This window comes from Suncus etruscus, chromosome 18 (assembly GCF_024139225.1).
Source record: "Suncus etruscus isolate mSunEtr1 chromosome 18, mSunEtr1.pri.cur, whole genome shotgun sequence".
Taxonomy (NCBI): domain Eukaryota; kingdom Metazoa; phylum Chordata; class Mammalia; order Eulipotyphla; family Soricidae; genus Suncus; species Suncus etruscus.
Window position 1 is genome coordinate 17,921,697 of NC_064865.1, and position 130,039 is coordinate 18,051,735.

Sequence of the window (130,039 nt, forward strand, 5' to 3'; positions counted from 1 at the left end):
TTCCTGATTCTACACTCAGAAATTGCTCCTGGCAAGCTCAGGGGACCATATGGGATGCCGGGATTCGAACCACTGTCCTTCTGCATGCAAGGCAAATGCCCTACCTCCATGCTATCTTTTCGGCCCCAAGTATGAGTTTTAGTTTTAAGAGAGAAGCATTAACAATACTCAGATAAAGTCTTTTAATAACCTCAGAGATTGATTTTTTTCCCTTCTCTTTTATTGTTCTTACCCTTTGAGGGGCAAACCCAGTGACACTTAAAGGTTACTCCTGGCTCTGCGCTCAGAAATTACTTCTGGCAGGCTTGGATCACCATATAAGATGCTAGAGATGAAACCAGGGTCAGTTGCTTGCAGGGCAAATGCCAATGCCCTACCCACTGTGTATCACTCTGGCTCCTGATCTTACCTTTTAAAAATAATTATAATCTTTTCTTTCATCTTAAGACATTTTCCAAGGTGATTTCAATCCCTTGCAGGGTTTTCCCCACAACTTTGCATTATTCAAACATAGTTTCATAGAGAACTTCATGGATATAAATCCTAGTCTCTGTGTCTTAAAGAGACTTAGCAATTAAAGAGTCTCAAATAAATTCTGTTTTCCTCAGCTCAGTGCTCTTAACACTTCAGAACTCACTGAAAAAGAACATCTCCCACGATCTGCTTCCTGTTTGCATTTGGCCATGCAAATGCAGATATTATGGGAAGTTCTGTGGCAGAGAGCAAAACCCTAGGCCCAGACACAATCTGCAGAGGAGATTTATCACTTGTTCCCAGGAAGAGTCAAGCTACATGCTCCTCATGGAAAAGCAGTCTGTGGGATCTCCTGGGAAAACACACTTTCTCAAGACCCAGTCCATCCATGTTACGATACAAATCAAAATCATTTTTCACTATTTTGAATTTCTTTTCAGTTGATGTCAGACCGTAGAGTTATAACTAAGGAAGTATTGAGGTTGGAAAGGCACCGAAACAATTTGCTCAAAGCAGCTGCCATCGACCTCTGATCTCACTGAGATATGGGAACCATCCGTGGTGGCAGGGACTGTACCAATCCCAGTCTCCAGTTCTAAGAAACTAACCTCATCTAACTACAGACACTGCTCTAGGGTCTTTGTCATTGTTATTTTTGTTTTAGGGCCATAGCTGGTAGTGCTCAAATCTTACTCCTGGCTCTGCACTCAGGGATCACCCCTGGTGGGGCTCAGGGAACTATATATGGATCGAATTCAGGCCAGCCACATGTAAGTCAAGCACTCAGCCAGCTGTCCTATATTTCTTCTCTTCTGGGTGCTTTTTGTTGTTTGTTTTTGTTGTTTTGAGGGGTAGCTTACCTGGTAGTGCTCAAGGAGTTCTCCTGGCTCTTTTCTCAGGAATTATTCCTAGACGTGATCAGGGCACCATATAGGATGTCGGGGATTGAACATGGGTCAGTCACATGCAAGACAAGCATCCTACCCACTGTGCTATCATTCCAGCCCCCTTCTGGATATTTTATTTTTATTACAAATAAAATGCTCCTCATGTTCTCAACCTTTGTTTTGTGACTCACTGGTGAAAAGGGTTAGGTTTTGCAAATAATTGCCAGACTTCTAAATTGAAAATTCAGTTCATTTACAACAGTATGTTGTTGCTGTTGGAGGTTTTTTTTGTTTTGTTTTGTTTTTGTTTGTTTTGTTTTTGGGCCACACCCGGCAATGCTCAAGGGTTACTCCTGGCTCAGGAAGTAGTCCTAGAAGTGCTCAGGGAATCATATGAAATGGGATGCTGGTGATCGAACCCAGGTCAGTCATGTATAAGGCAAATACACTACCCATTGTGCTAACACTCTGGCCTCACTTAAAACAGTTTGTTAAGGTTGTCTGGTTTAGGCTGAAGAGCTAGGTTAGTGAGCTGAGCACATGCAAAGGTCTTGTGAGAAGACAACAATGCTTTGCATGTGGGAGGTCCAGGTTTCATCCCTGTCGCTGTACAAGGTCCCTGAAGCACTCTGAAAATTTTTTTCTTTTTTTTTGGTTTTTGGACCACACTCAGTGACGCTCAGTGGTTACTCCTGGCTATGCACTCAGAAATCGCTCCTGACTTGGGGGGCCATATGGGACACTGAGGGGTAGAACCGCAGTCTGGCCTAGGCTAGCACGTGCAAGAGAGACACCTTACCAATTGTGCCACTGCTCCAACCCTGAAAGTGTTTCTTGAGCACAGAACCAGAAGTAGTCCTTGAGTGCTACTGGGTGTGGCTTCCAAATAAACAACCGAAAAAAAGGTAACCTAGTTCACTTGCCAGATAATTGCATGCCCTGGACTGCTTAGTTGCCTTCGATGAGTAAATGTAAACACAATAAATAACCATGGAACCAGACTGAAGCTGAAGGAGCAACGAACACATGAATTAGGACTGAGACCATGCCAATTAGAGCTGGCTTTTCTACCTCGAAGCACCTGACTGCCCCCATCATTTGGGTCCAGCCTTTTTGCTTTAGCTCTCTCTCCTTGGAAAAAGGTCGAGTAGGAGAGCAGAGAGGGGTGGGACGGAAAGGCAGAGGGAGTCCTTGCAAGAACATCACTGGTAGTCGACGTGTGAGGCTGCTTGCCTAGACCTACCTACTTTGTAATTCTGTGATAGATCAATAAATGTTTTATTGTTAGGGTGGGGTGCCAGGTGAACTAGGTCATTGATTGATTCATTGATTGTTTTGTTTTGCTTTGTGGCCACACCCAGCAATGCTCAGGGGTTACTCACGACTCTGCACTCAGAAATCACTCCCTGGTAGTTCTTGGGAAACTGTGCAGGGTCCTCAAACTTTTTAAACAGGGGGCTAGTTCACTGTCCTTCAGACTGTTGGAGGGCCAGATTATAGTAAAAACAAAAATTATGAACAAATTTCTATGCACACTGCATATATCTTATTTAGAAGTGAAGAAACAAAATAGGAATAAATACGATATGTGGCCCGAGGGCCGTAGTTTGAGGACCATTGCATGGGATGCCAGTGATGGAACCTGTGTTGGCTGCGTGGAAGGCAAGCACACTACTCACTCTACTATAGTTCCAGTCTCTACTGTAAATTCATTTTTTTTTTTTTTTGGTTTTTGGTTTTTGGTTTTAGGGCCACACCCAGCGGCACTCAGGGGTTACTCCTGGCTATCTGCTCAGAAATCGATCCTGGCAGGCTCAGGGGATGCCGGGATTCGAACCACCTTTGGTCCTGGGTTGGCTACTTGCAAGGCAAATGCTCTACCGCTGGGCCCGGAGAGATAGCACAGCGCGTTTGCATTGCAAGCAGCTGATCCAGGACCAAAGGTGGTTGGTTCGAATCCCGGTGTCCCATATGGTCCCCCGTGCCTGCCAGGAGCTATTTCTGAGCAGACAGCCAGGAGTATCCCCTGAGCGCCGCCGGGTGTGACCCAAAACCAAAAAAAAAAAAAATGCTCTACCGCTGTACTATCTTTCTGGCTCTACTATAAATTCTTAAGTATTTGAGTTAAGCATTTGAGTCTTCAAATCTTTCACACACCACACACACACACACACACATACACACACACACATACACACACACACACACACACACACACACGAATCCACAAGCTCAGAAATAGACAAGGAAAAGGACATGACACACACCCCCCCCCCAATGAGAGAGACTATATTCTCTGACTCACTATGCCCCCAAATCTTCAGTGTGCTCTGCTTATCTGGGTTCATCTTGTCCTTGTCTGCTCTGGCTAGGCTGAAAGATGCAAATCTAATCACAAAACTGCCACGCATTGTGATGTCTCCTGAGCAAAACCAAATTTTAGAGCCAGGATCTCCTGGTGCAATGATGCCTGGCGCTGAAACTTGGTTTCTGGATAAAATCACTCCCTTTCCTCCTTTCCTGGAAACCTGCCCCTCCTGTGGTCATCTCTCCTTGAAGCAGCTTCCCCTTCATTTCCCAGAGTGGATGATGTGTTTCTCTGGTGAAATACTTGCTTTGTTTCAAATCTTAAAAGGAAGGGGCGAGAATCGCCTGGGTTTGCCTTAAAGAAAAGCAATAACTGGGGCCTGAGGGAGAGCAAAATGCAAGGTTCTTACCTTGCATGCAGCTAAGTCTGCTTTGATCCCAGGTACTACATCTGATCCCCCAAGCACTGCCAGGAGTGATTCCTGAGCACAGAGCTGGGCGTTAGCCCTGAGCATCAGTAAGTGTGGCCCCAAAACCAAAAACAAAAAAAATTTTTAAAGAAAAGCTTAAGGGAAGCACACAGTTGTGGTGTTCATGGAAGATGCAGACAAAGGACCCAAGCTGGACCTAAAGACAAAGGAATGCACTCTTTGTTTCTAATGAAATGAAGAAGTTGTTAACATTTCTTTTTTATTTTATTTTGTTTGGGACCACACACAATGAGGCTCAGGGATCACTTTTGGCTCTACACTTAGGAATTACACCTGGCAGTGCTCAGGGGACTATATGGTGTGCTGAGGATCGAACCCAGGTTGTCCACATGCAAGGTAAACACACACCCTCCCCCTCGGTACTATTGCTCCAGGCCTTTTTTTTTTTAATTACTTATTGTTAAAATCAAAATCAAAACTAAGTGAAACTGTGAAAGTGCTCTATGGAACTCAGAGCTTGGAAATGAATCTTCTAGAGCCAGAGATACAGAACATAAATATTAACCATTGACACTTGGTTGTTTTTATTTATTTTATTTTTGGTGGTGCTCAAGGATTATTTCTGGTTTTGCGTGTGTGTGTGTGTGTGTGTGTGTGTGTGTGTGTGTGTGTGTGTGTGTGTCACTATACTATCACTCTAGCCCCTGGATGTTTTTTTTCTTTTACAAAACAATTTTTATTGGGGCCAGAGAGATAACATGGAGGTAAGGCATTTGCCTTGTATGCAGAAGGTTGGTGGTTTGAATCCCGGCATCCCATATGGTCCCCTGAGCCTGCCAGGAGCGATTTCTGAGCGTTGAGCCAGAAGTAACCCCTGAGCGCTGCCGGGTGTGATCCAAAAACAAAAACAAATTTATTATAACTGTTATTAATCAAGTTTTTCATAGTACAGTCATTTTAGGCATTAAATGTTCCAACACCAATCCTACCACCAGTGTGACTTCATCAGTGTCCCCCATTTTCCAACACCACCCCAGCCTGCCCCCCTGCAGACACAAACAAACTAACTCGATACTGCTTGTTACAACACAAAGACAAATGGAATAATCCAAACTTATCTCAATAAGGGTCCATTCTAATTAATGTTCTTTTGGAGTTGCTAAAGTCATTTGGGGAACAATCCTGTTCTTTCTCCCAGCTGGCCTGTTCACAGTCCCACATCCAGCTTGAATACATTAATCTAGAAAGATGCTCAGTTCCTCTGTCTCCCTGTCTTCTCGGTACCTCCCCTAACATACACATGTGCATATATGCAGCTGAAAGAACAAAGCTCTGGATGAGAAAGTCCGGTCATACCATCTTTTCCTTCCCACAAGGCCACCCTTGGACTGGGCACCATGGGGGCAGGAAGCCAGCTGTCCCCAAGTGCTATTCCCTCAGTAGTTCCCACACTGAGGGAAGTCGCCTGGGCCTGTTGGCATGTTGTCATGGCTCTTCCCTCCCACTGGAAAAGCTCATCCATTCCCATTCGGGGATTCCCCAGGCCTGCTAATTTAGCAAGTATTTATTAGGGGAAGTGACGAGGCATGTTCATTCACTGAGTAGCTGTTCTGTACCATCCAGAACATTAAGGATGATAATTAAGGTGTCTGTGTGTGAACAGACTCTCATAAAAGCCACAGGAACTCACATAGGGAGGGGAATTTCACAGAGGAGAAAATAGATGGCTTTAGGCCTTCATCCAGCTTGGCACCAGAGGGGGAGTGAGTAGAAGGCAGAGCCAGGAGCTGGAAGCAGAGGTAAGGACCCCAAGAAGGCTTGGGCCAGCCTTTAGCTCTCAGATCAGGTGGAAACAATCATGTCTCCCAATACGAGAGGCAGAAGTCCTCATCCCAGCACCTCCAAGCAGGGCCTTATATGGCAGTGAGGTCATGGAGAGACAATGAGCTGTGATGAGACGGTGTGAGTCTCTCATGACTGGGCTTCCCTGAGAGGAAGCAGAGGAAGTGAGGCAGACAGAGTTGGCTGTGCGCTTAGGATCCTTATAGGGCTGGAGCCACCCACCAGGTCCCACCAGTGGCTGCCTGGAGCTGAGAGGTTCCTCTACAATTGGGTTCTGAAGGAAGCGAACTCAGAACACCCCAGGATTGGAGAACTGTAAGCGTCTGTGGATCTAGGCCAGCAAGGGGCTGACCCTGGGTGAGGACTGCACAGGGCACCAGGCTGTGGCAGAGACAAGCGTGGGAGAGAGACTCAGCCACAGAGGAAGTGGGGGCTGACAGACAGGATGAGCAGGAAGGGAAACAAAGGCCAATCAGAGCCAAGGGGCCCCAGGGTGGGTGGGGGCCTGAGGAGGGGAGAGGGCAGGGGGCAGCCTCTAGTTGTGGTAGGAACAAACAGGGGCTACAACCAGAGTGTCTGTAGGGCCTGGGCCTGAGACCCAGAATTCTGTGGGACAGGGGTATCTGTGGGATACATTCCCCCACTTTTCTGTGTGTTCACAGGTTCCCCTGTTCCCCCTTTCCTCTCTGCCCTTCTGGGCAGGACTGCTGTCAAATCTCCTCACAGGAGCTATCCTGGTCATCTTTTTTTTTTTTTTTTTTTTTTTTTGGTTTTTGGGCCATACCCGGCGATGCTCAGGGGTTACTCCTGGCTATCTGCTCAGGAATAGCTCCTGGCAGGCACAGGGGACCATATGGGATGCCGGGATTTGAACCAACCACCTTTGGGACGGCTGCTTGCAAGGCAAACGCCACTGTGCTATCTCTCTGGCCCCAAGTTGGGCATCTTTATTCCCATCATGGGTCCCCATTTCTGGCGTCTCTGCAACTCTGAGATGAAGCAGGAGCCCAGAGTAGGGGAGAAGGACTGACTAAAGGGCAGACAAGCAGGAGGCAAAGCCACAGAAGAAGTGGGCTATGGGCGAAAGGCAGGGCTTAGCCATTGAGGAGTTCCTGTGAGCTCTGACTGCCCCAACCATTCCACCAGATATATCTCTTGCCTCCCAGTCCAATCCAGGACCATTATTTTCTAGACCCGGGGCTTTCTGACTCTCCATGTCCTGCCAGCTCCACACAGTTTGAGATGTTGTCCATCTCGGAAAGGGTTCAGTAGGATCCAACCCTCACAAGACTATAAGGAGCAGAGGTAATCAATCGCCAACCTGTGCTGACTCCCAAATGGGGTCTGGAGAATACTGGAGATGTCCACATAGCCAGCCCAGAGCTCTGAACTGAACTGTGCAGCCTACACAGAAAGGTGGTGGGAGAGCTCCCTGAGCCCTGATACTGCTTGGATGTTCCCCCTAAAAGAAGAACCATGGGCAAGCTGGAGAGCCCGGTCAAGATGGGAACCCAGAGAATAATGTTCTGTGCAGGTTGCTGTGGTCAGACCAGTGCTTGTGGAGCATGAGGAAAGGCCAAGAAGGCCCAGGGCCATGCATGGGTGCCTGATCCAGGAGCAGAGACACTCTGGAGCAGGTGCACACTGGCCCTGGGGGCTGGCACAGACTTGCATGGGCTCTCCTCGGGGAGGCCAAGTTTGAGGGAGGAGGAGGAAAGGACCCGTGAGCTGCTCGCCAGTCTGAGGGCGGGTGTGGGCTTTGGGCAGCAGCAGGCGCTGAGTCAACGGCTCTGGAGTGCCAGGCTGGCAGCCACTGCCTCAGGGCCATCCGCCCGCTGCCTGGCTGGCAGAGGTTTGGGTGGAAGCAGGGATTCCCAGGTTGCCCTGGTGTAGGCCCTGCCCTTTCCCCCTCCTGGCCCACAGTAACCCTCAGTTACAGGGCTCCTCTCTCTACCAGCAGGCCATAAGCATCTTTCCAAAGGCCTTGGTAGGAAGCAAAGACAGCAGATGCCCCTGAGCTGCATTCAGCATCCCTCCACCCTCCATCTCCACCGAAGACATGGGTCTTGAAAGCTGCGACAGCCTCTTCCAGCAACTGCTGGAGCTGAAGTGCCTTGGACACAGATGTCTACTGCAGAGCATTCCAGGGGTTCACGCTAGCTATGTCATTCCTTTGCTCTATGTCTCTGCTCCAGCATAGTGAGAGCAGTGGGAACTGGGCTTTTCTCCTTCTGCTCATAGCAGGACCCCCTTCGGGCTCCCTGGTTCCTTCCATCCCACATAAAGGGCACAGAATCCGTTTTTATTTTATTTTATTTTTTGGTTTTTGGGTCACATCCGGCGGTGGTCAGGGGTTACTCCTGGCTGTGTGCTCAGAAATAGCTCCTGGCAGGCACGGGGGACCATATGGGACACCGGGATTCGAACCAACCACCTTGGGTCCAGGATCGGCTGCTTGCAAAGCAAACGCCGCTGTGCTATCTCTCCGGGCCCCAGACTCCGTTTTTAATCTCAGAGGAGTCTACATGCCCTTGGGTGTGGGTGCCACATTCTCATTCCTACACCATCCTCATCCCACAGCCACACCTCCTCACCTCCACACCATCTTTACCTTTGCATCTGTCCTTGAACACTTGGGTTATTTTCATATCTTGACTCTGTGTGTGTGTGTGTGTGTGTGTGTGTGTGTGTGTGTGTGTGTGTGTGTGTGTGTGTGTGTGGTTTCTTTCCTTAATTTGTCATTTTAGAGTGCAATTGCTGGATCATATAGTCAAACAATGCTTAGAGCTGTTTGGTTCAGTTTAGCCTTGGTGGTGGTGCTCAGGGCTTACTCCTGTTTCTGTGATCAGGGGTCATCCCTATTGGGGCTTCAAATGGGGTGCCAAGGATCAAAGCATCTTAAGCCCCGTGCAAAGCCCCTTAATGTCTGTGCTATCTCTTTGGCTCCATTAACTTTTTGTTTTGTTTTTGTTTCGGTTTTGGTTTTGGGTCACACCTGGCAGCGCTCAGGTGTTACTCCTGGCTCTAGGCTCAGAAATCACTCCTGGCAGGCGCGGGAGACCATATGGGATGCTGGGTTCGAACCACCATCCTTCTGCATGCAAGGCAAATGCCTTACCTCCATGCTCTCTCTCCAGCCCCTCCGTTAACTTTTTTGTTTGTTTTTGTTTTGGGGCCACACCCAGCGGTGCTCAGGTTACTCCTGGCTGTCTGCTCAGAAATAGCTCCTGGCAGGTACGGGGGACCATATGGGACACCGGGATTTGAACCAACCACCTTTGGTCCTGGATTAGCTGCTTGCAAGGCAAATGCCGCTGTGCTATCTCTCTGGGCCCCTCCATTAACTTTTTAATGTTATGAAAAACCTCTATTGTTTCTAGAGTGACCACACCACAAACTCCTTACATTAAATGAGAGAACAATGAGCGTGATGGGAAGAGTCCACAGTTGAGCTCAAATATCTAGGTGGAGCAGCTCTGTTTGTTGTGTATAAAATTACCCCATACACTTTTATCTCCAACCCCAGGTTGAATTAGTATAAAGCAAAGTCGCTGCAGGAAATAATCCAAATCAGGCTAAGGGTGAAAACACAGATATTCTGGCAATCTTCTACTTATATCAAGAGCCAATTGCCTACCAGAACAGTTTTTGAGTACAGAGACATCCCTCAGGTGGGGAAGTAATGACAGATTAAGAACAGATAGCTCAAATTATCCTGAGCCAGTCCCACCCAGGTTTACATGTAAGACAATCTCTGTTTGGGGGTAAAACCAAGTTGTAAACAAACAGATACAAAGGAGCCAGGGATGATCTTTGTTTTGGGTAAAATAAGGTGTAGTCTAACAGTTGTGGGCTCCTTTGAGAGAGCTTTAGCCCGGATTCTTGCGATTAGTAAGGGATTTCATGAAGATCCGTGTGGACAGAAGGAAGGAGAAAAACTGCACTGTGCACAACAGTGGGCTAGCAGAGTCTGAGAGAGGCAGTGGGACACAAGAGGCAAAGACCTGCAGACCCACAGCACACAGAATCCACAAACCCCAGGCAGCACCTCAAAACAGGATAAAGGACTGACAATGACATAAACCCCAATGCATAGGGTTCCCTTTCAAGAAGAGAATCTTCTAAGAACTCAGTGTTAGGGACAGGAGTTAGTCACAAAGGGAACATTCTGAAATTTTCAAGCAGTCTCTTAGATGGAATAATAAGTATGTGAGCCAAGTCCTGCTGGTGTCAGGCTCTGCGATGGACTTAGCTGAGGAGATTAAAGGTCTGCAAGGAACCTCAGCATAGTTTTGACTTTCAACTCTATACTTTTCCTCAGAAATGTCTTTCTGAGGTTAGGGGTAGAAGGGAGCTGTGAACATGACAGTCTGGACTCAAAGGGGCAGACCACAGCCTGTGATGCCTGGCTTGTCCTGAGGCACAGTGGTTCTCAGACAAGAGACTTGGTGACTGAAATTGGGTTCCTAGGAAGAAATTCAGGGTTCCTAGGGGACAGGATGAGGCCCTCTCACCTTTTGGCTTTATGGGAATCTGGACAGAGAGAAAAAGCCACCTCAGGTGTGGATCCACTGGTGGACTTGGTGAAGACAAAGAAGCCTCCCCAGGTTTCTGAAAGCTTCTTAGAACAAGACTCTGGGAAATGGATGGCCCTAAAGCTGGTGTGGAGGTTTCCAGGCCCTGAGACTGATGTGGTCCCCTCCTGTGAGAGACAGAACTGAGCCCTGTGTGAGAAGATGCTTCTCCAAATCCCAGCACCATGTCACATGAGGTACCTTTCTCTGGTGGGGTCTGGAGGGGGTGCCCAGTTACCCTCTCAGAGCACATTCCTACAAGAAGCAATGCCCTGTCTGCTCAGGGAAGCAAGCCTTCCATACTTAGGGGGCTCTTCTCAGTCACAAGTTCCACATCAGCAAACTCAGTTAAGGCCTTAGGGCCCCTGCAGTCCCCCAAGAGTTCTAGGTGAAAAAAAATCCCATATGTCGAGGCCACAGCACAAGACTAGTGAGTGAACCAGAAGGAAATGAGGCACAAAGGCCACAGTGAAAGGAGTTAAGCAGCAGTGTGGGGCCCATTCAGGGACAGGCCTAGGGCAGAATCTTGGGCTGGCAAAGTCCCAAAGCCCAGTTTTAGGGTGTTCTCATTTCCTCCCTATGCAGCAGTGAGCACCCCCACATCTCTGAGAGCCAGCCCGTTCCCTCCACACAAGATAGACCTTAGTAGTGGACTTGGGGCTGACTGTTTCACCTTTTTCTTTGAATGAAGTATTTCTCAGTGAAAACCAGTCTCAAGAAATGTACTCTAGGAAACAAACTGTTCTAAAATACCTGGGGGGGGGGGTTCAGGGAGACAGAAGTGGCCTGACTTATCTGTGACCCCAGACCCAGGTCCACATGGGATTCTAGGTCCTCTCTCACTCCCCAACACATGAAGCAGCAGTCAGAGGTGATCCTAACTCTACAGGGGCAGTTGGAGAGTGTGTGTGTGTGTGTGGGGGGGGGGGTGTCACAGCCTCTGTTCCCCCAAAATCAAAGCAACTGCCACAGCTGAGGGGCAGGGCCAGAAGTGGGTATGTTTTGCCTGGCATGTGGAATATTCTGGAAATGCTTTTTAACTCTCTGCCAGCATACAGGGATTGGGAAAATCCATGTTAAAATCAAGATGTGGAGCTTCTCTTGGAAGTGACTTGGGCATCAGGACAGCCCCTATCTCAGCGTTTCTATTCCACCACCAGCCTGTGAGCCCCAGAACCAAATGCCGGGGTCACTTGAGGCCCTTTGTGACTGGTCTAGACTTGTCTAGCCAAGTGACAATGTGGTGTTATGGAAATGTGTGGGCTGTCTGGTCAACACCAGTCAGATTAAGGCCAAGTTTTGGAGTTGTTTTATTTTAATATGTTCTTATTTTTTATTGGTTCTTTACTCAGATACACACATAGATACACACATGGACAGGCTACCCTGGACATAAGGAATCAATACATACTAGTAAAATAAATGTCTTGTAACATTTGTTTGAAGGTTATGGCAGAGTCTGAGACAGTTGACAGATATGACAAGGTCAAGTTGTAACTAACTGTGGCCCTCAAGGGTCTCTCTGTTCTGACCAGGGTCCAGGGTGTGGAACTCAGAACTCTGGAGGACGTCTGTGACTGTGTGATTTTGTTTCAGGAAAGAGAGAAACAGAGAGACAGAGAGGAGGAGGAGGAGGAGGAGGAGGAGGAGGAGGAGGAGGAGGAGGAGGAGGAGGAGGAGAAGGAGAAGGAGAAGAAGAAGAAGAAGAAGAAGAAGAAGAAGAAGAAGAAGAAGAAGAAGAAGAAGAAGAGGAGGAGGAGGAGGAGGAGGAGGAGGAGGAGGAGGAGGAGGAAGAAGAAGGAGAGAGAGAGAGGAAGAGAGAGAGAGAGAGAGAGAGAGAGAGAGAGAGAGAGAGAAAACAGGTCTGGGGACCAAATAGTTCCAGGCTTGGCACCTAAGGCCACCTTCAGATAGAGTGTGACTCATGTTCATTTGAAGATTTGTTAAATAACAGTTACCCAGGGCTGGGAGGAGTGGGGAGTCTTGTATTTTGATTTGTTTTAGGGAGATTTGGGGGGTTTGGGTGGCACACCTGACAACAGGGCTTATTCCAGGCTTGCTTAGTCCACTCAGGAATTACTTCTGGCAGTGCTTGGGGGACCATAGAGGATGCTTGGGGTGGAACCCAAATTGGTCAGCTGTCCATGTGCAAGGCAAGCACTCTCCCACTGTATTATCATTCCAGCCCCAAGTTTGTGTATTTTGATTTTTTTGTTTGTGCTGTGGCAGGGAACAGGGTACCAGGAATCAAACCCAGGACCTCATTCCACCCCAAATTCCTTTCTCTCCCCATCATCTGGGTTTCCCTGAGGGGTTTAGATACCTGTGGTTGCTGTGAAAAGTCTTGCCAATGAGTGAAGAGCAGTGCATAGCACTGGGAGAGAGGAAAGGCCTGAACTAGCAGTGTTCATGCAACTTTCATAGAGCATCTAGTAGGAACTGAGCACTGAGCTGCCCAGGGCCTACCCCTGAGCAAGAGCCTCAATTCTCACAGGGCTGATGGAAACACCAAATGGATATGAATGAGACCAAAGCTGAGGGGAAGGGAAGTGAGGACATTGCCCATGGGCAGGCTGGGAAATACTCTGATAGAAGCAAACCTGAACAGAGTGCAACATCCAGACTGGCCAAGTTGGCTGGTGTGTATAGCCAAAGGAGGGGCAGCCAAGATGAGCCCCTCAAGGCTGAAAGGGGATCCTATGCTATTTGCTTTTGTTTTTTGGAGGGAGCCACACTTGTAGATGTTCAGGCTCTGCACTCAAGGATCACTCTTGGTGTGTTAGGGGGACCATTTGGTTTTTGTTTGGTTTGGTTTGGTTTGGTTTGGTTTTGGGTCACACCCAGCTGTGCTCAGGGGTTACTCCTGGCTCTACACTCAGAAATCTCTCCTGGCAGGCTCGGGGGACCAAATGGGATGTCAGGATTCAAACCACTACTGTCCTACCTCCATGCTATATCTCCAGCCCCAGGAATTACTCTTGGCTCTGTGCTCAAGAATCATTTCTGATCCCCCGTGCCTGCAAAGAGCAATTTCTTTTTTTTTTTTTTTTTTGTTTTTTGTTTTTTTTGTTTTTTGGGCCACACCCGGTGGTGCTCAGGGGTTACTCCTGGTTGTCTGCTCAGAAATAGCTCCTGGTAGGCACGGGGGACCATATGGGACACCGGGATTTGAACCAACCACCTTAGGTCCTGGATCGGCTGCTTGCAAGGCAACCACCACTGTGCTATCTCTCCAGGCCCGCCAGGAGCAATTTCTGAGCAGAGAGCCAGGAGTAACCCCTGAACACTGCCGGGTGTGACTCAAAAACCAAAAACCAAAACCAAACAAAAAAAAGAAATCACTTCTGGTGGCTCGGGACTATAGAGTGCTGGAGCTTGAACCCAGGTTGGCAGCAATGCAAACTCTCAACCCACTGTCCTATCACTCTGGCCCCAAACATGCTAGCAGTGAGTAGTACGCCTGGATATATTTCAGAAATGGGGCTATAGGGTCTGCTGGGTTGTATGTACACAAGGATGTTGGGGAAAGAGGAAGTGAGGCTGACTTCTAGGTTTGGGCCTAATAAGTTTGCTGAGAGTGTGTAGGCTGGGGGTGGTGGGGAGAGGGGACCAGTTCCTAGCAAGTGCCTGGCTATTGTTTATGGGGTAGCAGGACTGGAGAGGGGGCAGAGAAAGAGCCAGTAAGTTAGCCTGCAGGGAAGTGTGGGGCTGGAGAGTAGAGCTAGGGAGAAAGGAGTGAGCAGAAAACTAAAAACTCAAGGTTCCCCCGGGGATGTTTGAGATCAGGGGACCCTAAGGCTGTTTAAGACAAAGGTTAAGAGAGATTTGGCCCTGGATCTGGCTTGCTGAAGGTTAGTAGTGATACTGGCCGAGAAGTTTCCATGAAAGGATAAAGGCAACTCCAGTTCTATGAAGGAAGTAGGATCAATACTGGAGCCTTCTCTCCATTTCTACAACCTCATTCCATCATAGGCTTTGAAAATAGGATAGTGGAAAGTTTCAGAAAGACTCAGACAGTGATCAGGGAGAAGAAAAGTTACAATAAGAAGAGCTCTTGGCCTGCAATGGGCTGGGAGGGGACTGGTGAACTTTCAACTTCCAGCAATTAGGAAGCAAACGCCTCTCGGGGAGTCGGAAGCTTCAGCAGGCAACAAGGAGAGGACATGGCTCCATGTGCTCTTCACTTGTCCAAATCACAGACCAAAGTGGTGTCTCAGAAACACCCTGCTCCCTCTTGACTATTTCTAAAACATAAAAGGGACACGTGTATCTCCTTTGTATATCTCAGATGTATTCCCTTAACATCTATAACTTTTCGAACATCCTCATATAGTGACAATTTTGCCCACTGGATTTGTTATTTGATTGTTTGATTTTCCTCCTTTGAGATCTGTTTTATAAGCAATACTGGTAGAAGTATAATCTATAATCTGTATAGATTTCAAGTTTGAACCAAGTTACAGGGAATGTTGGACTTTATTTGTCGGTTTCCAGATGCACCAACAATATCTGTGGCATTGCTTCTCTTTTGCATAGGAACATTAAAATGGGAAAATAATACATATGCAAACAAGTTCTTATCTAATAGAGATGGGAACACAAATTTGGTAATGTAATTAGGCCTATTAACCTGAACATTGGCATAATGATTTGGCTTAGGACTCAGAAGAATGGGCATCGCCCACACACACCTGAACAATGGATACCATGGAAACAACCACAATTGTCTATAACATTACCAGGATCCAAGCCTCTATCAGGGAAGACCTACCACTGCTTTGGCATTGACTTACTCCAAAGAGTGATCCCAACACCCAGACGACTCAGCAACAGTCTGCATGCAGGGTAAATTACTCCGCATTTAATGGTATGTTGAAACTAGAGGATGCTCCACATCAGCCTGACATCGATGAAAGAAATGCACAGAATCCAGAGTCTTTAAATATAAGAATCTGATATCAACAATAGCTAAAGTGTGAAAAAGTTTCACCGGGACCACAGAGAATGACTCGGGTTGGATGGACTGGTATGCCTGGAACCCAGAGTCAGTCTTATGCCAATAAACTTCTGAAGTGAGGTCTTTTTGTAATCAGATCAAGGATTTTTTTCCATTTTCCCCATTTTTCTGGACCTATGCAAACAACGGCGATTGCCACTATCACACCTTTACTATATTTTTTTACTCTTATTCTTTAAGAAAAAAAACTACAACTTACTGAACTTAAAAACAAATAACTGGGGCCCGGAGAGATAGCACAGCGGCGTTTGCCTTGCAAGCAGCCGATCCAGGACCAAAGGTGGTTGGTTTGAATCCCGGTGTCCCATATGGTCCCCCGTGCCTGCCAGGAGCTATTTCTGAGCAGACAGCCAGGAGTAACCCCTGAGCACAGCCGGGTGTGGTTCAAAAACCAAAAAGCAAAAAATAAAATAAAATAATAAAATAAAATAAAATAAAATAAAATAAAATAAAATAAAATAAAATAAAATAAAAACTGAGGCCGGAGAGATAGCACAGCGGTGTTTGCCTTGCAACCAGCCAATCCAAGACCTAAGGTGGATGGTTTGAATCCCAGCCTCCCCATGCTTGACAGGAGCTATTTCTGAGCAGATAGCCAGGAGTAACCCCTGAGCACTGCCAGGTGTGGCCCCAAAACAAAATAAAACAAAACAAAAATAACTGTAGTAGAATGCCTATCTCGAATACAGGCAGGGGATGGGAAGGGGGGGTAATGTTACACTGGTGAAGGGGGGTGTTCTTGTTATGACTGTAATTCAACTATGATCATGTTACTTAAATCAAAAATATATTTCGGGCCCCGAGAGATAGCACAGCAGCATTTGCCTTGGAATCAGCCGATTCAGGACCTAAGGTGGTTGGTTCGGATCCCGGTGTCCCATATGGTCCCCCGTGCCTGCCAGGAGCTATTTCTGAGCAGACAGCCAGGAGTAACCCCAGAGCACCGCCGGGTGTGGCCCAAAAACAAAAAAAAAAAATTTTTTTTCAAAAAAAAAAAAGAAGAGCTCTTGGGACCAGAATAATAGAACAGCATGGGAGGGAACTTGCCTTGCATGAGGCTGACCCAGGTTTAATCCTCAACATCCCATAGGATCCTCTGAGGTTTAATCCTCAACATCCCCCACAGGAGTAAACCCTAGACATTGAGTTTGGAGAAAGCCCAGAGCACAACTGGGTGTGACTTCCCCAAACCAAAAATACTAATAATATTAAAAAAAAAATCCTTGCTACTTGGGAGTTAACTTGTCAAATTATACAACTATACAACTATTAATAGTCTTTAACATGAAACTCTCAAAGGCCATTTAGGCAAATTTCGCTTCAGTCAAGGAAACAGTGAAAATAGAGCCTTGGTGGCCTGGACATTGTGGGGAGCCAAAGTGAGAGAAGAATCATAAAACAGTGCCCCAAGTGGCTGCTCTTTCCAAACCTGAGGCATAGACTGGTATTGACTACAGGTTTGAGGCTCTGCAGGCCATGATGGGCCACCAGGAATCTTCCAGGCCTTATAGTCCAGGTTCTGGATCCAGGCAATCATTCACACCCTCCCTTTGCCACATGCCCTCTTTTGCTTTGTTTTGTGTTTTTTTTTGTTTGTTTGTTTGTTTTTGGGTCACATCCAACAGTGCTCAGGGGTTACTCCTGGCTCTACGCTCAGAAATCGTTCCTGGCAAGCTCAGGGAACCATATGGGATGCTGGGATTCGAAATCCTGACCTTCTGCATGCAAGGCAAATGCCTTACCTCCATGTTATCTCTCCGGCCCCTGACACATGCCCTCTTGGCCCCCATCCCTGTCCCTCTGTTCCCTGTCCTTTGCAGGTAAAGGTGCCCTCAGTATTTGCAAATTTGCTTTCAGTTGCGATTAACTCACTCCAGTCTAGGCAGGCTCTGCAGTGATCTGATAGGGGCCAGTCAGGGAACGTAGATGTCCTGGGCCCCAGCTCAGTCCTGGGGCTACACTGAACACACAAAGATATGGGGAGAGGAGGAGAAAGAAGGGCAGAGGGTGACCTGCCACTTGCATGTCACCTTGCCTGAACAGCTCTTACTAAGGAGATACCCCATTGCCCTCCTCCCCCTGCACCTTAGAAACATGAAATAAATGACCCAGTCAAGGTCAATTGCCAGGCCACAATAGGAGTGCAGGGATTGGTATTTCCAGACTCTGGCTCCAAGTATATTTGGTTTTGGCTCACAATATATACCAAATATATTCTGTGCTGCTCCCCATGAACAAGCTGGGCTGAGAGATGGGAGGACAGCTCACAAAGGAAGGGTGTAAGGAGGCAGAGACAGCAGATCCTACTGGCTAAGATCCTGCCACACCCCAACTTCACAGATCTAAAGTTCTGCCATAAGTCAGCCTCACCTAAGAAACCCCTAAAAGAGACACAGACCCCATGTGTTCCTGGAATCCAATAGACCCAGGATTTTCCAGCTTCAGGCCCACTGTCTATAGGATTCACAACAATTCTTTGGAGTTTTGTCCTTTGTGTGAGGTCCTATCTTTGGAGGACACAGTGAGAAGGAGGCTTGGGGGGATTCTAATTATATTACCTTGGGAAACTCCTCTAAGAAGACTTATGGGTGGGCCTTGAGAGGTAGTCTAGGGGTAAAGGTACTTGCCTTGTATGTGGTTGAATGGAGTTTGGTCCCTGAGCACAGAGCCAAGAGTAATCTCTGAACACAGCCAGGTGTGATCCGAAAGCCCTTCTTTCCACAATAAAGGCTCATGAGATACATACATTATAAATGCCTTGGGAGGGGGCTTGTATAGGAGTATAAGTCATAATGGGGAAGACCAGAGGACAGGGGAAGGAATGGGAGGGAAGAATGGAGGGGAAAAGAGAGAAGAAAGGTAGGGTAGGAGGGGAGGGGAAAGGAGGGGAACCAGGGAAGACATACAGTGATTCCTTTCCACATACTTAGATAAGAGAAGACAAGGGAAGTGGTTCCATGGCCCTCCTATTCAGGACTCAACCCCATTCAGGGCTCCAAGCCCAGATCACAGCTGTTAAGTGTCCCAAATAGCTTGCAGGCTGTCTTAATTATGTTTGCTCCAGAAACCTGTGTTCCCTCTCTCCAGTTTTACCACACTGCTACCGGCCAGTTCCTTTCAGCGGCAAAGTTCAGATAGGCTTCCAAAAAAGTCTCAGGCCACTGATATTTCAAACATCCAGTTTAGAAGCCAAAGGGTTCTAGGGCAAGATAAATGGGGCCAATCAGAGGCATCCATCAGCAGAGTTGGGAACCTCGGATGGCTTCAGGGGCTGTAGGTAGTGATGAGGAGATATGAGAGGGCTGAGGTTATTGAAATGTCTCCCATAGTTTACTTCCTGCTGCTTCCCCCTTAAATTCTTCCCTGTCATCAGCAACGTGTCATTGTCAAGGGGGCAGGTGAGGGCACCGTAAAGGAAGTTGGGGTGGAATTGGTGTGGAAATGTTGTAGGCCTAAAGCTCACCTAACCATAACTTTGTAAATAATGCTGCTTCTAATGTGCTAAAAATCATGATCATTGAATCATGACATTTCATTAAAAATAATAATAATGAAAAAGCAAGGGCTGGAGAGACGCTTCTCAGAGTGCATGATTTACATACAGGGGGCACCTGCTTGAGCCCTAACTCTATATGGTTCACTGAGCACCCCTGGGAGAGAACTCTGAGTACAGCTGAGTAACCCCCTGAAAGGCAGGTTTTCAGGAAGCCAGGAGAGAGGACAGAGTCACAGGAAGTTCCCCCTCTGGACTGTACCTGGAAAATGACTTGCCACTGGATGTGCAGACAGAGGAGGGGAGAAGAAAGGAGAAGAGGGGCAAAGAGTGGGGAGGAAAGGGGAGAAGAAAGGGATAGGAGGAGAAGAGAGGAGAGGAGGAAAGGAAACAAAGTCTCTTATAAAGTTCCCTCCCCATCAAAAAATGGGGTGGTGGTGGTGGAGAAATAGCACAGTGGCTGGGCTTTTGCCTAGCACACAGCCAATTCAGGACGATTGGTGGTTCAAATCCCAGCATCCCATATGGTCCCTCGATCCTGCCGGGAGGGATTTCTGAGCATAGAGCCAGGATTACCCCCTGAGCGCCTTGGGGTGTGAGCCAAAAACCAAAACCAAAATAAAACTCATCCCCTCCAGAAAGTGCTGGGTGACAGGAGACACACCCCTAGGAGGCCCCATAGTGCTAAGCACTGCTAAGAACAGGCCTTGCACTAGCTTGAAGTCCGGATTACAGGTGTCTGTGGGGGTAATTCTGTGGGGTCCCAGCTTGCAATTTTGCACAAGAAATCAGACGAAATCAAAAGTGCATTTTTCAGCCAAGGGTGTTGAGCAGCTTCTAGGATCTTACTGAGTCAGCCAAGCTTCTCTGCTGCATTGCCCTGTTACTTTTATTAGTCAAGAGTTTAACATAAATCACCCAAGGGTCAGGATTGACATAATTAAGGGTATTTGTGCTAATTAACTAAAAAAAGTGAAAGTAAAAAGTGGGGCCGTTGAGGTGGCGCTAGAGGTAAGGTGTCTGCCTTGCAAGCACTAGCCAAGGAAAGAATCACGGTTCAATCCCCCGGCGTCCCATATGGTCCCCCCAAGCCAGGGGCAATTTCTGAGGGCTTAGCCAGGAGTAACCCCTGAGCATCAAACGAGTGTGGCCCGAAAAAAAAAATAAACGTAAAAGTGATTTTACACGTGTATGACAATACAGGTGGAGGGAGCACTTTGCCACTCTACTATCCACACTGCAAATGGGGAAACTGAGTCAACACTTGGTACTTGGGCTAAAGTATAGATTAGTCAAAGAGGGAGCTCAGATCTGTTGTCTTCTTTTTTATTTTTGGGGGGCCACACTAGCGATGCTCAGGGCTAACTCCTGGCTCCACACTTAGGAATCACTCCTGGTGATGTTTAGAAGACCCCCTGGGACGCTGGGGATGGAACTCGGGTTGGAGGCATGCAAAGCAAACACCGTCCCGCTATCACTCTGACCCCTAGGTTGGCTTCTTTAATGCACCCAGAGGCCTCTGACACGGTGGCATGATCCTGCCAGTTCTGGACAGCAGGAAGTACAAAGGGAATTAAACATCTCCAGTGTTCCCAGGAGTTCATGGTAAGTCCATGAAAAAGCATCCCTGAGCTGCCCATTGCCCTCTTAGCCCAGCCTATAGTAAACAACTGGAAGGAACATGCCAACCCTTTCACATTTTAGGGGGCAATGCCTAGAATTTGCCATTTCTCCGAGTTCTTTGGGATCCCAAAACTGCTAGGAAGGGTCAGCGCTTGAGCACTGAAATCAGTACCTCCCTGAAAATGCTGAGGGTCACCAACGTGTTTTTTTTTTTTTTTTTTTTTTTTTTTTGGTTTTTGGGCCACACCCTGTGACGCTCAGGGGTTACTCCTGGCTATGCGCTCAGAAGTTGCTCCTGGCTTCTTGGGGGACCATATGGGACGCCGGGGGATCGAACCTCGGTCCGTCCTAGGCTAGCGCAGGCAAGGCAGGCACCTTACCTCCAGCGCCACCGCCCGGCCCCAACCAACGTGTTTTTATTTAAATTTAGTTTTTAGATAGCACAGCGGCGTTTGTCTTGCAAGCAGCCGATCCAGGACCTAAGGTGGTTGGTTCGAATCCCAGTGTCCCATATGGTTCCCTGTGCCTGCCAGGAGCTATTTCTGAGCAGACAGCCAGGAGTAACCCTGAGCACCGCCGGGTGTGGCCCAAAAACCAAAAAAACAAAAAACAAAAACAAACAAACAAACAAAATTTAGTTTTTAAATTCTTCTTGAGATCCTTTTGCTCGAGGTACGAAGAAAACACTCTGTTCTCTGTTTTTATTTGGGAGCCACACCCAGCTTTCCCCCCAGGATTCACTCATGGAGGTTCTAGGATTCCGTGGGTGGGTGCAGGGGTGTCACAGGACTGCTATGTGCAACCCCAGCACCCTGTCTGTCCCCTGCACGGTCTCCCAGGGTCCAAGAAAGCGTTTTCCCCCTGGAGGTGTTTGCTGGAGCCTGGGGCTAGCGAGCGAGTCAAGCGGAGGGCCCACAGCCGCGTCCTTCAGAAGGGCCCAGGGCTGGGCCACTGGTGTCCCCACAGTTGTCCTTCCGGGGCCAGCGGCCACGTGCGCTCGGGACAAGAAGGCCAGGTAGGGGAGCAAGGACGGTAGAGTGACCCGACGCGACCCACTCCCGCCGTGGCCCAGGCCTCCCGTCCAGAGCAGTACCAGCCTCTGCCCTCTCCCTTGGCAGCGTCTCTGCAACCTGGGTGCAGTGGGTCGAGACCCGCCAGGTTCCTCTCCGAGAGAAGGTGCAGAAGAGGTTGAGAGGCTGGGTCCGCAGAGATAGATAGCACAGCGGTAGGGCGTTTGTCTTGCTTACGGCCAACCAAGGACAAACGGTGGTTCGAACCCTGGCATCCCATAGGGTCCCCCTGTGCCTGCCAGGAGCGATTTCTGAGCAGAGAGCCTGAGCGCCGCCGGGTGTGTGACCCAAAAACAAACAGATTGCGAGGAAAATCTGAGGGGTCGGGGAGCCCTCCAGGGGGACGTTGGGGCGCCCTGGCCCGGGGACACTGCGCCGTAAGCTGATCGGCCTAGTTGGGCACCGAGGGGCGCACAAGACGGGCCGGGAGCAGCGGTCTGCAGGCGCCTCGGGCGACCGGGGTGCGGCCGAGGGGCGCGGGGCCGAGCCGGGGGAATCGCTCCACCGAGCGCACGGGCCGGGGGGCTGCTGACAAGTGCGGCCGAGGCGGGGAGGGAGTCCCCGGGGGCCCGGGGGTCCGGGCGTCGGAGTCGCAGGTGGAGGAGGAGAGCCCGCCGGCTGCTGCAGCTTTCCCCGCACCCTCCCCGGGTCCCCGCCCAGGGGCCGCCGCCCTGGACCGCGTGGACACCGGCGACTTTGCCACCGACTTTCTCTGATCGCTGGGCCGTCCCCCCGCACCGCCAGGGCACCGACTCCCCCTTCCCCAACTGGGACCCCAATCGGGGTTGCTGGCTTTCTCGGGCCGGGGTCCCGCCTGCCCACTCCGGGCCCGGGGATTCACCACGCACCTCTCCTGGGTCCCTCCCAGCCCCGGGGGTCTCCGCACCCTCCCCGGGGCTGCCCCTCCCGGCCCGGGACCCCTCCCAGCCCCTCCCGGCCGGGGTCCCCTCCCTGGGATCCCCGGGTTCCCCCACCCAGCAGCCAGCCTCCCTCCCCGTCACGTCCCCGCCCGCCCGCCCGCCCGCCGGCCGCCGGGACGCGCGGGCTGGGCGGTGACTCAGCGGCGCCCGCCCGGCCGGTTCTTAAGCCGGGACGCGCGGGGCGGGCTCGGAGTCGGGACGAGGCGGCGGCGGGCTTAGGCGGGAGTGGAGCACCAGGGGGAGAATCGGCGGGAGCAGCAGCAGCAGGAGCACCAGAGGGAGCATCGGCAGGAGCAGAGGCCGCGCGGCTCACAGGTCGCTTCTGCTAGCAGGTTTCTGCATTGCATCGCATTGCACTGCCGAGGCGACTTCGACTTTCCAGGACCGGGACGAACCACCTTGGGGACCCAAGATGCCGAAGCCGGTGAGTGGCACCGCCCGGCCCGGCCCTGCCCAGCCCCACCAGGCGCGATCCCTCCGGGAGGAGCCATCTGGGCTCCTGCTCTGCCTTTGCCTCACCTTCCAAGCGCCTCCGGCGTTTACGAGGAACCCAAGGCTGCTTCTCTGTCCCCTCTGTGCTCCCCAGCCCAGCGCCCCTACTTTGTTCGGTTCCTTTCTCAACTTGACTTGGGCGCCTCTTCTGTCTGGCTGGGAAAGTTGGAAAAAGTTGGGTCCGTCCCGGGGCCTGGATTGGGCCCGCAGGTGAGGTGGCTCAGCTCAGCTCCCCGCGCGACCCACCCGGCCCGACCTGGGGGCCCCTTGCCTCCCCCGCTTCTGCACCCCGGTGCTCAGGCGGCGCGGCCCGTCGTGGGCGTGGGCGCTGGGCAGGCGGACGATTCCCTGGCGGCTGCAGGATTTCTTGAGAGCCCCCTTTTTTGCCGCGCGTTTGCGTCGCAAATAAAGCCCCCCACCGGGGCACACGCCTCCTAAGTCTCCCCCAAACGGCTGCCCCGAGTCCCCCACTCTCCAATCCCAGGATCTCCATTCCCGGGCCAGGCTGTCTGGCCAGGCCTGGGGTGTTGTCCGCGGACAAAGCCGGTTCTTGAAAAGTTGGACGGACTCAACCTGTTTTAGCGCCGGGATGGGTTTTGGGGTGTGTAATTGTGGGGGGGGGTGCCTGGGGCTGTGAGGACGATCCCCTTGGAGAAATACAACGCGTGTATTCAGTACTCGTATTCAGTACTCGAAACTTCCATGGGGCGTTTTCTGGTCTTGAGTGCTCTTGCTGGATATTTTAGGTGCTTTCTCAGATTCTGGAGAAGGAAGGCTTCGATTATAAAGTGCTATTGTTCTGCGAGTTTAAATACTGGGGTTTATATGCTAAGAGATTCGGAAGCCATTATCTTTTTTTTTTTTTTTTGCCCGAGTTACATCATCCGAATGACTCATTCATGATTCAGAAAAAAAAATTCTTTCCTACACAAAATTCTTCTTTTCATTTCAAACTTGCCAGTGACAACATGCCATCCTGCTTCACAATGCTGCTATACAGGCAGCCCGAATCCAGTCCTGTCCTTACTTCCATGTGGGCTGGTGGACCCTGGGCTTCGGCCACAGCTTTATTCCCACTCAGAGAAGACTTTGCATTTGCGGTTAAAATGTCCTCATACCCATTTTCATCTTCCTTTTTCATGTCTCAAAATCAGCTTTAATTTCATGTATTCCCAGTCTAGCTTCTGAGTGTTATTTTGTGCCTCACAGCCCACACACCAATTTATTTATTTATTTATTTATTTTAATTCAGACCATCCCCTCATTAATTTCCACAACATTCTTCTCCCACATGAACCCTATTGCCCAGGCCTGCCTCCTAACCCCACCCCAAGCCCCAACTTGCTGCTCCCGACTGTGTCCCAGACCAAGGACAGTGGCGGGGGAAATTGATGGCATTTGTACTGTTCATGGGGCCCCCAAGAATCTCACAGTGTCCTGGGTGTTCCTTCGGGAGGTGGTGTTTTTCAGAGAGCTGGTGTGTGTTTGACCTTCCTGACTTTCAGAAAATGGTGTTGGTGTCCTGCAGGAGGAGGAGGCAACAAGTTAGCTACCAGAAAAAAACTGGAAGGCCTTTTATTTTTTATTTTTTAATATTTTATCCACAGGCTATAATTTGGTGATTGAGGACTCTTGGGAGGCAGCATGGAAGGAGGAAGTTCCTCCCTGCCACCTACTGAAGGGGGAGGGTTTGAGGGTTTCTTGGCGATCTGGCCCCTTGAAATCCGTAGTTGGCTTCTTGCTGAGCTGGGCCATGACCCTGCCCTCATCTGGCCACACTCTTCATAGGCTATGTCCAGGCTATTACTTTAAATACTTTTTTTTTGTTTGTTTTTGTTTTGGGGCCATATCCGGTGATTCTCGGGGGTTACTACTTCTGGCTCTGTGCTCAGAAGTTGCTCCTGGCTTGGGGGACCATATGGGATGCCGGGGATCAAACCCAGGTGTGTCTTGGGTCAGCCAAGTGCAAGGCAAACTCCCTACCTCTGCTATCGCTCTGGTCCCCCAGGCTGTTACCTTGTGTCTTGTTTTTGTTACATTTCTTTCGGCAAACTGTTGTAGCCTTAGTCCGCCACCAATTGGAGCCTTATTCCGCCACCAAGTCCTGTGGACTTTTAAGTATTACACAAAGGCAGCTCGATGCTCAGCTTCTGTCCCAGCTGCGGGTTTTGTTAGGTGTTTTCCGAAAGACCCAGAGCTGAACCCCAGCTCACTCAGGTGTCCCGTGGGCCCTGCCTGGCTTCCGCCCACCACCTGGTTCTCATTGGCTGGTTCAAACCAAATCAGGGCATGGCATTTGTGTCCCCCAAAACGAAGTGTCCTTGCTGTGTTTGGTCCTCTCTGGAGTACAAAGTGGGGGTTCATCACTCAGCAGCCTGTGTCAAAGCAACCCTGCATATGCAGCCAAGGACACCCCTTGTCAGGCACGTGGACCTTGACCCCTGGTAGCTCACAATGTAGGCACACCCAAGGCTTACTAATGCCTGCGGGGGGGGGGGGACTGTTGCCCAAGGGTACAGGCTTGGCTGCGAAGGCCCTAACCCCCCACAGGCTGCTGTAGGCCTGGGTTTGTTTGTTTGTGACTGGTCCACTTCCAGGCGGTGGTCTGGGGCCCAGACCTTTGCCTGTTGCCTGTTTTCTTGACTGGGTGTCCCTTCCATGGGGTGTGGGGGAAAGGTGTGTAGTCTGTTCCCATAGAGCTGGCCCTGTAGGCACCTGTCCCCTCTGGGCCTGGAGTCTAGAGCCTGGAAGACAGGTGGGGGTAGAAAAGGGGCTTCCACACAGCCTCATTCCCTTCTCGTGGTTTCCAGGGGGCATTAGGAACCAAATTGCCTTTTAGTGGGCAAATCCCTTAATTCCACAGCATCCTTGCTGCTTTCATGGAAATAGAAAATAGAAAAGTTGATATTTTTGTTTTTCCCCTTTAGTAGGGAGACTCAGAAAATGGGTCCTGGGTCCACGCTTTCGCCCTGTTCTAAGCTTTTTAGCCTTGCTTTGGGGAGGTTACAGGCTTTTACTCGTAAACTATTTGAGCTGGCGGAGCCTTGGGGAGGCATCTGGGTTGCCCCTCTCCCAGCTAAGCTGGGCACTCTGGCCCCTTCTGCTCTCACCTGCTTCTCTCAGGGCAGATGGAGAACGAGGCAGCCAGTTCTCAGCTGGAGGTGAAAGGTACTGGCCACCGTGTGGTCATTTGTCACTCTCACCACGAGGCCCAGCAGATCCGGGTGTCTTCAGTCCTCTGGCGGATGTTTGCACATCTCTACAGACACAGGGGCAGCCCCTGTGAATTTGGAGTTTCCACCCCATTGAGGGATCAGACAACTACTGGGGTGTAGATGGGGAGTGGGGTCTTGGGCATGCTAATCAGGGAGGCTGGTAACTTACCTAGCATTGAGCCGCGGAAGGAACCTTGAAGTGGTTCAGGAGGGCGGAGGGTAGGTTGACACCTGTGATGGAGAGGGTAGCAGGGACCAATTCTGCAGACCTATAGGCCTTGCTGGCATGTTGATCTGTGGGGGAGGCCTGGACAGTGCGGACAGGAATGAGACCCCAGCAGGTCATGTGAAGCACAGGAGGGAGGTGGAGGATGCACAGGCACTGAGCTGGGCCCCAGGTTCTGGTGTACGGAGGGAGGAGAGGGTGGGCAGGGGCTTTACCACAGGGCTGCACTGTGATTTATTTTCCAGGGCCCATTGAAAGTTGGTTGGTTGTTGGTCCTGCATACCAGAACTCAGCTAGCTGGTGTTGGGTGTCTGTCTCCTGGGGGTGTGAGAGCTGCCGCTTCCACTGGGATGGGGGTAGGGCTCTGGCCCCTGAACCTCCCCATTGTTCATGGGTCATTGCTCTTCATCCCAGGTGCCTGGGCAGAGGGTGGCTTGGCGGCTAGTGCCTTGCCTGGAACCAGGCCACCACCCACTGAGGTCAGCCGGGCCTGCAAGTGCACCAGGGGTGGAAGGAAAGGGGGGGGTATGGTTCTCACAGGGTGTCTGGGGTTGGTGACAGTGGTTGGAAGGTGGCCTTGCTGCTTTCTTGTGACTAATCAACCACTGCCCTTCCCAGCTCAGTCCAAACACTAGGAATTTTAAACGCACAGACTCTTAGCCTAACGTGTACTCAGGCACCTGGGCAGTGGAGTTTGGGCTTGTGTAGTACTATATTCTCAGGCTGTACCATGCTGGATTATTTACAGATTTCTCAGCCCCCATCCCTGAACTTTTGGAAACACCCTGTCCCCATGGTCCCAGTGCTCTGTGAAAGGAGGGCAGCAGTGAAACCCCTCGGGTTTGTCTTTTGTGGGGGGCTGACTTGCACAATGTGCACAAGGCTGACTTGTGCTGTGTTCAGCGATCCCTCCTGACAGGGCCCATCCAGAGTACCAGGCACTGGACCTGGGATCTGCTGTGTGCCAGGTTAGCTTTCTTCCCTTCCCGAGGAGCTGTCTCTGACCTCTTCCTTCCTCTTGAACACTGATCTCTGCCACCTTCTGGGTAGGACTGAAAGTGGGGGATGCAAGAAGAACAGAAAACCCAGCCTGGAGACCAGTGTGGAGAGGCATGCCAGCTCGTGGATGCTGTGTGAAGCTGGGAGAGGGCACGGCTGAATTGTGACAAGGACAATCTGCTCAAGGAACCCTGGTGTCTTTTCAGGCCTTCCCTGGAAATGAGCAGTGGCCCCTCAATGCTGGCTTTCATTATTTTTCGAGTTTGAGGCTACACCCAATGGCACGTGCTCTGGGTCATTCCTGGTGGTGTTGGGGACTAAATCCAGACCTCCTACCTGCAGAACAAATTCTCCAGCCCTGCAGTCTATCTTCCTGGGCCCCCAACTTTAGACTTAAATATTTGTGTGTCTTTGACAATGTGGAGTTCAGGGTGATTCATATGCCTACTAGGAGTGAAGTCTGTTTGAATACAGTTAGACTTGAACTACGCCAATTAGCGTGCAGGCAGTGTCTGCTGGTTCCCTGCTAATGAAATGTGGGTGTTTATTGAGTAGCAGACACTTTTAATATTTCCCATCTGACATCCTTACCTTCCGTGCCTGTTGGTAGAAAGTTCTTCCTCCAGACTTCTGCATGTGGTTTGTTTTGTTTTGAGGGGAAAAACCATTGTGCCGTATGTCACTTAAGACACTTTTGATAAAAGTAAAATTCCTCGTATAGTTCATGTACCTACTTTTTCCAAATAAATTAGAATGCAGAAAATACTAGTTAATTAAAAATTAACTTCTGCTAACTTGTCCTTTGGGAACCCAAGAACTTCTATCTTGCCATCTTTAAATAATAAAAAGTTCTTTTATGGGGGGCATACCCAGGGATGCTCAGGGATTACTCCTTGCAGTGTGTAGGGGACCTTCTAGGGTCCAAGGAATTCAACCCAGGTAGGCCTCATCCAGAGCAACACTTAGCCTGCTGTACTATCACTCTAGCCCAAGATAGTTAAAAATAAACTTTAAATGAAAATAATGTCTTTTCAAATAAACAGAGAGAGAGAGTTTGTCAGAAAAATCCAAACAGTTATCTTGAGATGCTGTAAACTTCTGCCCTTTCCCCAGAAACATGTTTCAAACTTTTCTGTTCAACCTGCTACTCCGGTTCCCTGGCTGCTGGGGGGTAGGGGAGCTGGGAAAAAGGGGCCTCAGGCCATCTTTCTATCCTTCTAAAGGTCTGTGTGCTAGATGTGCTGTTACAGGAGACTTTTGCCATCAGGAAACTCTCCTTCCAAAGTGCTCCCTGGCCAGATCCCCAGAGATGTTGCCAGTGGGTGTTTAGGAGTTTGCTAGTGCACCAGGTGTTGAGGGATGTGGAGAAGTGCACATGTGTATTTACATGTGTACATATGTATGCATATATTTAGGGGTGCCTTGGGCTACACCCAGTATTACGCCTGCACTTATCTTCATTCTTGGCAGTGCTCAGAGCAATACTATGCTGCTCAAACCTGGGTGTGTCATGCACAGGGCAACTACCTTAGTTACTGTCTTACTTTCATTCACTTGGTACTCAGTGTACTATCTCTACTGCTCAACTGATCTGGATGTCATCAATAATTCTTATTTGTTTGTTTGGTTGGTTTTGGGCCACACCTTGAGGCAGAGCTCAAGGGTTACTCCTGGGATTTTTCAGGGGATCATATAGAATGCCAGGAATCGAACCCAGGTTCATCCTGGGTCGGCCACAGGCAAGGCAAAGCAAATGCCCTACCACTGTGCTATCACTCCTGTCCTCAATAACTCTTCTTATTTTAGGATAGGTAGGTGAAGGCCATTGACCCAGCAGACAGCCAATGGTTCAATAGTAAATTTTGTACTTTTTGGGGAGGAGAGTTTCTGGGCCACACCCTGCTGCGCTCAGAAACTACTCCTGGCTTTGTACTCAGAAATCACTCCTGGCAGGCTTGGGGGAACCATATGGGTTGCTGAGGTTCAAATCTGGGTCAGCCACGTGCAAGGCAAACACCCTACCCACTGTGCTTCAGCCCCATTTTTTGGTACATTTTGACCAACCATAAACAAGAAACACCAAAAGATGGCCTGTAAAATTCAAAATACTTCCTCTCTTGCCCTTCTAAGAAGTTGGTGGCTCTGCCTTAGGGAAACAAGTGCTGTTAATAAAGCATTTGGTAAAAACTGGTAGTGTCTTTTCTGCCTAAGTTAATGCTATTTGGAAGCAACTCTGCACCCCGTGTTGAAGGTGTTGATGTTCTTCTGAAGACTCAAGAGTGTGTTTCACTGATTGGTGGCCCTGTCTCTCCTCTCCAGTCCCCCAGCTCCAGGAACTGGAACAAGACTGATTAGGGCTGAGGTTCCCTCCTCTCTCTGAGGGCTTTGTTGCGCTGGGGAAGTGAGGGGGCATCTTGTATTCCACCAGCTAAGCCGTTGGATCATGACGAGCTCCTGGCACAGGCTGAAAGAAAGCAATTTGGGCCTGATATTTGAGTTGGAAAAAGAATGTTATATAAAGGAGGTGCTTATTTTTGCCATGAAAAATTAAACATAGGGGCCTGAGACTAGTAAGACTGACCTGGGTTCGATCCTCCCCTGTCACGTTATGGCTCCTAGACAATGTAAACTTCATGCTTAGCCTGCTGTAGTTCATGAATGAAAATCCTCTCATGGTTATGATTTGATCCCTAATTTGCATCACTCTAAAATAGCTGTTGTCCCTGTCCCCCTTAACCTTCACACCACACCTCTCTTTATTTGACTTCATGGAACTCTTTTACATTTGTTTGTTTGGTTAGGTCACACCTAGCAGTGTTCAGGGATTATCCCTGGTTCTGTACTCAGGAATCACTCCAGGCCAAGTCCCAGAGTGCCGAGGATTGTACCCTGCTTTGCCATATATCATGGTACAGATTGAGTTGGCTTTTTTTGACAACAACAAAAATTGTGTGTGTGTGTGTTTTTAAAGGATTATCTGTTATCTGCTTCTAGAACAAACTTTAGATTCATGCTGTAAGACAGATGGAGGGAGGAGCAATGCCCATTTGGTAAACACATCTGCCTCTGCCTGGGCACCTCAGTCAGCTCGCACCTTCCTGGTCTGTGGGATCTCAGCTCAGAGACTAGCTAGCTTCCTGAACAGTTCCTAGACCTGAGAGAAGCCCAGGGTCCTCTCTGGCCCTGTTTGGAGCTAGCTGCCCCCTCCAGAAATGCAAGGCTCAGAGTTGATTAACAGTGACCCCTCTCCAGATGAGTCCCCTTGACCTAAATGATCCCTGATATGCAACAGATGCCACCTTAGGGTGCTTTTCCTGTCACCATCAGCTCCATATCCCCATACCTTTCATTTGTTCTTTCATTCACCTGTTTGGGGAGATTCCCACTTGGAGCATGGCTTCTGGGTGGTGAGCACACAGGGGAAATATCCACTTTCTTTTCCTTTCCTTTTTTTTTTTTTTTTTTTTTGAGGCCACACCCAGTGGTGCTCAGGGCTTTCTCCTAGCTCTGCACTCAGGAATTACTTCTGGCAGGGCTCAGGGGACCCTAAAGATGCTGGAGATTGACCCCAGAAAGGCAAGCACCCTCCCTGTGGTACTTCCCTGCTCCCAGAAATCCCCACTTTATGAAAGCTTCTGTGGTGGTGAAGTTTGGCAGGGCACATCAGTGCTGTGTGGGTTACTGTGGCCTCTCGACCCAGTTTGGGGACTTGGTCCCTCCACCTCTGCAGGGTGGGAGGAAGTCAGGAAGGGAAGGTCAGTTCTGAGATCACATGCCTGTGTTTCCATTAGTCAAGTCCTTCTGTTTGATCCCTTGGCAGGCGCAAGGAAATGTGTTTTTGGTCATTAACTTTTCTGCTGTACCCTTACAATAAAATTTCAGCTGTTATTGTACCTATGATTTCTAGAGAAACAAGGCCCAGATGCCCCGTCGATTCTCACTGGCAGCCCTAAGCCAGGATCACTTGGTGAAAGGGGAGGAAAAAACCACTCTGAGACCACCTGTCTTTTATGTTTAGTTTTGGTCCATACTTCCTGGTGCTCAAGGGTTACTTCTGGCTCTACTCTTAGCAGTATTCCTGCCAGGCTCAGGGGACTCTGGGATGCTGGGGATCGAGCCTGGGTTGGCCACACGAAAAGCAAATGCCCTCCCAGTTGTGCTATCACTCTGACCCAAGGCTGCCTGTTTTAATGAAAATACTACTTTACTTCTGCAGCTTACTTCTGCCTAATTTACTTCTTGGGGGGGGGGGGTTTGGGCCACACCCGGTGATGCTCAGGGGTTACTCCTGGCTATGCTCTCAGAAATCACTCCTGGCATGAGGGACCATATGGAACGCCGGGAGAATCAAACCTAGGCTAGTCCTAGGCTAGCACTTGCAAGGCAGACACCTTACCTCTAGTGCCACTGCTCCGGCCCTTGCCTAGCTTACTTCTGCAGTTGGGAAAGGGGGAACACAACTAGTGGTGCTGGGGGGGCTACTCCTGCCTCTGTTCTTGGGAGGATTTCATAAAAGCAAGTGCTGTTCCTGGCCCTGCTCTGGCTCCAGCCCCTGCCTCATAGTCTCAGCCATTCATTACCTCGATTCTCCAGTCCTGGGCCCGCCTCAGGTCCTCAAGTGTCTACTTACATCACCCACTGCTATGTGGGTTACATTCTTAAGTGGGGCTCAGATGGCCGGGAGGGTGAGGGAACTGGATTTTCATTAAGAAACTGGCCCAACCGGCCATTTGGAAGGCTCCTAGTGTCAGCAGCGATCTGAACAATGAACCTGAGAACAGGGACTCTGGAGGCCATGGGAAAAATGCAATATTGGCTGCATTTTAAGTCTTGAGGAATAGCACTGATTCCCCTGGGATCTAATAGCAGGGTGGCAGTTAGAGTGTGCAAGCTAACTGCTTAATGAGGGGCTAGAGTGATAGGGCATTTGCAGGTAGCCAACCCAGGTTCAATCCCCAGCATCCCATATGGTTCCGCTGAACACTGCCTGGAGTGAGTGATCTCTGAGTGCAGAACCTCTGAGCATTGCTGGTGTGACTCCAAACAACAACAAAAAGAACTACTTGGTGAAACTTTTTATACTGAAATGACATTTTATGGCATTGACTATGGCACAGTAAATAGTAAATTTACCACAGTAGATTTTAAGTGGGAGGTGATGTTCATGAAGCTGAATGCGAGGCTCACTGCCCACCTCCACCGGAGGGCCCCCACTCCAGGGTGAGGGGCTCACCGGGGCTCTCAGACACGCGCCCTCCACATTTGATTTCAGCAGCTTGCAGGCGGGACCACGGTTGACTTGGAGACACACAGAACTGTTTGTTCCCAGGCAGCTCTGCTATGCTCTGGATTCCCACGATTTGGGGGGAAGGGGGTGTACTGTGACCCAACTGGAAATAGGTCACTGTCTCAATAGCAGCTTTCTCAGGACCGAGAATTCCAAGTGAGCCGAATCAAGCGTGGGGGACTCCGTGAAGTTTTCTGCAGCTGTTTTCAGAGCCAGGGGTAGTGGGTTGTAAGGGTAGGAGGTGTGGGGGAACCCTTCAGGAAGACTAAGAGGGTAAAGTATTGACAGGGGCCATGTGCATGGGGTTCCCTGGCCCCGTCACTGACTGGTGTGATGCTAACTGAAATGCTGGTAGAACCACGTATAAATCGAGGGATCGATTGCTGATTTTTCTTTTCTTTTTTTTTTCTTTTTCTTTTTTTTTGGGGGGGGGGAGGGCACACCCAGCAGCGCTCAAGGGGTTACTCCTGGCTCTTTGCTCAGAAATCACTCCTGGCAGGCTTGGGGGACCATATGGGTGCCGGGATTTGAACCGATGACCTTCTGCATGAAAGGCAAAGCCTTACCTCCATGCTATCTCTCCGGCCCCTGGTTGTTGTTTTCTAACCTGTGTTAATTTTCAAACGTGGTGGGTGGGTATAGAATAGAAACATTAGCTTTGTTGAAGTTTGCTTAGCCAATACCATTTTGTATGCTTCATGATTTGAGTTGGAAACCCCCCCAAAATTGGACCAAAAACATAAAAATTAGCATGACTCTAGTCATGCTATAGAACTATAATGAAAGAAATGTAGAAAATAAAAGCAAGTAGGGTCTCTCACTCTTATTGTTGATAGATGGCAAAACTCAAATTTTCTAGGCAGAGACTAACAGAACAGGGAGGGCATTTGCCTTGTATGTAGCACTCAGGTTCAGTCCTCTGCATCCCATACAGTCCAGAGCCAGCCAGAAGTAACTTCTGAGTGCAGAGACAGGTGTAACCGCTCAGCACCTCTGAGTTGTACCCCCTCCCAAAAATAATAATAAACCAAAAAATAAGTTTCAAAAATTTAAAAAATTAAAAAAAATTCTGTTCAGACGTTACAGTAAGAGAAAAGTTCTTGCACACTAGAAATCATCCCACTTGCGTTCTTGATCCCGGATGAAGAGTTCAAGATGCTTGGAAACAGCCCAAGATCCCAATCGAACTTCAATCGAAAGCAGCAAATGGAGCTAGTACATAGCACATTACCATAGGATTGGGGTTCTTTGTCCCCGGTGTCACACAGAAGCCCCCATTCAGGCAGGACATGTGCTCATTGTTTTGCTATTTTCGAGGGGCTTTGGGGTGATTTTGGAGCCACACCTGGCAATGCTCAGGAGCTTTTCCTAACTTCATGCACAGGGTTCAAGGCTTGGGTTGACCATCCTCCCTCCCTGCCCATTATAGGATTAGAAAGAAAGGATTCAGATTTCTGAATGTACAAAGAAAAATGCTGTAAAGTTTAGACTCCAGCCCCTGGAATTTCCTATCTTATAGACCTATTGTTGCATGTGACAGGCCCCAGGGCCCCACTTCTCCCTGTATAGTTTTGGGGATATAATTAACCTCCATTTTCACTGAACTAAATTGGAGCTGAAGTAGGTGTGACACATCTGGTGGAACGGAAATCACATGTCACTGTCAGGACCTCAGAAATCGCATGTCACTGTCAGGACCTCAGAATTCACCCGCCAGAGTGAGCATGACCTTGAGCAGCCATTCATTCCTTTTCAGAGGGTGGGGAGAGAGGGCTTTGTTTCTGGAAAGACTGTGTTTTCTTGGGCAACACCCTGTCATTCTCAAGGTGTGTTCTAGGCCTTATGCTCAGGAATCACATCCCCTATCACTTCTGGTTGGGGTGGGATGCTGGGAATTGAACCCATTTGTCCACATGTAAGACAATGCCCTTACCCACTGTGCTATCCTAAGAAGCTTCATCACCCAATCTTTTTCTTTTGCGTGGCTTGAGTCTTCAATTATTTCTTCTCCCCTTTCCATTGTGAAGCGGGGTCTAGTTTATTTCCCATGTAAACACACACACACACACACATACACACACACAACAATCACACCTTGCATGTTTAAAGCCCTGAGATTGACCCAATCAAGCAATAACAAATCAGTGAGCATATTATGCATGTCATTCTGGCATAGCTGCTGGGATCCTTCCAAATACATCCAGAAAAGTAGGTATGGGCCCCCGGGATTGATCCCTGGTATCCTGTATGGTCTCCCAAGCACCACCAGGAGGGATCCCTAAACACAGAGCCAGGAGTGGGACTTAGAAAATTGTAAAGTGTGGACCAAAAACCCAAAGGGCAACAAATAGTAGGTTCAAAATGACCTATTAGAATGTGTTGGCTGAGTTCTTTCCATGGATAAGGATATGCACCTTCGATGTCTCAGTAGCACCACAGGAAGAAACATGCCATTGCATGCAGCCAGCTGCCTCTCTCTGCCTCAGTTTCCTCCTGCCAGGATACTACCTTTGCCAGGGGCAAGGGATCAGCTGATACTGACCTCACCCAGTCTCTCTCTGAGCCTGCTGATAGGTTGGCCTCTTTTCCCTTCCCTTCCTGCCCAGCTCCAGACTTCTTTGCATTTGGCAGGATCAGAACTGGTTGGGTGGCCCTGCAACAGGAAGTGGGCCTGGGGACAGGAAGTGGGTCTTGGAACAGGAAGTGGGTCTGGAGACAGGCAGTAAGGCTGGGTCAGGAAGTGGGTTGCTTTCAGAGGCAAAGGAGCGCTTTAGAACGACTGGAGGCAGATTATGTACCAGGCTTTTTGGGGTTGTTTTGGTTTGGGGTTTGGGCCACACCCAACATTTGCTCAACCTTTACTCTCAGTTTCTGGTAGTGCTGGGACCACGTGTCTCCGCCTCCGGCAAGCCCAGCCTACAGCTTAAACTTACTTAAACTTTATGCATGAATCTGACATGGTCTGGACTCTCTGGGCTTCCAAACTGCCAGATCATGTTCATTTGTGCCAGACATGTGGATTGTGTAGTTCGCACCTTAAAAATTACTGTGCCAGGCACTACAGACAATACTTGGATTGAACAAACTAGTTTGCCTGGAGCCTAGAGTTGGTCTTACGCCAGGAAACTTCAGGGGTAGGGTCTCCTTATATTTAGGCCAAGGCTTTTCCTTTCCATGTCCCCCATATTTTGGTGGGCCTATGCAAACAGTATTTGCCACTCTAACACCGTTTTTACTGTGCTCCTTTGACTCTAACCCTTAAAAAAAACTCTTAAACTTTTGATGTTAACTTAAACCAATATGCGTGTGCATGAAAATATAAAAAAATACTATGACTTCAATGTTTAAGGAGTCACATAAATCTCATGGCTTTAGATTGCTTTGTGTACTGCTAAGAAATGTTATAATGTTCTACAATCTGGGACTTGTGGACAAAGTAATTGTACATGGGTTCTGCCTTATTTTTCTTAATGTTCTTTGACTGCAAGTTCAATATTTAGGCATCTGCAAGGGGATTTCTTCTGAGAACTCTGTTTATGGGCGATTGTCCTTCCACTGTAACTTTACCTTCTCCTCTTTGCATCATTGTTCTCATAATTAAAAATAAAAAATTGAAAAAAAATTACTGTGCCAGGGACTGGAGGAATTGCACAGCAGGGAGGGTTTTTCCTTGCACACAGCTGACCTGGGTTCAATACCTAACATCACATATAATCCCCAAGACTGCCAGGTGTGATTCCTAAATGCAAAGCCAAGAGCAGCCCCTAAGCGCTGCTGGGTGTGGCCCAAAATCAAACAAAAAAAATCATTGTATCACAGATAGGATATAGAACTCATCGTGAAGTGCTCTTCAGGTTCAAGTTTGGAGGAGCAGGAGGAAGGAGCAGAAACGGGGCTCCCTTGTAAACCTTTCCTGACCCCAATTTTCCCAGCTCTGGAAGAAGGAAGCACCCTCACCAAGCAGCTGCTTGGTGCTTCTAGGTTGCTGAGTGTTCTGAAGTTCTCAGTGTTCCAAGGTTACTAAGCACTAAGGTATATTCCAAGGTTCCAACCTTATTCCAAGACTGGGACAGCACCCATCCTGCTTTGTTACTGTCTCTGCAGTATTCCTGGAGTGTCATTTTCCTCTCTGTGGCCCCTTCAGGCCTTATCCACTCTTCTCCCATCATGCCCCCTTGCACTTTTTATCCATGCCCCTAGAATATCTTGGGGTTGGAGAGATGCACAGCTACTGATAGAAGCATTTTGTGACATCACCAGCATAGTGAAAGGGGAAGAGAAAGAGGGGTCAGGGAGTTGGGGGGGGACTTACTGTTGCCCATAGAATCAACATGGGCTTTCTTTTTCTTTCCTTCTTTCCTTCTTTCTTTCCTTCTTTCTTTCTTTCTTTCTTTCTTTCTTTCTTTCTTTCTTTCTTTCTTTCTTTCTTTCTTTCTTTCTTTCTTTCTTTTTCTTTCTTTTTCTTTCTTTTTCTTTCTTTCTTCTTTCTTTCAATTTGTATTTTAAGGGCATACCTGGCAGTGCTCAGGGGTTACCCCTTGCTCTGCACTCAGTAATCACTCCTGGCAGGCCTGGGGACCCCAAGGGATGCTGGGATTGAACCCAGGTTGGCCACATACAAGGCAAACACTCTTTCTACTGTGCTATCGCTCCGGCCCCTGACATGGGCTTTCTTTCCTCTGGGATTGAGTGCCAACCAGGGCCAGGGAGGAGTGTACAGCCACCCCCTCTTCTCCCACCTGTCTTTATTGACTCCCCACTCATGAGTAGGGAGCCAAAAGCTCTTTGTGCTTCTCAGGATATTTCCAGAGTGAACAGGACCAACAGCCCTCAGCAGGGCCACTGATGCATCCCCAGTGGACGTGCTCATCAAGACCTATGAGGCTTGGTTCCTCTTAAGAGCTAGTAAAAGACGATATTGTCTTTCTAGTATGACTGCGACAGGGAAGATGGTCCAGTGTGGGCTGCCTATCTCTGCTGCCTGCCCCCAGGACTCCGGAAACCTTAACTAACTGATTAGCAGCTGTTATCACAGCCCCCAACAGGACCTGAAAACCCAGCCTACGCCTAACCTCCCTTTCCTCTTATCTTGAGAGAAAAATCAACGTACAAATTGATATGACTTGGGTACAACATGTGGGACTCTTGAAGGAAAAGGAGGTAACAGGGTCAGGTCACAGTTGGCAAAGCTGTCTTGGGGTGCCTGTTAGAGAGATGTGCTTGACCTGTATTTCTAACTTCTGTGTGTCAGTAGACGTCTACTCAAGGAGCTGGAGTGAGTGTCCAAGCCTAGACTTTCTCACTTGAAGTCCAGCCCGCCTCTGGACACTATGGCAGGAGGGGAGGTGGTGCTCAGGGCCTGGGCCAAGTTTCACATGCTGCTCTCCCTGTCTGATTTTTGAAACCTGCATTTATTTTTATTCCAGCCTTTGTTCTAAATGAATGAATGGCCCTACAGGTGACTTTAGTACTGCCTATGTGAGAAGTCAGCAGTTGCCTCTCACTCTGTTTCCTACAGTCTGCAAGGATGGCAAGTGGTCTGCAGATTCTCATAGCTCTTAGAATTGTGCACAGGCTGGGAGGAAGGAGTGATGCTCCAGCAGCCAAGACCAACATTATGGGACAGGCAGAAGCAAAGTTAAATGGAAGAACTTCAAAATTATTCATTTCTGGGGCCAGAGCAACAGCACAGCAAGTAGGACATTTGCCTTACCGGGGTTTGATCCCTGGTCCCTGAGCCTACCAGGAGTAATTTCTGAACACAGAGCCAGGAATAACCCCAAAGCATCTCTGAAGAAAAAGACATTTTTTCCCCTCTTTTCCAAATCCAGTCATCTGGAAGCATTCCAGATTCCCCTCCTGGTGGGGGAAACCCTTCTGGTTTCTAAGTTAGTCCCATTTAGAGCCCACTGGCCTGCAGGTTGCTTTTTAGCAGAAACGATGATGAGTCCTGGCTACAACACTGTTAGCAATGCTCTTGAAGGGGAGGTAGAGCCAGAGAGAGGAGCTGGGAAGCTGAATAGGTACTGAGGTCTGAGTTTCTCTTAAAGCACTTGTCCTTAAGACATAGCTGGGACTGTCATGTGTTCATGTACTGTCTGGGCAGAGCTTTGGAGAAGTTCTATCTGTCCATCCACGGAGCCTGCTCAGAAGGCCAGTCCGCATGGTCTGCATTTAGTGTGGTCCTAAGTGCCAGCCTTACACCACTTCCTGGAGGTGAATGTGAAATGGGGGCAGGACAGATGACTCTGGAATTCCTGGTTCTCCCCACAGGCTCCATGATGCAGTTGAGTCTCATGGGAGGAAGGACTTAGGCACAACACCCCTGTGGGTGTGCGAGATAGTGCAGTGGAGGAAAGGGGTTCTGGATGCCATCACCCCCAGACTGGGCGCCTTCTTCCCAAGGCTATAGCAAGCTTCATTCCTAGAACAGAAGGAAACAGTTGGCTTAATGGGGTTTAATGATATTTCTTTTTCATCTGTTTCTCCCTTTTGATTTTTTGTTTGTTTGTTTTGGGTCACACCCGGCAGCTCTATGCTCAGGCAGGCATGGGGGACCATATGGGATGCCAGGATTCGAACCACCTTCTTTCTGCATGGAAGGCAGATGCCTTACCTCCAGGCTATCTCTCCAGCCCCCCTATTGATTTTTTAAAAGTCATTTTACAGGGCCCATTTGACTGTAAATGGCTCGTCTTCCAGCTCATCCTTAGAGTGATGAAGCTGAATCAGTCAGAAGAATCAGTGAACAATGGTGAGGGTCTCACCCAGGGTGTGAGGGGACAGATTTGGTGGCACGAGTGGATGGAAACCACAGCATAGTCTGTCATCTCTGGAGCCCAGGAGCCAGTGATCCTATTTCTAGGAAATGTCCCAAATAGGAACTGAAATGTTTGTCTGGGCTGTGGGGAATGACCAGAGGAAAATGACGACTAACCAGCATGGGTGTCCTGGGGGATGGAGTGGGGTGATGTCATGCTCTAAAATAAGCCACTAAGGAGACTTGTGCAACCCAACCCACCAATTGCACATTTCGGATGGGCCAGTTTCATGCGATGTCAGTGGCACCGGGACAAAGCTGTTATTACAAAGTCCACACAGGACTCTCCCTTGGAATCAAAATACGACCATCTACCCTGTGGTCGGTTGGTGGGTCGGTCCTTCAAGTGCACCAGTATATAGTATCAGGAAAAACTTTTCTTTCTTTTTTTTTTTTTTTTGGTTTTTGGGCCACACCCTGTGACGCTCAGGGGTTACTCCTGGCTATGCGCTCAGAAGTTGCTCCTGGCTTCTTGGGGGACCATATGGGACGCCGGGGGATCGAACCACGGTCCGTCCTAGGCTAGTGCAGGCAAGGCAGGCACCTTACCTCCAGCGCCACCGCCCGGCCCCAGGAAAAACTTTTCTAACTCATTTGTCAGCTCCCCCTTCCCCACCCCCCAGGAAAAACTTTTCTAACTCATTTGTCAGCTCCCCCTTCCCCACCCCCCATTTATTAGGGCCCAAATTGACGGAATTTACTTCCTATCAGTGTTTCAAAGTATCTGAAAGGTCTTATCCAAATATTTGAAAGTGCTTGGAAGCTGCTGAAGTGGCGCCTTCTTGAAGAGGGCTGGAATGTTGGAAAACAGCGTTGACATTTGCAACGATTAGGAAAGGTCAAGCCCAAGCCCAAACCGGTATAATCTTGGTGGGGCTAGAGAAGATGGGCGTTCTTTGGAGGGGCAGGTGTTAGTGTGGGTCCCAGCTGTATGTAGTTCACCAGGCCGGGGTTTCCCTTTGAGTTTCCCTATTTTTAGTATTTTTCAAGTTAAATCCATGGTATTTTCTGCCAAGTTCAGGCCACTAAGATGAGATCTATCTGTTTACCTTTTTTCCTTCCTGCCGTCATCTTTTGTTCAGTAGTTTGAATTTTTTGTTGTTGGTGTTTTTCTTTTTTTGGCCATACCCGGTGATGCTCAGGAGTTACTCCTGCCTATGTGCTCAGAAATCGCTCCTGGCTCTGGCTCTGGGGACCATATGGGACACCAGGGATCTAACCAAGATTCGTTCAGCAAATGCCTTACTGCTGTGCTATTGCTCTGACCCCTAGTAGTTTGAATTTTTAAGTAAAAAGATGTGGGTGAGAGATCATATTAAAACCCAGTATTTCAGGAGGACATGAACACTTTCCAAAGTAAATCACTTGTAATTTGTTTTTGTTTTTGTTTTTGGGTCACACCCAGCAGTGCTCAGGGTTTACTCCTGACTCTAGCTCAGAAATCGATCCTGGCAGCCTCGGGGGACCATATGGGATGCCGGGATTCAAACCACCATCCTTCTGCATGCAAGGCAATTGCCTTACTCCAAGCTATCTCTCCAGCTCCCATTGGTTTTTTTTTTGTTTGTTTGTTTGTTTAACACAGCCATGGGGTTAAGAATTAGGACATCATTTGACTATCCATCACTCTGTGTGTTAGCAGTAAAATAGGCAATTCCATTGGCAAACAGGCGCAGTCTTGCATTTTGTCTCTGACTCTCCGAAAAACACTTGTTGCAATTGAAATGAGGAACACCAGAAATCCTGTTTTCTAGAGAACATCCTGAAAAAGACTGCCCCCTGAGATAGTCCTCTCTGAGATAGTCCTCCTTGGAGATGGCTCTCCCAGGGCTGTTTTTCCAGGGCTAATTGTTCTGGTTGGTTGGTGTTGGTTGTTTTTGCTCTTTTTAAGACTAGGGGAGGGCTGAATATCTTGGATTCTCCTACTGGTCACACTGAATGAGTGGCCATATCCTCTGGGAGTGTCCGGGAAGGACTGAGGACAGTGGACAGTCACTTCGGTGGCCTCGGCCTGGTCTCCCACCCAGGCACCCCAGCTCCATGCCCTCACAGTGAAGGCAGGGTCCTGCCAGTAGTGAGTTGGACCTGTCCTCAGAATTGCTTGAGCGGCTTCCAGAACCTGGGTTCAATTCTTGGCACCATATATGGTCTCCTGAGCCAGCTAAGTGATCCCTGAGCACAGAAATCAGGTGTAAGCTCTGGGCAGAGCTGGGTGTGGCCCCAAAAATAAAACTAAAAAAATTAATAATAGGGTGGAGCAATAGCACAGTGGTAAGGTGTTTGGCTTGTACCCGGCTGAGCCAGGACAGACCTGGGTTCAATCCCCAGCATCCCATATGGTCCCCCAAGCCTGCCAAGAGTGATTTCTGAGCACAAAGCCAGGAGTAACCCCTGAGTGTAGCCCAAAAACAAAAAAAAATTAATAATAATAAGTTAAATATTTAAAATCCTGCAGATTAGCAGATTCCTGGGCTGAGACCCAAAGTGTGAAAACTTGTTCAGTAAAACATTGCTGGATCCACTTGGTGATGTTGGGCTGTAAACAGTGACCCCTCTCTGGGCTCCTGGTTCTATTACTGTGGTGCAGGGCACCCTTCGGGTACCTGCTTTTCAAGCTTGGCAAGGGCAGGCCCCAGGCTCCACAAATTTCACTTTACTAGCCTGGAGCTAGACTCCATCAAAAGTGTGGCAAATGGAATTTTTTGGATTGTGATGTGGCAGAAGACAAGGAAGTGTTGTTAGAGTTTTCACTAAACTTTGTGCATCAAGCTAAGACACTGCCTTCAGTGTCTATATTAAATCATGTCTTGGAGTTTTAGACTGGTGCAAACACCTGCAAAATTCTGGCCCTTCTTTCATGAAAAGAATGTGCCATAGTCTTTTGCTCCAGTATGAGGATAAAAGAAGCCTCACTGGCAGTTTTTTGGATGGTTGGTCGGTTTAGTTTGGGGGCCACACCCAGCAGCACTCAGGGGTTACTTCTGGCTCTGCCCTCAGAAATCACTCCATAAGGGGTCCTTATGGGATGCTGGGGTTTGAACCTGCTATTGCTTCGTCATCTGTTTTGTTTTCTTTTGAGAAGCATCTGGGCATCTAGGCAGAAGTCAGTCACTTATATCTCCCCTCTTTAGAGCAAACAACGGTTCACCAACTGCTAAGCTATACTGTGATGCAGAAAAGTCAATTTTAGGGGAAAACAGCCAGTGTGGAAAATATGTGTCTGCTTAATAGAACCTATTTTCCTTGAGGGTCTCAGACATCTGGAACTCCAGGTTTCCATGTATCCAACAGAAAGGCCATTACTCTTATCCACAGTGCTGAATCCTCAGCGCTGAATGTTCGAGATTTCTGTCCTGATCAGACAGGGTTGGACGGGGTGTCTGACTGCTTTGGTGCTGGCACTTTGGAACCTGGGCATTGCCTGCATCTGGTACTAATGGAGTAGTATTTGGGGGGGACACACGAATTATTTATTCTTCACCCACTGTTCCTGTGTGCAAATGGGAGAGGAGTCAGGATTAAAATTTAATCACTATTCCCACCCACAAGGCAGGATGGAAAGAAGATTTCATAGGACCTTGGTACCTCCTCCCTCTAAAAAAAAGATTCTGGTACTCAGGCCACTGAGGTGGGGCACTGCAGACCCCACACATCCTCTTTCCTATGGCTTGCATGTGTGGAAAATATATTCCCAGTGTCCCTCCACTTTTCCATGCAACAATACCTTCTTGTGCATTATCAGGTACCCACCCATCTAATTTCTATGACTGCTGAAAATGCAAACACAGAATTAAGTTCACTAAAAAAGCATTTTCCATGGACCCCGGAACAAGTATAAGGAGAAGGTTTAGATCAGCCATGGTGTGTGTGAACCTCCGTGTGCTCACACCCAGATGGCCTTGCACATGTGAGGAAAAGGCCCTAGGGAAAGCTCCAGGTTCAACCATGGCCACTGGAAGCTCCCATTTCTGGCAAAGATCTCACACAAGTAGAATGATCCTGTGTGTCTGCCTCAGAGATGTCACTGGCTTTCCTCTTTTGCCTTGAGATTGGGAGCATGTGAACACAGGTGTGCCTACCAGCCCAGTGGTGCACGACCTTTTAATGACTCAGTGACAGGAACATTGAACCCACTAGGAGGCTGAGGAATGCCCAGTGTGCTGCAGTTGTTGAGGTGGCCTTGCAGGATGGAGTGTGTGTGTGAGCGTGTGCACCTTCCTGCCCAATCTCTGGATGAAGTCCATTGTACAATAATGTATATACATTACACACACACACACACACACACACACACACACACACACTATACTTTTATGCAAACTGGATTTAGTTTTTTTGGTTTTTAGGTCACACATGGTAAAGCTCAGTCAGGGCTTACTCCTGGCTTTGCACTCAGAAATTATTCCTGTATTATTCCTACCAGGTTCAGGGGACCATATGGAATGCTGAGGACCGAACCCAGGTCTACCACATGCAAGTCAAGCGTCCTCCCCACTGTGTTATGACTCCGGGTCCCATGATTTTGTCATTTAAGAGAATTTGAAAGTGAGAAATTTGGGGCATTTAGCCAGAGCTGAAGAAATAAGCAAAGCAGAAAAAGTCCGGGGGTGGGGGATGGGGAGATAGCACAGCCATGGGACAAGCCTTGCTTGCAGCCAACTGGGGATAACCCAACCGGACCTGATTTGATTCCTGGCATCCCATATGGTCCCCCAAGTTGCCAGGAGCAATTTCTGAACACAGTAACCCCTGGGTGTGGCCCAAAAACCAACCAATTAATAAATAAATAAACCTTTTTAAAAAAAAGTGGATAATGTCCATTGCTGGTCCTGACTTGATTGTCCCTGTGCCCCCATCATGGTGGGCTGGTACCCTGGCACCCCCACAGAATGCTGGGGACAGGCCAGACAGAAGCACCGCAGCCTCCCAGGACTGCTGGCCTTGGCATCAGACTGTGGCCCTGGATCGAATTATAGTGACTCATCTGGGCACAAGATGAGCACATAGCCAGATGTGGCTCTGGATTTGGGAGGCCGTTGGGGTGTGTCTGTGTCCCTCATCTCTGCCAAGGCAGGAAAGGCTCCAGGGTGTTTCTTGGCTGGTTGTGGGGTTCCCATTAACCTGTGAGGAAGCCCGGGCACCCTCTCTGCACCACTGCTATGCATTTCTCTTTGGGACTGGCAGCAGACAGCCCTGTTGGCCATTTCTTTATCTCCCACTCCTAGGTTTTGTCAGAAATCTGAACTGGGTTTCTCCAAGCACACATAGACTTAAGGGCCCATCTTTTAGCCCCTTAAGCCTCATGTCTTCATGACTGGCATTTCCATGTCATTCTGCTTTTCTTACTTTTCATCTGGACGCCTAAGCCTGTGAACCGACTGTCTTGAACTTCCCTTGTTTTACTTTGTTTTGGGGCTCATCCTCAGTTGTACTCAGAGGGTTACTTCTGGCTCTGCCCTCAAGAATTACTCTTGGCGGGCTTGGGGGACCAGGCCACATGCAAGGCAAATAAATGCTATCTGTGCTATCACTGATTCTTTGAACTCCCTTTTCTAATGAACACACATTGGTTGTCTCTGCTATGTCTTTGCCGGTTCCTCACTTCTCAAATCCCTGTTGGGTCTGTTTTTCCATGTTGATAGGAGGGTCCTGTCAAGACCCTCCCCTCCTAGCACTTTTCTCAGAGATTCCTAGAAGGCTTGGCCGCTGGGAAATTTCCAAGGATGTGCCTTATCGAAGAAGGTGCATGCCCTCCTTCATGCCTCCCAGCTGTGCACTTACATGTGTGTTTATGCATGCTGAGCCTCAGCTGCCAAGTTCATGTGTGTGCATGTTTGCACTCTACTGAGCCCTCAACCATGTGTGGGTATGTGCTAAGTCCTTCATCCATGTATGTGCTCACACACATAGGTTTGTGTACATGCTTGCATGAGTGGCAGGGGCAGAATCATTCATGAGAAGTGTCCAGTGGGCACTGCCAATTGCTTTGCCTTTCTGTGGTGGCCCATTGGCACTCACTCCATCTGTCTTGTCTTCCAGATCAATGTCCGGGTAACCTCCATGGATGCGGAGTTGGAGTTTGCCATCCAGCCCAACACCACAGGCAAACAGCTGTTTGAACAGGTCAGTCACTGCCCTGGTCACCACTGAGGTGATGCTGTCCCCACTGAAGCAATTTGTCTGCTCAGCATGATCCCTGCTTGCTGCTGGCAGCCAGTCCAACTGCCATGAATGAGAGTGGCCTCTGGGACTGTGCTCCTGAGGTTACACAGTGTCCCCAGCCTACTGGTCTCTTTGACATGAGGCACAATGAAGGGCGAGAACCTGGGTGTTGCAGAGGGCTCAGTAGCCTAGACTCTGTTAGAGCCTGCCCCTCCCGAAGGGAGAAGGGACACAAAACAACTTTGTAACTCATAGGGACTGTGGAGCAGGGCCCATGGGTAGGAGGCAGTAGCCTTGTCACTGTGTCACCAACTGTCTTCACCTTGCAAGGACCCTCATCCTTGCTGGGTGAGGTGAGGCAGGGAGCCATCAGTGAGAAACCTTTGGGAAAGGAAGGGCAAAGGTCAGGGCTGTGCCCTCCTGGCACTGGAGACCCCCAAACCCACAGTAGGCATTTGTTTGCAAGGGACCTACGGATGTCTCAGGTTCCATATTCCAAGATTCTACCTGCCTCCCACTAAAGTTCATTGCAATGCCCCCAGGGTGGCAAATTCCTATGAGAAGGGGCCAGTTCCCTGGGAATCCCTCTGGTCCCCATGAGGGTAGTTGGAATGGCTGATTCAGGACTGGTCCATGATGGGCCTCTGTTCTGCCACGTTTCCAGCTCTCTGCACAGACTAGCCTCTGAGGTCATCTGAGGCTTTCCTACCTACAATCACTCTGTGGCTGCCTCTTTAGTTCCAATTTGTGGCCACACCTCAAATTGTAGGCGTTGTCAGGCCAGATGCCCACCTTTGGGAGAATGAACACAGTCTCAGGACCCCTAAGGTGGGATGGAGTGCCTCTGCCTCTGCCCCAATAGCTGCTCACAACCTCCATTATTCCTCTTTCCTCTGCAAAACATAGAAACTGGGTGTCCCAGTGGGGCTGGATAGGGAGGGGGATTTTCTGTTCTCCAGCAGCTATGGGCTTGCGAGGATGTAATGGGAACCATCCCTCTAGGACACCCTCTACTAAACCCAGAGGGCCACATAGCTAGGAGCTGTGGCAGCCCTGGCTCTGTAGGATGGGGGTGTCTGTACCCGGGCTCCTGAATGCCCCCCAGAAAGTATCTAGATGACATGAAGGTGAGGAGGTGAGTCCAGGGGACCCAGGAGGTGGCCATCAGTGAATATAAAGGTGATGGATGCCTGCCACCCTTCCCTCCTGCCACCAATAAACAGGGAGGACTGGACACAATCTACCCCACTTTGAACTTGAGGGAGTATGTGGGTGTGTGGTGCCAGGGCGTGCCTGCCTGCCTCTGGGTGGCTCGGGAACGCCCCCTGGGCTCTGCCTGTGCCATGCTATGGAGGTCACTCCCTCCTTGCCCACTAAGGATAAGATGATTTAAGGCCGGGTGGGGCTGGCCATGGGGCAAGAATCCAAAGGTCTCCCATTGCCTGCAAGAGGGGGCAGAGCTCCTGGTGCAGGGCAGGGAGGCCACACAGGGTTGACTTTGCAAGGGTTCTCAGACTTCATCTTTTACCTTATTTGGCTGCCTCTGTAGTTCCAATTTGGGGCCACACCCCACAGTGCTCAGCTCAGCTATTCTTGGATCTGCTCAGGAGTGACTGAGCACAGAAGTGCCTGGAACTGAATGGGTCCTCCTTGGGGGAACTGAATGAGTCTTCTTTGTGCAATGCAAATGCCCTACCACTGTGCTATCACTACTCTGGCCCCCTGTTATCTTGAGAGTGCCCAGACACTTTATTTGTCATGTCTAGTGGTTCAGACACCTGGATGGTCCATCTGTAATGGCCTATTGGTCGACACAAATGTGTCCAGACGCCTGGCTGTCTACCTCAAGTGCATCCAGATACTTCATTTGTCAGAGCTAGTGTGTTCCGATACCTGATTGGTCTGAGTCCTTTCATGCTTCCTCCCCACCGGTGGAAGCCACAATTCTGGAAAATGGTTCCCTACTTCTTACTTATATACATTGTGGAATTTACAAATCCTGCCAAAAAGCCCTGCATCTCCAGCTGAGATGCTCAGCAACTGCTTTCCTGTCTCCAGCTTGGTCTCTCCATGACAGGCCTTGCCAGTGGTACTGCAGAATTCCTCATGCAGCTGGGCCCTTGTGAGATGAGAATGGCAGCTTTGGGATGGCTGGTTCCTGTGCCCAGCGGTGCACAGCTGAGTTTTGCCCAGCGTGCCCCCATCCAAGCTGTCCAGCTGCTCTGCTTCACCCCCCATGGTTCTCCTAGTGCTCACAGCTGCCCCGGAGTGTGGGGGAAGGCAGAGTTCAGAGTTTGACTGGTTGCCCCCATGGATTTGCTCTCATCTTTATCGATGGTGGAGGGAGAGAGATCCTGACATGCCTGCCTGTTCCGTCTCTTCCACAGGTGGTGAAGACCATCGGACTGCGGGAGGTGTGGTACTTCGGCCTCCACTACGTGGACAACAAAGGGTTCCCCACCTGGCTGAAGCTTGATAAAAAGGTGCGTCCTGCCATATTAAGTACATGCAGGCTCTGAGGACTGTTGTCATTGCCACTGGTGTTCGTGATGCCTGGCCTCGCCTGGTGCTCTCTCCAGTTTTGTTCCTCTTTATTTGTGTTCTGCCGTCACAAAGGTTCTGGGTTTCCCGTCAGTGGGGTGGTGGTTGGAAATTCGATCTTCGCCAACCCCTCGGTGCTTTTCTGTGCCGGGATTCTGGGCTTTCTCGCCCTGGAGATTGATGTTAATCTTCTAAGCCGTGAATCACGCACTGTTTTGCAAGAGCCTGTTGGACTGTGTTGGAGCCTGTGCAAAGCCTCACTCTGACTGCATTTTCTTCTATGCCAAAGCACCTTTTCCTGCCCTGCCCTGCTCTCATCTCCTCTTTGTGTACTTGATGGGAAGGGGGCAGTTCATTTGAGGAATGGGGGGATTAGAATCCTAAAAATTCCGTGATACAGGCTGGGTGGACCATAGATGCACCAGTCACAAGCAGGGGCCTTTCCAAAGTCAAGTTTTCTGCCCCTGATAGCACTTCCTATCTGAGGGCCTGACTGAGGGCCAGGCCTGTGGGGTGCAGTTACTGACCCCTCACAGCATGGCCATGAAAGGGGGTCTGAAGATGGCCTTGCTGCCAAGGAAGTGATTTTGAAAGCAGGACCCTGGGCATGAGCTTGGGGCATACTGTGCTTTGAGGCAGGGTATGGGGGGGGGGGGGGTTTCACCAGTCCTGGTGCCTGCAGGGGTGGCATGATTCTGGCTTCTTGTGCACAGGTGTCAGCCCAGGAGGTGAGAAAGGAGAACCCACTGCAGTTCAAGTTCCGGGCCAAGTTCTACCCTGAGGACGTGTCGGAAGAACTCATCCAGGACATCACACAGAAGCTCTTCTTCCTGCAAGTCAAGGAAGGGATCCTGAGCGATGAGATCTACTGCCCACCCGAGACAGCTGTGCTGCTGGGCTCCTACGCAGTGCAAGCCAAGTTTGGGGACTACAGCAAAGACACACACAAGGCCGGCTACCTCAGCTCTGAACGCCTCATCCCACAGAGGTGAGCCTAGCCTCTGCCCAAGGCTCTGCTGGCTTTGGTTGTTGTTGTTGTTGTTGTTTTTTAATTTTTACTTTGGATTTTGGGCCACATCCAGCGATGCTCATGGCTGACCACTGGCTCTGCACTTTGGTGGTGCTCATATATGGGATGCTGGGAATTGAACCCTGTGAGCAAGGCAGATGCCTGATCTTCTGTGCTGTCTCCCAGGCTCCCACAGCTCTGCTTTCTAGCAGATCCTGAAGCCACAGGGGATGGCATGCATGGCCCAGCCTTTTCCTCCACCCTCATCTCCCAGACAAGGTCTGAGTGCAGAAACAAGAGCTCAGGGATAGCCAAGTGCTTCAGCAAGACAGACCCTAATTGGACCACTGGGGTCTATCCACTGGTGGTCTCAGACATGAGTTACTCTTCTGTGGGGGAGGAGAGAACTCTGTCTTAGTAGAACCTGCTGGTTCTGGGTCTCTTGTCACCCTCAGTACAAAGGCCCCACATAAGTGAAGGAAGCAAATATTGTCCAGATGTTTGATGTGGGGCATGCCACCACTTCTGCTGTCAAGATGCTGTAAGGTGATGGCCCCCTCCCTCTCTCTTCCAGAGTCATGGACCAGCACAAGCTCACCAGGGACCAGTGGGAGGACCGCATTCAGGTGTGGCACGCTGAGCACCGAGGGATGCTCAAGTGAGTATGGCCTCTGGGGTGGGGGCCTACCTGGTGGCTCCCACAGCTGTGCACGCTTCTTCTTTCTGCCTGTCTGCAGGGGAAACAGGTGCAGGGCCCAATGGGTTCTGCTCACAGTCAAGGGTCCTTCTCACCCTGGCACAAGGCTAGTCTCTGCTTATGATTTCAAAGCCACTGCCTAACACGGCCAACCCAGGTTCAGTCCCTGAACTCATAGTCAGGAGCAGCCCAGAAAGCCAAAGCAAAGGAAACCTGGTTTCATTTAAGGAAATGTGGACCCACAGGGCGGCACCCACGGCAGGAAGGGACACCATGGGGGATGGCCTGACCTGTCACCATCCCTACTTCCTGTACAGGTCCCCTTGTAGCTGGGTATTCAGGTGATGGTTCTCTGTCCCCCACAAATGTTCTTCATAAAGGAGAGGGAGACTCAGCTCAGCTTGCTCACTCAGGGTACAACCACTGAGCCCTGACCCCACAGAGGACAGGGACGACACTCACAGCCCATCACATCACTTGCTTTATCCCCAGGGACAGTGCCATGCTGGAGTACCTGAAGATTGCTCAGGACCTGGAGATGTACGGAATTAACTACTTTGAGATCAAGAACAAGAAGGGTACAGACCTGTGGCTGGGGGTGGACGCCCTGGGGCTGAACATCTATGAGAAAGATGACAAGTGAGTCTGCTTTCTGTCTGGGTTGCACCCTGGGGTTACAGAGAGATGCTGGTGCCTGTGGGAAACTTGGGAAGTACTGAAGGAGCCTTGCTGTATCCCCTGGTCCCCATGTATGCTTGCAGCCTGTGTTCACCCACCCTGGAAGGCTGACAGTGCTCCCAGGGCCCAAAGGCTCCCAGTGGCTTCAGTGGGGGCCTGCGGGGATGGTCCATGTGGGCCTGGCTACTGCATCTGTGAAGGGAGAGGAGAGAGCTGAGATGCTGCCTCTACCCTGAGACTCTCCAGCACCCCACTTCACCTTCACAGCGTGAACCAGACCTAAACTTAGCTGTCTGCCTCTGGGTCTGCTGGACACTCAGCTCCCACACCATGTGAAGGGAAGAGTGCAGGACCCCCATTTGCCCTTGTTCTGGAGGCCACAGAGCCCCAGTCTGGCCCTCCTGGCCTGGCCCTTGGCTCACTGAACCCCCTTTTCAGATTGACCCCAAAGATCGGCTTTCCCTGGAGCGAGATCAGGAATATATCATTCAGTGATAGGAAGTTTGTCATCAAGCCCATTGACAAGAAGGCACCGGTGAGTTCATTGAACGTGTGAGCAGAGACACGCTTGGAACATGGGCAGGCTGACCCTTATACCAGCAGTAACAGTGTGTCTGATGGATGCCACTGGGCATTGGCCCTGGCCCTGCCCCAGGACTTGGCTTTAGTCCAGGCTCAACCACCTGAGGCTATCCTCACCTATCCACACCTGCTCCCTAGGCTCTGGATTCCATTCCCTGCCCCTCTCCTTGCCTCTCCCTCTCCTCTTTCCACCTCTTCCTTCACTCCCCTCTTCTCTCTCTCCTCCCCACTTTTTTTTCCTCCTCTCCCCTCACCCCTCACCTGTGGACTTTCAGGCCTGAATTGTTTGGATTCTTTTCTTGAGTTTCCGTTTTGGACACCATTTTTTGGTTTTGGTTTAGTTTGATTGTTTTTTTGAAATATGCAGACATGATAGCTTCTTGTGTGACATGTGGTGTGTTGTGACATGACACGTGTCATATGTGGTGTAATGTGTGTGTGGCACACGATGTCTGGCATAACACATGACATGTGTGAGTGTGACACATGTGGGATGGTATGGTGTGTTGTGTGTGGGGTGACAGACACCGACATGTGGCAGGCCTGTGATGGTGCCATGCTCCAGCACACTGAACATTCACTGTCTTATCCTGGGCTCGGACTGTCAGGGGTGGGCACAGGGCAGTGCTGGTGCCCTGGCACTTAGCTAGGCGGCAGCTTCCTGGGAAAGACTACTGGAGTTAAAGCTTTCGGTGTGGGAGAGGCAGGCGGTGTGTGAGGCAGTGGGGCGGTCGATCAGGCCTGCTGGAGGCCTGCCGAGGTGCTAGGCCCAGAGTTGACAAGCCGGTTCCCCCAGACTGAGCCCCTGTCGGGGAAGTAGAGTGGTGATAACAGACCAGGTTCCACCAGGAGCCATGAAGGGGGCCAGGCTTGGAGCAACTCCTGAATGCGACCCAGCCCTCCTGTGACTCTGGGACACGCACTCCCCTGGCCCTCTGTGCCCAGCACCCTCTGCTCTTCAGCACAGGAGCTTAGCCGGAGGAGTCCCTTGGTTCCTGTGTCAGTGCTCATCCACCCTGCTCTGCCCTGCAGGACTTTGTCTTCTACGCGCCACGCCTGCGAATCAACAAGCGCATCCTGCAGCTCTGCATGGGAAATCACGAACTGTACATGCGGCGCCGCAAGCCCGACACTATCGAGGTGCAGCAGATGAAGGCCCAGGCTCGCGAGGAGAAGCACCAGAAGCAGCTGGAGAGGTGGGCGGGCGTGACAAGAGAGCAGTGGGTGTGGCTAATAGAACAGTGGGTGTGGTCTTTGTAGGCCTCTATTAACAAATAGAGCCGTGGGTGTGGTCGTTATGGGTGTGACCAATAGTCATGGGTTGTGGGTGTGGTCTTTGTGTGCATGGCTAATGATTTTGGGCATGTCTGGTGGGTCTGATAGCTGTTGGGTATGGCCTTGGTGGGCTCTGGTTGGTGACAGCCCCCTGGTCCAGACTACCTATAGGTGAGGCCACCATACCACAGTACATCCTCATGCCTTCCTGGGCAGTGTCACGTGTATGGTACTTACTGACCACAGTGGCCTTCCTAAGCCTCCTGTGCCGTACCAAGCATGACATGACATGACTCTCCCAGTGGTGCTCAAGGGACTATGTAAAACTGAGACTGTGCATCTGCATGTGTTTAGTCCTCTGAGCCAGTCCCCAGCCCTGGCCCCTCAGCAGACACTGAGGGCAGGTTGGCTGCTCCCCTGGCCAAGGCTCCGTAGTGGAAGAGAAGTCTGTGAGCAAGAATACAACCTGGGCTGGGCTGGGCTGGGCTGGGCAGCAGGAGTCAGGGCCAGGAAGCTTGGGAGGGAGGAGCCCATGGAAGCACTGCTACAATGAGGACCCTTCTGCACCCTACAGGCAGCAGTTGGAGACTGAAAAGAAGAGACGCGAGATCGTGGAGAAGGAGAAGGAGCAGATGCTGAGGGAGAAAGAGGAGCTAATGATGCGGCTCCAGGACTATGAACAGAAAACCAAGAAGGCTGAGAAAGGTGAGGGTGTGGGGCAATCCTGAAGAGCCCTCAAGTCCCCAAGAGCCACTGGTGGCCCCCAAGTGCACCCATAACCGGGGACCAGAGCCCAGAGCAAGTGTCTCGCGGCACCAGTGGGGAAGAGGACAAGGTGGCTGGGACCAGAAGTCACTCTCTGTGCTCCTGGGTCCTCAGGCCCTGAGCTGACCGTTGACATGGTTCTCCAGGCACCGCCTCAATCACACTGCCTTACTGGGGGAACCCAGTCTCACCCCACTCCAGAGAGCAGGGTTGCAGCCCCCTCCCATGCCTTATAAATTAAAGTGTAGTCAGTCCAGAAGACTTACACAGTTCTGGTGGGAGGTGCCAGGACAGGGAGGTGGGCATCACCAACCTGGTTCGGTCACCAGGGCCCTAAAGAGGGACAGTGGACAAGTGAGACAAGTGGACAAGGGCCTCAGGAGATAAGGGCATGCGCATGCCACTTGCAGGGAAAAAAAAAGCTCAAAGCATAGAAACTGCTTCTCTGGAGTCAGTGCCCCTACCAGGGAGGGAGGGAGGTGGCTGCTGCGTTACTCCTCCCCACCCGCCCACTTTCAACCCTTCAAGGGGTCACAAAGGGGCCCCCTGCCAGCTCAGATTCTTGAAGCTATTGTTTATTTATTTATTTGGTTTTGGGGCCATATCCAGCAGTACTCAAAGCTTACTGTGGCTCTGCACTCAGAGATCACTCCTGGGGGGTATTCAGGGGACCAATCTGGGATGCTAGGCAAACACCCCCCCACACACTGCTACCACTCTGGCTCCTCCTTAACACCCTAATACAGTTCTTGTGTACACCCAACTACTGTGCCCCGCTGGGAACTGGGGCCCACTATGGTGTGTGTTGCCTGGCAGAGCTCTCGGACCAGATCGAGCGAGCCCTGCAGCTGGAGGAGGAGAGACGCCATGCCCAGGAAGAGGCTGAGCGCCTGGAGGCCGACCGCTTGGCTGCACTGCGTGCCAAGGAGGAGCTGGAGCGGCAGACGGTGGATCAGATCAAGAGCCAGGAGCAGCTGGTAGGAAGGGGCCTGCTCCCAGCCCTGAGACAGCAGGCCATCTGCTTGGGTGTCGAGTGGCCTTCGGATGAGCTGTGCGGTCTGGGTGGTCCTGTCCTGGTCAGGATGTTCCGGCACTGACAACTGTCACCTCTCCATCCCCAGGCAGCAGAATTGGCCGAGTACACGGCCAAGATTGCCCTGCTGGAGGAGGCACGGCGGCGGAAGGAGGATGAGGTGGAAGAGTGGCAGCACCGGGTAAGGCCCTGGCAGGCCCTTAGAGCAGGGGGCGCCAGATGGGGATGGAGGGTATCCCCAGGGTAGCCTCCATTAGGAATGGGAGAGACGGTCTAGAGACTCTCCGAGAAGGGAAGGTCTGGAGTGTCTGGGGAGACAGCCCAGCTGGTGGGGGACCCCCCAGAGAGGTGACAGCAGTTGTTGGGTCTAGTTCAGAGCTGCTCCTCTGAGTGCCTTTCAGCACCTCTGCCTTGCCTATCGCTTCTTCCCACCCAGCCCTGTGTGGCCTGCGGAAGTTGCCAGGCCTGGGTCTCTGGTTCAGGGGGACATTGGAGATGCAGGTTTAAAGGAAGCCCATCTCCAGTCTGGGTGGGGTGATGGGTACACCAGAGAAACTGCTGGGAGTTATGGGGACTGGGCTGTGGGGGGCCCCTTGCTCCTGGGAGTGGGGCCAAAGCCTTGCTGCTATCTTTCTTCCCTGTGGCTGGGGCTTTTGGGCTTTTGGCTTTCTTCCTTCCAAAGATGCGAACTCTAAGCACAGAAAACACACATACACACACAGGCATGCATATACATACACACCTCACGTGTGCAAAACTTCCCAGAGCATCGGCTGGAAGTGACTCAGAACTCTGTGGGGTCACTTAGGGTTAACTTCAGGGGCTCCCAGCAGCCACAGAGATTGGGGGGTGAAGTCCCTAGATGAGTGGGCTTGGCCAATAGGGTGGGCGGGAGTGGTCAGGAGATAAGCATGGTTGGAAGTGAGCATGGCTGGATCCTGGGCTGCCGAGGGAGTCCTCAGTCTCAGTCTCCTCCTTTATGCTCCTCAGGCCAAGGAAGCCCAGGATGACCTGGTGAAGACCAAGGAGGAGCTGCACCTGGTGATGACTGCACCACCGCCACCACCACCTGCCTTCGAGCCTGTCAACTTCCACGTGCAGGAGAACCCGCAGGAGGAGGACACAGAGTCCATGGGCTACAGCGCCGAGCTGTCCAGTGAGGGTATCCTGGACCACCGCAACGAGGAAAAGCGGATCACTGAGGCCGAGAAGAATGAGCGTGTTCAGCAACAGCTCAAGGTGCGGGGCCACTGGGTGGGCGCAGGCCAGAGCAGGTGGGGGTGAGCATGAATGAGCTTGTGCAAACAGGGCGCATGCAGCGTGAGTGGGTGTACTCGTGTGGCATAAGTGTGGCACGAAAGGGTGTATTTATTTGGGGTATGAGTTCATGTGTACCATTAGTATGAATGAGTATTCATGTTGGGGTGCCTATGTGGAGAGTGGCATGAAAGGATGAGTAAGTATGCATGTAACATGAGTAGGGTGTCTGTGTGTGTGTGTGGCCGGACACACATAACCCCTTCCTAACATTGGCTCCACACCGCAGACTCTGAGCAGCGAGCTGTCGGAGGCCAGATACGAAAATAAGAAGACCCACAACGACATCATCCACAACGAGAACATGCGGCAGGGCCGCGACAAGTACAAGACCCTGCGCCAGATCCGCCAGGGCAACACCAAGCAGCGGATCGACGAGTTCGAGGCCATGTGAGGTCCACGGAGAGCCCCCGCCAGCAGATGGAGATGCGGCCTTGTAGTTTCTTATTTAGAACCTCCCCCCTTTGCTCAATATCCCCGTTTCTTTAAGAAGTAGTTATTCTGGGGGAATGTCCTAGAGCTGGGGGCCACCAGAAGCGCCCATGTTTCTCTTTTCCCAGTTGCATCAGAGTGCCAAACAGGCCTGATTTCTTACTCTGGTTCTTCTCACTGAATCACATCCTGTTTTGTGCTTGGAACAGGACTGATCGAATCTAAGGCAGATGCCATTGAGTTTGGCGGCCCCCTTGATGCTGGCGCACATGTTGGCTTTGGTTAATTCTGGTTCATTCCAGAAAGCCAGCGCCATTGGCTTGTCTTCTTGTGCCATACCTGGCTCTAATGTTTCGAAATGAGCTTAAATTTATTTGATTTCTAGGAAGCTCCATCTCTGTGTATATTTATGTTTGGGGTGGGGCAGAAAATAGTTTGAGAAAGGAGTCAAAGCTCTCTTGGACTTAAATACGCACTGAGGCTCTTCTTTCAGGCTGGGGGCAGTTGTCCCCCGTATCAGCATGCAGGGGTCATTTCTAAGCACCAGCACTGGTGTTTATGCCTCCGCTCCTCCCAAAACTAGCTTGATTTGTGTTTCACAGGGAGCCTGTTACCAGCCAACATGCCTAATAACAACCAGCCCTAGCAAAGAGTATTTATACATACGTGGTTATGGGGTTTGTAACACAGGTTACAAAAAAGGGAAAGTTTTGTTCTGTATATTTTGTTACCTTTTACAGAATAAAGAAGTGCGTATATCCAAAGCCTGTGGGCTGATTTCTTTTTTTTTTTTTTGGTTTTTGGGCCACACCCGGTAACGCTCAGGGGTTACTCCTGGCTATGCGCTCAGAAGTTGCTCCTGGCTTGGGGGACCATATGGGACACCGGGGGATCGAACCGCGGTCCGTCCAAGGCTACCGCAGGCAAGGCAGGCGCACCTTACCTTTAGCGCCACCGCCCGGCCCCTTGTGGGCTGATTTCTGATGTGGGGAGCAGGGAGCAGAGTCAGCATCCCGGGAACTCCCAGAAATGCAGATTCGGGTCTGGGGTTTGCCACAAACATACACACATCAGCCAGGCAGGCTCTTGGGTTGCTGTGGTTCTGTTCCCACAAGGGGACCCTATTCCACTTCCCTTCTTGCCATCTCCTTCCTTGCCTCTGTTCTTCAGGTACAGCATCCCTAGAATAGGACCCCTCCATCAAGTGGAAAGAGCCCTCTTGGGTCCACTGTGGGGCCCAGCCTCTGAGCCCCCCCATCCTGATCGTTCCCTAGAGCCGACCCCAGAACTGTATGCATAAAGCAGAATCTTTATTGAAACCAGCTCAGACTGGATCTCTCCATGGATCCTTTGGCAAGTGTGTCCTGTGCCTTGCACCAGCCCCTCAGCCCCATGCATTCCGGAGATGCTCTGTCCTTGAAGCATGATGCTAGAGTGATGCACATAGGACCATATGAGTACTCAGGGTGCCTGAGCATACACAGAAGTGGACTGAGGAACAGGCAGAACTGCAGATGAGCACGCGGGTACTGGCACCAGGCTCCACTTCCGCTTCAGTGAAGGATGAGGGTCATGTCGGTCCACAGGTTGGGGCTGGCAAGAACTTTCTGCCACTGGAGCTTGGACTGGGCGGCAACATCCACACTGCCCTTCAGCTCTGCCTCTGAAGGGAAAAGAAGTTCGGGGTACCCCTTGAACAGCCCTTTATAAAAACCAAAGATCAAGAAAAGCCCCTTATCATCTATCTTTATCAGACCCCAGGGAAGCTTGTAAAGTGGTCAGAGACACCCCCAAGGGACAAATGTGAGCATCAGATCCCCACCCCTGGGGTCCTGCAGACCAGTCTTCCCTCTGGTTTCAAAACCAGGAGACAGTGGAATCTCAGCACTGTGGGGGAGCACTACTGACAACCAGCAAGCAGTGTTGCTGCAAAAACACTCCCCAGAAAGGGGCCCCAATGCTAGCAGCCTTCTTGCTAAACCACCCCCAGAAAACATTACCCTAAGTCTTGCACTTAGTGAAATCCTTCTGTGTGGGTTAAGGAGGTCTTTTAAGAAAATAATCCTGCAGTGATTGCGAGCAGAAAGGAGAGAAGTCTGGGCCATCCTCCTCACCCCTGTGCCCAGCTACCAGGCTCAAATCTGATTTGAATAGTTGAGATGCCTGGTAGTATTAATGTCTCAGACTACAGCTGAACAATGTGGATTTTAAAGCCTCTTCAGCACTAGGGGTAAGAGGCAGGAGGTTCCCAAGCCAGCCAGGTCACCTGCCACAGTGGTCGGGATGGCTCCTTGCCACCAACCCCACCACCACCTCCCGGGATCCACAGGACTTACTGGAACCCAACTTGGCTCCTCCCAGCAGCCGGTCATTCAGCCCAAAGGTGGCCTGGTCCCAGACGGTCAGTTCTAGGCTGGACTGGCTTAGTTGTGACGTGGTGAGGTTGTTGAATACGAAGGAGTGTTTCCACTGTGGGCAGGCCTGCTTCTTCAGCACTGGAGACTTGAGTCTCAGCTTCTGCTGGTCAGGTAGGGTAAGGCAGCTGCAAGCAGAAATGGGGCAGAGGGGGCCAGGCGGTGGCGATAAAGGTAAGGTGCCTGCCTTGCCTGCGCTAGCCTTGGACGGACCGCGGTTCGATCCCCCGGTGTCCCATATGGTCCCCCCAAGCCAGGAGCAACTTCTGAGCACATAGCCAGGAGTAACCCCTGAGCATTACCGGGTGTGGCCCAAAAACAAAAAAAAAAAAAAGAAATGGGGCAGAAAACGTAGCACCTGCCCCACCAGCTCAATCCCACCCAAGGGATAAACAAAGCTGAGATGGGGTGCAAAGAGGGAGAACATGCGTGCATGTATGCGAAATCACTACATGGCTCCCCATGTGGACAGAGCTGTTATGTCCCAGTGCTTTGGATCTCTGCCCTCATCACACTTCTTCTGTCTACCTGCCCCTGGAGCTGAGCAGGGTATGAAACCAGCTCCACAGGGCCCAGTTTTTTGCCCAGGGCCACTCAGAGGCACCAGAATTAGATACCTCTTTGTCCCGGATTGACAAGACAGCAGCCATATTTCCCCTCCAAGCAACTTAAGATCAAACCAAATGTGCCTACTTTGCTTTGGAGACACCAGCGGAGCTATTGTGAATCTAAATGAAGTGTGGATGGGCCAGGGAGCATGCACTGGGCTTACGGTGGGGCATGGTCTGGTATGTCACAGCCCTCATTTGCTTCCCAGCACCACCTCGAGTGTGGCCCCTGGAGGCCTCCAACACTGTAGACCCCCAGAGCACTGCATCTCAGGCATTGACCCACACATGGGCAATGAAAATCAGCATTACAGCACAGGAGTCTGCAGCCCCCAAGGGGAGTCTTTAATCTGAGCAGTAATGCAGGTGATCAGGCAGGAAAGTCCCCCCACAAACCTAAGTGCTTAAGACTCGGAGTTCCAGTTAAATGTATTGACCTAGCCTTTGCCAGCCCCAATCCTGGGAGTTGTCGGACATTAGGACGTTTTGTAGAAGCAGAAAGGGGGTGTTGGCATTGTGGTCACTGAGGGACTATGGCATCCAGGTCATGAATGGGTCATGAGCAAACAGTATGGAGTCCCAGGGTCATGGGGCATACATACCCCTTAACAAATGCATTCAAGGTGCCATCTGAGCGCACGGGCAGGTTCCTGGCAGCCAGCACCACCAGGCAGAGCTGGCCGCAATGTGTTGGCGAGTCCGGCTCTAGAAGGAAACTGAGTTGACCCTCCAGCCCACTGTACTCTCAGCTCCCAGCCCCACCAGTGATGGCTCTGGGAGAGTGAACACTCGGCCTCAGCCCCCCCAAGAAAGATGTCTCCTTGTGACATTAATGTCGCATGACACACACACACACACACACACACACACACACACACAGAGGCCTGGTTAGCCCAGCCATGCTGGGAGGTTAAGGGTTGCTAAGAGCCTCAGCAGAAGTGAGCCTTAGGGACAGGGTAGAGGCACTGGAAGGCAGAGGAAGGCAGTATGGGGGGACCAGGGGCCCCATGCTGGGGGTTAGTGACTGGCAAACTTCTCTGGGAACCCCTGAACCCCTTATTTACTCAGATGGGCACTCCTGATGTGGAGTCATTTTCTCATGAGCTCCTCACCTCGGCATTTCCATACACACATTATTCAGTGAGTTGAACCTCAACAAGGTTCCTTGTAGTTGGATGACCCCTCTCACCAGCCCAGACCCCCTCAGATAGACTGTGGCCTCAAGAGAAGGGATAACCCACACATGAAGCTATTTCTTCCCCCTTCTGAGTGATAGGGGGAAGATGCACAGCTCTTGGAGCAAATTGGGGGTTCATGAGTGGCAAAAGTCCATAGAACTTCCTAGGAGAGATAGGTCCTCCCAGGCACCCCATGTCCCTGGAGCACAGAACCAGGAGAAATGTTCCCACCCAAGCACCACTGGGAGTGGCCCCAGAGCAAAGTCAAACCTATGCCCCCATCTCCATGACTAGTTTTGGGCTCTGGGGACAGAGACACAGCAACCAACTAGGTCCAGAGGTCCACCCACCTCCAAGAGCCTCCGAGGCTTTCCCAAGAGCTGCAGGCAGAACCAGTTTGGCACGGATGGTGAGTTCAGGGTCGGGGCTGTTCTCACAGTGCTCGGCCTGGATGAAGAGGGGCGCTTAGAGATGGGACTCCCAGTCCCTGACTTTTCTGGATTCTATTCACCAGGGCCTGGACAGTGCTGGTGGGGGACATGCTGCCCCATGGGGGACCCCCTGTGCCCCAGGCAGAAGAAAATGTTTAGCTACCTGCACTCACCCATGCCCACTGAGCAAAGGGAGAGGCAGAAGAAGGGTTTAGGCACATCCTCAGGGTCCCCTTTAAAGTAAGACACCTGAACACCACTGAATGTGGAAAAGTCCATAAACCTGCATCCAGTGCCTGCCACCATCCCTTTGTGCTTTTTTGGTTTTGTTGTTGTTTTGTGGAGTGGTATTTTTGTTTGTTTTTGTTTTAATTTTTTGTGGCGGGGGGGGGGGGTCACACCTAGTGGCACTCAGGGCTTACTCCTGGCTCTGCACTCAGAAATCTCTCCTGTGGCAGGTTTGGAGAGGGGGGAACCATATGGGATGCCAGTGATCAAACTCAAGTCAGCCATATACAAGGCTAATGCCCTCCCCGCTGTCCTAGCCTGTCACAGCCCCCACTGCTCTCATCCCTTCTATTCAAGCCATTCAACTTGCTTTGAATGGTGCCTGTATTAAGGCAAGTCACAGCCCTGGAACGGAGCCCAACTGGATGCATCCCCTCCTCATGTACCTCTAGCTGAGGACAAGTCCCCACTGCCCAAACAAGCAGCCATGATTCTGCCTTAGAGCACTGGAAGCGAGCATAAGGTAATCAACTGGCTGCAGAAGATTCTTTCTTTTGTTTGTTTTTTCTTTGGTTTTATTTTTTGGGTCATACCCGGTGATGCTCAGGGGTCACTCCTGGCTTGGGGGAAGATATGGGATACCAGGGAATCAAACCGCATTCTATCCTAGCATGTGCAAGGCAAATGCCCTAACTCCTGTGCCACTGCTCCGGCCCCTTTTATATTTTATTTGTTTGGATTTTTGCAGAAGATTCTAGATTCACGTCCCCACCATTGTCCCTCCTGCCCAGCTATGAGTATATCCCCTTCTGCCATCTGCCTGCTGGTGGGCACTGAGAGGCCAATAAATAGGGACTTAAAGTTCCAGTGGCTCAGCACCTTAGTCTTCCTGATACCTTCAGGCCATCTAACAATGACTATCCAGAGATATCTGGAGCCTGGTTCAGAGAAACAACCCTCGAACCTTTAGGGGAGAGTCCTGGTTCCCTTCTGGAGAGCTGCTGAAGCTTTGTCAGGTCCTGATGGGAGACCCATAATGGGAGGGGTGAGTAGGGTCCCTCAGGGCCACTGCAGAAAGCAAGCCCCAGCAGAGACACTCCAGGAGAGTGAAGCACTGAGCTTGCCTGGGGGACCCCCATGGCACATGACAGATTCCATCCAGCCCTGCCTGGTGTCCCAAAACCATTTTTTCCATCCACCCAGGACAGTCAAGCTCTTGGAGTGGGGGGTGTCCCACCAGCATCACCTTGGGCCTGAGTGCATAGCCACGGAAGGACCTGGTGGCGCTGTCTCCAAAGTCCCACGTAGCCAGGGGCAGAATCACTTCTCCCAGAAACACTCGCCTGCCTAGCGTGCCCTGGTGCCACACAGACACCTGCAGTTGCCGGGTTGCCAGCTGGGCTCGCTGTACCCGGTACTGGGAAAGAAGAAGGGCAGGGTCAGCTGGAGTCACGCGAGGCTCTTAAAATCTCAGACCTGACCCACCTGGGCTCTGTGCATGGCCTACCCTGCATCCAGCCACTCTCCTCCCAGACCCCAAAAACAAGAATTTGAGCCATGAAAGCATGTGGTTGTTTGGGGGCCCTCATGTGTGTGGCGGGACAGATGTGGGGGACACACAAACCTGCTCACCCCTCCCTGAAGCCCTTAGGTCATGTGCACTATACACTCAGGATACTGGGGGTATCAGGAGGTGCTGATAGGGCACTCAGGCTTCCCACGGGCAAAGTCTGAACACAGCCCATTGAACCATTTCTCTGGCCCTCACAGACCACCATCTTTAGGGGTCAGTAAGGCAAAAATCTGAACTTCCACGGGGCCCTGCTGGAGTGTCAGACTCATTTCCTAGGGCCACCCCCTTTGGCACAGGAGAGGCAGCTCCCCACTTGCTGTGAGATCATCCTCCCCCTTTCTCTGGCCTGCAGACTCTGTCCTCCACTGGAGACACTACATGGATTTTCCACTCCCCAGACACCGACTGAGTCATGGAAAGGCAGTGGTGTGTATGTCGGGAGTGGGGGGAAGAGTTTGTGTTTGGTCCACTGACTCAAGATTCTGGAGACCTGTGCACTGGACTCTGGCTGGAGACTGGGCATGGGGCCCGGGCAGGGGGCTCAAGGACTTTGTGCTTTCTTGGTCAGTACCTGCAGTGACTCCTGGAAGATGGGGTTCACCGTGTTCATCTGAACTCTGGTCTTGCGCTTTCCCTGTGAGGATCTGTCAGGCAGCAGGTGGGTCTTCACGTACCTGGTATGGGACACAGACAGGCTTGGGAGGAATGGCCGAGGGACCCCATACCCCCACTCCTGCATGAGACTTCTGCTGCATGTGGGAGGAAAGAAGGTTCTGCTGCCATTGCTCAAGGGATGGGGCCAGGGCCAGTTCACCTGAACATGGCCTTTGTAATCTGAAACAATCCTGAGGGTGCAAAACATAGCTTTCCTGCCACCCCACCCTGATCTGTCTGATTTAGTGGCTGCCTCTGTGGGGGGACTGGACTGAGGATGAGAGATCCCTCAGATGCCCCCAGCAGGTTCTCCTCCCTTCCCTTCAGCACTGCCCCAAGAATCTCAATGGGCAGGAATGAAAAGACCTTGCTCCTGAGCACTGAATCCACTGGGCATAGATCATGGGCTTCGCTGGGCTGGGCCAGGCCCCCAAAGGCAATGCCTGCCTCCTCTGGCAGCATCATGGGTTGCTGGAAACCCACTCCCAAGGCCCCATCAGGCCCCAAATGTTAAAAAGCCACAGCCTCCAGAGTCCAGAGTCTGTTCTTCTGGTCAAGCCTTTTGGAAACCAAGTGACTTTGGTCTCGGGTTCCACCTGGGTCCCTGACTTCCCCCTTTCTGATGGCTTTACAATAGCATAAGAATAATATAGGACCTACAGGGAGCTTCTAGGGGTCCAAGTCACAGGAGGCTGAAGGGTACCTGCCTTAAATACAGCCAACCAGATTTCATCCCTGGCACCCCAGATAGTCCCCCTCAAGCCCCAGAGCTTCCATAGCAAACAGCAAAGCCCTGTGTGGGTATTGAGCCCCAGAAACAGATCGAGCCCCTCAACCCAACTAAAGAGTTGCTTTGCTTTCTTTAGTGCTGTTACTATTGGAATTGGGGGCAGGGATGAGGGGGCTCCTGGTACTTCCAGGTCACCAGAATCTTCCCTAGTGGTGCTGTGTGGGGCCTTGGCGAGTGCTCTTCTTTGGCTTTCTGTTTTGTTTTGTCCTGAGACCACACCCATCAGTGTTCAGGGCTTACTCCTAGCTCTGTGCTCAGGGATCTCTCCTAGTAGGGCTCAGAGAGCCATAGGGGGTGCTGGGATTGAATCCGAGCAGCCACTTGCAAGACAAGCACCCTCCCCACATGTTATTACTCCAGCCTCTATTTTGCTATCTTCATCCTTGTTTGGGGATCACACTGGCTCACACTCCTGAGACTCTCCAGCTGTGCTCAGGGGACCGTGAGGTATCAGCAGGGATCTAACTGCGCTCTGTGCAAGCTCCCAGCTCATAATCTGGATCTTGTAGGAAATATGTTTATCTTTCCTCAGTTGTTTAATGTTGGCATCAAGTCTGTAGTGATGTTTCCTATCTCTCTTTGTCACCCATAGCAATCATTTATATTCCTCTCTTTCTCCTAATTGATATATCTACATGTATAAGTAGAAAATTGAGCTCTTTATTTTGGGGGAGGGGCAAACCCAGTGACGCTCAGGGGTTACTTCTGGCTATGTGCTCAGAAATCACTCCTGGCTTGGGGAACCATATGTAACACCAGGGGATCAAACTGCCACTTCTCTAGCCCCAAAATTTTGTGGGGGAGTTTGGGGAGTGCAGGTCGCCTAAGCACTTTCAGGAGGTCCAGGGTTCCACCAGAGATTCTCAGCCAATATGGTCAGTGAGTCAAAGCAAGAGCCTAAGATGGTGGTTTCAGACAGTGCTTGGACTGTAATATCAAAATCTCCGGATATCCCTGGGTGGCCCTAGCTGTGATGCAGGCCTCTTTCACCCTTTCCATACTTAATCTGGAGTTAGTTTGCTTTTCTGGTGCATTCAAGTGGATGCTTAGGTTTGTGTCTAAACTTCGGGTTTTCCTCAGTTATGCTGCTAATGCAGCCTCCCCCCTGCCTCATTGGAATCGTACTGCGTGGTCATTCCTAACATAGTTCCTAGTTCTTTACTGCTCCCTAAGGCTTTGCTTATTCTTGGACCTGCATACCTCCATTTAGATCTCAGAGCCAGTACATCTATCACTGGGGACAAAATTAAGGAAAAAGAAACTCACGGATTGCACTTTTTCTTCTTTTCCTCTCCATAGGCCAGGTCCTTGCAGGCCTTAATAGAGATTTCTAAAGACTGGGTTTCAGAGCTGTAATGAAGGGCCAGTTCAATCTCTCCAGTGACACTTGCATTGTCAAAGTCACCCATCTCTGTACAGGTGCTATTGATGCTGATCAAACTTCCCTGAAACCAGAACAGAAGAGCCAAGTACTTCACCAGGAATTCAGAGGGCTGTTTTTAGGGGCTTTTGTTGATGCTTTCTGTTTGTTTGTCTGAAAATTCTGGTGATATCAAAGCAGCCCAGATTCACACAGTGCATATATCTTCATGCTAAGATTGTATTACTTTCCCAGTCTGGACTTTGCCAGAATCAACTGTCTCGTGATTATGTCCGGAGGAAGAAAGAGGTTCTCTGAAGTATGAGACAGAGACAGAGACAGTATGAGCCTTGTGAGGAAGGTGACAATCTCCTGCCCCAAAAAGGACTCTGGATGAAGTGGCCAAGTCCTGGGCCTTCAGCAGACAAAGGTCTTGGGGGAGGTGAATCCCTTCAGGACAAGGGGATCAGGGGAAATAGTGTTGGGGTTGAGTGTCAAGACTGGGGTTCTGGGCCGGGCGGTGGCGCTAGAGGTAAGGTGTCTGCCTTGCCTGCGCTAGCCTTGGACGGACCGTGGTTCGATCCCCCGGTGTCCCATATGGTCCCCCAAGCCAGGAGCAACTTCTGAGCGCATAGCCAGGAGTAACCCCTGAGCAGTACCGGGTGTGGCCCAAAAACCAAAAACCAAAAAAAAAAAAAAAAGACTGGGGTTCTGGGCCCGGAGAGATAGCACAGTGGTGTTTGCCTTGCAAGCAGCCGATCCAGGACCAAAGGTGGTTGGTTCGAATCCCGGTGTCCCATATGGTCCCCTGTGCCTGCCAGGAGCTATTTCTGAGCAAACAGCCAGGAGTAAACCCTGAGCACCGCCGGGTGTGACCCAAAAACCAAAAAAAAAAAAAAAGACTGGGGTTCTGAGCTTAAGTGCCCTGACTCAGTTCCTGACCAGCTACATGAAAATTGAGATGAAAAAAATTAATGTCTGTGTTCTACAGGGATGGTGAGAACATGGACAGTCTCTGACATGATCCCATTTCTATGGAAACATGCAACTTTTCTTGGTGTCAAGAAAATGAGGAGATGGGGCCAGCGAGGTGGCGCTAGAGGTAAGGTGTCTGTCTGCCTTGCAGGTGCTAGCCAAGGAAGGACAGTGGTTCGATCCCTGGCATCCTATATGGTCCTCCCAATCCAGGGGGCAATTTCTGAGCACGTAGCCAGGAGTAACCCCTGAGCATCAAATGGGTGTGACCCGTAAAACCAAAAAAAAAAAAAAAAAAGAAAACGAGGAGAAAAAAATTTAAAAATGAGGGTCCTTGAACTGGTGAGAGAGATAAGGTTGAAGAATGAGGGTGGCTGAAAGATGGAACAAAGTCCTGATTCCAGGAAACCTACCCGTGGGTCCCTCGCTGGGAATGAAGGGACTGTGGGAAGAGGGAATCCAGTGTCATTCCCTAGGAGGTCTCCCACAGAGATGATGAGAGAGAATGAGGGAAGAGACTGGGGACAGAAGAAAGAGGGAAGGAATGGAGGGGAGAAAGGAAGGGGGAGGGTAGGAGGGAGAGTAAGGAAGAGACAGGGAAAAGGAGGTAAAGAAGGAGAGAAAGGGAGAGAGGGGGAGGGAAGGAGAGAGAGAAGAAAACAAAACCTCACAGTATGCCCAGTCTGAACTAATGAGCCCCAAGAACACCCATTTCACCACCCCCCTTCAGAAAGGAGCTGGGTGGGCCCTGCCAAGCCCATTTTTAATCTTCCATGGGGTGTGAACACAGGAATGACCAAGTGTGATGAGAGAAGGCCCCTTGGGAGGCTTGGTTAAAGGTTGACTGCTGCAGGGGTGGGGCAGGGCGATGGAAGTGTTGAGTGTCCTGCTAAATCAGGGTCATTCCGGGGGTCGGGACAAAGAAGAAACTGGGGCTGACAATGGACAGAGTCACGGTCTGGTAGAGGCACCCACCCTGTAGAAAGCCAGTGTTCGGGAAGAAGGGGAATGTTCTTTGGGGTCCCCTCTGGGGCTATAAAAGAGGTCAGATATCAAAGGCAGCAGTAATGGGCTAGAGGCAAGAAGAGAGTTGAGGGGAACATTTTCTTGTACCCCACTTGTCCCCTAGGCTCCCCTGGTTAGGCAACTGACAACACTGATTGGTCAAAAAGCTGAGAAACACTTTCAGTAAATTCTCTGAGAGTAAACTGGGATCTTCACTCCCCTGAGACCAGGGTATGGAGACCCTCCAGGCCTTCAGACGAGACCTCAGTTCATCAGGGCTCTCCCTCCAAACACCCCAAAATGGCATAATCTTCATAGGGCACAGAGCTTTGACCCAAGGCCAGAAGGACAAACATCTACTCCCTGATCCACTACTTCCAATGTTGGTATGTCACCCAAGAGCAAAAACATTAATTCCCCAAGAGATGGTGCCCAAGGCCACTACAGCTGTTTACCCAGCCAAGTCTTGAAACAAGCCAAGTGCCCATGACAGGAGAGTGGGAAAAATGGTAGCATGTGGCACAGAACATGGGGCAGCTCTAGGTCATGAAGCACTGGGAAATTGGGCCATGAAGCACAGGGAAATTCTATGAATAGGCCATGGAACACTGTGGCTCTGAGAACCAGGCTCTTCCTTTACTGCTCATCTCTAAGAAAAGACAAAATTTCACACTTGTGCCACATGGATAGAACTAAAGTGTTTGAGGTCAAGTGAAATTAGGAGAAAGTCAGATCCCAGATAGTATCATTCCTTGGGGGAATATAAAGAAGTAAAGCAAAGAATTGAATACTGCCCCATACAGCCCCACAACAGACAGGAACAGGGGGAGCGGGTGCAGATGAGAAAGGATCTAGGAATTGGGATGTGGTGACACCAGCTCTTAGGCCGTGGGTGTGGGCCGAGAACACAAATATTAACACTGGTGTAAACTACATCACCTCAATAATCAATCAATCAATGGGAAGCATTTGTCCTGCCCAGTCTGTCAAAAGCAAGACACATTTTTGAAGGGAGATGCTGTCCCATTCTCTCACCCAGAACCCCTGGAAGACTGGGGCCCCCAGACTTCTGGACTAGCCTGTCAGGCTAAGGCAGACCCTAAAGTCTCTCAAGTCCCACCTCAAGCACAGTGGGGCTGAGGACTCAGTGCAGCAGACCTGACACTCTCCCTGTCCTTTCTGGTGTGATAGGGGTCAGTCCCAAGAAGATGAGAGCCACCTGAGTTGGATGGCACCCAGGATGGCCTGCAATTGCTCAGCTTCCCTCTTGTAAGCAGATCAACAGAGACTACAGCAGGAGAGTCCAAAAGAGACCACAACAGGCGAATCCACGTCACCACCAGGCACTGCATGAATCATGCCACTGCTATGTGGGTTCCCGGAAGCGGCGCCCTCCGATAAAGCAAGAGAGGTTACATTCCTCCTAGATAACCCTGACTCCATGCTGGGCGGGGACTGCAGGTCTTTGTGCTATTTCTGTCTCCAACATTCAGGGTGGCCTCCAAGAGAAAAGTCCAGCTCAGCAGAGAGAACGAGAGCATGACGCCATCCACTGAGTGGTCCAGATGTCACAGGGACCACCAGCCACCAGCCACACAGCCCCAAAGGCCTGTTGCTGGGTAGCTGCAGCAGGGCAGAGCCAGCAAGTACAGGTCCATGAGTAGAAGTCAGCCTTGCAGAGCACGCCAGGCCCACTTGGTGCTGGCTCCAGAGCAAGGGAAGGGCGTAAGTGGGTGATTCAGTGCCAAGACCTGGCACTGGGTGGCCTCGAGAGCTGTGCAGTTCTTTGACCCTCTGGCACTGTTCCCCATCATCTGTCAGATGCTTCACTGTGCCTAAGAGGTGAACAGGGCTCTGAGTCCAGGTTTCCAATCCATAAGAAACTTCTCTGTCCAGAGGAGGCCCCAGGGACTGCACATACCAAGTCAGTTACCCCTGAAAAGGCCACACAATGTGGCTGTACTTTCTAAAATTAACAGATCCATTTCTGTTCTTCTTTCTCCTTTGTTCTAGGGCCATCTCCAGCTGTGGTCAGGGACTACTCCAAACTCAATTCTCTTTGTCTCTTCTCTATATATCTGTGTGTCTGTCTACCTTTCTCTCATTTTTCTTTTTCCTTTAACTGAAAAATCTTTTTTAAAGTATGCATCATTGTTCCCTTGAACATTGCCAAGAAGCACAGACAGAAGTAAGCCCCAAGAACTGCTGGATGTGACCCAAAAAATCAAACAAACATACATATGGATGGAGCATTATAATGATGTAATTAATCAATGTAATGATGTAATTAATTGTAAGGTTCCAATCTCAACACTTACCCCACTCACTCAGTTTTAGTAAAATAACACCCAGGACCTGATGTTCCCTGTGCCCCCTCACCTCTCTCTCTCTCTCACCCTGATCTTTCTAGGCCCAGTCACTCATGCCCATTTGTCTGTGGCCTTATCGCATGTCATGATATCCCCAGTTAGCACATTGGTTCTGTCATCTGACTCATGCTTATGCTCCTGGAATTTTCTTACATGCTCTGACACCAACTTTTCTGTTTTGTTTCGTTTGGGGGCCAGTGGTGCTCAGCTATTACTCCTGGCACTACACTCTTAAGTGAATCACTCTTTTTTTTTTTTTTTTTTTTTGGTTTTTGGGTCACACCCGGCAGTGCTCAGGGGTTACTCCTGGCTGTCTGCTCAGAAATAGCTCCTGGCAGGCACGGGGGACCATATGGGACACCGGGATTCGAACCAACCACCTTTGGTCCTGGATCGGCTGCTTGCAAGGCAAACACTGCTGTGCTATCTCTCCGGGCCCAAGTGAATCACTCTTAACTGACTCAGGGGATTCTTTGGGATGCCTGGGATCAAACCCGGGGTCAGCTAAGTCAAGGCAAACACCCTCCTTTCTGTGCTATTTACCACTCTGGGCCTTGTGATACTTTTAGATGTTATGGTGGTTTTTGGTTTTTGTGGCTGCTTAAGGCTTATTCCTGGTTCTGGGAGAATGATAGACTCAGGGATCCTGATACTTTTTTGTTGTTGTTATTTTTGGGCCACATCTGGCAGCACTCAGGGGATACTCAGTGCTCAGATATTGCTGCCCATGCTTCAGATCTGAGACTCAAGCCCAGGGTCACTCTGCACAGGATGGGCTTATGTTTTACCACTATGAGCTATAGCCATATTTTATTTTATTCTATTTTTTGTTTGGCACACCACACCCAACCGTGCTCATGAATTATTCCGGCAGGGCTCATGGGACCACATAGGATAGGGGGGGTTGGACGTCATCCAGAAGTGTTCATGACTAACTCTTGGCCCAGCCCCCTTGGAGGAGCTTGGTGGGACGTACATGGTACTGAGGTTCAAACTCAGGCCTGCTGCATGCAAAGCAAATTCCCCATCCTCTGTACTATCACTCTGGCCCTAGTATTTGTGTTTCTAATGAAATCGTAATTGCAGCAATAAATTTATAAATATTTATATAGATCTACAAAAACACTGATAGAAGCTGAGAAATAAAACAAGAACATTTGTTGTAAAGGACTCACTGAAAATGCAAGATAATTTCCTAGGATTTCCTGGAGGCAGTACTTAATGCTTTCTTTCTGAGGGTTACCTGCCAAAATGCAAACATGGAAATCCCAACCTCTGTCTGCAGAGAGTATAGAGGGAAGAGCATTTGTCTTGCCTGTAATGGACCCCAGTTTGGCATCATATGGCCCCTTGAGCACCAGTGAGAGTGACCCCAGTTGTATACCAGGAGTCTTTAGAGGAAGAGGGTGGAAGTGAGGGGTCCCCTTAAGTGTCTCCTCTCCCTTTCCCCATCCAAGCAATCAATTGCACTGGAGTGTAGACTCATTCATAAGACCCAAATGAGGGGGTGGGGCATAACTTAGGAGAAGCCAAGATTTGAAGGAACTAGTGGGAAGTGTGCGATTGAGGTTGAGGCTTAACCTGGAACACCCATGTGACACTCCACACCTTTGCCATCAGTGACTCCATGTTCCTGACTTTGTTTACAAGAAGCTCTGTGAGAAGGAAGTCCAGCTCCCAAGGACAGGCAGCTTCCCCGGCCCTGGCTCCCAGGCACAAACACCATGCCTTCAGCCCAACCACAACCTGCCTTGGCAATGCCGGTTTGCCCCCGTGTGGGAGAGCACTGGGTTCTACTCACGTGTCTCGAGCCCCCTGAGAATAAAGTGTCAGGGAGAACTGGGCTGCTCGGGGGATGGTCCAGCTGCAGGGCCGGACTGCTGGGGCGTCTAGGGCTCTCCCGGTCTGGTGGCTTCCAAAGCTCTGGAGCGCTGCCCTTCTGCAAAAGGAACCACGGAGTTAACAGTGGAGCCCACAGACCAGGCCACAGAGGCTCAGATGGCAGAGAAAGTTGCATGGCCGGATGGGAGGAGTAAGAAAGAGGGCACAGTTGGTCTTTTTGTTTTGTTTTGTTTTGCTGGGTTTGGGGCCACACCTGGTAGTGCTCAGGGCTCACTCGTGGCAAGGCTCAAGGGACACGGGGATGCCGGCGATTGGTCTTGGGTTGGCTGCGTGCAAAGCAAGTGTCCTCTCTGCTGGACCATTGCTCTGGTTTGCACAATTGGCTCTTAAATATGTATCAATACATCCCGATGACCTTCAGAGACCCCCTGTCAAGAGTGATGAAAGGGGCTGCAGTCTTGGCACAAGTGGTAGGGTATTTGCCTTGCACACGCTAACTTAGGATGGACCACGGTTCAATGGTGGCATCCTATATGGTCCCCCAAGCCAGGAGCAATTTCTGAGCACATCGCCAGAAGTAACCCCTGAGCATTACTGGGTGTTTTCCACCCCCCCCTAAAAAAAAAAAAGAGTGATAAGAAGGGAACCAGTATCTTGCTGCTCAGGACTTAAACGGAATGGTACATGCTGGCTTCTATCATCACTTGATATTCAGGCAAAAGAAATAGAATCTGCATTGAGGAGAAGACTGAGCTGTGATGTGAAAGATGGGGAAACTGGGGTTGGAGCCATAGTACAGCAGGCAAGAAGCTGGCCTGGCATGTGACCAACCTGATTCGGTTCCCCACATCCTGGGGGTCCCCAAGCACAGAGGCAGAGTAAGTCCTAAGCCCCCCCATAAAGGGAGAGAATCTAAACATGTTCACTGTGTGTTTGTGAGATTCCTTCTTCCCGTTGGTGGGGGCCCTGCTGTGTGAGCTCCTTCCGCACTCGCACTGCCACCGGGTGGCACGAACATCCCAAAACCTCATCTCAAGTTACATCAATGCCAGTGCTCAATTGCAAAGATCTCTTGGATGGGAGATCTCTGGAGTAAATAGGAAATCCACAGCAAGGTCTCTTCCAGCCAGAACACTCTGCTTCCCAGCACTAACTGAGGCTTTGCTGCTGGCTGCGCAGGAGCACTTGGACATCCAGTGTCACAGCAAACCCCATTTCAGGGCCAACAGAGCCATGTTCGCAGGGGCCCAGGAGAGAAATGATCCCCTCTGGCTGATCTTCCTGCTCTCAGCTCCCAGAATAGCCAGGTACCATAGCCACTGGACTCCTAGCATGTATGCAGCTTCCCTTCATCTTTTTCCTTCCCTCACCCCTTCCTTCCTGTCCTACTCCTCCCCTCCCTTCTCTCCTCCCTCCTTTTTCTCCTCCTCTCCTTTTTTTTTAATTATTTTTTTGTGGTGGGGGGGCCCATACCCGGCGTTGCTCAGGGATTACTCCTGGCTGTCTGCTCAGAAATAGCTCCTGGCGGGCACGGGGGACCATATGGGACACCAGGATTTGAACCAACCACCTTTGGTCCTGGATCGGCTACTTGCAAGGCAAACACCGCTGTGCTATCTCTCCGGGCCCTTTTTTAAATTATTTTTATTTTTTTGTTTTTGGGCCACACCTGGTGGTACTCAGGGGGTACTCCTGGCTCTGCGCTCAGAAATTGCTCCTGGAAGGCTCAGGGGACCATATGGGATGCTGGGAATTGAACCCAGGTCCATCCTGGGTCGACCCTACCACTGTGCTATCTCTCTGGCCCAGAAATCACTACTGTTGGTACTCAGAAGACCCTATGGGATGCGGGGGATCAAGCCTGGGTCAGCCACATGCAAGGCAAGTGCCTACCACTGTGCTATCTCTCTGGCCCTAGCCTTCCCTGTTCTTCCTCACCTGCCTTAAATATGACCTCCTGAGCCAGACTCCCTCTCGAAAAGGCTCATGAACTGGCTTCACATGAACCAGAGAGACACTAGAGCTGCAGAACGAGCATATGTGCTACAGCCGGGCCTACCCTAGCAGCGGCATCAATGGCCGTGTCCGACTGGCTCCGGCGCTCTGTCTGTCCCGCATTCTGCCCTCGGCCTGCTGCTCCCAGCAGCTTGTCTGAGGTCATATCATTCTGGGACTTGGAGAGTTCTAGAAAACAAAAAATAAAGGGGTAACAGGGTGGAGAACTATAGCCTGCAGGTTTCTGCTGAGGGGCACCCAGGAACCTGGGGGGGAACCACGGAAGAAGCAGTCACAGGAGACCCGGGTATTTGCCTTGCAGGGGAAACCTCTGCTGTCTCAGGACCTGACTCAGAGCTGTGCCACACACTCTTCTGAAGTTCCTGTCCAGATTCAGGGCACTGCAGCTAGAAGCTCCTCTTCTGTAGGTGCCCCCTCCCCTGTGGGTGCCTGAATCATCTCCTGACTTGTCTTTAAGAATTTGTGGGAACTGGGGAGGGAGGGGCTGGAGCAATAGCCCAGTGGGAAGGGTGTGTGTTTGTCTTATACACAGACAAACACATGTTTGATACTCAGCTTCTCATAGGGTCCCCAGAGCTCTGCCAGTAGTGATTTCTGAGTCCAGAGCCAGGAGTAACCCCAGGTGCCACTGAGCCCATAAATGAAAAGAAAAAGAAAAATGACAAGGAGGGCATTACAGAATTCTATTCCAGCATCACCAATAGCATGCAGGTGGCCTGGAAGTTTCTGGAATTCTTTTGCTTGGCATGAGATCATTTTTTCTCATGAGATCTGCCTCCTCCACTTCCCAGGAAATGGGGCACCAGTTCTCCTGAAGGGAGGATTGGGCTGGAGCTGAACCCAGCGGCCCCACCTTAGATACAGTGGCAGCTTGGCCTCAACTGAGCATAAGCTTGGCAAGGGGGTGGCAGGAAGAGCCCCCAGGACACACTTACTTTTCATGTGAGTGGTAACAGACAGAAACAAGTTCTCCATGGACTTATTGAATCCTTTAAACTGACCAAGTTCCTGTAACAGAAGCAGAGACACAAGGAGAGGAGAGGGTGAATGGCATAGCAGACACTGCATCTGTCCCAGCCAACCTGGGTGTACATTGACTGGGGTGAGGGGTGGGGCGATGTACAGATTGGTACCATGGCTGAGGGAGGGATCCTCAACTTCACTTTTCTCCTTGGGGTTCTGACACTACATTAAAGGAGGAGGCATTCCCCAGGGTTGTTGACAATTAGAAATAATGACTGACCTGTCATTGGCTCCAAGATTGTTCTTGAGTAAATTAATGCTCCTTTGACCTCCTTTTTTGAATGCCCTCCTTAGTGTCAGGCTGCCAACACCACAGAAAGGGGCCGGAGAGATAGCACAGCGGTAGGGCATTTGCCTTGCAAGCAGCCAACCCAGGAACAATGGTGGTTCGAATCCCGACATCCCATATGGTCCCCCAAGCCTGCCAGGAGCTATTTCTGAGCAGAGAGCCAAGACTAACCCCTGAGCACCACCGGGTGTGGCCCAAAAACAAAAACAACAAAAAAGAAGTATATAAGACACAGAGGCTGAAGGCTTACCAGACACAAGAGACCGACCATCAGAGAAGAAAAAAAAGGAAGAGTAAACAACAGAAATGAATTGTTTCTCTATGCAACTCTTCATCCACCCATTTAAACCTGTTCATAAAACCATACATCCAGCCATCCTTAAGTCCTAGTAAAGCCATACATCCAGCCATCCATAAATCTTCCAGGACCAAGACATTTTCTTCTATACAGAGAGTAGAGCTATTGCTATGTATATAGCTGGCCCAGGTCCAATCCCCACCACATATGATTCCTCAAAGTCCTGCCAAGTGTGATCATTGAAAGCAGAACCAGAAATAAGACCTGAGTACTACTGGGTGTACCACTAAAACCAAAAATAGAACCCAATTTATCCATACAATCAACCACTCATCTCTATATCCATCCATCCACCCAACCATTCATCTATTGATCATCTCTCCAGCTATCAATTCATTTACCCAACCATCCATCCATCACCCATCCATCCTTTCATCCATCCATCCACCCAACCATCCATCCATCACCCATCCATCCTTTCATCCATCCATCCACCCAACCATCCATCCATTGTTCATCTACCCAACCATCATTTTGGCCATCAACTGAACAAACTATTCAGTCAGCCATCCAACCAGCATCCATTTACCCATCTACCTACTCATTTATTCAACTATCAACCCAATCATCCATCTTATTACTCACCTACCCATCTTAACCATCCATCTATCACCCATCCCTAAATATATCTTGATTGTATGCCTGAAACTTAATGATGAATAACATTATAATTCATGATGATTCAGTAAGAATTTTTTTTTAAAAATAAATGTCTTGAGTATGCTTAGTGCTGGAATAATAGAGAAGAATTTAAAATTTCAGGAAGAAGAGCAAGACTTTTTGTTTTATTGCTTCCGGGCCACACACAGCATTGTTCAGAGACTACTACACTCAGGAGTCCCCCATGGTAGTGCTTGTGGGACCTTATAGGATGCCAGGACTGAACCCAGGTCAGTCGCATGCAAGGTAAGTACCTTCCCCACTGATCTATTGCTCTGGCCTAAAAACACTAAGATTTCTGAAGGCCATTCAGGTTTCCTTTTTTTTTTCTTTCTTTTTTTTGGGGGGGGATCACACCTGGCAGTACTCAGGCATTACTCCTGGCTCTGCACTCAGAAATTACTCTAGGCAGGCATGGGGGGACTATATGGGATGCCAGGATTTGAACCACTGTCTGTCCTGCATGAGCTGCGCACAAGGCAAATACCCTACTGCTGTGCTATCTCTATGGCCCCTCAGGTTTCCTTTTGTAATTGGCAAAAGAAAGTTTATATTTTCTTTCTCTACACCTGTTCTGAATATCCGCCTATCTCTGAGCACAATTACTCCCCATGATTCACAGCTAGCAGTATGAAGACAATATATTCCCTTGGCTCTTTATAGTTTCCAAGCACTGCCAGACATTTCATTAATATCTCACAATAGCCACGGGAGGTAACCCAGATGATTTCTAAGATCATTTCCACCTCCCATGGCGGAACCCAGGTAACTCCCCAGACTGCATAATAGATTCCTCTACACACTGGAGTTCCTGGTCTGCTTGACTTTGGCACCACAAAACACACAGACACATTTCCACATGCATTTGTATATCTGTTTCACCAAACTGCAAATCAACCTGTTTCCCTTGAGACCCCAATCTTTTTCTGCCTGGTTAGATCTTCACACTCACACATCACTCACACGCACAAAATCACATAGACAATATCTACACATACCACTAGTTACAGACACACATGACCTCTCCAGACCTACCTCACACTCACATAGCTATTCTAAGACCCCAGACTTTCACACACACACACACATACACACACACACACACACACACACACACAATCCGCATACTAACACAGAGCTGGTCCATGCCTTCACAGATGCTCACACATGCTCACACACACATTCACTCACTCACTCAGGGACTGCCCACAGATGACAGGACTAATGACAGGAGGACAGGGTGGGCAGAGTTGAGGACCACCCCTGGTCCCACTTATGGTGGCCAACAGATAGTGGGGTGCAGACTTCCTCCATTTCCTGTCCCAGCTTGGAGCCCTTTGCTCTGTGGCCCCATGAGGACCACCCTCTCCACCTTTCCGGGGTGTTGGGGTGAACGTACCCGGCTGGGGCTGTCACATTGGCTCTCACTGTGTGGAGGCGGCGTGGGGGGCACCACAGAGATGCTGCTGCTGGAAAAAGATGGGGTGAGGACAAGCTGTGAATTGGGGCGTGTCTAACGACTCCACCCTGACGTTCAGGCTCTATGTATTTGTTGGGGTAAGGAAGCTCCCAAGCAGTGTTTAGGAATCTGTGGGTGACTCTGGGCTTTTGAACTGGGGCCCACCAGGACCCGGTAGCCCTAGAGGACATACAGAGCTGGGGGTGGAGTCCCAGTGCCCACAAGGAGGCAAGCACCCCCAATGGACCAGCTTGTGATCCCTCTGTGCCTTCATCCCAATAGTGACCATTTCAAGGGCCCCTTGCTCTGACCTGTCTCACACTTGTATCCACCAGCATATTCTAGAAGATACGTCACAGCACCCAGCCATGCCCCTTACCGCCCCAAACCCAAAACTCACACTTGGGTGCCCAATGTCACTGTGGTTGCCACACTTGACCCTAGGGAATTAGGGGTTTTTTGGCTGAAAGGAGACAGTGAAAAGGGGAAACTGGAAAACCTTACAGGGCCAATAACGTGTGGGGCCCCCTCAGGAGGGTTTTTCAGAAACCATTGAATAAGCAAAACCCCCCACTCCCTGCTTCTCTGGACAGTTGTCCAGGATTAGGAGACCTTACCAAATGCGGTGCCAGGGGGGCAGAAAATGCTGGCCCTGCTGGGTGTTTGGGGGCATGCCCAGAGGTCGGCATCTCGCAGACCATTAACTTAAGTCTCATGAGACACACCCCATCCAGGCTGTGACCTCCAAGCCAAGGATGTTGTGACACAAATGATTCATCAAGGAAACTGCTTGGTGTCAATGACATTGAAGCATCATGGAAAGACAGCACTAGCTATGAGCACTTTAGCAAGAGCAAGACACAGAGAGAGAGAGAGAGAGAGAGAGAAATGCAGAGTAACACATAGAAACAAAGAGATGCAGAGACACAGAGACAGAAAGACAGAGATGCAGAGATAAAGACAGGAGAAAGAAAGAAAAGAAAGAAAAAAGAAAGGAAGGAAGGAAGGAAGGAAGGAAGGGAGGGAGGAAGGAAGGAAGGAAGGAAGGAAGGAAGGAAGGAAGGAAGGAAGGAAGGAAGGAAGGAAGGAAGGAAGGAAGGAAGGAAGGAAGGAAGGAAGGAAGGAAGGAAGGAAGGAAGGAAGGAAGGGTGGGCAAGGTGTTGCTTTGCACAAGGATGACCCAGGTTTGACCTCTAGCATTCAATATTCGTCTCTGAGCCTGCAGGAGTGATTTCTGAGCAAAGAGCCAGGAATAACTCCTGAAGATGTGGTCCTAAAAAACAAAAACGGCGTGGGGGGTGGGGGAACAATAGCACAGTGGTAAGGCATGTGTCCAACCTGGAATGGACCTGAGTTTGATCCCCAGCATCCCATATGGTCCCCGAACCTGCCAGGAGCAATTTCTGAGCACAGAGTCAAGAAAAATCTCTGTGCACTGCCAGGTGTGGTTCAAAAACCAAAAAAAAAAAAAAAATGGGGGTGGGGATAGAGAGGGAAGGAGAGAGAGGGAGAGAGAGAGAGAGAGAGAGAGAGAGAGAGAGAGAGAGAGAGAGAGAGAGAGAGAGAGAGAGAGGGAGAGAGAGGAGAGAGAGAGGGGAGAGATAGGAGAGAGAGAGGAGAGAGAGGAGAGAGGAGAGAGGAGAGAGAGAGAGAAAGAGAGAGAGAAAGAGAGAGAGAGAGAGAGAGCTGTTCCCACATTCCAAAGTACTGAGCAGGCCAGTGGAGAGATCCCAGGGGCCCTTTGAGCCCAAGGGCTGGGCCGGCCTTGCCCTCCCCAGCCTCACCTCAGCCTCTGATAAGATTGCAAGAGCCTTGCTCCAGCTGTCTCGTGTTTGCCTGGAAGATACAACAAAGGTCACTCATTAGTACGACTCAGCGCCAGCAATGCGTTTGCCCGGGGTTCAGTGTCCGGCACTGCACAGAGCCCCCCAGCATGGCCAGGAGCAATCCCTCTAATAAATAACAAGAGTGAGACAAACTTCTCTAGTTACTTCTTGTGGCTAGGCTGGTTGGGATAGACAGAATAGCACTCAAATGCCATTTTGGAGATGTGGCATAGGCTGGTTTGGAAATGTACCATAAACCCTGGTGCTAATTTTAATTTAGAAGCCAGAAATCCTTTTACAAAACAATGCTCTATGCAGGCTATACTCAGATATAAGCATACACGTGTACACACACACACACACACACACACACACACACACACGGGTGCACACAGATGAGAACAGGCACATGCACACAACATCTGCAGCACTGACTGCATTGGTATGGTTGTGTTGGGTTAGAACAGTTAACTGTTCAAGTGTCCCCATATTTCATAATTGGAATGGCAGTGCTTCTTTAGACATTCCTTGTTGCGTAGATTAGGTTAATCTTCCCTAAAATGTGTAATCGGTTTATTCTCAGGCCAGGGGCTACCAGCTTCCTAAGAAGTGGAGGACTTTTTGTTTCCAGGAAAGGGGATTGGGATGGGGGTGGGGAGGCAGTGGTAGGCTGCTCACCCCACATGGTGAGCACAGCTTAGAGAGTTACTGCGGGGGGGGGGGGGGGGGGGCAGAGCAATGGCGCAAGCAGTAAGGCGTCTGTTTGCCCGGGCTAGCCTTGGACGGATCAAGGTTCGATCCCCCAGCATCCCATATGGTCCCTCAAGCCAGGAACGATTTCTGAGCGCATAGCCAGGAGTAACCCCCGAATGTCACCGGGTGAGGACCCATAAAACCAAAAAACCAAAAATCCCTGAGCATCACCAGGTGTGGCCCAAAAACCAAAACAAAAAAAGAATAGAGTTACAGCTGTGAGAATCCCCACAGGGCCAGCAGAGCACCCACACCCAGAGTTTGGGGGTCCTGGTGCAGACTGCTGGCTCCACAGACCCCAGATTGCTCATCCTCCAGAGACTGAAGCATCTGCATCCAGGGCGGGAGAACCGGAGCGGCCAAGCTGCAGGGTCTAAATCCAGGCCCAAACTTTCTGCCTGTGAGCGGTGCAGGCCCTGGACAGATCCTTTCCCAGCCTCTCGGTGCCAGGACCCCCAGATTCCACCCGGAAACGCTGAGACAGTAGGTCCCTCCCCAACCAGATTTTCCTGGGTCTACTCACGGTTCCCATCAAAGTCTAAATGGCCCAGGGAGCCCCCCCCCCCCGCTTCATGGGGGAACCCTCCCATAAAGCCCTCCTGTGAAGGGAACAGACACCTCTCCAGGGGCTGTAGATTTGGAGGGACCCTCTGCAGCCCCCTCTGTGGGGGCCTCGTGGCCCCAAGGCTGAGGAAACAGCAACTGTGGCCACCGAACTCAGGCACCTCGGAGTCTGACACCATTGACAGGCATGGTACCCCAAAGCCGCTCAAGGGGCGTCTCCAGGAGAGGCGGAGCCGGTTCCCCCTGCCCAGAGCCCTAGACTCTGGCCCAAAGTCCAGGTCCCATATGGCCTCCCCCTGAGGGGGCCCACATGCACAGTCCCTTCTTACTCAGGAGGGTCCCCCACCTCTTATTCCCATTCTCCTGGTCCCAATAACCCCAATTTCTCCCTCAGACCCAAATCTCTGTCACAGAGCCCACTGTAGATTTCTCAGTGTCCCCCTGGGGTCCCCAGCAAGGCAGGATGGAGGATGGAGGCTGTGTAGGGGATAGTGGCCAGCAAAAGGCGCTCTGCTGCCCTCTGCTGGCTGGGGTGGGGTCTCCCTTGGCACAAAGGCGAGACAAAGATCGGGTCCCCTGTGAGAAGGTGTCAACCAGCCTCATGCCCTGCCTAGTCGTCCTTGTGGGAAGGCCCACGCACCACCCCCTGCTCTCGGAGTTTCCTGGCAGCCCATTAAGAAAAACCTTCATTGGGGCCGGGCGGTGGCGCTGGAGGTAAGGTGCCTGCCTTACCTGCGCTAGCCTAGGAGACGGACCGCGGTTCGATCCCCCAGCGTCCCATATGGTCCCCCAAGCCAGGAGCGACTTCTGAGCGCATAGCCAGGAGTAACCCCTGAGCGTTACCGGGTGTGGCCCAAAAACCAAAAAAAAAAGAAAAAAAAAAGAAAAACCTTCATTGAGGGACAGCTGTTTGGGAGCCTGCAGAGGAACCCCCTGCAGGTGCCCAGGGTCCAGGAAGCATCCTCTGCTGGTGCTATGGGGGATTCCAGGGCTCAGGAAGTGCTGAGAAGCAGGGTGCGGGCAGTGGCTAGGGCACTAGTCCAGCACCCCTTCTCTGCTATACTCACCATAGGGCTGGGAACCTACAGCCACATGTTCAGGTCACTCATAGCACTGCTCAGGGGTGACTCCTGGCTCTGCTCTCAGGAGTCACTCTTGGTAGTGCTCGGGAGCATGTGGAATGTCAGGGATCAAATTTGGGTTGGCCACGTGTAAGGCCAATGTTACACATGATACTATCACTTTAGCCCCTGGCATCATTCCTAAAGCACATGCCAATGGCCATAGACACATGAAAAGATCCCAAGGGAACAGTGAGGCGTCCTCTGATGTGAGGAACAGTGTCACAATGGTGATGACACAATCTCCAAGGGAACCCAGAGGCAGAGATTCCAACCAGATGCAGAGATTCTGGCTTGACAGTCAGCTCGGAGGGGCAGGTGTCAGGGCCCAGGCTCAATCCCCAAACTACAGGATTCTACCCCAGCACTGCTGAGGGTGACCCCCCTAGGGGTCACATGTGTAGCCTTGAGCACTGCCCAGTGCAGCCCAAATTCCTTCCCCTGGCTAGCACACTCATACACTCACTAATCCCACTCTGCCTAACACGAAGAGACAAAATTTTAATCCAGGTAGCACTCAGATTCCCTGTCCACAGTGTTGTGAGTCAATAACCAAGACTTGCCAATCCCCAAACATAGAGCAAATGACAAACAGGCTAGAACCAGCTCACAGCATGGGTCATGATTGCAAGAACATGCTCCTTGTCTCTGACTGTTGACAAACAGGCTAGAACCAGCTCACAGCATGGGTCATGATTGCAAGAACATGCTCCTTGTCTCTGACTGTTAGGGTGTGGGGCTCTGCTCCAGGCACCATCTTGGGTGACTCTGGAAGAAGTTAAAGTAGGAGAAGTAAGATGAGAGGACAGATAGAAGATGCCACTAATGTGAGGGACTGGGAAAAGTCTGATCCACAGAGACAGAGTGTGTTGGTGCTGGGCAGTCCCGGGGGGTTGGGGTGTGCTGGGAACCCAGTTCTTGATGGGAACTGAGCTTAGATTCTGCCCAGAAGAGGTATTGGAGGCTAGTGATGGCAGTGTGAACCCAGGAAAATGGGCACATTCACTGCCACTGACCCCCCTGGGCCCTGGAACAGACAATGTTGGTAACACAGTTATTTTGGGAGTCACACTCAGCGATGCTCAAGGTTACTCCTGGCTCTGCATTCAGAGATCACTCCTGATAGTTGCTCAGGGACCCATGGAGTGCCAGGGATTGAACCTGGGCTGGCCACGTGCAAGGCAAATGCTCACTGCTCTATCTTTCCTACCCTAATGATTAGTAAGTTTTCTATTATATATACTTCATCACAAGAAATAAATTAATATAAAGTTCTGATATATAAAATGATTTTTAATTTGATTCCTATGGCTCTGGCCCTTAAAAATCATTTCTGGGCTGGAAAGATGGCATGGAGGTAGGGCATTTGCCTTGCATGCAGAAGGATGATGGTTTGAATCCCGGCATCCCATATGGTCCTCCAAGCCTGCCAGGAGCAATTTCTGAGCCAGGAGTGGCTTCTGAGCACTGCCAGGTGTGACCCAAAAAAACAAAAACAAAACAAGAAAAGCTAGGACTTAATTATTTGTCAAGCCAATTCCTGAAAGCTGCTCTAAGCAGTAACTTAGCTTCACGGAGGAGCCCATTCACTTTTGATGCATAAATTCTGTTCAGCTCAACTTTCCCCCTGGGCTTACCAGTCTGTTAATTTAAAGAGGGAAAAAAAAGAGGGTAAAGCAAGGCATAGCAAGTAGGGTGCTAGCCTTGAACACAGACCTAGGTTTGATCCCCAGCACTGCATATGGACCCCAACTATGGCCAAGAGTGATCCTTGATTGCAGAGCCAGGAGTAAGCCCTGAGCGACAGTAGGTGTGTACTCCAATAAAAAATAAAAGTAAAATGGAAGAAAAAATAGAAATAGCTGTTTATCATGAATCAACATGCATGCACTTAAAGAGAGCAGCCAGCAGGGGGCACTGCCTTCATATGCTCAGCAGAGCATCCAAGCCCAGGATCAATCACTAATGATTTGAATTCTACACAATTCAAACCAGTGTAATTGTTTATTAATTTCTTGCCTTCTCCCGTGTCTCTCCAACTGAGGTTATGAAAGGGATAACATGAGTATGTCCTCCAGGTGCCACTGGCTCCAGCATCTGGAACCCCATAGAGAATAGGGGTGCAGAGGGGTCAGAGGGTCAGGTGTGACCCACCAGAAAGGCTGGTTGCTACCTACAGACACCTCAGGACTCAAGAGACTCCATAAATTGTTACTTCCCTGAGGCACTACAGCTAAATAGGCACAACACATGATTCTAGTACAAGAAAGCTCTTATTGAGTGATAAAACCATGCGTGGGGAAAATCGGTCTATATCACTAGCATCATTATAAATAATCACTTTGTGGCCAAAGCAACAGCACAAGGGGGATGACATTTGTCTTGTGGCCAACTCAGGTTTCATCCCCAGCATTCCATATGGTCTCCCAAGATTGCCAGGAGTGATTGCTGAGTGATTGCAGAGCCAGGGTTAGTGCAGAGCCAGGAGTAACCCCTGACTATTACCAGGTGTGGCCCAAAAACCAAAATAATCATCATCATCATCATCATCATCATCATCATCATCATCCTTAACATCATTTTTGAAATCAAGAAAGGGGAAAACTTAAGTGGTTCTTGTACCATCTTCTTTTTTTTTTTTTTTTTTTTTTTTTTTTTTTTGGTTTTTGGGCCACACCCGACGGTGCTCAGGGGCTACTCCTGGCTGTCTGCTCAGAAATAGCTCCTGGCAGGCACGGGGGACCATATGGAACACCGGGATTCGAACCAACCACCTTTGGTCCTGGATTGGCTGCTTGCAAGGCAAATGCCGCTGTGCTATCTCTCCGGGCCCATGTACCATCTTCTTGGCAAAACCAAGAATGTGGCAACTGGGGGCAGGCTGCTAGGTTTATGCTTTACCTGCCGAAGCCCCAAATTCTATTTCCAATACCTGATAGTGCTTCAGGACTGTAAATTATGCCCCCCCCCCCAAACAAAAAGCAAGTGGGATCCTTTCCTCTTGTTTCTAACTCCTGTGACCATGACTAGGGAGCCACATCTACTGGCGGTGATGGTGGCCAATAGGACAAAAGCCAGCAGCATTCAAGCATTTCTGTATCATCAGAATGAAGGGGAAGGGGCACCAGGAATGAGACATGTATAAGGCAAGTGCTCAACCACTGAGCGCCATCCCAGGTCTCCAAATTGCCTCAATTTCATGTTTTTCCTAAAAACATCTATTTCTTAGATTGAAACTACGTGCTTTTAAATTGGAGGGGGGAAGGGGGTCCACGCGGGTCTCCTTGTGTTACCCAGGGTTTCTTCTTGGCTCTGCACTCTGGAATCACTCCTGGTAGGACCCAGGGACTCATATGGATGTCAAAGATTGAACCCTATCCGTCTTGTGCAAGGCAAACATCCTACCCACTGTGCTATCATTTTGACACCCAATAGGCATTCTTTTTTTGTCACACCTGGCGCTCAGGGGTTTCTCCTGGCTTTGCACTCAGAAATCGCTCCTGGCAAGCATGGGGGACCATATGAGATATCAGGATTTGAACTACCATCTGTCCAGGGTTGGCTGCTTGCAAGGCAAATGCCCTACTGCTGTGATATCTCTCCAGTTTTTCGATAGGCATTTTTTAAAAGGGCCTGTTTGTGTAAATGCCAGTGTGTAAACACATGTATTCATACATGATTATACAGTGATGGCACAGACATTATAAGTTCAGAAAAACAGAAATGATGCACCCTCGGATGTCAGCAATGTTTCTCAGGCCAAATCCCTGAGGTATTTACCAGGGCCATGCCTGGTGGATTTGGGGGTTGCATGTGCTAGATGAAACAGGAGCCTCCACCACCAAGGCCTGTCTTATCCCTTCCTTCCCACCCTGATCCAAATCTCTGAACTTTCTACTTCCCTTCAGATGTGGTTTCCTTCCCACCCTTTGATACTGAAACTGTTTCTTTTTTTGTTTGTTTGTTTTGTTTTTGTTTTTTTGGGTCACACCCGGCAGTGCTCAGGGGTTACTCCTGGCTGTCTGCTCAGAAATAGCTCCTGCAGGCACGGGGGACCATATGGGACACCAGGATTCGAACCAACCACCTTTGGTCCTGGATCGGCTGCTTGCAAGGCAAACGCCGCTGTGCTATCTCTCCGGGCCCTATCTCTCCAGTTTCTTACACTCAAAACCAACTCACAACGCTCTGAAGCTTGCTCCTGCTTTAAGAACTCTCCCTTTCCCTTCAGAGGTCTGGAGTGGGGAGAGGTAAACATGCCCTGCAACTATCACACTCTCCCCAGAGCAAACTAGCCAAAGTGTTCTGGAGCCAGGAAAGAGGCGGAGTTGCCTAAACCCCCTGCACTGCTCCTGGGCTTCCAGAAGAGGCCCCAGGCTGAGTCCACTTGGCATCTTTTTCCCCCTCATAGGGGTGTCAGTTTACCTAACTAACCTCTGAGGGCTCCATTCAGTTCCCTCTTTGGAAGCCTAATAGAAGTGGGGACCTCCCCGCCCACCAGCTAAACCTCCACTCCACCTGGTCTTCCTTTCCTACTCACTTCCCCCACAGAGGAACCAGCTCACCCCACTTGGGGTCCCCAACACGGCACCACCTAGGACTCCTGCACTGAAGCTCAAGTAAGAATCGAAGCAGCAGGACCCCTGGGCCTCTGAGGAGCCTGGTGGTGAAGGAAGGGGATTTTCTGAGAAACTAGCCAGCAGAAAACAGGTCTCTGCTCGGACCAAAGCCTCCACTCTCTGTCTGATTTTCTCTAAGGTGTTTCGTGCTCATGGAGAATCGCTCGACAAGGAAGGAACCAGGGATGGGAGCGTCACTTCATTCCTGTGCTGCCTCCTGGGCCAAGAGGGTCGGGTCTCTGTGACAACCCTCTCCTGCCCTCCTAGAAGAGAAAGCCTAGGAGGCAGCTCAAGACAGGACACAGGCAAGAGTGTGCGTGCACGGTGCTGCGGAGCACATGCAGCATTCAGTGTGTTGCATGGAAAAGATTTGCAGCCTTGCACATGTACATGGAGGAGAGCATAGTGCAGGTGTACACATATACAATGCAGAAAACACCTGTACATATGTAATCCCTGTATAAAAATGCACACAGACAAGAACACACAGTGTGTGTGTGCAATGCATCACACATGTCAAGTGTGCGCACACAGGAATACAGTGCAACAATGCTGACTGTGCAAGAATGTATGTCGGATATGAAGCCATCCAAGAAATGAATAAGTTAGCTAGAGGGTTGATAGTCTAGAGAGGCAGAAAACAGTGATCTAAGGACTCTTAATTTCTATTTACAAGAGCCGGAGCAATTGCACAGCACTAAGCATTTGCTTTACACGCGGCCAACCCCAGACAGACCCGGTTCAATTCCCTTTATTATATGTCCCCTGAGCCTGCCAGCAGCAATTTCTGAGCACAGAGCCCTGGGCATTGTGGGTATGACTCAAAAATTTTTTCTATTTACCAGAACACCAGCACTCCCAGGGCACAGTTGGGGTCCTATATTTATTTACTCTTTTGTCCTGCCACCTCTCCCAGAGGAAGAAAATCCAGGGAGAGTTTGAAATAGCTTCCTCTTCCAAGCACACCAATGTTTGAGATGTAAAAAACCCCTTGGGTGGCTGGTCCAATGCAGTGATTTATCAGAACTTATTAACATTAGTATTACAAAAGTTGGTATATAATCCCCCCACTGCTCAATTTGACTGGCTTAAAAATAAACAAACAAACAAAAAAAAAACCCTTGGGTTTGATTTGTGTGATTTGAAATCACACAAGTATTTGCCTGTTAGCATTTTCCCTTCCTCCCAAGTTGCTTGTCCCTGAACAATAAATAGCCTATGTGGAGGACAGTCAAGGCTCTCAATTCATGAGACTGGGAACCCTCTGGCCTCCTGCTTTTCTCTCTGATGTCTGTCTTACTTTGTTTTTTTCTTTTTGGTTTTTGGGTAACACCCAGCATAACTTGGGATACTCCTGACTCTGCACTCAGAAATTACTTCTGGCAAGCTCGAGGGACCATCTGGGATACTGAGGATCAAACCCAGGTCCATTTCTGGTCGGCTGCAAGCAAGGCAAATGTCCTACAGCTGTGCTATCACTCCAGCCTGTCTTATTTTATTAAACCTCACAGTAGCCCTATTTCAGGCCAATTTACCCAGAGCTGATCTCCAGCAAATGCATACACAATACTGTCTGGCACTCAATGCAAACACATGAAATAAAGCACATAACAGTGCATGTTATGCACATACATTAAGCACAACAAGTGCACATGCATGCAGGCATGTACAAAACAGCACAAATGCACATGTGCAAGAATGTACACATGATAACATGCGGCACACAGGTGTGCACACAGCAGGAAGGTACAATGAGTGCACACATGGGGATGGTGTGTGTAAACAGCCATACACACATGTGTTCACACCCAAGAACCTATGCTCATGCACACATGTGATCTATTCTGCAAGTGAGACTCCAAAGGACACAAGGACCCCAGAGTATCGGGCACGGATCAGAGAGGCTCCAGGAGGTCCTTCTCTGAGGCTGCATCTGAGCAGGAGAAATGTCACTCCTGGTAGACTGAAGACCTCACAGGGACAGTTATGGAGCTGGGACTTCATGCAGAGCCCAGGGTCTGGCATCTGCCCTCTCACCCCTTTGGCAGCTCTGTCCTGTGAAAAGTGTTTTAAGGAGGCAAATCAAAGCAGCCACAGTAAAGAAGGAATGTGCTGCCTGGGCTCCAATGCACCTCAAGATGAGTTCCAAGATATGGGGGAGCACTCGGGGAAAGAAGGGAGTAGGTGGGGTGCAGGAAAGCTGCTCCTAAGGAGTTCCACCCCAACCATGGTCTTTGCTGGGGGGCTCACAGCAGGTTTCCTTTCAGATGGCTAGAAATGTCAATAGAAATAGTCCCTGTCGCACGAGCAAAGGTACAGAAAAAAGAGCCCTGGAGCCGCAGCCTGTCTGACTGTGCCCCTCTCAGCACTGCTCTGATAACTGAGCCTCTGCATTCAGCGCTTCTTAGTGGGTCAAGAGAGCTGCTAATGGCACCTTTAAGCACCACTATTTCTCGAATGGGGAAAAAAGTGTTTTAAACTGCTCTGGGCCCCCTTGGGCTCCCTGCCTCAGTGCCCGCAGTCTCAGCCCAGACAAAGCAGCTTACTCATGGAAGCAGACACCCCTTCTCCTGACTCAGACCCCTTTGCTTGCCAAATTCCCTCCTTGTCAGGGTCTCTTGTGTCCTCCAGTTGCAACTCTTCTAAATTTAGTACCTAGCCCCCCTGGTCTCCAGCCCCAGCCCCCCAATTATGGCTCACACACACACACACTTATAAACTCTCACATACATTCAGACACTCAAACTTTTTACGCATGGTCACACACATACTCACATTCATACATACATACGTATAAATATTCATAGACACAAACATACTCACACATTCAGACTCTCTCACCCTCACAAACTCTCACACAACAGGGACCAGATCATGGAACGGTGCATCAGCAGAACACATTTTTTCTAGATTTTTTCAATTTTTTCTAGATTTGTTTTCCACTGGGGATCTGGCCCAGAGACCCACATGTAAGTGCTAAAGTTCTGCAGGCACGTGGACTCCAGTCATAGGTTCAGGTTCCTAGTCAAAGGTCCAGGGCAAGGTTTGGTGGGCGCTGCTCCCAGGGCTACAGATCTGCGGGATATACATTCTGCAATGGGATTAAGGGGCTGCGGTGCCAACCAGGATGGAAGAGACATACAGGCCAGAGCTGCTCCAAAAATGGAGACACCCTTGGGGCAGGAGAGATAGCATGGAGGTAAGGCATTTGCCTTGCACGAAGAAGGAAGGTGGTTTGAATCCCAACATCTCATATGGTCCCCCAAGCCTGCCGGGGGGCGATTTCTGAGCGTAGAGCCAGGAGTAGCCCCTGAGTGCTGCTGGGTGTGACCCAAAAAACAAACAAACAAAAAAATGGAGACACCCATGGAGCATGTCAGGAAATGCCCAGGTGGGTTTCCAAGGCCCATGTGAGGGGCCACACCCATCAATATTCAGGGCTTCTTCCTGGCTCTGTGCTCAGGGATCACTCTTTGGGTTTGGGGGCACCAGGTGCAGTGTCAGAGATCAAACCAAAGCCAGCACTGTGCCAGGCAAACACCTTAGCCCCTGGGCACTCTCTCCAGCCTAGGAAGGGTCTACGGTTACACCAAATCTTTGTTGCCCTTGTGTCTGATGAGCCCTCACCCAACTGTGCTCAGTGTTTTCTCCTGGCTCTATGTTCAGGGATCACTCCTACTGGTACTTGGAGGACCATATGCAGTGCTGAGGACTGAATTCTGGTTAGCCACAAGCAAGGCAAGCACTTTATCTATCCTCTCTTCTATCTCTCTGGCCCAATTCCAAACCTTTCTAAACTGAGACAAAAACCTTCTGTTTTAAGAAAAATAGTCAAAATACGTACCTTCTGTTGGAAATTTCTTGGCTCGCTCTTCAAAGAACCATTCTCCTGTTTTTATCTTCACGTTCCTGAAAGATTAGTAGAGGAATTCTGATATCTCTGACTGGTACACACTGAGCCCCTTTGAGGGAGGGGGAGGGCAACCCCAAAAATTAGCCTCTCAAGGCACCTCAGAGGTCACCTTTCTGGCTCAACCCTCAATTTGATAGATTTCTCAGAAAGGTCCAATCTTCCCAGCAGAAAACAGCCTCTGTTAAGTTCCTCCACCAAACTCCAAAAGAAAATAATGACTGGGCCTGAGAATTAGCACAGCGGTAGAGCATCTGCCTTGTACGCAGCCGATCCAAGACAGACAGTGGTTCAAGTCCCGGCATCCCACATGGTCCCCCATGCTTGCCAGGGGTGATTTCTGAGCGCAGAGACAGGAGTAATCCCTGAGTGCTGCTGGGTGTGGCCCAAAAACCAAAAAAGAAAAAAGAAAATAATGACTGCTGATACTTCCTAGGTAGCCCAGGTCCTGACTGATCCCTCTAAGGGCCTTCTCAGAAAGAAGGTCAGAGTCCCCTCTCTGCATAAATTACAACAGCCCAGAACAACACCCTAAACCCTCCAAAAAAAAAAAACAAAAAACAAAACAAAACAGTCCAGCTTAACCTTATCAAACTGCCAAGCCGCTATATTTGTTTCAGGTCAATAGATCCTGGACACTTCAATATCTTTTAGTAGTGTCAACCCAGTAACGTCACAGGAAACCTGATGGCAAAGTTGCTTGGGAATTTCCCAAGCCTAAACAGTAACAAAGAAACTCACCTAGAACCAACCATAGTTCAATCCTCAGACACTGACTTTAGTAACACCATGAAGAGATAGAACAGTCATTCCAAACTGGTCTGTATTAAACTAAGTTTTGATAATTCCATTTGCCTTTGCGATGTAATAAAAGTATGAAGTAAATGAGTTTGTGCCTGCCTGAAAGCAGGCTGGGGTGATAGATGGGAGATTGGGGACACTGGTGAAGGAAGTTACAGTGGTGGTGGGATTCATGTTTGTACATGTAAGCCTGAAATGGCTGTATTATAAACAACTTGGTAAAGCATGATGTTATAATAAAAATTATAAAAAAAAGTCTTTAAAATCAATGGGCAATTTGATCTCAGACTTGGGTTGAGTATATTCTGTGCATAAGTAATACACATTATACGTCATATAGTATATGTGTGCTCAATACATATTAAGGCACTGGCTATTTCTGAATTAATATGCAAACAAAAGCAATCACTATAAAAATGATCAATGTCTCATGCTTTATAATGGGAAGTCAGCTAAAAGACAAGATACTTTTTTTTTGGTTTTGGGTCACACCCAGCAGTGCTCAGGGGTTACTCCTGGCTCTACGCTCAGAAATTGCCCCTGGCAGGCTCGGGGGACTATATGGGATGCCAGATTCGAACCACCATCCTTCTGCATGGAAGGCAAATGCCTTACCTCCATGCTATCTCGCCGGCCCTGACAAGATACATTTTAAAATGTCAATGTGTTGAGCCACTAAGAGAGAAATGAGAGTTAAGGGATTTGTCTTAGACCCATTTGATCCCCAGCCACTCATATGTTTCTTGGAGCACCGTGATCCTTTCAAAGATCCATTGGACCCAGCTCTGGCCCAAGGTTGAAAAGTACCATCTATGGGTCAGAGTCATATAACAGTGGACAAAGGACTTTCCTTCATGTGCTCAACCCAGAGTCAAACTCCAGTACCTCATGTGCCCCCCAAAAAACCACCAGCAATAACTCGAGCACAAAGCCAGCAGTCATCCCTGCTGGGTGTGCTCCCCCTGGGAGGACTGTTCCTGGCTCTTGTCAGATAAGACAGTAGATCATGTCTTACAGGGTCATTGGCCTCCCATGTTCATGTCCTCATTAGCTCCACAGAGGATTCACAGTGGCCAAAGGAGCAGATGGTCCTGTCCCAGATGACTCAGAAACTGGTGCGAATGCTTCTTGCAGCATCTCTTAACCCCACAATCATCTATGCCCTCATGGATCATGACTTGCTTCTTTAAAACTTTCTAGTCCAGCATGAAGGATGCCCCGAAGTATGCATTTAGATTCAATCCTGGGACTGGAGCTGTGGCACAAGCAGTAAGGCATCTGCAGTTCGGTCCCCAGGCATCCTATATGGTCCCCCAAGCCAGGAGCGATTTCTGAGCACATAGCCAAGAGTAACCCCTGAGCATCACTGAGTGTGACCCAAAAACCAAAAACCAAAAAAAAAAAATAGATTCATTCCCTGGTGTTGAATATACAGATCTCTAGGAAATAAACATGCTTAGCTAGAGAGATAATAGTCTGAGGATAGGAGCCAAAAAGTGATTTAGGGACCCTTAATTATTAATTACCAGAAAATTGTCATCCTTAAGGAATGCCCTGTATTCACTCTTATATATGCCCCTTCTCCCAGAAGAAGACAATCCAGAAATTTGCATTATCTACATCAGGCCCCTTTGATAAAGGACTAGCCTGATTAGATGAGCAGAGATAGGCAACTGCATGTTAACATTTGCCCTTATTCTGATGTTTACTGGTTCTAAACAATAAATACTGTACATAATCAGTCCACAAGGCCATGAGACCCTGATCCCAAGCTTTTTTCTCTGATATTTCTTTAATTTTTCTTTTATTGGGGGTGGGGAACATGGCCACACAGGGTAGCACTCAGGGGTTATTCCTGGCTCTTTGCTCAGAAATTATTTCTGTTAGGCTCAGTGGACCATGTGGGATGCTCAGGATCAAACCTGGGTCAGCTGCATGAAAAAAAATGCCCTCTCCACTGTACTATCACTCTGGAGCCTCTCACATTTTCTTTTCTTTTCTTTTCTTTTTTTTTTGGTACATTTTCTTAATTCTTTTGTTGTCCTACTTCAGGCCTGTTCACTCAGAGCTGATCCCTGGCACATTGGCACCCTATGAGGTCTCCAAGTGCTGTCAGGAGTGATTCCTGAGCACAGAGATAGAATAAGACCTGAGGACCACCAGGTGTGTTCCCAAATCCAACAACAATAATAATAGTATTAATAATAGTAATAATAATAATAATAATAATACTCTTACATCCATTCAGGCATCTCAGAAGCTGGGGTGAGGGGAAGAATCTGGAATCTGAGTGGGACATAGAGCCCTCCATAAGCCCCACAGGAATCCCTCATGATAAACACATCATAGATGTACTTGGGGGCTCACTGTGGTCCCCACTCTGGGATCACAGCATCCTTTATCAGAGACCTAAACTCTGCAGATGCTCTTAGCATTTTCTGAGTTAAAGAGAAGAAAGCAGGTGGTAGATACTGGCAAGCCCAGGCATAATGACGCCATCACCAGAATTCTAAAGGGTCCATCACAGCAGCTTGTACCTTGCTACCGGAACAAGCAGTACAGCCTCTTCGAAGCCATTTTGTGTGTTTATGTTTATTTTCTGTATTTGGGGGGGAGCATACCCAGTTCAGTGCTCAGGGTTTACTGCTGACTCTATTTTGTTTTTGTTTTGTTTGTGGGTTTTTTTTTTTAAATATATTTTTTATTTAAGTAACATGATCATAGTTGGGTTACAGTCATAACCAAAACACCCCCCTTCACCAGTGCAACATTACCCTCTCCCCTCTTCCCATCCCCTGCCTGTATTCGAGACAGGCACTACAATTATTTGTTTTTAAGTTCAGTAAGTTGTATTTTTTTTCCTTAAAGGATAAGAGTAAAAAAATATAGTAAAGGTATGATAGTGGCAATCGCCGTTGTTTGCATAGGTCCAGAAAAACGGGAAAATGGAAAAAAAATCCTTGACCTGATCACAAAAAGGCCTCACCCCAGAAGTTTATTGGCATAAGACCGACTCTGGGTTCCAGGCATACCAGTCTGTTCAACTCAAGCTGACTCTATTCTTAGGGATTACTCCTGCAGTGCTTGGGGTACCATATGGGACACCAGGGGTGGAACCCAGGTCAATAGCATTCAAGGCAAACGCTTTACCTGCTATACTCTTCCCAGGCTTCTTAGAAACCCCTCACACACACCCCTTTTTAATGCAAAGGACTGGCATTTGCAGGAGGGTAAACTGTTCAGGGGTTTTACTTCAAGAAAAGTCCCTAGAGGTGCTTAGAGAAATCCACCACACACACACACACACACACACACACACACACACCGCTGACAGGCAGGGATGACAGACAAAAATGGAAGTCGGCTCATGGTCAGGAGTGTTGGAAAATCACCAAGACTGTGGGCTCCAGGCCCAGGAAGCCTGGGGACAGCCAGGCTGTCTCACCATGGCATCTCACCATGCCAACCAGCTACAAAACAAGAAGCTAAATCTCATAAAACTGAGACCCACTGAACTTGGCATGGCTTTGTCCAACGCTGGGCAATCCCCTGCCCTCCCTCGCCCTCCTTCCTGCTCTTTAGAACTGGGTTACTTCAGAGCATCAGGCATCTAAAAAAAAAGGGTTTAGTGGCAAGGCCAAACTGATGGGTTTGCTTGATTTGCTGTCAATGACTTACAGGAAAATAAGATTGATGGTTGTGATTAGATTCTGGGTAAAAAGAAAAGGGAGATAAGCCTGTGGGCTTACTGCCACTATTTCTGGACAACCTTGTGATTCTGCCCGAACTCCTAGAAAAAGGGGTCCCCTCTATGTTATCCGAACTGGATTCATCCTTCAGCTGGAGGACTAAAGAGTGGGGACAAATGGGGGACAAAGAGGGGACATGCTCCTGCTCTTGTCAGGAAAGGATTAGAGGGAGCCGCAGTGGTGGAAGGGATGAGGTCTAATATGTGCTGAGCAAAGCCGAAGCTGGAGCTCCTCAGGGGTAGTAGTGGGGAGACTGGACTAGGTCAGGCTGGGGAGTAGAGTGTCTGAGAATGGGAGAACAGTCTGAAGACACTAATACATGCAAAGCCAAGGCAAAAGGCACTGAAAGAAACTTACTTTATTGTCCCAAAATCAATATGGAAAGGCCCAGACAGAGACATAGCCTCTTAATTGTTTTTAGTTACAAGGTTCTAGAAAAACACAACAATATGCTTCTAGGCTATAAAAAAATAAACAGCTGATCAATAAATAATAAAAAATAACCTCAGATGTCTTAGTTGGTAAACTTGGAGAGAAAAAGAAGCTGGGCTCAAGTTGTGTGTGTGTGTGTGTGTGTGTGTGTGTGTGTGTGTGTGTGTGTGTGTGTGTTTAAGGGGGACAGTTTGGGGCTATATTGGGCAATGCTCAGGGCTAACTTCAGGTTCTGTGCTCATAGATTCATTGGGGATCAAACCAGGGTTGTCACATGCAAGACAAGCACCTTAAACCCTATGCAAATTCTCCTATTTTTTGAAATCTCTTTTTGTTTTTCGCTTATTTAATATTTTTGGTTTTGGGGACCACAACTAACTAGTGTGCTAAGGGACTACCCTTGGTTCTGCACTTAGGGGTCACTTCCTATTCTTTCTCCAGACCCAAGGACCTACAATTTTAACTAAGTCTTTACTTGAGGTGAAAATTAAGAAGGGCCTTTTCAGATCCAAAACAACTCAGGGAGTGTGATAAATGCTGTGAGGTTTGCCAAGCTCTATCCTGAGGGCTACATTTGGTCTCCTGAATCCCACCATGAATGACCCATGAGCACAGAGTCCAGAAGAGCCCCTGAGTGTAGCTGCATGTGGCCCACCAACCAAAACCAGTTTTTATTGTTTTAGAACATTTGCCAGCCACATGCAGTAAAAAAAAAAAAAAAAAAAAAAAAAAAAAGTCTTAGAATAGGCATGTCTACTAATTTCTTTCTTTCTTTTTTTTTTTTTTTTTTTTTGGTTTTTGGGCCACATCCGTTTGATGCTCAGGGGTTGCTCCTGGCTATGCGCTCAGAAATCACTCCTGGCTTGGGGGGACCATATGGGATGCCAAGGGATGGAACCGCAGTCCATCCTATGCTAGCGCTTAGCAAGGCAGATACCTTACCTCTAGCACCACCTTCCCGGCCCCAATTTTTTTTTTCTGGCCCCAATTTTTAATTTTTAAACACAGTTTAAAATTTGGTTTAATTGAGTCTAAGCTATATAGTACAATGAGAAGCGTGCTTGCCTTGCACATAATCAACCTGGACTCAATCCTGGCAGCCTAATAAGGTCCCTTGAGCACCTCCAGGAGTGATTCCTGAGTGCAGATCCCTTGGGTGTACCCCCCCTCAAAAAGAAGAAGCACAAAATAATAACCAAAAAATTGATTTAATGTTGTTGTAAATATAATTATAAAACCACACAGGCAACAAACATGAATTATAGAGGGGGTTGATACAGAATACAAAAAAGTAAGAATTTGTAAGAATGTAGACGTTTCAGGGCCAGAGAGATAGCATGGAGGTAGGGCAATTGCCTTACATGTGTCTGACCCAGAACAGACCTGGATTCAATCCCTGGAGTCCCATATGATCCCCTAAGCCAGGAGTGATTTCTGAGTACAGAACCAGGAGTAATCCTTGAACATCATTGGGTGTGGCCCAAAAACAGAAAGAAAGAAAGAAAGAAAGAAAGAAAGAAAGAAAGAAAGAAAGAAAGAAAGAAAGAAAGAAAGAAAGAAAGAAAGAAAGAAAGAAAGAAAGAAAGAAGAAAGAAAGAAAGAAAGAAAGAAAGAAAGAAAAGAAGAAAGAGAAAGAAAGAAAGAAAGAAAAGAAAGAAAAAAAGAAAGAAAGAAAAGAAAGAAAGAAAGAAGAAAGAAAGAAAGAAAGAAAGAAAGAAAGAGAAAGAAAGAAAGAAAGAAAGAAAGAAAGAAAAAAGAAAGAAAGAAAGAAAGAAAGAAAGAAAGAAAGAAAGAAAGAAAGAAAGAAAGAAAGAAAAAGATAGGCCAGAGCAATAGCACAGTGGGTAGTGCATTTGCCAAGCATGAAGCCAACCTGGCATGCCATATGGTCCCTGCAAGCCCTGCACTGCCAGGAATTACCCTGAGCACAGAGCCAGGAGCACCTAAGCTCATGAGACCCTGAGTACTGCTGTGTATAGTCCAAAAACAAAAGTAAAAGAGAGAGAGAACAGAGGGAAAGTGTGTTGTGAACAAAGATTTCACCCTTGCACCTACCCCAGCCCAGTTTCCGGTGCCAATTCCTAGCCTTGCAATTATCTCGGGTATGTTGAAAAACATCCTTCTCTCAGAATGAGGAAACTCGGGTGTGGAACTCATGCTCTGTGGATTTAGAGGGCCGGATTACAGCGCGCTGGGCAGCGTGCCTTCTGGGTGGCATTTTAGCGGTGGCTTCCTGGACACTAATCCACCTGTCCTCCATGCTGCTATTTTTCTGGGAGTCATCGATGGCAGGAAACAGCTGTCTAGGGTCTACCTCCTTGCCAGGAGAGGCTGGAACTACCCTTTAGACTGGCAGTAAATAGACACAGTTGTTGGAATGAAGGAGGAAAAAAAATTACTTTGTAGAATCTTGGGAATTGTTTCCCATAACTCCCTCCAGTGAGGGCCCAGGGAAGCCAAGGGGGTTCAGAAAAAGAGCTTTTCTGTTTTTATCTCTTCAGGCTGAGAAGGGTCAAGGAGGGCAGGAGCCAGGCAACACGAATCCCGAATCCCGTGTGCCAGCAGGCAGAGTAGCTGACCCAGGCAGGCCATTCCGGAACAAAAGGTCTAAGGCTGCAGAGAGAATCTGCTGAACAACTTGGCCTTTCTTTGTGCGGCAGACCAAAATACAATGGTTGAGGGACTGGAAATTCAAGGAGATTGATGTCAGGTGCCAGCAGAACCAGCCGGGCAGGGGGGAGGGGGTGAGGACTGCCATACACTCCTGCTGTGCCCACTCTGGCTTTGGCAACAATGATTAGAAGCTGTTTGCAAATCTTAAAGTCCTGGATTTTATTTGATTTTATTTTGCTTTTTTGGTTTGGTTTTGGGAAACACACAGAAATGCTTAACAGGGGTCCTCAAACTTTTTAAACAGGGGGCCAGTTCACTGTCCTTCAGACTGTTGGAGGGCCAGATTATAGTAAAAACAAAAATTACGAACAAATTTCTATGCACACTGCATATATCTTATTTAGAAGTGAAGAAACAAAATGGGAATAAATACAATATGTGGCCTGCAGGCCGTAGTTTGAGGACCATTGGCTTAGGATATACTGGCTCTGCACTCAAGAATCACTCTTGGCAGTACTTAGGGGACCATATGGGATGCTGAGGATCAAATCCAGGTCAGTCACTTGCAAAGCAAGTGCCCTATCTTCTGTGCCATCCCTCCGGTCCCTGGACTACTACATTTTAACTCAATTATGTTGTTGGTTTTTTTAAAAAATAATTTTATTTTTACCAAAGTGGATTACAAATCTTTCACAGTAATATTTTAGGTACTCTCAATTATATTTTATGGGTGCTTTCCATTTTTAATTTTTTTCACAAATTGTAGTTTAGATAACAGGGTTACAATAGTGTTCAAATATCTAGTATTAATGTACAAAGTTATTGCACATGGTCCCTACTGTCAACACTGGACTCAAGTCCCCATTCTTTGTTGACTGACAGTCATGTGTTAGGGATTTTCAGTTGCTTCCCTTGTGCTCCAGACCTGCCATCTACAGTCTCCCCTATAATCTCTTATCAACCTATTTTCTTTTCTTTTATTTTGCTTTATTTTATTTTGTTTTGTTTTTATTTTCTGAGGGAGCTACTTCCAGCAGTGCTCATCTTTGCACTCAGAAATTACTCCTGGTGGGCTCAGGGGACACCTCTGGGATGCTGAGGATTGAACCCAGATCAGCTGTGTGCAAAGAGAGCACTCTCCCCACTGTGCTATTACTCCAGCATCATTTTTTGGCTTTAAAGTAAAGTAAACTGTTATGTTTAGGAAATAGGAGAAGAGAAAGAGAATTTCTGGCAAGGAACAGAAATGACACAGTCCCAGAAAGGAGGTCCAGGTGTCACCCAGGATGGAGGCTTGCCCACAGGCCTGCTCTGGCTTTAAACTATGAAAGCAAAGTCAAGTAGTTTGATTTTTTTTTTTGGTCTCATCTTCAAAACAGACAGTTTGGGACTCCATGGGCTAAGCACATGCTTTGCATGTGGGAGACCTGGGTTCAATCCCCAGCACCATATGATCCCCTGGGCACCACCAGAAATAACTTCCAAGCTAAAAACAATAAAACATAAAACCACCAATATACACCTTAGAAGAGATTTTAAACCTCACATGTAAACCAAAATGTTGAGATAAAGGGAGAACCAGAGAGCTGATTTGATGCATTGGGACACATGCTCTGTATGTAAGAAGCCCAGGTTTCATCCCTGGTACCACATATGGGCCCAGAGCACCACCAGGTATAATCTCTAAGCATGGCCAGGGGCGGCCTCAAAGCCAAAATAGGGGGCCAGAGAGATAGCATAGAGGTAAAGCATTTGCCTTGCATGTAGAAGGACATTGGTTCAAATCCCGACATCCCATATGGTCCCCTGAGCCTGTCAGGAGCGATTTCTGAGCATAGAGCCAGGAGTAACCCCTGAGCGCTTCCAGGTGTGACCAAAAAACCAAAAAAAAAAAAAAAAAAAAAGCCAAAATAGATAAATGTGAATATTCAATTCATCATACATAAAAAATATACCAGTCTTTTATTCAAGCAACAAATTGGGTCAAATAAGGGATTAATAATCAAGATAAATGAAAAAACTCATAGAATGCAGCAAATCAACCACCATCACCCTATACACACTTGCAAACATGTAAAAGGGCTGAACGAACACTTCTCCACAGCTGCTCACCACCTTGGGGTAAGGAGCTGGTCTAGGAAGAACCAACACACGAGCAGACACCAGTTGCACTATGCAGACCGGATCCTGGCTGATAGATGGCAGAGATACTCTGTTCACTGTCACAGGGACATGCAGGGCTCTAAGAATCCCAAGATGAGATTTCCAAAAATACTAAAAAGAGGGTGACTGGAGCGAGAATACAGCATGCAGTGCTCTTGCTTTGCACACAGTCAACCTAGATTTGACTCCCTAAATCCAATATGGATGAGTCAGAAGTAAAAAGCACTGAGCACTGCTGGGTGTGGCTTAAAAACAAAAAAAAATTAAAATAAACCTATCATATAATCCAGCAATTCTTTTTCCTTGGGATGTACTTGAAAAATCCGAAAATGCCAATTCCAAAAAATACCCATACAACTCTGTTCCTTGTGGTGCAATTTCCCAACCTCACAATCTGGGAATGACTGTTTAATCATAGATGAGAGAGAAACAGAAGCTGAAGAAGGGTGGGAGGATTGGGAAGAGGGCACAGAGTATTTGCCGAGCCCTGAGTCTGACCCCTGACACTGCACTCTACACCTTGCAGGCATTACACAGTGGTCCCCAGCACCATGAGGACCAAGCTCGAAACCATCAAGGCTGGTGAAAATGGCTTCTGGATCCCCAAAGAACTGTTTGAATAACAGGGAAGGATATAGACCCCAAAATGGTCTATATCCAAAACAGACACAGCTAAGTTATTCAAAAAGATGAAAATGCACCTTTTGGAGCTGTGTGGATGAAATGTGAAGGGGTCATACTAAGAAAAATTAGGAAGAGAAACACCACATTTTCATGAGCAATATTATTTAATAAGTATATGTAGCATAAAGTTCTGCTATATTTTATTCTTTGCATATTTTATTACTTATAATAGTAATATTTCATTAGTTCAAATAATTTCATTAGTTCAAATAGTTCTATTCAAAAATGAAACACAGGGCCAGAGAGATAGTACAAGGGTGAGACGTTTGCCTTGTATGCAGCTTACCCCAGAGGAACCTGGTTCGATTTTCAGCATCCCATATGGTCCCCCAGTCTGGGGCAATTTCTGAGTGCAGAGTCAGGAGTGATCCCTGAACACCGCTGGGTGTGACCCAAGGACCAATCAATCAATAAATAAATAAAGTTAAGGGGCCGGAGAGATAGCATGGAGGTAAGGTGTTTGCCTTCCATGCAGAAGGACAGTGGTTCAAATCCTGGCATCCCATATGGTCCCCTGAGCCTACTAGGAGCGATTTCTGAGCAGAGAGCTAGGAGTAACCCCTGAATGCTGCCAGGTGTGACCCAAAAACCTTCCCTGGAGCCTTCCCTGGACGTGAGCTTACACGCCCAGAAAGGGGAAGCCACTGAACTCTGCTGGAAATCAGATGCCAGCACCCCTATCTGCCTATCTTCTGTGCTGTGCTCCATTTTCGGCCTGATTTCATCCTGTGTGTGGCTCATCTGCTGACAGCTTGCCTTCCCTGGAGCCTTCCGTGGAGGTGAGTTTACACGCCCAGAAAGGGTGGAGCCAGAGGAGCACGGTTTCGAAGCGCAGGCGTGACAATGGGGAAACAACGCAGGCCAGCGCCAGATATAGAGAATGACGATAGCAACTCTGATGACTTGAACATGACCAACCAACTAGTCAGTCTCTCAGATAAGGAGTTTAGAGTTGCAATATGGAAGATGTTCAAAGAAAGTATAGAAGAGAACACTAATAAGAATCAAGAGAATATGAAGATAGAAATCAGAAAACTCCAAACTGAAATTTCAGGTCAAATAACAGGTCTGAAAAACTCAGTAGATGAATTGAAGAAAAACATGGTTGAGCTTTCCCACGGGTTAACAGCAGCTGAGGATAGAATTAGTACACTGGAAGATGAGATGAATAACAATTCCACACAGCAGAAGAAATTGGAAAAAAGCCTTAAAGCAATTGATCAAACAATGGAAAAAATACTCAAAGAATGGGAACAGATGAAAATAGAAGTCTATGATGAACTCAACAGAAACAACTTAAGAATCATTGGAGTCCCAGAGACCCAGGAAGAAAATCTCCAGGAAGAATCAATGGTCAAGAACATCATTAAAGAGAAACTACCAGAGCTAAAGAATACATGTGATCAAATCCTGCATGCCTGAAGAGTACCAACTAAAAGAGACCCCAGACAAAACACCCCAAGACACATCCTAGTCACAATGATGAATCCCATAGATAGAGACAGAATTCTGAAAGCAGCAAGATCGAAAAGAGAAATTACATTCAAGAGAACATCCTTGAGATTTACTGCAGACCTGTCACCGGAAACACTCAAGGCCAGAAGGCAGTGGTGGGACATAGTGACAAAACTCAATGAAAAAAATGCTTCGCCTAGAATAATGCACCCAGCAAAACTCACTTTCAGATTTGAAGGAACAATACATGGTTTCACAAACAAACAACAGCTCAGAAACTTTACAGACTCAAAACCATTCTTTTTTTTTTTTCTTTTTTTTTTCTTTTTTTTTTTTTTTTGTGGTTTTTGGATCACACCCGGCAGTGTTCAGGGGTTACTCCTGACTCCATGCTCAGAAATTGCTCCTGGCAGGCACGGGGGACCATATGGGATGCTGGGATTTGAACCGATGACCTTCTGCATGAAAGGCAAACGCCTTACCTCCATGCTATTTCTCCAGCCCCTCAAAACCATTCTTAAAAGAAAAACTGAATGGCCTACTTTAAGACAAGACTGAGCAACAGACACACCAAACTTTGATATAAAGATGGCACTAATTCCCAGGACAATTCTTTCTCTCAATGTCAATGGACTAAATGCACCAGTTAAGAGACACAGAGTGGCTAAATGAATCAAAAAACTCAATGCAACCTTCTGCTGCCTACAAGAAATGCACCTGAATAGTCAGAACAAACATAGACTCAAAATAAAAGGCTGGAGGAAAATCATCCAAGCAAACAACACCCATAAAAAAGCTGGAGTGGCCATACTAATATCAGATGATGCAAACTTTATACTGAGGAAAGTTGTAAGGTACAAAGATAGACATTTTTTATTAATCAAGGAATATGTACAGCAGGAAGAAATCACTCTCCTAAACATATATGCACTGAATGAGGGGCCAGAAAAATATTTAATAAAATTGTTGACAAATCTGAAAAATAATATCAATAACAGCACAGTAATTGTGGGAGACCTCAACACGGCATTGTCAATACTTGACAGGTCAACCAGACTGAAACCCAACAAGAATATACTAGACCTGAAAAGAGAAATGGAAGAAAGAGGCCTAGTAGATATATACAGGACACTCCACTCCCAGAAGCCTGGATACACATTCTTCTCTAATGTACATGGGACATTCTCCAGGATAGACTACATGCTAGCACATAAAACATACCTCCATAATATCAAGAGGATATAAATTTTGCAGGCTACCTTCGCTGACCACAAGGCCCTGAAAATATATGTGAACTACAAAGGGACACAGAAGAAAAACTTTAATACCTGGAAGTTAATACTGAATAACCAGTGGGTCCAAGATGAAATCAAAGAGGAAATCAAAACCTTCCTAGAAACAAATGACAATGGAGACACAAACTATCAGAACCTATGGGACACAGCAAAAGCGGTACTGAGAGGAAAATTTATAGCTTTGCAAGCATACATCAGGAAAGAAGAAGAAGCATACCTGAATAGCTTAATGATGCAGCTCATATAATTAGAAAGTACTCAACAAAAGGACCCAAAAATAGGGAGACAGAAGGAAATAACAAAGCTGAGAGCAGAAATCAATGAAGTGGAAACTCAAAAAACAATCCAAAAGATCAATGAAAGCAGAAGTTGGTTTTTTGAAAAAATAAACGAGATTAATAGACCACTGGCAAAACTGACAAAGAAAGAGAGAGAGAAACTTGATAACTCGTATTAGGGATGAAAAAGGAGAGATCACTACTTATATGGTAGAGATCCAAAGGGTAATCAGAAACTACTTTGAGAAACTCTATGCCACTAAAAATGAAAACCTGGAAGAAAATGGATAAATTTTTGGACTCTTATAATCTTCCATGGTTGAATGAAGAGGATGTAGCATATCTAAACACACCCATCACTATTGAGGAAATTAAGACAGTAATCAAATGTCTGCCCCAAAACAAAAGTCCAGGCCCAGATGGATTTACTAATGAATTCTTTCAAACCTATCAAGAGGAACTTCTACCAATCCTGGCAAGACTCTTTCATGAAATTGAAAAATCAGGAACACTTCCAAATAGCTTTTATGAAGCCAACATCACCTTGATACCTAAACCAGACAGAGATGCTGCCAAAAAAGAAAATTACAGACCCATATCGCTGATGAATACAGATGCAAAGATTCTCAACAAAATCCTGGCAAATAGGATTCAACGCCTCATTAAGAAGATCATTCACTACGATCAAGTAGGTTTTATCCCAGGAATGCAAGGCTGGTTTAACATCTGTAAATCTATCAACATAATACAAAAAATCGGGGCCGGGTAGGTGGCGCTGGAGGTAAGGTGTCTGCCTTGCAAGCACTAGCCAAGGAAGGACTGCGGTTCGATCCCCCGGCGTCCCATATGGTCCCCCCAAGCCAGGGGCGATTTCTGAGCACATAGCCAGGAGTAACCCCTGAGCGTCAAATGGGTGTGGCCCAAAAACCAAAAAAAAAAAAAAAATACAAAAAATCAACAAGAAAAATAGAAATCACATGACCATATCAATAGACACAGAGAAAGCATTTGATAAGGTCCAACACCCATTCTTGATCAAAACTCTCAACAAGATGGGAATGAAAGGAACTTTTCTCAATATAGTCAATATTTGCCTCAGAGGCAAATATTGTCCTCAATGGAGAAAAACTGAAAGCCTTTCCTCTAAATTCTGGCATAAGACAAGGCTGTCCTCTCTCACCACTCCTATTCAACATAGCACTGGAAGTACTTGCTATAGTGATTAGGCAAGAAAAAGATATCAAGGGAATCCAGATAGGAAAGGAAGAAGTCAAGCTCTCACTGTTTGCAGATGACATGATACTCTACCTAGAAAACCCTAAAGTCTCTACGAAAAAGCTTCTAGAAACAATAGACTCATATAGCAAGGTGGCAGGCTACAAAATTAACACACAAAAATCAATGGCCTTCCTATACACCAATAGTAATAAGGAAGAAATGGACATTAAGAAAACAGCCCCATTCACAATAGTGCCACACAAATTCAAATATCTTGGAATCAATTTGACCAAAAATGTGAAGGACCTATACAAAGAAAACTTTAAAACTCTGCTCCAAGAAATAAGAGAGGACATGTGAAAATGGAAGCACATACCCTGCTCATGGATTGGCAGGATTAACATCATTAAAATGGCAATACTCCCCAAAGCATTGTACAGATTTAATGCGATCCCTCTAAAGATACCTATGACATTCTTCAAAGAAGTGAATCAGGCACTTTTGAAATTCATTTGGAACAATAAACACCCTAGAATAGCTAAAGCAATCATTGGGAAAAAGAATATGGGAGGAATTACTTTCCCCAACTTTAAACTGTACTACAAAGCAATAGTTATCAAAACAGCATGGTATTGGAATAAGGACAGGCCCTCAGATCAGTGGAATAGGCTTGAATACTCAGAGAATGTTCCCCAGACATACAATCACCTAATTTTTTATAAAGGAGCAAGAAATCCTAAATGGAACAAAGAAAGCCTCTTCAACAAGTGGTGTTGGCACAACTGGCTAACCACTTACAAAAAATTGAACTTAGACCCCCAGCTAACATCATGTACCAAGGTTAAATCCAAATGGATGAAAGACCTCAATATCAGACCTGAAACCATAAGATATATAGAACAACACATAGGTAAAACACTCCAGGACATTGAGACTAAAGGCATCTTCAAAGAGGAAACTGCACTCTCCAAGCAAGTGAAAGCAGAGATTAATAGATGGGAATATATTAAACTGAGACGCTTCTGCACCTCAAAAGAAATAGCGCCCAGGATACAAGAGCCCCCACTGAGTGGGAGAAACTATTCACCCAATACCCATCAGATAAGGGGCTAATCTCCAAAATATACAAGGCACTGACAAGGAAAAAACATCTAATCCCATCAAAAAATGGGGAGAAGAAATGGACAGACACTTCGACAAAGAAGAAATACAAATGGCCAAAAGACACATGAAAAAATGCTCCACATCACTAATCATCAGGGAGATGCAAATCAAAACAACTATGAGGTACCACCTCACACCCCAGAGATTGGCACACATCACAAAGAATGAGAACAAGCAGTGTTGGCGGGGATGTGGAGAGAAAGGAACTCTTTTTTTTTTTTTTTTTTTTGGTTTTTGGGCCACACCCGTTTGATACTCAGGGGTTACTCCTGGCTATGAGCTCAGAGTCACTCCTGGGTTGGGGGACCATATGGGATGCCGGGGGATCAAACCACAGTCCATCCTACGCTAGCGCTTGCAAGGCAAACACCTTACCTCTAGTGCCACCTTCCCAGCCCCAAGAAAGGAACTCCTATCTACTGCTGGTGGAAATGCCGTCTAGTTCAACCTTTATAGAAAGCAATATGGAGATTCCTTCAAAAACTGGAAATCGAGCTCCCATACGACCCAGCTATACCACTCCTAGGAATATACCCTAGGAACACAAAAATGCATTACAAAAATCCCTTCCTTATACCTATATTCATTGCAGCACTATTTACCATAGCAAGACTCTGAAAACAGCCAAGATACCCTTCAACAGATGAATGGCTAAAGAAACTGTGGTACATATACACAATGGAATATTATGCAGCTGTCAGGAGAGATGAAGTCATGAAATTTTCCTATACATGGATGTACATGGAATCTATTATGCTGAGTGAAATAAGTCAGAGAGAGAGAGAAAGACTCAGAATGGTCTCACTCATCTATGGGTTTTAAGAAAAATGAAAGACATTCTTGCAATAATAATTTTCAGACACAAAAGAGAAAAGAGCTGGAAATTACAGCTCACCTCATGAAGCTCACCACAAACAGGGATGAGTTAGTTAGAGAAATAACTACATTTTAAACTATCCTAATAATGAGAATGTATGAGGGAAATAGCCTGTCTAGAGTACAGGTGGGGGTCGGGTGGGGAGGAGGGAGATTTGGGACATTGTTGATGGGAATGTTGCACTGGTGTTGGGTAGTGCTCTTTACATGACTGAAACCCAAACACAATCATGTATGTAGTAAAGTTGTTTAAATAAAAAATTTTTAAAAATAAATAAATAATAAAGTTAAAAAAATTAAAACAGGGGCCGGCGAGGTGGCACTAGAAGTAAGGTGTGTGCCTTGCAAGCACTAGCCAAGGAACGCGGTTCGATCCCCCAGCGTCCCATATGGTCTCCCCGAGCCAGGGGCTATTTCTGAGCACGTAGCCAGGAGTAACCCCTGAGCATCAAACGGGTGTGCCCCCCCCCCAAAAAAAAATGAAACAGGGAACAGACAAAACAAATACCAATAAAATAAACAAGATTTGTAAAGGAAGAATGTGGAAATGGAAAGTCCAGAGACCAGAGTACACTGGCATGGGCACCTGCCTGGCACGCAGCTGACCCTGGTTTAATCCCTGATGTCACACAGTCCCTAAGCCTGAGACCTAGCCTAGAGCTGCCTCCACCCCCAGGACCACCAGAAGGGACTGAGTAGAAAAACAAAAAAAGGAAGAGGACCTAGCAGCGAGGGGGGGGGGTACCCAGGGTTGCTGGTTTAGGGGGGGCTGGTGTGAAGACACACACCTGGCAGGTGTCCACACAGTATCTATCCATCATATGCCTGTCAGCCGCCTCCTTTACAAACATCATGTCCAGCCCCCAGGGACTCTCAAGCCTTTCCTGCGATGAGTTTTTCCACAGATTCAGGCACAGAAACCAAGGGCTATGCAAACCAAGGCACAGGCTTCAACTAACAAGAGGTGCTGGGATGCCCTGCTGACATAAGGGCCTGCCTGCAAAACATGAGGCCGTGAGTTCAAACCTCAGTGCCACCACATGTCAGCACCACCACAACTGCGCTTCCTGAACCCTAATGATGCCGGCATGTGTGGACTCAGGTACACAGTGTGTGGTGTGTGCAAGTACCACACACAAAGCACACAGAAACACTGGGACAGGAAGGAAGGAGAAGAGGGACATGCAGGAAAGTCCGAACTCTTGGGTCAACCCACCCTCAGAGATGACAAACTTTTGTATATGTTTCTAGGGTGTGAGGGTATGTGTGATGGAGAGACATTTGCCTTCCAAATGGTGACCAAAAGGCTCCCGAGTTTATTTGGCATGAGGGACAAACTGAAGTCTATTGTGGGCCTGAACCCTATAACCCTCCAGAACATCCCCTAGACCCCAACTTTTGTGAATTAAAAATTCTGAACAGGCACCAGAGCTATTGAACTGGGGGAGGGCATTTGCTTTGCACATGGCTGACTCGCGCTTAATCTCAGCATCCCCTAAGGTCCCTGCAGAGCATCTCTAGGAGTGCTGAGTGCAGAGCCAGGGGAAATCCCTGAGAATCACCAGGTGTCGTATAAAAACCAAAAACAAAGAAAAATCCAACACTGGCCTGAGATGTGCTCCGTGGCAGAGCATTTGCTCCCGCGTGAAGTACGTAAATGTAATACATGTAGTCCATGTTTTCGGTAGAGCACGGCCTGGTTCTAGCACAGCACCTTCCACCCAGGGTTCCCCGCATTCTCCTGCGGGCTCCCGACGTCCCGGAACGCAGGGTCTCACCTGTCCTCGAAGCATACGGTGCACTTCCAGGCCTGGCTACAGCCCAGGAACACGCGGCAATCCCGGCACACGCGGTGACTGCAGCCCTGGCATGGGGCGCCCCGGTTCAGCAGCCGGCCCAGGGCTCGCTGGCAGCGTGCACACGCCTGCTCCCGTCGTTCTGCGTCCGGGCACCGTGCGCCCCGCCATCGGAGATGCTGCAGTTGCGCCTTCAGCTTCCTGCGGCCCAGAGCCCGGTGGTCAGGACGGGGTGGGGAGACAGGGGTCATGAGCAGGTCCCAGGGTCTCCCACTGGCTCCAGGAAATGCTTACCTGGGAGCTTACCCAGCTCTGAGCCAGCTGAACCCCGCTTTCATTTGGATCCCCAATGTCCCTGGGTGCCTTGAGCTGCAGGCCAAGGAGGGAGGGAATAGGGTAGCACTGGGGCATATTGTCCTACCGCAGGGATGCCAGCTCCCAACCAGCCATGGAGATGGGAACGTTTCCTGGGGGCTTGTGTTTGGTTTTATTATTATTGTTGTTGTTGTTATTATCAGGAAGATGCTCCCAGTGGTTCTCAAGGTAACTGGGTTCTCAGACAATGGGATCAATGCAAGAGGTCCAGGGTGCTACAGTGCTGGGCGGGGCTACCAGGGCCACCCCAGTAGTGCCCAGTACCTCTAGGCCTGCTGGGTGATGCTGGGAGGCCAGGCCATCAGATGCTGGGGACTGGCTCGGAATGTCCTCATCCCTGTACTGTCTTATCTCCCCACTCGCTGGGTTGGTTTCTTTTTTTGTTTTGGTTTGGTTTTTTTTGTTTTTTTGTTTTTTTTTTTTGTTTTTGGGCCACACCCAGTAACGCTCAGGGGTTACTCCTGGCTATGCTCTCAGCAGTTGCTCCTGGCTTGGGGGACCATATGGGACGCCGGGGGATCGAACCGTGGTTCGTCCAAGGCTAGCACAGGCAAGGCAGGCACCTTATGGGTTGGTTTCTAATGTAAGAGGGTGAGGGGGTTAATATCTGTCCTCTGTCCTTCAACCCCCTTTTCCAGCAAACAGTAGGCCCAGTGCAGTACATGGCATCCCCAGAGGGGCCCTAACAAGAAACTCTTTCATGGTACATCTGTTTCTGACTTTCACAAGAGAAAAGCCTGTCCCAGCAGCCCCTGTTGCCTTGGGGAACATCAGCTGCTGCTCTCCCATGCTCCTTTCCCCCACGATGTGTCTAAACTACAGGAAGATCTTCCATTGTGTTTTGTGCACGGTATGTTTTACTGAAAGAAACTGTATTTGTGCTGGGCCAGAGCAATAGCACAGCGGGGAGAACGTTTGCCTTGCATGCGGTTGACCTGGGTTTGATCCCCAGCATCCCAGGAGTGATTCCTGTATACAGAGCCAAGAGTAACTCCTGTGCACTGCTGAGTGTAGCCCCAAAACAAACAAAAAGTAAAAGTATAAGTGTCGTGCATTGTATTCTGTGCAGGATGTTTTTCGTTTTAGCCAAAGAAACTGGGTAAGCTCAAATCTACCTATTAGTCATAGATCTGGCTCAGAGATCTAAGCTTTGGAGATAGCAGGGGAAGAGAGAAAAAGTAAAGTTTTTCTTCCGCCTTTTGCTCTGGGTGGTCTAAAGGTACATGTCCTGTGTGTGTTTTTCTTGGCAGACTCTGCAGGTTCTGTCCAGCAAAAGTAAAAGTAACAGCAGATTCCAAATCTGGAGAAACGAAGTCACAGTCAGGGCTGGGCCTCAACAACAGAACAGGGAAGTCTTTAGAGCAGTTCACCAGCCTCCATGGCGTGTGCCCTCAGGAAATAGCCCTGCAGAGCCCAGCGAGCAGGGTTGGGTACTCCTGACCTCAGAGCTAGCTGGGAAGCCAGGAGCAAGCAAAGGGGGAAGACCCAGCCTCCAGCTCAGCTGCTGTTTCTGAGTGACTTTTGCTTCTAGCTTTCTTTTTCCCTGGGCTGCTGGGCCACCCCTGCCGTGCTTCGGAAATACTCTAAGCTCTGTGCCTCAGGATTGCTCCTGGTGGTCCTCAGAGGACCCTGCAGTGAGGAGAGAGAAGCAAATCAGGGCAGACAAGAACCTTAACCCCTGGTCCGACTCTCTGGGCCTCACTGAGTGACTTTCTCTGCTTCTTGGAGGGAACCCTCAGTTTCTTTCAAAGAACTTAGGAAAGCTGGTAGCCTTGCCAAGAGACGGGCACTTTGGAAGCCAGAAACTCCTCTTGAATTTTCCTGCACCTAAGGCAAAGGAAACCCGCAGGCTGAGCAACTTTGCACCCAGCCAAGCTGTCTCCATTTCCCAGTTGTGTAGACAGCAGGAGTGAAATCCACTCTGGCAGATGGAGATCTGAGAGTACACCCAGGATACCTAGAGGGAAGCCATGACTCCCCCCCACACACACACACACATACACACACACACACACACACACACACACACACATTCTCTCACACACACAGACACCCATTCACACACAGAGACACTCAAACTCACACTCTCACACACTCTCCCCCCTCCCCAACCTGAGGACCCACCGGACCCGGGTCTCCTCTCGGCTCTGTAGCGCCTGGTCCCGAAACAGCACCTGCAGGATGGCTGCGCGCTCCAGGGCCTGCAGGGCGCTCAGGTCCACTTCCTGGGCCATGTCCTCACTCTTGTGCTCTCGCTCGCTCGCTCGGGCTCCAGGTGAAGTTTCACTTCATGCCCAGGGATCGGTGGGTGCCTATCCCGGGCTCCCACTTTCCACAGGGCCCTGCTCTCGTTCCCGGGCACTGAAGAGACTAAAGGAGCTTTTGTGGCCTCTTTTTCCTGAGTCACCTCTTCAGACAGGCCCTGGGAAGCTGGCCCTAGTTCCAACGAGCCGTGCCCAGGACCTGGGAGCTGGGGCTGGGCCTGGCTGGGCACGGTTCATGAGCGAGGCCGACTGTCTTTCTGAGGCTTTGCCAGAGATTGCTATAAATTCTACACAGATAGATCCAGGCCGATAATTTCTGCAAAGCAGAAGTAATCCCCGACTCGAAGGGATTTGCGAGCACCAGGAAGAGGAGGACGAAGGGAGTTGAGCTTCCGGCCAGCTTTGCTCCTAGTACCTGCAGGGAAACACAATCGGGCACTCACCTTTGTGTCCAGACCCAGGCACTCGCTTCTTCTGTGCCCCCAGAGCTGGCACTCACTTCCTCTGGGTCACAGAACCAGGCACTTTGGGCCATCAGGTTTTAAACTTTCTCAGGTTTCTAAAAGCCTCCAACTTGCCTATGTGAGTTGTGGGTGGTTTTTTGTTTGTTTGCCTTTTTTTTTTTTTTTTGTCTCTCTAACTATCAGTTCTGTGTCTCCAGTCACCAGGGAGCTAAAGGTCTGTGTATTAGGCACATTATTCTAATTGAAAACACATTAGCATGAAGCTCTCCACAGCTCATTAGTCACTGTTACAATTAACCTCAAAACTCAGAAGTGTTAGATCAATTAGGGACAGCTGCAGGGGGAGCACCAGGACCCCAATCTATCAATAATAGATGTTCCTAATGGAGCGCTGTTAGCCTTGGGGGCCTGCTTTTCTGTTACTGGAAGATTCCACACATATTCTCCTGCCCTCTTTGTTCATCCCTGAGGGGGGCACACAGAACCTTTTGTTTGTTTCTCCCCACAACCACAGAAATGGGATGAACTGATAACTTGCTAATGTGATGCATAATGCAAAATAGAAAATGTAGACTATATTGGAGGGCAGAGCAATAGCGCAGCAGAGAGGGTGTTTGCCTTGTACACTGCTGACCTGGGTTTGATACCCAGAATCCCATTTTGTCCCAGATCCTGCCAAGAGTAATTTCTGAGTATAGAGCCAGGAGTAACCCCTGAGTACCACTGGATATGGAAGAAAAAAAAGAAAGAAAGAAAATGTGGGCCTGGAGAGATAGCACAGCAGCGTTTGCCTTGCAAGCAGCTGATCCAGGACCAAAGGTGGTTGGTTTGAATCCCGGTGTCCCATATGGTCCCCCGTGCTTGCCAGGAGCTATTTCTGAGCAGACAGCCAGGAGTAACCCTGAGCACCTCCGGGTGTGGCCCAAAAACGAAAGAAAGAAAGAAAGAAAGAAAGAAAGAAAGAAAGAAAGAAAGAAAGAAGAAGAAAGAAAGAAAGAAAGAAAGAAAGAAAGAAAGAAAGAAAGAAAGAAAGAAAGAAAGAAAGAAAGAAAGAAAGAGAAAGAAAGAAAGAAGAAAGAAAGAAAGAAAGAAAGAAAGAAAGAAAGAAAGAAAGAAAGAAAGAAAGAAGAAAGGGGCCGGGCGGTGGCGCTAAAGGTAAGGTGCCTGCCTTGCCTGCGCTTGCCTTGGACGGACCGCGGTTCGATCCCCCGGTGTCCCATATGGTCCCCCAAGCCAGGAGCAACTTCTGAGCACATAGCCAGGAGTAGCCCCTGAGCATTACTGGGTGTGGCCCAAAAATCCAAAAAAAAAAAAAAAAAAAAAAAAGAAAGAAAGAAAGAAAGAAAGAAAGAAAGAAAGAAAGAAAGAAAGAAAGAAAGAAAGAAAGAAAGAAAGAAAGAAAGAAAGAAAGAAGAAAGAAAGAAAGAAAGAAAGAAAGAAAGAAAGAGAGAGAGAGAGAGAGAGAAAGAAAGAAAGAAAGAAAGAAAAAGAAAGAAAGAAAGAAGAAAGAAAGAAAGAAAGAAAGAAAGAAAGAAAGAAAGAAAGAAAGAAAGAAAGAAAGAAAGAAAGAAAGAAAGAAAGAAAGAAAGAAAGAAAGAAAGAAAGAAAGAAAGAAAGAAAAAGAAAGAAAATGTGAACTATTGAATCAATATGTTTTCTATCAAGCCAAGACTAATTCCCCAATAGTAAATCTTTCTAATGTTTTAGGGGCTAAAGCCCCTTTGTTGGGGTTCAACAGAAACTCATATGCTATCAATCAAATTAGTTTGTCACCAATCGCTGAAGAGGTTAATGAAAAACAAAGGAAAAAGAGAGAGAGAGAGAGAGAGAGAGAGAGAGAGAGAGAGAGAGAGAGATAGCACAGGGGTAGGATGTTTGCCCTGCATGTGACGACCCAGGAGGAAAAATGGTTCATTGTCGGCATCCCATATGGTCCCCAAAAACAAAACAAAACAAACAAACAGAAACAACAACAAAGGAACCAAAAGGAATCTAAAGGGAAAGCAGAAGTCTCTCTCCTCTCTCTCCTTTCTCTCTCACTCTCTTTCCTTACTTTCTCCTCTCTCTCTCTCTCTCTCTCTCTCTCTCTCTCTCTCTCTCTCTCTCTCCCCAACTCTCTCTCTCATTTTTGGCCCACACCCGGTGATGCTCAGGATTTACTCTTGGCTATGCATTCAGAAATCGCTTCTGGCTTGGGAGACCATATGGGACACCCGGGATCAGGAATCAAACCCAGGTCCATCCTACATCAGCCGTATGCAAGGCAAATGCCCTACCCCTGTGCTATTGCTCCAGCTCCAGTCTTTTTTCTCTTTTTACTTTCTTGTTTTGTGGGTCATATCTGATTGTGCTGAAGGTTTATTCTGTTTTTGTTTTGTTTTGGAGCCATACCCCATGGCACTCAGGGGTTACTCCTGGCTCTGTGCTCAGAAATCGCTCCTGGCAAGCACTGGGAACCATATGGGATGCCGGAATTTGAACGAACTTCAGTCCTGGGTAGGCCCCTTGCAAGGCAAACATCCTACTGCTGTGCTATCTCTTCAGCCTCTGAAGGTTTATTCTTAATTTTGTGCTCAGGAATCACTCCTGGCAGCGTGGAGGACCTTCTGTGATGTTGGGGATGAAACCGGGGTCAGCTACATTAAAGGTGACTCAACACCTGAGGATCTCTCTAGCCTCTAGACAGAGATTCTTTTTTTTTTTTTTTTTTTTGGTTTTTGGGTCACACCCTGTGACGCTCAGGGGTTACTCCTGGCTATGCGCTCAGAAGTCGCTCCTGGCTTGGGGGACCATATGGGACGCCGGGGGATCGAACCGCGGTCCGTCCGAGGCTAGCGCAGGCAAGGCAGGCACCTTACCTTTAGCGCCACCGCCCGGCCCCTAGACAGAGATTCTTAGCCTCTTTCCTTTTATCTTAATTTTTGCCAGTATGATGAAACTCTATATTTAAATGCATAAAACCGAGGCCAGAAAGATAATACATTAGGTAAGACACTTGCCTTGCATACAGTTGAGCCTGGTTCAATTCCCTAGCCACTCAAGCATGCTAAGGGTGAGTCCTGAGCACAGCCAGGTGCGGCCCACAAACAAACAAAAGCATCACACAGCATATTTAATTACAAAATAAATCATTTTAACTGAAGTCTGTCTTCATTTTCACATACTAAAAATATTCACTAATGGGGCCAGAACTATAGCACAGCAAGGAAGTTTGCCTTGCACACAGCCAATCCAGGTTTAATCCCCGGCATCCTATCTATATGTTTCCCCAAGCCTGCCAGGGGTAAATTTTTTTTTTTTGTTTTCGTTTTTGGGTCACACCCAGCAGTGCTCGGGGGTTACTCCTGGCTCTATGCTCAGAAATCGCTCCTGGCAGGTTCGGGGGACCATATGGGATGCCAAAATTCGAATCACCGTCCTTCTGCATGCCTACCTCCATGCTATCTCTCCGGCCCAACAAATAATATTTAATTACAAAATAAATAATTGCAACTAAAATTTCTCTTCATTTCACATACTAAAAATATTCACTAATGGGGCCAGAACTATATTGCACAGCAAAGAAGTTTGCCTTGGACACAGCCAACCCAGGTTCAATCCCAGCATCCTATATGGTTCCCCAAGCCTGCCAGGGGTAATTTCTTTTTTCTTATTTTTTTGTTTTTGTTTTTGTTTTTGGATCACATTCGGCAGTGCTCAGAGGTTACTCCTGGCTCTATACTCAGAAATTGCTCCTGGCAGGCTTGGAGGACAATAGGGGATACCGGAATTCAAACCACCATCCTTCTGCATAGAAGGCAAATGCCCTACCTCTCCGGCCCATGCTATCTTTCACAAAATATATCTCACAAAATATTGTCTGCAGGACTGCCACTGTATGGACTGAATGCAGACCGTATTTCTTTCTTTTTGTTTTTGTTTTTTTGTTTGTTTGTTTTGTTTTTGGGCCACACCTGGAGTTGCTCAGGGGTTACTCCTGGCTGTCTGCTCAGAAATAGCTCCTGGCAGGCATGGGGTACCATATGGGACACGGGACACGGGGATTCGAACCAACCACCTTTGGTCCTGGATCGGCTGCTTGCAAGGCAAACGCCTCTGTGCTATCTCTCCGGGCCCCCGTATTTCATTTTATTTAGAGTTTTTGCAAGAATGATCTCTCGTTTGAGAAATGCTATCTCTCTGGCCCATGCCAGGGGTAATTTCTGAGCACAAAGTCAGAAGTAACCTTGAGAGCCACCGGGTGTGGGCCCAAAATAAAATTAAAAAAACAAAACAAAACAAAACAAAACTCCCTGATGCACATGATAAGGGGATCTGGCTCTCCTATGGCTAACAACAAGCAACATATTTTAAAATCTCTGTAACATGCACTGAGACACCAAAATATCTGTACTTTTCCTGTTGGTGACAGTCACAAGTCCTGATAATGCCCCTGTGGTTTGCTGGGTGGAGCCAGAGCAATAGCACAGCAGAGAGGGCTTTTGACTTGCTTACAGCTCAAACCCCCATGAAGAATTTGTGGGGAGCTTTCAGTGGATACAGTGACAAAGAATTGTCACCAAGAATTGGATGGTCACTATCCTGGGGGATCATTTCATCTTATTAGAGAGCAAATCTATGGCTCTGATCATGGAATTTAACTCTTTTTTTTTTGCTTTGTTTTGTTTTGGGGCCACACCTGGCTCTGCTCAGAAATCATTCCTGGAAGGTTGGGTGACCATATGGGATGTTGGGGACTGAACCCAGATCAGCTGCATACAAAGCAAATGTCTTACCTGCTCTGCTATTGCTCTGGTTCAGAATCTAACTCTTAAAGAAACACAAAGTGTTGTCTGCAGGACTGCCACTGTATGAACTGAATGCAAACTGTATTTCATTTTATTTAGAGTTTTCACAAGAATGATTTCTTGTTTGAGAAAGTGGCATCCAAGGACAGAACATGCTGTGTTGTTGGCAGTACATGAATGGTTAACACTGGTTATTGTGTGTCTGTGTAGACACTCTCAACATGGTCCTAGATATGTAGACACCTGACTTCACTATGTATTCTAAAGTGCTTTGCCTACTATGAATATATGGTATAACTTTCTGTGCTATTGATCCTTCCTTTGTTGTGATAATTGAATGCATTATCACTGTTGTTATTATTGTAGGATGACTATATTACACCTGGATCACATTTCTAGGTACTCAAAAGTGAGCTACAACATAAAGAGTGGGCATAGGAGGGCTAGAAAGAGTGCAGAGTTGTGATTAATTTATGTGGCTGGTCTGAGTTTGAATCTGACACCGCACATGGTCCCCTAAGCACAACCAGGCATCATTTCTGAGCACAGAGCTAGGAATAGGACTTGAATACTACTGGGTTTGAGTTCAATCCCCAACAAGTGAACCTTGCATCTCATTGACTTCAAGCCACTGAATTAGCTACTATTATCATTCTGAGGGGCAGGGGCAGAGCTCAACAGTAAAGGACTAGCTTTGCACAGAACTCTATATTTGATCTATGGCATTGCAAAAGACACTCAGCAGTAGTGTAGTCAATAATTTTTAGGTCACTTAAAAATTGAGTTATTTCATTCTCTTGTTCATTTTTCAGCCTATTTCTAGGTTTGTAGGTAAATGGGACAGCGGGTAGAAAATTAATTGCTTTTTTGAGCAGAGGGGGCTTTGTGGTGAGATTTTCATTTCATGATGATTTTGTTCTCTTACTTACACGGTCCCAGGTTATGATTTTCAGGTTGTAACAGAGAATTCAAAGGATTGTCCAATCTTCTAGAACGATCCCAGTAGTTTTCCTGAATTTATTTGATCCCTTGAGGGGATGGCATTTAATGCTTACCAGTTTAATAACAACTGCTGACCTGGAGCTTCTCTGGAATTTGGCTACCAGATTATCCCAAAATGACATGCTAAAAACCTTAGTGTATAGTCTGATTATCAGGTACTCCCATAATGGCAAATTGATCATTTCAGGAAAAAAAAAGTTATTATTCTTTCTTCTGGTCTATTGAGCTTTCTTGGGAATTCAGTGCAATTTGTTAGCAAATAGCACAGGTTGTAGGTCAGAAAAAGTTCCAGACAACTGATCTATCTCCAGATAATAAGGCACCTCATTACAGATCTTATTCTTCTTTTGTTTGTTTGTTTTGTTTTGTTTTTGGGTCACACCCGGCAGTGCTCAAAGGTTACGCCTGGCTCTTGGCTCAGAAATGGCTCCTGGCAGGCACAGGGGACCATCTGGGATGCCAGGGATCAAACCACCGTTCATCCTGGAACAGCTGCGTGCAAGGCAAATGCCCTTCTGCTGTGCTATCTCTCCAACTCCCAGATCTTGTTCTTGATTAACCTTTTGGGACTTAAAATAAGAAATCACCCCAGTTCTTTTCATGTCCTTGGAAACATGAATAAAACAGATGTGTTTCTCTCAGAGCTTTTAATTTGTGTTGTGCTTTTTTTGTTTGTTTTTGTTTTTTGTTTTGGTTTGGTTTATGGGACATACCCGGCAGTGCTCAGGGGTTACTCCTGGCTTTATGCTCAGGAATCGCTCCTGGCAGGCTAGGGGGACCATATTGGATGTCGGGATTCGAACCACTGTCCTTCTGCATGCAAGTTAAATGCCTTACCTCCATGCTATCTCTCCAGCCCCTTGTGTTGTACTTTGGTGTGGAGAAGAAAGATTATATGAGAAACATGTAGAATGTGTAGAGCTGTGTTTGTTCCTTCCTCTAAGCCATCATGGAAGAAGACAACATTAAAATCCCTGCAAGATGGGAGTCAATGATGTTGGATCCGTTCACTCAGAAATTACGATGGTGATAAGACCAGATGGACAGGGTGTGTATTTTCTTGGAAGATGATGTGGTGTTGGGGATAGAATTGGGGTTGTTGCATCAAAGCCAAGCTGTCCTATCCCTCTGGTCCAGGAATTTCAACCTGAGACAGAAATCTATTCTCCAATAGCGGGCCCAGGCCCTCCGAGTCCATAAATGCTCAAGAACCCAAAAAAGGTCCCAGCCCGTCTTTTCCTTCTTCTCCATATTCAGTTCCTAGAATGAAAAGCACACCCCTGGGTAGCCCCTCCAAACCTCATCCCGAGTCCCCTGCCTCTCCTTCTTCCCAAGCATTTTTCCTGTCCTTCCCTGGTCAACCCAAATCTAACTGGAGGATATCGAGGGAGTGGGGAGGAGATAAAGGTCTGTGTTGGAAGTTCTGTTCTGCCCTGACTAACTGATGAGGCTGAAGCAAAGCCTAGAGGCCTCCTAGGACATAGAACGGCCATGGGTATGTATGAAGAGGGAGGTCAATGTGAGAATGTGGGTTCCATGCTTAAAGAGCAGCTGAGAATCCACTGCAATCCACAGTCCCTAAATCTACAATGTTCTACTCATTTACCATCCAAAATTCATTTCCTCATCATCTGAAGCAACTTTTCTCTGGTAGATTCCTCTGAGTCCACCCTAACTTCTCATATTAGGGAAGTATCCTTCTAGAGGCAGTCTTGAGTCTCATGATCCCTCAGCCCCTGGGCATTGAGGTACTGAATGTTGGGCTCAAATTGAGAAACCCAGTATAGGTTGCCACATGCTTGTGGCCTTGCCAAAGCAGAAAGTTGTGTTCACACTGAGCAGGAAACTGGGAGAGTCAGAGCAAAGAAGCAATTCATGGCAGCAAGCTGCAGTCGGCAGCAGGAATCAGGGTCATGCCAGATCCAGAGAAGCCTGCACAAAGGGATGCCCCCTGACCCCCCAGAATCTCCCTGTCTTCCTGTTTGCATCACAAGTTCTCCTGGATCCATTTTCCTCCACTGCTCCTGATTTAATTCTTCTCACACTCTGCAAAGAATTCTTTAAGTTCTGCTGATTGGTCCCTGGCACCAGAGTTTAGCTCCGTCCTTAACCCCTGGAGCTGAGTCTGGCCCCAGCAGAGTGGTTGAACCTAAGTACTTCCATTTGATTTGAATCCATCCTGCTGTGCTTGATGGAATGCCAGCACTCAGAGAATCTCTGTCAGTGATGAAGAGGCCCTTTCCTCTGGCAACTATGTGGCTACTGCAGACCAGAGACAGGTTATCCTGGTGAGAAGACCCTCTGCATTCAACATATCTATCCCCTTTTTTGGGCTGAGAGCTGGAACAGAGGTGATTCCCAAATTCAATGCCAGCACAACATGGTTTCCCAGCACTGTTGAGTGAGCCCTGAAGGCCCCTGAGCACCATGGGGGCCCAAGTACCCCCAGAACTGCATTCTCAGGCTTTTCCATTGAACCACTAGCCTTGTTGGTTGACAATCACAAATGGGATTCAAGCTTCTGAGCACCCCTAGGAGAAGCTCTCATTCTAGACGTGATGAGTACAACCATGGAAGGGTCTAGAGAAGGGAACGCCCAGAGAAAGGCACACAGCTGGGGTTAAGGAGCTCCCCTTGGGAGAAAAGTCTGGGATAGTTAATCATGTGCTTGTGTTCTTGTTTGGGGGGTCACTCTCAGCACGCTCAGGGCTTACTTCTGGCTCTGTGCTCAGGCATTACTCCTGGCAGAACTTGGGGGACCATATGAGGTAGAGTAAAATTTAGATCCTGGTCAACCATGTATAGGGCAAGTGCCCCACCTGCTGTACCATCTCTTTGGACATCTCTACTGGGAAAGGTTCCTTTGGCAGGGGTGGGAAGTTTGGGGAGTTTGGGCCATACTCTATGATATGCGGGGCTCTGCCTCACTCAGTGTTCAGGCTATTGCTCTTTGAGGTGCTCCAGGGACCATGCGTTGGAGGGGGGCTTGAACTCAGGTCTCCAGTCTGCAAGATACATACTCAGCCCTTGTGCTAATCCCCCCACCCCCTAGGAGACATTTGGGGTGACAAATCACCTAGGTTCCTCTGCCTCTGAACTGTGAGTCCCAGTGATGACAAAGGGACAGGCCCTGTCTGTGCCTATCACTTCAGTACTACCTTGACTTTCAAGGGAAATGCTAGAAGGTTCTGCAATCTGAAAGCCCAACAGGGTGCTGGGGGTGGGGGCCAAACACACCCATACAACGACCACAGCTACTTCCTTCAAAGCTCACTCACAGTTTCCGAAAGCAGCTCTGGGGCCCCTGTGGGCAACCAGTAGCCCCAAGTGACTTCTAGGCAGGAAAGCCACCACTCTGGCTTGTGTAGAACTTTCCGGAAAGACTCTGCAAAGGTCTGGAGCAATGAAAGTAAGAAGCGGGAGAAGCAGGGAAACAGCTCAGTCCTCAGCATTCCCCCAAACTCCATCATACCCCTGGGTCCCTCAGGAGCCCAAAGTCACATCCAGTATCACGTCTAACTGGGGGCTGCTATTGGATTAGTGCTTGGAGTCACTCCAAGGGACAGATGATGTTGGGGTGGAACCCCGATTCCAGGGCTCATTTTCTTAAAAAAGCATCAGCTGTCTGCACTGTGGACCTGTCAAGTCCTGACACTCTAGCTGCCCAAAGTTGATCTTACATCCAGAATCCCAGAGGCCCCCACGAGACAGGAGAGAGTGAGGGTTACCCAGTCTCTTCCTCGGTCTCATGCAGGCACCACAAGAGTCATTTCAGAATCAGAATAGGACATTGAAATCGAAGGTCAGGCTTTTGTTTGACTTAAGCTTGTCCTCACAAGAATAAAGAAGTGAGAAGAGGTCTGGGCGATCTCTCAGAACTGTCCCACTTTTGGTTGGATCAACAGACATGGTTTTTGGGTTTTGTTTTTTTTGCTTTGCTCATGGGTCAGATTGAAACTACATCATCTCTGTTCTCTCCACACCCATTTTGCAGATGAGGGGAGTGAGGTTTGTACCTCAGCTGGGTGCATTAGATGCCTCAGCACACTATTTAGTGTATAGAGAGAAGTCCAAGATTAGGAGGTCCTACTATCATGGCTGAATCATCTTTTCCTCTTCTGCATTTTTCAGTCAGGGGCTATATCTGATGCATCTGATGTATCTGATGAAGCATGTGCTCTGGGACTGAACTCAGAGTATCAAACATGCTCCACCCCATCAGATATCTACCCAGTCAATTCTAATTCATTTTTTTTCCTTTTTGGTTTTTTGGGCCACACTCGGTGGCGTTCAGGGGTTATTCCTGGCTTTGTACTCAGAAATTACTCTGGCAGACTCAGGGGGTCCATATGTGATGCTGGGGCTTGAACCCAGGTTGGCCAAGTGCAAGGCAAATGCTCTCCCCACAGTGCTATCACTCCAACCCTCTATTTTTTATTTAAAATATTTTAATTGAGTCTGTAATTTCCAATATTTATAATGGCTTCTCATGCACTTGATCCCAACACCTCATATATCACCAGTACACCCACAGCCCTCCCCAAGGACCCCCAATATCCCTATTCTTAACCCTCCCCACTCATTTGTGAGAAATAGTTTTCCCATTATGTTGCCTTCCAACTCTAATTCTAACTTCTTAATATCATTATCTATTTTTCCATTCATAATCTCTTACCAGTCTTGGGGGCTGGGTCTTAAGAGAACTTCATTGTTAGACATTTGATATTTTTAATTTTAAAGTTACATTTATGAGGGCCAGAGAAATAGTAGAGGAGTTAAGGCACTTCACTAGTGGACCAACTCTGGTTTTTTCGCAAGTACCACTGTGATCAGTGATTCCTTATCATAGAGATAAGGGTGAATGCTGAGCACTGCCAGTTTTGTTCTCCCAAGACTCCCCAAAATAAAAAAACAACAAAATTACATTTACGGTTTATCGTCAAATGAGAGATTACAGGGTCAGAGAGATAGCACAGCAAGTAGAGCATTTGCCTTATATATGGCTGAGCTGGGGTTCGATTCTTGGCTTCTATCTAGTCCTCTGAGCACCACCAGAAATATATCTTGAGCACAGAGCCTAAAGGAAACCTGAGCACTGCTGGGTGTGGCCCAAAAGACATACCCCAAAACCCTAAAACTGAGAGATGATAAGTAATCAAAATAGATTCAGAACAAAATAACACGAATTCAAGCAACATTCCAAACCACCTTCAAAAACAATATCTGTACCACTTGACTTAGTTTCATAACTAACTTGAAAGCCCTTCTTCGGTTCCACTGAAATCATGCTCCTGTGAGCTGTTCAATACAGTGGCAGGTCATCCCATATCTGACTTATCATTAGTTTGGTTTCTCACCTAGACATGAAAAGTGGCGCCAATCTCAGACAATTTACAACAGTTGTAATCCTCTCTCTCTCTCCCCTCTCTCTCCTCCCTCTCCTCTCTCTCCTCTCTCTCCTCTCTCTCCTCTCTCCTCTCCTCTCCTCTCTTCTCTCTCTTCCTCTCTTCCTCTCTCTCTTCCTCTCTCTCTTCCTCTCTCTCTTCCTCTCTCTCTTCCTCTCTCTTCCTCTCTCTCTTCCTCTCTCTTCCTCTCTCTCTCTCTCTCTCTCTCTCTCTCTCTCTCTCTCTCTCTCTCTCTCCTCTCTCTCTCTCTCTCTCTCTTCCCCCCCACCCCAAGCGACTACACTGGTCCTCACTCACCTGTTCAGGAGCAAGCATCCGAAGAACCGCTCTGGAGAGAAAAAAAGTGAATTTTTTTTGTTCTCTTTTAGAACAGCTGACTCCTTCTCCTTTCCTTCCTTCTTTCCGGTTGAAGCTTCGAGCCCTTGGGTCTGCCCTAAGCGCCTCTGGGTGGCTCCTCCCCTACATCTCCCAGGAACCAGGGAGCAGAGCCATTCTAAAACCACACCAGGGGCTCTTGCGTGTCAACCCTGTACAATTTTATTTTTAAGTTGGAGGAAAGACCTAGCTAGATGCTATGGAAATGTTTGCCTCCTGCCAAGGAAACTGCCATTGAGATGAAAGGTTTGAGAGTCACATGTTCTCTCTCTTCTCCCTCTTACAGGGGTTTCTTTCCGACCTTAAGGGTCACTGACTCACTGACTCAAAGCACAGTTGCTAACTCATGCTAGTTTTTCCACAGGGGCGGTGTGGAGGCAATGCACAGACAGAAAGGGGGACGTCTGAACCACAGTGAGTTTCACACCCCCAGCAAGAAGCGAAACTGGAACAGCACCTTCCATGTCCCTTTGAACGACCTTTGCTGACTACCAGGGGGAACTATTACCCTAATGTGCATGCTATTCTAACTCCATCCGGGGATTCCTTTCTCTGTGCTTGTACAATGAATTCACTCTTTTGCATCTGGCTTTTTGATGACATTAATAGTGTTTATGAGATTTGTCTGTACTGCTACACTGGGTTCCATTCTGTGCATTCTCAACATGGTTTTCTATTTGATGATGTGAATATATAAGAATGTATTCACGGGCCCGGAGAGATAGCACAGCGGTGTTTGCCTTGCAAGCAGCCGATCCAGGACCAAAGGTGGTTGGTTCGAATCCCGGTGTCCCATACGGTCCCCCGTGCCTGCCAGGAGCTATTTCTGAGCAGACAGCCAGGAGTAACCCCTGAGCGCCGCCGGGTGTGACCCAAAAACCAAAAAAAAAAAAAAAAAAATGTATTCACAGAAGCAGTAGTACAATGGGAGGGCATTTGCCTTGTATGCAGTTTACCCAGGTTCAATCTCCGGCAACTCTTATGGCCCCCCCCATGCACTGTCAGGAGTAATTCTTGAGCACAGAGCCAGGAATAACCCCTGAGCACCACCAGATGTGGCCCAAAACAAAGAATGTATTCAACTGTTGTACTGTTGGTGGACATTTGTGTTATTTTCAGTCTGGGGCTATTACAAACCATATTGTTATGGACATTCTTAAAGAATCACAAATATGGGGCCAGAGAGATAGGATAGTGGTAGGGCGGTTGCCTTGCAAGTGGCCGACCCAAGGACCAACAGTGGTTCAAATCCCGGCATCCCATGTGTTTCCCCATGCCAGCCAGGAGCAATTTCTGAGCGGAGAGCAGGAGTAACCCCTGAGCACCACCGGGTGTGGCTCAAACAAACAAACAAACAAAAAGAATCACAAATACTTGTATACCTGAGGCTTGAGTGATAGGACAGGGGGAGGGGGTGTTTGCCTTGCATGTGGCCAATCTAGGTTTCATCCTCAGCTTCCCATTTGGTCCACCAAACCCTGCAAAGAGTGATTCCTGAGTGCAGAGCTAGATATAGCCTACAATCAAGATATAGTTGGACACATTTTTGTTGATTGCATGCTTAGGAGCAGAATTTCTGCATGCTAGATTAACTGTATTCAACATTAGATCCGCCAAATATTTCATAGTTGTTCTACTTAGCTGCCTAACAAGTTCCCTGGCATCCAAATGATTTGGTGTAATTTGGAATAACTGTATCTATTCCTATGCCTGTGTGATGCCTTCCTTTTCTTTGCTTGTGATAGAAGATGTTATCCAGTCTGTGATAATTGATCATTGGATATCTACATTGATGGAGGACATGTTCAAGTATTTTGTCTACTTTGCTATTTTCCATCTGTCTTTCTGTAATTGATTTAGAGAACCTCTTTGTATACTCAAGATCTGAGTCCTTTGCCAGATGTTTATCTGATAGACATCTGTGAAATCATCTTTACCTTTCCAGGTTGGTCCCTTTTGAGGGCCTCAGACTCACTCTTGAGGATGAACTTGTATGAACTCTGCCTGAGTCAATATAATTCAGATGGCCAAGACAAGGTAACAGACACTTTGAATGACTCCCATGATCACACCTTATAAATATGATCCATTCTGATAATCCCATGAGAGCTTCAGCTCTAAAATCTCATTCTTCTAAGGCCTGAAGATGATGCCCTTATATTGAGGCCTGTCAAGGAGGAACAGGATTGGATGGGCATCTTGGAGAGAGTGGATTGTGGAGGGTCCATTTGACAAGAGGGAGGTGGGAGTTAGGATGGCAAGTTTGGGCTGACCCAGACTAGAAAAGTCTTGAGTTAAACCCCTCTATTTCTCAGGCCAGTTTCCCTTTGTAGTTCTCAAGTTCCCAATTTCCCACCATGAGTTACATGCCCAAATTGCTCTTGTGTGTCTGCGACATCAAACTGGGGCACCAAAGTCACGGTGGCAGACCCCAACCTAAGCAGGTCCTTCCTAATGGTGAGTAAAAAAACACTCTCTACTGAGGAGTCACTGTGGGATTTTATAGCAGAAGAAAATGATTCCGTTTAGGGTTGTTTAAGGGTAAGCATTTATGGATGGAAAGAGGGTGACCTGAAATCATTGTTCCCAAAGTGTGTTAATCCTATTGAGCAGCAAGGATCAACTTCTGTCCTCACAATGCATTTGGGACTGAGTATATTTCTCCCAGTCGGTGACTGGGAAAGAACAGGTCTGAGGCTATAGACCTTAGTTCACTCTAACAATGCTTATATAGGCTAAGCGGAACTGGGGTGCAAGCAAGGCCCAGGATGGGCAACCAGGAAAAAAGTTAAACATAAACATGGGGATTAGGAATGTTTCAGGAGTAACAGAATGGGTCATAAAAGTAACCTTACCTCTCCTAACCAGAGCTGTGAGGGAAGAGGCATGGCACAAAGTCAAGCCTGAGAGTGACCTCTGATCATGGGGGAATGGCGCCCCTCTTTGTGCTGTCCTTCCCATCTATGGAGTGATGTCTCTAAGACTTTCTCCTCAAGGAGAACAGTTGCTCTACAGCAGGGGTCTCAAACTCAATTTACCTGGGGATCGCAGGAGGCAAAGTCAGGGTGAAGCAGGGCCGCATAAGGGATTTCACAAAAAAAAGTCCTCAAACATCATTCTTAACATTTTAATTATTTCTTCTGAACATGAATAGAACATTGAGTGAAGATCATGAACTTTCTTCTGAGCATGGCATTTTTTGCCTATTCCTTGCTGCCAGAGATTGACAGCGCTTCTTCTCACAAATCTGAACCACATTTGACTTTAGAGAGGAAGCAGTTGAGACCCTCAGTATGGCTTGAAGATGATCATCATTAAGTACCTGTACTTTGACTTATTGAAGTTCAATGTGGAGAATAACTTTTCACACCAATATGTGCTCCCAAAAAGGCACATGGTGCGCTGAACAGTCGGAAAAGCTCAGGGAAGCTGGGGGGCAATTCTCTCAAAAATTGCCCATGCATGTCTGCTTTTCCACTAATCTCCCTGAACTTGGCTTTGTGATTGGAGTTGCATTGCAGGTCAATGAGCTCCATTTGAAGCACAGGAGGGGCATCTTGCACATCAAAGGAAAAGGGGTCCACAAAAATTTGAAAAATGGCTCTGTGCTTTTTGAAGTCTGCAAATCTGTGATCAAATTCCTTCTCTAGCTTAAAAATAGCATCAACATATTTTTCATCACTGAATGGTATTACTGCATCCACAAGTTCCTTGCATGCTGGGAAATGGCAAAGGTTTGTCTGAGAGAGCTGGGATTTCCATAATACAGGTTTTGTGGAGAATGCTCTCACGTTGTCATAGGCAGCACTGATAAGCTGCCCCAGGCCTTGTAACATCTTGTTTAGTACATTCAGTACTAAACAGTACACTAGTACATGTTGACATGTGTGATGTCAACAAGAAAAGCTAAGTCTATGAGCCATTTGTGATCACCCAACTCAGAAACAGCATTCCCATCCTTCTTCATGGAGGCTTTCACTTCTTCTCCCAACTCAAAAAGTCTTTTCAGGACATTTCCCCTGCTGAGCCAACGTACCTCGGTGAAATAGAGCACATCTCCATATTCTGGATCCATTTCCTATAAAAAAAAGCACAGAGCCTCCTGTGCTTTAAGTCCCTGGATCTGATTTGGTTGATGCATTTCACAACAACAGACATCACATTGTCACACGGCAGGCATTTACTGCAAAGGGCCTGCTGATGGATAATGCAGTGAAGAGCAATGGCCTTCTCTACACCCTCCTCTTCAAGTTTTTTTTGAACGAGTGCCATTGGTCCATTTTTCCTCCCTGTCATCTATGGCGCTCCATTGGTTATTATTCCAACAAACCTCTTCCATGCCATGGCAAACCTGCATTCTCATTGGCATCACACAGATGCCGAAATATCTCATTAGCATTGGTCTGGCCATGCACTGGAATTATTGTGAGCAGCTCCTCTGTCAATTCAAAATTGCAATCAACACCACGGACATAAATTGTGAGCTGCACAGTGTCTGTTATATCTGTGCCCTCATCAAGAGCAACTGAGTATGCATCAAAACATTTGGCTTTCTCACACAGTCGATGATAAATGTCACTTGACATGTCAGAAATGCGCCCTGCCACAGTGTTGGCAGAAAGGCTGATTTTGCTCAACTGACCTTTCTTTTCTGGACAGATAATACTTGCAGCCTGTAACATGTATTTTTTAACAAACTCTCCTTCTGTGAATGGTTTCCCTGCCTTAGCAATCATCTCATTAACCATGTAACTAGCTTCAACTGATGCAACATTCTCTTTGGTTTATTTCTTGAAGAAATCTTGTTGCCTTATTAGACATGCTTTAAGACTGGCAACCCAGGGCCCGGAGAGATAGCACAGCAGCGTTTGCCTTGCAAGCAGCCGATCCAGGACCAAAGGTGGTTGGTTCGAATCCCGGTGTCCCATATGGTCCCCCGTGCCTGCCAGGAGCTATTTCTGAGCAGACAGCCAGGAGTAACCCCTGAGCACCGCTGGGTGTGGCCCAAAAACCAAAAACCAAAAACCAAAAAAAAAAAAAAAAAAAAGACTGGCAACCCGCTTGACTCATTTCCTTGATATTTTGCACATTCCTCAGCATGTTTAATTGAATAATGGCGTTTCAAGTTGTATTCTGTGTGCACTGCAACTTTCTCTGAGCAAATAAGACATGTCTTACTGTGTCTCCCACTTTTACTGAAATTGTGCTCGTCATCAATCTTTCTCTTCACTGCAGGCTTTGATAAAGTCATGATGAAGGTATGACAAAATCTAATTCTGTAATAAACTTCTTTCCCTTCTCTCCCTTAGGCCTCTGATAATGCAAGAGATAGCAGGCAGGAGCAGCGGAAATGACGTCTGCGCTAGGCGCAAAGTATTTGGGATTATTTGCTTACCGAATAATCCCAATAAAAATCGCATTAGTAAGAAAAAAAATCTCAAAAATATCTCATTAAACATTTGCATACTGAACGAAACTGCTCGGGGTATGCAAATGTTTAATGTGATTTTTTTCCTTACTAATGCGATTTTTATTGCGATTATTCGGTAAGCGAATAATCGCGAATACTGCAATATTTGAAGGCCGGCCACGGGCCACAAAATGTTGTTCGGAGGGCCGCAAACGGCCTGCGGGCTGCAAATTTGAGACCCCTGCTCTACAGAGTTCCTTCTCTCAGGCAGTTCGGGAATCTCGTTACAGGGGACATCCAAAACCAAAGTAGGTATATCGCTTTGCTCATGTTTCTGTAGCAAATGCCATGGACTGTGGCTTAAATCACAGACACAGATTTCCTCACTCTTCTGAAGTCCAGATCAAGTTCAAGGTGTAGGTTGGTCTGTTTTTGCTCTAGAGGCCTCTTTTCCGGCTGTGGAGAAGGCCACCTTCTTGGGTCTACACATGTTCTTGCTACCTGTCCCAGTCCCAGAATCCCCTTGGGACTCCCTCCCAGCAGTGCCAGTCACCAGGTGGTGCTATAAATCAAATTGGGCTCAGTCACATGTCAGGAAGTGCTTTAACCCCGGTACTATTCTACTGGCCCCAGAGTCAGAGTTTAATCGATGGTTCTGGAGTTGAGTCTAGCAAAGTTGAAATGAGTTGAAGGTTTAATCTGCTGTGGAAGTAGGAAGTGTGATGAACACACAATGTAGCTAGTGCAAAGCATTCAGATAAACCAGATCACAAGGCTAAGGGCAGAGAGTGGGCACAAGCTGGCCTGGGGTCCAAGCAGAGAGTAAGAGGGATACAGAAAGGGGAGCCATGAATACATATGCTCAGGAGGCAGAGAGGGACTGAAAAATGCTCCAGGTCACCCTGAGAATGTGGCAGGTCCTAGAGCAAGCACATGGAGAGGGTGGTCAATTTCTCAGGAAGTTATAAAACCAACATGGAGTTGAAAGAAATAGTTCTGTCTAGAGTCCCAAAGGAACCCAAGACCTGAAAGTTAGATCCATTTTGTGGACACAGGCACCAAGATTAGTAAGATTCTTTCTGGCCCTAGAGCTGGCCCAGAGCAGGCTGGACCCTCAGGGAAGGAGAAGCCCCAGGAGGAACAAAGCCTCGATAAGTACAGGAAGGTTGAGAGAGTGAGTACAAGTTGGGGGCTTGCCTTTCATATAGTGGGCCCCAGTTTGACTCCCAGAAACCATATG

At 48.5% G+C, this 130,039-nt stretch overlaps 2 protein-coding genes across 5 annotated transcripts; one reads left to right on the forward strand and one right to left on the reverse strand.

The window, feature by feature from the left end:
* The first annotated feature begins 22,966 nt into the window (after positions 1-22,966).
* Positions 22,967-56,932, forward strand: EZR (ezrin). Of its 2 annotated transcripts, XM_049765348.1 has the most exons (13): positions 22,967-23,062; positions 45,717-45,800; positions 48,227-48,322; positions 49,094-49,368; positions 49,964-50,047; positions 50,579-50,725; positions 51,203-51,299; positions 52,379-52,542; positions 53,196-53,326; positions 54,203-54,363; positions 54,508-54,600; positions 55,410-55,658; positions 55,966-56,932. In XM_049765348.1, the coding sequence occupies exons 1-13, from the start codon at positions 23,051-23,053 to the stop codon at positions 56,128-56,130; spliced, it is 1,758 nt and encodes a 585-aa protein (XP_049621305.1). In that variant the 5' UTR covers positions 22,967-23,050; the 3' UTR covers positions 56,131-56,932. The 2 variants fall into 2 exon arrangements, with proteins under 2 accessions (XP_049621305.1, XP_049621306.1); XM_049765349.1 differs by lacking the exons at positions 22,967-23,062; positions 48,227-48,322; positions 49,094-49,368 and having other exon boundaries at positions 45,742-45,800.
* A 789-nt stretch (positions 56,933-57,721) lies between these two features.
* Positions 57,722-111,326, reverse strand: SYTL3 (synaptotagmin like 3). 3 transcript variants are annotated; one of them, XM_049765351.1, is made up of 16 exons: positions 111,217-111,326; positions 108,700-108,918; positions 90,128-90,192; positions 79,185-79,236; positions 77,337-77,407; positions 76,963-76,964; positions 74,547-74,619; positions 73,655-73,779; positions 71,555-71,692; positions 65,311-65,489; positions 63,172-63,274; positions 62,274-62,444; positions 60,719-60,815; positions 59,793-59,895; positions 58,505-58,710; positions 57,722-57,831 (listed from the first exon to the last, which is right to left on the reverse strand). In XM_049765351.1, exons 1-16 carry the CDS (start codon positions 111,324-111,326, stop codon positions 57,722-57,724), a joined length of 1,824 nt encoding a protein of 607 aa, XP_049621308.1. The 3 variants fall into 3 exon arrangements, with proteins under 3 accessions (XP_049621308.1, XP_049621307.1, XP_049621309.1); XM_049765350.1 differs by lacking the exon at positions 76,963-76,964 and having other exon boundaries at positions 77,305-77,410; XM_049765352.1 differs by lacking the exons at positions 73,655-73,779; positions 74,547-74,619; positions 76,963-76,964 and having other exon boundaries at positions 77,341-77,407.
* Between the last annotated feature and the right edge of the window lie 18,713 nt (positions 111,327-130,039).

What these genes read in the sequence shown, in the direction of transcription:
- EZR (XM_049765348.1), top strand. An exon ending in TCAAGAGCCAGGAGCAGCTG is followed by an intron (nt 54,364 to 54,507) that starts GTAGGAAGGGGC and finishes CTCCATCCCCAG; the next exon opens with GCAGCAGAATTGGCCGAGTA. An exon ending in GTGTTCAGCAACAGCTCAAG is followed by an intron (nt 55,659 to 55,965) that starts GTGCGGGGCCAC and finishes TCCACACCGCAG; the next exon opens with ACTCTGAGCAGCGAGCTGTC.
- SYTL3 (XM_049765350.1), bottom strand. Translation starts at nt 111,326, where the DNA reads ATGGCCCAGGAAGTGGACCTGAGCGCCCTGCAGGCCCTGGAGCGCGCA. An exon ending in ACCGTATGCTTCGAGGACAG is followed by an intron (nt 90,193 to 108,699) that starts GTGAGACCCTGC and finishes CTAATCTTTCAG; the next exon opens with GAACGTGAAGATAAAAACAG. An exon ending in TTGAATGCATTTGTTAAGGG is followed by an intron (nt 58,711 to 59,792) that starts GTATGTATGCCC and finishes TTCTGCTTGCAG; the next exon opens with CTGCCTTACCCTACCTGACC.